The following is a 144,179-nucleotide window of genomic DNA, read 5'->3' as shown; positions in this document are numbered from 1 at the left end:
AGATCGACACAATCAAAGTGTGCATGCGTGTTACAACATGCATGATTGAGTTTGCTTTATCTTTGTTTGACCCACATAGACCGATCAGACATCAGGGGCCTGTTGCATCAAAAAATTTTACCTGAGAAAACTCTGGTAAAAACTGAAAACTAAGGTTAGTCTGATTTCTGCCATTGACTTTAACACAGGGCAAAAACTCCGGTAAAAACAACCTGAGTTTTCTCAGGTAAAAAGTTTTATGCAACGGGCCCCAGATGTTCGAACGGGTCTGTAAAATATACTAAAGTTTTTCCCCCATTTTTTTATTTCCCTCAAGGGCTTCTCACTGCCCACCTGAGAGAGCTCCGCCGCCCACCAGATGAGAAGCGCTGGTCTTGTGGTTCCGCCTCCTGTCTTTCAAGCAGAGGGACATGGGTTTGAATCCCAGCCATGTCGTGTTTTCCTTCAGCAAGAAATTTACCCAAATTTTGCTGCACTCAACCCAGGTAAAGTGAATGGGTACCTGGCAGGATTAATTCCTTGAATGCACCAAGCGCCTTTAGCAGCTGATGCTAAAGCCGGGGTAATATAAATGTATAGCGTGGCATTGAATAGACAACTAGATAATCGGCACCTGATAAATACTTAATATTAACATTAACATCATTATCAGCAAATGACAAACTTACTTGCTAGATTTGCATTATGTTTCACAATGATCAAGATTTTCAACCTTCTCAATGTCCAAGGTCAAATGAAAATCGAATCAATGCAAAGTCCATCTTAATTTACCATCATCTCTATTGCCATGGGTTGATAATTTAAGCAATGATGACCATGATTGCTGATGACACTGGCAGCAATCTGGGAAAGGAATGCAGTCCTTCTTGCAGCAAGGTTCAACAGCAGAACTCTTCGGCTTCTGCACCTGGGACTCGCCCCAGATCATTGTGCTCTCAAACTGCGTTTTAATCTCCTGAATCTTGGCCAAAATCGGACCGTACTCTTTTGACGAGAGGTTGTAGTTCTCGCTGGGGTCATGGTCGAGGTCGTAGAGCAGGGGAGGATCATGCAGCGTCCGGGTGGCTGAAGGCCGGCAGTCCTCATCATGGTTAAATTCATTGGAGTTGATTTGACCCTGAGTGTAGTAGTGTGCCTTGTATTGATTGTATCGGACAGCGTAGATTCCAAACTTAGGATTGGGATCAGTGAAGTAGTAGAAGAACGTGTCCCTTGCACCCTGGTCAGATTAGTAGGACAAAACAGATGAGGTTGAACTTTTGGATCACAGTTTATGAGTGAATTAATTGAATAATTATCTAGAAATGAACATTATGACAGGTTATGGATTAGCATATGAGGTGAACTTTACATGCAATATTCAGTGAACACTTCATTTCACCTAAAAATTGTCCATGCATTTGAGAAAAACTCTTTCAAAACCAAAACAATAAGAAATTCAATATTACATGCCAGCTTGGAAGTGTGCTTTGGAGTATAAAGCCATACAGAAAGGAGTTTGAAATGGAAAATGAATAACAGTTATCAAGAGAATGAAAAAAAAATCAGGAATACCATTGTAATATTTGACCTTTAACCTTCTGACCCTAAAATCTAATCACATTATAATCACTCCTGTTTGAATACATGAAGGAAGTTTGAAGCTGAACCTTCAAACAGTTCCTCAATTATCGTGAGAATGAAACATTATCAGGAACACATTGACACTTGTGACCTTTTACCTCATAACCCCAAAATCTGCTCAATATGCACAACAAAAATCAAGTTAATACCTCAAAACAGTTATTCAGTTTTTTTTATAACAAATATTTTAAAGTATCAATGACCTCTTTGACCTGAAAGTTTTACCTATTGATCCCCAAAACTAGTAAGAATCTTGTCTCTCAAAGATGCATTATTGAACAAAGTCTGAATTTATCCAAGAAACAGTTCTTTAGTAATAATAACAAGAACTAACACAGGACAGACGGACGGACGGATAACCAAAAAACATAAGTATTATGACAACCACCTACAGTGGGTGGAGGAATAAAAATAAAAGTAGGAGTAGAGGAACAAAAAATTTTGATAGATAAATATGCAGATATTTTCAGAACAAAGTGAAGGTGGAATCATACAAAGGCCAGGAGCCCAGGGTTTTGGAACAGCATGATCAATAAACAATAATGATACGTCACTCAGAGAAAGAAATTTAAAGGACAAGTCCACCCCAACAAAAACTTGATTTGAATAAAAAGAAAAAAATTCAACAAGCATAACACTGAAAATTTCATCAAAATCAGATGTAAAATAAGAAAGTTATGACATTTCAAAATTTCGCTTCATTTCACAAAAACAGTTATATGAACGAGCCAGCTACATCCAAATGAGAGAGTCATTCACTCACTATTTCTTTTTAGGTGGTCTGTCTATGACAGATCACCTATTGATTTCGTCAGAATTTTCTTTCTTTATTTCTTTCTTTCTTTATTCTTGGCACCTATGTTTGTCGCCAACTTTTCTCGGAATCGGCTGAATCAATTTTGCTGATTTTTACGTCATATATAAAGTCTATCATAGAGACGGCATACTAAGCTTTTCAAGGTCATATGGTCATGATGACGTCATCTACGCGCCATTTTGTAAAATTCTTCATTTGATCATATCTTCAATATCAATTATCAAAAATTAACAATATTTACATGACATTAACTTCAGGTCAAAGGTCAACTGTCAATGTCATCAAAGGTCATGTAAAGGTCATGACGCGCGCGTACGCGCGCGTCAAAGGTAAAAAAATTCTCCAAATGGCCTATAAAATTTTTTGGGTACGTTTCAGGTCAGTTAAAGCATTTCAAAAATTTGCGCGCGCGAACGTATGCGCACGCATTTCCGCGTGTAATGCCCTAACGCAAAGCAGAAACACCGTTTTTTTAATATCATTGAATTGGCAATTGAATTCTGAGCAATTTGATACCTTGATCAACCTTCTACAACCATTAATAACGAAATTAACACCCGTTAAAGTTTGCAGCACGTGCGCGCGCGAGCTCTCACTATAGGCCATATATGGGCAAAAACATGCCTATTGAAAATTCACTGTAGCTCTTTAAATAGTCCATTGACCCCCAATTTTTTTTCATATATCGATAGAGTATGAGTTGTAGATTTGATTTCATGTCACCAGTGTCCCTCAATTTGATCATGACATCATCAAAATGGCGTCGGAAGTCAAAATATCCGTTTTCCTTGTTATGACGTCATAATAATTATGCAAATTAGGCTCTAACTCCGTGAATATTGGTCAATTTTCGATATGTTGTAGCTTAGGTCTTACTCTTTATGAATTATTGCCTTTATTTTTCATTTCAATAAACGGATCATCCTGAAAAATTGCAAATAATAAAGGCATGTCATTTTTCCTCATTTTGCGTGTAATCTCTATGGGACATGACTTTTTCTCAAAACTAGATTCGACATTCCTCTATTTCGTGAGCCATATCTCCATTTTTTCTTGTCAGTTTTCCCTGAGCTTTTAGTATGTTGTAGCTGAGATTCTAAGCTTTCGCAAGTGTGCCCTTCATTTTTTGATCAGATGCCGGGATTATGCCTATTTTTCACTTGCAAAATTAGAATTGTAATTCTCAAAATTTCCTACGTGTAATCTCTATGGGGAATATCGTGGACCAATGGATAATGCATTCGACTTGCGTTCTCGGGGACGCAGGTTCGAATCCTGGGGTGAACAAGATGATTTTTTTTTCATTTTTTTTTCTTTTTGCCACCTCTTACATGATCCTTTATGATAATTAAAAGGTATAAAAGTGTAAAGACAGACAACCTAATTCGTCTGCATGACAAATTAAATTCTAGAGCTTTTTTTGTTTGAAATATGAAATATTTTGATTTTCTCGTCATTGTCATGTGAAACGAAGTTTCATTCCTCCCTGAACACGTGGAATTCCATTATCTTAACATTTTGTGCTTCAGGCAAGGAGGTCCTAATCGTCAAATTCATAAAAATTGAAATAAATATAATTCAAACAATAAAAAACAAAAGAAATAGTCAAGTGAGTGACATCATCAACTCTCTCATTTGGATGTAACTGGCTCGTTCAGATAACTATTTTGTTAAAAATAAGCGAAACTTTGAAATGTCATAACTTTCTTATTTTACATCCGATTTTGATGAAATCTTCAGCATTGTGCTTGTCTGATTTTTCTCTATTAATTCAAATCAACATTTTTCTGAGGTGGACTTGACCTTTAAGATCCACATAAAATAAGAATCATGTGAGATTCAATATCTTCCTTTTAAAAATGTAAAATTCTGGTGTGAAATTCAAAAGAGCTCTGCATTAACTACTAAAGGCTCTTTCATGTTCCCCTTTATATTTCACTTTCTAATCTGCAAGATTGTTTTCGGTTACTTTTTGAATACAGATAAAAAATAACAGCATGGAAATTACCTGCTTTCCCTCAAACAGAATAGGTGCCATGTCTACTCCATCTAGAGTTACTGAAGGCAGATCTGCACCAACAAGATTGGCAATGGTCGGTAGAAAGTCCAAATTACTAGCCAGTGCAGTAGTGCGACCTGGAGCAATAAGCTCGGGCCAGTAAGCGATAGCTGGTACCCTCTGTCCACCCTCGTACGTGGTGCCCTTCCCGCACTTGAGGAGTCCAGCATTCCCGCCTCTGTTTTCATTTCGCAGGCTGGGTCTGTAATAAAGTGCAAGTATTAAAAGCATTAAAGAATTTGAACAAACAGAAAACAGAAACATAATTCTACAGATGAGACATTTGGAACTCATAAATGTCATTTTTACCAGTGCCTCCCAGGCACAGTCATCGCCAAAAAAAAATAATGATTTCATTTGACTATATATCCAATATGTCTCAGTAACTGAATAAGGTTGGGTAACTTGGGATTCATATCATAATTGTATCCAAATAAATATCAATTTAATAAATCATTATATAATGATGTTGTACACTGTCAGAATTTTTCAAGATGCAATGGCAAATTCTACAATTTCTTGTAGTCATCTTCCTGAAGGATCAACAAATTATGTGACTGCACCTTGTAATGTCTGCCAACATTACTTCTGAATATAGTAGAAAAGATTTTGGTCAATAAGAACACTTGCTAAACTCCTTTTCTACTTAACCACCACTAGATGTTGCAATGCTACATACCCATTATCAGATGTGAAGAGGACAAGAGTGTTATCAAGGACTCCACTCATCTTGAGTTGCTCCATCACTTGACCAACACACCAATCCAACTCTGCAAGTGAGTCTCCATATGTTCCTCTGGCCGTTGCATTACGGAACTCCTTGCTTGCGAACTGCGGGTGGTGAGCATGCTGAAATGCATAGTACAAGAAAAATGGCGTACCAGCATTGGCATTTCTCTGAATGACTGATTTAGCTCGTTGGACATATGTAGCATCCAGGGTTGTTAGATTGACAGGTTGCTCCAAGATATCGGTATTGTTGAACAAAGGACAGTAGGTGTAGTCCGAGTCACAGGTGTTCCAACATGGATCATTGGGGTAGAAGCAGTTGTAGCAAGGGCACATGTCATGTGAGTAAGGCACTCCAAGATACTCATCAAAACCTTGGTTGGTTGGTAGGTAAGTTCCATTCTCCCCAACACCGAGATGCCACTTTCCGATGATGGATGTGCTGTAGCCTTTGGTCTTGACGATTTCAGCAATGGTCGTTTCATTGTGGGGAAGGCCACCAGTACTGGTTGGGACTAGAACTCCTGGGTAGATTCCTGACCGAGTGGGATACCGACCAGTCATCAAAGCTGCTCTGAAATCGATAAAGAAAAGTCCAGCAGTACAGATGAAATAGACTAGTGTTGTTATCATAAATCAACATCCTTCCCATACCTACACAGGCAAATTTTCAGATTTCCAGATCTCAGTTCATCCCATTTCCAGAACTTTCCAGAGATAATCCTTGGGCCCTCTAGAACTCCAGGACATGGCAGTCACATCTGGCAGTCACATCTGGCAGTGGAGCTCTCTGAAGTTACAGTTGATTGCTCACTAACGTTGATATCAAACTTGGATCTCCCATACCGTTACTTACAAGACTGCCCGAACAGACATTTTTACAAATTGATTTTTTACATTGACGTAAATCACATATCATTTTGTACTTCTGAATGTCAGTCTTGTCTCTTTATTTCAGATTCAAGAACGATCTCTGATTTATTGCTTTAGCATTTGCTACGTCACCAGTGTAGCGTTTACATCTCTCCATGTATTACAGAACACCTCACTATTCCTTCATTATTAATAATTGATTTCAGCATGTGATTATTGTAGAGTTTCATTTAATGAGGCTAAAGATCACTGATGAATCCCTGGTAGGAGTTTCATAAAGCAGTTTGTAAGTTACAACTTACAAGCAACCAAACAGTCCTGGTAATCTGTGCTAAATCAACATTAATGAAAATTTGGTGGGTATCATTTAGCACAAGAAAGGAGTACCAGTTGCATGTTAAGTCATTTGAGACATACAAACAACTTTATGAAACACCCTCATCAGGACACAAAGCATTGGACCTACCTCGAAGGACTACAGACCGGAGCACCTGCATAGAATTGACTGAACACAAGCCCTCCTTCTGCTAGTCTGTTGAGGTTTGGAGTTGACGATGTTGGATGACCATAGACTTCAAGATCTCCATAGCCAACATCATCAGCAAAAAGAATGACTATGTTCGGAAGAGATGCCATGTCCTTCCCATGACAAACCGCAAGGACCGAGAAAATAATTGGTATTGCTAACAGTATTGAGAGCATCCTTTCAATCATGTTGTCCCAGTTCAGACGTCCTCTTGGGGTAAAAAAAAAAGAAAACAGCGATATTAGAAATGATGATTCTCAGAGATCACATACAACTAGATCTAAATTTTGTTTCAATTAGACCTAGCAAACATAGCAAGAGATTGAAATTACCGACCGGCCTTGTAATTATAATCCAGAATGCTGGCATTTAGCACGTAAACAAAACAAGTGGAATGCCTCTGGCCGTCTCACCTGCATCACGCGGTTCAATATAGCAGCAGTGCTGACTTTGCATACTACTCTGACTCGCACAAGATGTTCAGTGATACATGGTTACTCTTATGTCCTCTTTTTATGAACTAGACCAATAAACTTACAGAGATATGATGGTTATTCAACAAAAAACCCCAACATGGCCAAAGTTCATTGACCTTACATGACCTTTGACCTTGATCATGTGACCTGAAACTCGAACAGGATGTTCAGTGATACTTGATTACTCTTATGTACAAGTTTCATGAATCAGATCCATAAACTTTCAAAGTTATGATGGTAATTCAACAGATACACCCAATTCGGCTAAAGTTCATTGACCTTTGACCTTGGACATGTGACCTGAAACACGCACAGGATGTTCAGTGATACTTGATTACTCTAATGTCCAAGTTTAACGAACTAGACCAATAAACTTTCAAAGTTATGATGGTAATTCAACAGATATCCCCGATTCGGCCAAAGTTCATTGACCCTAAATGACCTTTGACCTTAATCATGAGACCTGAAACTTGCACAAAATGTTCAGTGATGCTTGATTACTATTATGTCCAAGTTTCATGAATCAGATCCATAAACTTTCAAAGTTATGATGGGAATTCAACAGATATCCCCAATTCGGCCAAAGTTCATTGACCCTAAATGACCTTTGACCTTGATCATGTGACCTGAAACTTGCACAAAATGTTCAGTGATGCTTGATTACTATTATGTCCAAGTTTCATGAATCAGATCCATAAACTTTCAAAGTTATGATGGGAATTCAACAGATATCCCCAATTCGTCCAAAGTTCATTGACCCTAAATGACCTTTGACCTTGGTCATGTGACGTGAAACTCATGCAGGATGTTCAGTGATACTTGATTAACCTTATGTCCAAGTTTCATGAACTAGGTCCATATATTTTCTAAGTTATGATGACATTTCAAAAACTTAACCTCAGGTTAAGATTGCGATGTTGATTCCTCCAACATGGTCTAAGTTCATTGACCCTAAATGACCTTTGACCTTGGTCATGTGACATGAAACTCTAATAGGATGTTCAGTAATACTTGATTAACCTTATGGCCAAGTTTTATTAACTAGGTCCATATACTTTCTAAGTTATGATGTCATTTCAAAAACTTAACCTCAGGTTAAGATTTGATGTTGACGCCGCCGCCGCCGCCGCCGTCGGAAAAGCGGCGCCTATAGTCTCACTTGCTTCGCAGGTGAGACAAAAAATGATCTCAGCAAAATAATTTACATCTTGACTATATTTTTTTTTGTAGGAATGATGGAAGTTTGATGAATTTAATGAAAATATTGCATTTAATAATTATGATTGACTTAATGAAGTGTTTAATGGCACTACCATGGGATCTAGTCTTGACCTAATACGAGGAGTAGATAGCAAATTGTCACTCGAAGTTAAAAAAAAATTGAAATCGCCATCGGCGCAGCTACAGCTGAGTGTACGAACGTGCTAGCCAATCCGCTGGCGCGTCCGTACACTCAGCTGTAGCTGAGGGCGATCGAGCGATTGAAGAAGAACCTGGCTGATCCTGATCTCTTGGTCATCCAAATTCGCTATTTTCCAGCATATTTTTTGAAAGGCGATTAGCTGATTGAATTTAATATAAATTTATCTTTATTATTTCTTTCTTTTTCCATCAAAAAGCTAAATTTAGGAGTAATCAAAGAGGGTGCGCCTGTGCACCCTTTTCTCCATAGACGCTGTACTAAGTGCCAGCGGCGGTCAAAGCTCCACCATTACGAGCCCAATGGCTGACATCCGTCTGTGTAGAAGGGAGACAAAAAAATCTGAGAATATTGAAAGCTCCTCTACAACAGCAGATTTCAGTCTAGGCCAGTAGAGGCGCTGGTCAGAAAATTGGGATTGTCCCATTTTACAGGGACTGTCTCAGTTTTCAAAGATATCTCCACACAAGAAATAAAGGAAAGTTCATTCACCTGTCAAGTGCCGACAAGACATCTATTGAGAGTGCTAGTCAATGTAAACATAATATCATGATTCAGGTTTCATAACAAGATTATTGGAAGATGGCAAGTCATTAAAAATAGACGGTGAACTGGGAGAAATTAATAATAATAATACATGAGACTTTCCATCTTGATTAGATGCTCTAGACATTTCAGAGCAGAACAACAAAAACTATTTACACAATACATGTCTGAACAATAAGTCAATGTTTATCAAAAAGCACTCTTATACAGGTATGTTTTCAGGTTGCCCTTGAAGGTGGTCACTGAAGTCTGGGTTTTCAAGATCTGTGGGAGAGAATTCCACAGGCTAGACCCTGCATGAGCAGGTCATGAATTGAGGTCACTGAATCTATTTTTAGCACTTTCAATCCCCTAATTGCTGTCTATGTCCCCCAGGGGTAAGTGAAAAAAAAACTGTCCCCATGAACAAGGACAATCTCAAATTATCAAGACATGATTTGTCCTGGTTTGGAATTAGATATTCTTGTTTTCTAGGACAATCCCAATTTTACATGTATTTCATTATGGAAGAAAAGGGAAACAAAATAGTACACATAAGAAATATAAAATAAAAACAGAATTGTTTTGGCTCCCCATGATTTTACCAGTGTTAGACCGTGATTTAAGTTAAACCCGACTTCAGAATACAGGACCTAAAGGTTAAAGTCATTCCACTGACGAGCTTAATCTCCATGGAGCCAGGGACGGGCATGCCATTGTACTACATGCACCATCATTTTTCCCATGATTAAAGTTCCTCAAAATCACGCATTTTCTTTAGGGTTTTGAGCCCAAACTTATGTAAATGGGCTACAATATCCTTTTAACCCTTTTGGTCAAAAATTGTCTTTTTTATATTACACGTTAAATAAATGAAAAAATTAAAAGCAGAGGAGATTCACAGTACTGTGAATATTGCCGCCATCTTGCCGTCTGACTTTGTTATCATAGCCTAGCTACAATACAGGTATAGAGGGCGACAACATCATGAGCTGTGCCTAAAAAATACTTGCATCGGCCAATGAATATCATGAATTTCACCCCGATGCTGAAATATCCCACATGCTTGACCAGTTAAAGCAGGATTTAGCATTGAGGCAAGATTCATATTTATCAACCGATGCAAGTATTTTTTTATCGAGCACTGCTCATGCATGATGTTGTTGCCCTCTATACACTTTTTGTGGCTAGGCTACGATAACAAATGGCAAGATGGCGACAATAACAACTGTGAATGCTCCTCTATTTTATAATATTATTTTCTACGCATTATTTTATTTTTTTAAAGATAATTTTTGGCCTGAAGTAAACTATGAATGGGGATGTGTACTTTGTGTGTTAATGTGATGTGTGATGGTACGAGACAGACGATGGGTGAGTGGTTAATTATGACAAGACGAACGGAATAACAACTTTTAGATAGACAATCACAATAATAAAAGAAACAAATCACAATATCTTGCAGATGTTGAAATGGCCCAATTACTACAGGCCAACTTAGTAAGGGTTAATTGTAGTCTATTTAATTTACAATACTTTGGGCTCAAAACCGTGATTTTGAGGAACTCTAATCGTGGGAAAATGCCAATGGCATGTCGTCCCTGGCTCTGTGGAGATAAACACGTCACTGACGTCAGTGGAATGATCTTAAGGAGCCTCATGGAGCCGATTACACGAAAGGGTCTTTGCAAGAACTGTCTTTCATGTCGCCACTATATTATGATGCGCCATGTGAAATGCATCTTAAAATTTAAGTTAAATAAATTACCTGCAAACATTCATCCATTAACAGTGAACAAAATCTTGACTTTATCATGTTTTAAAATGATGTGACACTGACAGTACATTATACATGTCATAAAATTGTACACAAATTGATTTATATGCTAGCTAACGAATTGTATTTGTTTATCATTTCAGAAATATCCCGCATATAGCGCATCATAAAGATGGGCGACACGGAAGACGGTATTGGACAGACCCTTTCGTACACGTACAATCGGCCCCTGGCTACCCGTGGTCGAGGCCGAACCGAAGCGGGGTAAGCTGGCATAGGCTACGGCTATGCACGGCGGCCACGAGTCGAGCGCGAGCCGAGTGCAAGTCGATTATTTTATACTTTTCTGTCAAAATGGCGAACGCTTAACCATCAATGAATTCCGATTTAAATCAGGGTTTCAATTAACATTTTATAAAAAAAGTATCTTTTTAAAAGGGGTTTTCAAACCATAAATGACTTACCAAGGCCAAGGCAACTCTGTCTTTCTTGGACTTTGACTTGTAGTTCGACAGCTAACGGGTCACATGACATAGAAAAGTCATGTGATTACTGTATAAGGTGGGCGTGGCTCATGAGAAGAAGAAAAAAAACACTAATACAGTGTAATTTTACTGAAATAAAGGTAAGGCAGAGGAGTCGGGTGGTTTCAGTGCGTTTTAGGGCTCCTCAGATTTCAGGTCCTATTAAAACAATCTTCGTGAAAACATAATGGTTTTTTGTTTTGCTTATTTTTTTACTGATACATTATTTACTCCTCAAAATAATGATTTTACAACTTCAGATCAAAATCATACAATGTTGTGCCCATATGACTTTTGTATATATAATATTATTATTATATTATAAAACAAACAAGCAAAATAGGAAGGGTATAAACTGCGTCGATATCATTATCAGCATGTTACTGTTAAAATCAGAATGTTCTCAAATCAATGTAATTCATTTTCTATACTAAAAAAATAACAAGAAATAACTTGTCCGACATATAATCTCTCATGACTTTTTTTTGCTCTCCAATGAAACACTTTATCAATAATTATGATCATCAAAACAAGTGTAAAAGAGGAAGGTACTCTAGCACCCACGCAAACAAGAGTTAAGAGGATACATCCTAAACTGACGGAGGAAACATAAATACGTAGAAATAGAAATATTTTTGTGACGGAAAGGGAAAGAATATGTATTAGGCCCTCTAAAAGGTTTGGATACGTTGTGGAGATTCGGAAAGCTTGGCTTAAAGTCAGCTTCCCCTTACGCCGGAGAAGCTGCCTAAAAATTGCATTAATTGGAAATTATGTAGATATGGCAACACAGTTATTCTCAAAGTACACTGCAAAAACTTCGGTGTTGATTTACCACCAGCTCGGAATCTATATGTCCACACCAGAGCAGTGTTAAACGACACCCGTTTGGTTTTGGTCTTACACCAGATATAGGTGTTTATATAACACCAGTACCAAAACACAAGGCATCGGTTTGATTCCAACTGAAACTGGTGTTTTTTCAATATTTCTCTGGTGTGGACATCATAGATTCCGGGCTGCATAGTGTTAAATCAACACAGGAGTTTGGGCAGAAGTAAAAACAAATACAGAACTAAATGCTGATTATGTTCATTAATCTCTTTGCTTCTCATCTATTAGATTTTTTTGCTTTCCCTGCATCCTGTATCTCCAATAAAAAAGTATGGGTTTAAGTGTTGTCACATTAGCATGAAAGCTTTGACTAAAAATACATTTTTGATCGCCTATTCTACCGAATATAAATGTTGGCCTTTGTATGTGTCGCTCAATACAATTAAATACACTCTAAGTGTAACATTCATAATAATAATGAAAACAATAACAATAATACAAATGATGACAATATTATAATAATAATGATAATAATAATAATAATAACAATATTAATAATAATAATGATAATAATAATAACAAGAAGAAGAAGAAGATTTTTTTTGGGAGGAGGGTGGGGGCCCGGGGATGGGGTAGTAGGGTAGGAGTAGGCAAATTGATAGTGATTTTTTTTTTCTTTTCTCTCCGTTTTCTTTCTTTTTTTCTACCTTTTCTTTTCTTTCTTCCTTCATTTCCCTCTTTTGTCTCTTCTTTTCTGTTCTCATTTTCCGCTCCCCATGACTCTCTTTTTACTTGGTCCCCATGGAAGGTCAGCTGCACATATTATTGGTGCAGCTGAATATGGGTTATCCAACCGTCTCTTGTCTTAAGTTTGATCTTTTAACTTTTTTTAACATGTTTCAATCAATTATTTTTTTTTAAATCTTTTTTAATCAATATTTGGAATTTACTTCATTATGTATGCATATGTTACTCCTTGTATCTTTTGTTATGTATTTTTTATGACGGAAATAAAACAAACAAACAAGAAGAAGAAGAAGAAGTAGAAGAAGAAGAAGTAGAAGAAGAAACTACTTGATAATGTTGATAAAATTTACTTGCTGCACTTAACTTTGTGAATTTGTTTTCCTTTTTCCGAAAAATCTTCAATTTGTAATAAGTGTTATCATTCTTTCTTTTTTTGTGGGGGAGGGGAGGGGGGTACGTCCCCAGCCACGCCCCTTCCGCGCCTATACGAGCACTATATACGATTAACGGGATACTATTATCATTTTGTCAGTAATGATCTGACATGACTTGTGGACAATATTATAGAGGTATTACACTTTTTCGCCAATGCGCCCCAAGGGGAAGACGTCACCGCCAAACTACATAAAATCGGTAATAATGATTAGATGTAGTGGCGGACCATGACCCGGAGGAGACAAAGCAATGGAGGGGCACTGTATTGTTTGTGAACAATGCTGTACCCCTCCAATGCTTTGTCTCCTCCGGGCCACGGTCCGCCACTGATTAGATGGTAATTTAATGAACGTGGATTATGAAAAAAAATAATATAGGCCATATTAGTCCTTGGCATTATACCAGCAGAAGCGAAATCAATAATGCCTCAGGGAAATAATTAGTGACACCTCATTCTAGAATGAATTCATTAAGCAGACGTTAATGAGCGTGACAAATAGATCTTTAAGATATTGAAGAAGCGACATTGCCTCTCCTGATGAGAGGAGTTTGGTCCTTGAGAATGTGTGATCATAATATCATTATTAACAATGCATGCATGAACACAATCATTGAACTACAAATTGCCGTACTTTGTCAAAAGGAAGCAAGTTACAAAAGTATAATTTGTTGTAAATGAGCAATGTGTGTTCGTCATTTACATACGCGTCAATTCAATTTAACAGCATAATAATTTCTTTCCATAGGCCTATAGAACGATAATTTCTTCCCCAAATTTTGCCTGAACGTGCAACATACAAAGGGTGTTTCAGAAACAACTATAACTCAAATTTGACTAATGTGTCACTTGCTTCCTTTGCCAAAGTTGGGCAGCAATATTTATAATGCAAGAGCTGAAAGAAAGCGAGAAGAGAAAGAGAAGAAAGAGAAGACGAAGACTACTATTAACCTCAGAGATTATGCACCAGTGGAACGACCCAGGGCTGCAGAACCGGGGGCTGTGGGCCCACTTTCGGCTCACCCCCCCCCCTTTAATACCGTTCCGCTTCAAGCCCATCTGCCTTAAATCACATCTTATCTGTATTTTTAAATACACAAAACCGTTTTCATTTTTACTACATGTATATGTTGTTTTGTTGTTTTTTCCTCAATACTATGCATAATATTCGCCATCACTATGAACATTATGAACACTAATTGCGGTGAAGAATCATAATTAATTTATTGACCGTGCCAGAGTAATCACACACTTGCTTGGTATGATGAGCAACATATTTTCTAAAAGCATGAACGCAACACAACCTTTTCGCAATTAGTTGATTAGCCCATGTACATTTTCAGCCCATTTTAATAGCTTTCATGCCCCACTTACGTGAATCGGCAGTGTCATGATTACAAAGGTTCCGTGGCATTTGCTCCGACGGCACACACTATAACTATAACTAAAATCGTGCCCAAAACTTCCGCCTTTTCGGATTGAAATATAAAAATTTCATTTCTGTAGCAAAAACCCATACTTTTCATCATTGAATAGAATGTCCCGTTTTCGTTTCTAAAACTCAAAAGAACTCCCGCTTCAATTTGCAATAATCTTTTGTTAGACATATATATATTATGTTCTTTATTGAAAACGTCCATTAAACTGTCAATTTTTCATATCGAAATATCAAAACATTTTCAGCTCGCGCTTCGCGATTGCATCTATTGTTGTTTTAGATACCCATCTTAATCATAATTGGTACCAAAAATGCTTAGAATATCAAGCTTTCAGGTCAGAATATAAAGAAATTTCAGCTCGCTCTCGGCACTTGCATTATCTGTCTAGTGAGATATGTATCCTCCTCAGCTACTACAAACAGTCCAAAACATATATATTTATATATATATGTTTAGGACTGTTTGTAGTAGCTGAATATATGTATGTATGTGTGTGTGAAGCTATACATGTACAACAGCTTTGGCAACTCTTTATTTTAAATATTGTGTAAAGAAATGGATGAAGAGAACAATGGTATAGGCGTAGCTGAAATCAAGGTTCCCCAGAGCTATCTACCCTTTGGAAAAATTGGTGATGCCGAAAAAATGTCTCTGCCGGGAATCGAACCCGGGCCCCCAGCTTTGAACGCCGGTGCCTTAACCACTAGACCATAGAGACGGGTTAGTGGCTGGCCGACCCTGATCCAATTGACCGTCAGATAGACAGATTTTCGACACCATACCAATTATAATTTCCTTTGTCGGGTGAAGTTGGGTTTTGAACAATGACAAGCCGCCATGCCTCAGCTGGATCAAAGCTATTGCTTTGATACAAAGCTCTGGGGAACCTTGATTTAAGCTACTCCTACCATTGTTCTCTTCATCTATTTTTTTACACTATATATATATATATATATATATATATATATATATATATATATATATATATATATATATATATATAGATATATATATATATATATATATATATATATATATATATACATATATATATATATATATATATATATATACATATATATATATATATATATACCGGTATATATTTAAGCGCGAGCTGAAAATTTTGATATTTCGATATAAAAAAATTGACAGTTTAATGGACGTTTTTATAAAGAAAAAGATATAATTATATCCAACAAAAGATTATAAATATATACCCCTCAAAAAATGTTTGGAAATCTGAGTTTGGCCATTAATTTCTCCCAACTCCAAATTTTACACAATGCATATTTGACATCATTCAAAAGATAATTCAATTCTCTTTAAAATAATACCATGCTAGTTATGACCATGCCATCAGGAAAAGAGCAGGATTCAAGTGTTGGATGAGGTCTGAATTGAAAAGCTGCAAAACGAGCAGAAATAGTCATGAAGGGTCAATACAGAACATGATTCTTTTGTCTGTGTCTATAGAGATGATATCCTTTCAAATAAAGCCCCTGCTTCTTCATTTTATTAAATATTTTGTTGTGGTTTATGTTGTGATGGTTTGTTTGTTATGTGTTTGCTTGTGCAGAGGTGTGTTTGATTCCATGTTAATGTTGATGTTAAAGTGCATGAAAACAATTAAAAGAAACCGCTGAGAAACTCAGTCATCACCACGGAAAAAAGAACAGTGACTTTCAATATTTTGTCATTTTGCAACTTTTGAATTTTTACCTTGCCCCACATTTCAAGGCACTGCACCTCCATGTAAACCATAATAATATCATGTAAGGTAATATTTTAAAGGGAATTAAATGATCTATTCATTGATATTAAATACACATTGATAATTACTAAGACCGAGGAGGGATTATCGATCAAAGCCAAAAGAAGCTGCTGAGAAATTCACTCATCACCACGGAAAAAAGAACAGTGACTTTCAATATTGTGTCACTTTGCAACTTTTGAATTTTGAACTTGCCCCACATTACATGGCACCGCACCTCCATGTAAACCATAATCATAGCATGTAGGGACATTTTAAAGAAAATTAAATGACATATTCATTGATATTAATTACACATTGATATTAAACCGAAGAGGGATTATCGATCAAAGTCAGATTTCCAAACTTTTTTGAGGAGTTTATATATATATATATATATATATATATTGTAAAGAAATGGATGAAGAGAACAATGGTAGGCGTAGCTTAAATCAAGGTTCCCCAGAGCTATCTACCCTTTGGAAAAATTGGTGATGTCGAAAAAAAACCGTCTCTGTGGTTTAGTGGTTAAGGCACCGGCGTTCAAAGCTGGGGGCCCGGGTTCGATTCCCGGCAGAGACATTTTTTCGGCATCACCAATTTTTCCAAAGGGTAGATAGCTCTGGGGAACCTTGATTTAAGCTACGCCTACCATTGTTCTCTTCATCCATTTCTTTACAATATTTAAATAAAAGAGAGTTGCCAAAAGCTGTTGTACATGTATAACTTTACACATTTATATATATATATATATATATATATATATATATATATATATATATATATAAACACACACACACACACACACACACATATATATATATATATATATATATATATATATATATATATATATATATATATATATATATATATATATATACATATATATATATATATATATATATACACTCTAAAAATTCGAATGTTAAATCAACATTTGAAACTGAGGAGTAACTACCTTTTCCAAATGTTACATCCAACCTTGTATAAAGCTGAATCCAAAATTTTAAGTGTTGGGTAGAACAATTTAAAGTGGTAAATGTACCATTTAGAAAATGTTGTCACTCCTCCAACCTTTCAAACGTTAAGTTAACTTTTCTTGTTTTTAGAGTGTATATATATATATATATGTGTGTGTGTGTGTAAAGCTTTACATGTACAACAGCTTTTGGCAACTCTTTTTTATTTAAATATTGTAAAGAAATGGATGAAGAGAACAATGGTAGGCGTAGCTTAAATCAAGGTTCCCCAGAGCTATCTACCCTTTGGAAAAATTGGTGATGCCGAAAAAATGTCTCTGCCGGGAATCGAACCCGGGCCCCCAGCTTTGAACGCCGGTGCCTTAACCACTAGACCACAGAGACGGGTTAATGGTTAGGGCGAGCCAGATCCGATTGACCGTCAGATAGACAGATTTTCGACACTATACCAATTATATTTTCCTTTGTCGGGTGAAGGTGAGTTTTGAACAATGACAAGCCGCCATATATCGTTGGTATAGTTGGTTGGTATAGTGTCGAAAATCTGTCTATCTGACGGTCAATCGGATCTGGCTCGCCCTAACCATTAACCCGTCTCTGTGGTCTAGTGGTTAAGGCACCGGCGTTCAAAGCTGGGGGCCCGGGTTCGATTCCCGGCAGAGACATTTTTTCGGCATCACCAATTTTTCCAAAGGGTAGATAGCTCTGGGGAACCTTGCTTTAAGCTACGCCTACCATTGTTCTCTTCATCCATTTCTTTATTATTATATATATATATATATATATATATATATATATATATATATATATATATATATATATATATATATATATACACACACACACATATGCATATGTGGGTATCGAGCGCCTTTGGGACGTTGATTCATGATTCTGCGTCCCCCCCATCTGAAAAACGGATCGACGCCCCTGAACACTATTGCAACCCTAACCCTATATTCTCAGACGGAATAAACCGAATAAATAAAATGAAACAAAATAAACAGACGAAATAAAGTCCGTGCAATTGTCGCTAGAGCAAATGTCGTGTCACCGATAATGTGATTCACTCAATGCATAATGGATTGCGACATCGACCATGTTACCAGAGTACAAGCTTCTTGGTCAGAGAGTCAATTTGAAGATCTCATTGTGAACAATGAACACAATCAACTCAAGTACAGTACATGTATTGTAACTAAAAATATTAGATTGAACTGCAACAATTCTATTGCAATAGGTCACAAAAATAATACTAGTACTAAAATGCTAAAAAAAAGATGTTTTATTTACAGTACTTAGCATCTTTCCTACCACAATGCGATATGCTATTTATAATTGCCCTTTGAAGTTGAGTACAACTCTACAGAAGTTCCCATTTAAACAAAGCTTTTGGTATACATGATGTAACTCGTAATCGAATTCTCTTATCGAATTCCTTACCTCACCCTCCTCTCTCTTAACCCTTATTTTAATCTGTTTTTCCTTCTTCGCCCCCTCCTCCTCTCTCCCCCTCTTTTTGCCATTCTCTGTAAGGAATTAAAAGGGCATCATTGTAAATAGAGCATTTACATAATAATGAATCCGAAGGACTATCTACTGAAGATGTGAACACAGCCGAAGATTTTTTCCCCATTTTTAAGCAATAGGCCTGCGTAAAAGAAAATGAATGTGATGGATTATACACGTATCAATAAAATATAGTGAGTCGAATTCTACAATCTAATTTATTTGATCCAAAGATTAGACACTCATCAATAAGATATAGTGAATCGAATGCTACAATCTAATTTATTTGATCCAAAGAACATGCACCGTAATCGAGGCTATCTGTCGGCCGCATCAATAAAGAAAATTAGGCCTATTGCTAAATAAAATTGATGAGCATCAGAAGCGAACTGTACCAAATTTACATCACAAAATAGTGAATGACTGCGAATACTAAATAGGTTAAATATTGGGAAATAAAGATGGAATTGTAACAAGAATCAAACGTGCAATAATTGAATAAAATAACTGTAACGACACGATAGGAAGTATGGCCATCTATAATAAATTTTCATGCAGAAATGTAGAATTTGTATTGGAGTTATATGGCAAATTTCAAACTGGAGCTTCTTATGGAAGAACTATATTCCGTGATTTCGATTAAACCATCATTGTATGATTTAAAGTTTAAGGGTGCTTTTATTGTATTTTTTAGCTTTTAAGCAAACTCCCATCATTTGTTGTTTAAGAGATAATCATACACTCAATGAAAAGTGTGTAAAATTGTGCCGTGTAACGTCAGTTACCGTGGAAATGCCCATGTATATGTAATATATATATATTATATATTCACACAAAACGAAACCGAGATTTGTCGATGAATTATCATGCCTTAATCGCAAATACAATTGACAAATGACCTATTATTGTAAAGCTTAGAGTCTCCTCTTTCATTTGAAATAAGTTAGATTAGTCTGCATTCATACAAGTTCTGAGTGTGCAAAAACATTTTGAAGAAATGAAAACAAAAAGTCACTTGGTGGATGGTATCTGAGTTTTAAAAAGAAAATTATATTTTTAAAAAGAACAATATCTGCTCTTTGATTTGATGCCTCAATTACAGAAAGCGGTCAAGAAATAACAAAGTTCTGTTTATTTGAAATAAGCCTTGAATTCCAACATATTCATAAAATGAAGAGGTTTTACAGGATAACTTTCAGACTGACTCGACACTCCGTTTTGTTGACGATCAGCCATGCATAAAGTATTTTGTTAACTGTGTTTGTTTTATGAAATTATATGGAAACATATAAGAAACGTAACTGTTTTTTCTTGGACCAGTGCTACGATTTAGCAATTAACTTACAGAGCAGATGTTGAACTTTTTAGGCGTGTGATTTTCTTTTTGATATTTTGATAACACCCGCCAAATCACTTTTTGTTATCCTTTTTTAAATTGTTTATATTCACTCATGCAACGATGAGAAATTTTGTGTGTTATACCAACTAAAAGAAAAGACTCTAAGCTTTACAATGGTAGGTCATTTGTCTATTGTATCTGTGATTAAGTTATGATAAATCAACCCTAAATATCGGTTTCGTTTTTAGTGGGACGAATGTGTCTGTATACAATGGATATTGCGAAAATAGAGTGAAGTAAAATTGAAATGCAAGAAAACATCTCCAAAGTGAGCCTTGATTTATCTCCGATGATAACAAATCGCATCCGTGTTAAACGACCATGAGCAAATCTGAGAAAAAATAAAATCTAAAGCAAACCAATATCTCGGCAATAATATCGATTAGCTAAATGCAACAGGGTGTACTGGCTTGGAGTATATTGTTACACGTCGAGAACAGGGAAATGGTCTTAATGGTAGGAGCGTGCACTCATTATCGTCAAACGAATTATATACATGATATATGCATCACAGCGTCAGAACTGGTGATCAAGCTTGTCGAGCCTTTGCCTCGAAGCGCACGGACTGTAAATTAGGAGATCTCTTTTGAATTTCGTCATAATGGACAACATTGTTTAGACAGGCAATGTAGCGATGAATGAACTGCGATTACCTTGCAGCGAAAAAGGAGAGCGAAATCTTTTATAGAAGGTAGGCGTCTGTATTTGACAAAAATAGCGGCAAACATATTGGCTTTCTCTTTCGAGAACTTGAGACGATATTGAGAAAGATTTCCATCTTGCCCTGCAGAGATGTTCCCCGATGAAGAGATCGATGAGTTTTACTTTTATAATCGTCAAACTACTGAACATATGACCATATAAACGGTTGCATGGTCGGAACTAGGCAGAATGATGCGCGACGACATACCTCATGATTGTACCTAGTAAGCAAACTTTAATAGCTGCTGAAACATAAACTTGGAAAGACTGTTTCTTAAAAAATATTTTAATAACGGAAATATACAGACTGCAATACGGTAACAGCAAACAGAATTTGTTTATCATGGTCAGTTTTCATATTCGATAAAAATAATAATAATTGCGAATGGCTTCGAATTCGTCGTTAGCTGATTGCTGCCGTACGCCAACGGCACCCTCGTCATCATGGACGGCGTCGTCCGATTCACCAAATCACCCCTACCAAATCGACGACTTCATCCAGCGGAGCATCGTTGCAGTCTTGCTATCACTTATATCTATCATAGGCCTTGGTGGAAATGCTCTTGTCCTTTGGTCCGTGCTTCTTTCTCGTAAGTTGCAGACCCAGACGAACGTCTTCGTGGTCAATCTATGTGTCGCCGATTTCTTGACGTGTCTCTCTTTACCCTTCCAGGCAGCTGCGGCAGTGGTTGATGACAAAAGAAATATGTTCTTGTTTTCTAATGGCTTCTGTGCTCTGGTGACGATGCTTCAAATCAACAGTGTCGGTTGTAGCATTCTGACTTTGACTCTGATAGCTTTCAACCGTTTCTTGCTGATCACCAGATCAAAGGCCACCTGCAGACGGATCTTCTCGCCGGGTGTTCTCGTCATCGCGTTGTCCATGACGTGGTTGATCCCAGCCGCAGAGTTTGGTATACCCGTCATCGCGGGCTTCATCGACCTGAGCTACTACCCTCGATTCCGCGTTTGTGCTTGGAAGGAGACTTATCCCCTTTCAAAATTTTTGATAGGCTCTACCTTGGTGGTTGCACTCTCCGTCACCCTGGTTTGTTACGTCAAGACATATCTCTTCGTCAGACGACACGCTCGATCTGTGGAAAATTTAACACCGGCAGAATCGCGCCAAAATGTCAATCATAGTCATGCCAGTTTGGCAGAGATGTCCGAGAAAGAAAATCTCGAACGGCGCTATCCTAATTTTGACCTCGTACCCCAAACACCAAAAGCGAGGAACTCTAAACAAAACGAAGTCAACAAGAGTATTGTTATTGAAAGCATTTCTTACCAGGAACATGGGATGCAAAGCACGAAACAATCAACGCAATGTGGGTCAAGAAATCAACAGGAAAATGCTGACGATGTCGGGAATACCAGGCTCGACATCGAAAATACACGCATCGTCAATGATAAATCGAGGATGAAATCCAAATCGAGTTCTCGAAACATGGAAGCAGAGATCAGCAAGAACCTCTTCTTGGTCGTGTGCGCTGTCGTCGTCAGCATCGTTCCATTCGTCATTTGTTTGTCGCTGTCGTCCTGCCAGGAACCTTTCATCTACACCGTGGTCATCATCTGTATGGGAAGTTGTGTTAACCCAATCATCTACGGGTTCAGGCATCCTCATTTCAGACCGGTATTTGCCTCCATCCTCTCTTGTCGGCTGGCAGACATCCCACAGCCTTCGGCGTTGGCGCGAAAAATCCTGAACAGACGTTGAAATGAAGCGTTTTGCAGTATTATATTCTGAGAAGAAATGGAACCACACGAGTTCATCAACGTGTGTCTCCACATTGAAACATTAAACCTTGAAAGAATAATCCCTTAAGCAGCTCTTCCAAGCTAAACTGGAATTCATCTTTAAGTGATTAATGTGGGACACAAAAGGCTGACCCATGCATTGTACAAAAAAATATAAAAAAAATAGCAAATAATATGATTATTTCAAATGGTAGAATTTATATCTATTATAGTGTAATTATATCTATATAATTTATTTGATGATACCTGACGATACAGTGCACCCCTAAAAACAAAAAACCGGGATTACTTTGTTTAATCACTTGATTCTTAATCATTTTTTTAATAAATGAGATATATATATTTACTGATTTAAGATGTTGAAAGAGTGAGAATTAATGTTTCTAAAAATTTATGTGGTAATTTCTTTCATGAATAATAGCTATCAATCTCCAAACGATTTTGTTAGCTCCCGAGATGGCTCTTGCGTCATCGCGTGAATAATGGCTTCAATAATGCACCTCAAGAAAGAAACATGAAGACCCAAACTTTTTGAATAATGTAATAATACTGAATTATTTATCATAAAACAACGGTAGATCTCGATCGGAGTTAGAGTTTCTTTGTCTGGTGTTTGTTTTGTTTTATTTTTATTTATTCATGCTTTCTGGCACGCACATCCTATTACAACAAAGTTAAAAAAAATATGCACATCTCTAAGCTAGTACAATAATAAAAAAAAAAGTTGCACCGTCTTTTTAGCAATGTTTACCTATTATATACATGCCAGGATAATGGAAAGCATTGGGAATAGTATCGAATAGAATCACAACATTTTTGAGAAGGAAATATCACCGTAACAATATGAAAGAAATAATAAAAGTAAAAAGATACCATTTTGAAAATGAAAATAAGAGGAATGAAAATTGGAACGGAAAGATGGAACTGAATTAATGAAGCAGTTGTCAGTTTAAAGGCATGGTCGCGCCACCGGCCGAGCGTTGTTGGAGCGATAGGTAAAGAGGGTCGAATTTCGCTCTCAAAATTGGGGGAAAGAAATCGATAACAAAAATCGAAAACAAAAAACAACAATCGAAATCGAAAATGGTAAACGGTAGCGAGCGGTGATGATTTTTTTTTTCTCTCCGCTCCACGACCGCTCCAACAACGCTCGGCCGGTGTGACCATGCCTTAAGATCCGGGAGAATTTCACTCTCCATAAAGACCATAAAATCAAGAAATAAAAGTGATCCACTTTGAAACCGTCAGTCATTCATAAGATCATTTACAGACAAGAAATGTATACTTTTCAAATGAACTCAAATCTACTCAACCCAGAGCAATTGTTTGGATGAAAAGTTGAAGGAGTTTCCGACACCTAATTACAATGCTTACTAGCATTTTTTTTTCATATATAGAAGGGGCTTTAATTCTGTGTAAATGAATATAAAATTTTTCAATTAATTGTATATCAAATATACACCCCCCCCCCCAGTTTTATTGGTTAATGAGAGCGTGGAACATGATAACACAAAGAACAGTTTCAATTTACCAAAAAAGAATCCCCATTCCATTGTTATAGTGATGCATGTTTATATGTTTATTATAAATGCATATTTTTTATTAAAAGTTTAGCTTCCCTCTTAGCTGATCTCTCGATATACGCCTCCTGTCATGCAAAATTGAATTAAACATTTGGGAATTACTGTGTATTTTTGCAGATCATGTGTATGATTTTAACGTTGGTTTTATTGCTTGTTGCTTTTTTGTAGAAAGTACGGACGGTGACATCACTTCATATCAAGAAGTGTCTAAAAACGAATGAATTATATTTAATTTTGTTTTTAATTTCTCAAGCTCTGAGAGGGGGCAAGCCCCAATCTGTACCATATCCCTCAATTCCACTCCGCTTCCTAATTGCCAGTCTACCGCCTTTTTTAGCTAAAAAGGCAGCGTTTGTAAAAAAACGAGATCATAAAAGTAATCTCAAGTAAGCGTTAGATTGAAACACAAAGTCTGGACACAAAAGGTGAAATGTACTCTCGGATATACACTTTCTATTTTACACTCTTTATTTCACATTGGTTATAATGGATCTGACAAAATGAAAACGTTCCAGAAAATTCAGCTAAGAGAGGAAAGAGAGAAAAACATAAAATTCTTCGGAATGAGCCCGTTCACTATGACAAATTATAATCAGCATGTTGAAGTTTTTAAACAAACGTCCCATTTTGGAGAGAAATAAAGTGCTTCTGTTTTACATGTAAGTATATAGGTCCAACAGTTTTTAATAAATTGTTAATGAATGTAACATTTAAGCCCTTGTCTTGAATTATTTACATGCATGCCTGCATTTCCTCTGTTATAATGCCGTGTAGAGAGTATCGTTTCCATATGTATCGATTGGCTAAGAGCGAAGTAATACATCAAGATAAGCCCTACTCAAAATTCCGTCAAAATCGGATGAATAACAAGGTTATCGAGTTTTAAGGTTTGATTTCCATGCAACAGTTCTGTGCAGATTTAGGAGTATATGCAATTAGAGGAGCTGATGTCACGTCCCCACTTTCCTTTTTAAATTATTATATGAAATATTGATAATTCCATCTTCTTATACATTAAGTACCTTCAAGTGCATAAGAAAATCTCCAATGCATGTCACAAATTTAGGCTGCATAATTGATCTTATATTTCAAATTAGAAGTAAAGCATACTTTCATATTCTGGAGCAGATATTTTGAAAACGTTAATGATGTCCGTTACAAATAACAACGTTAATGCATGACTTATTTTTCATAGAGTTTGATAAAATTTTTACTATTTTGCTCGATTAATTATGTTTGTCTTAGTTTATTTATTCGAATCACACACTTTCAAGCTGATGAATCCCTTTAATATCAACCACCATGTCGTTTCTTATCACAGAAAACAAAAAAAATCACCTAGTTTTCATTTTACAAGATCATTTTGGTCTTTTGTTGATTGTGAAAAGCCAGAAGGTAAATGGGTCATACCACTTTTTTTTCAATGCCAAATTTTCATTGTATACAAGCAAAAGAACAAGGGAAAGTGGGTCAAATTACCAGGAATGATTTTCTTTCAGGTAAAACCACAAAGAAAATAAAAATATGAAGAGCTTGTAAATTCAATATGGCTAAGTTCTCAATATTGTTCATTTGAAGGGTATCAATAAAATATGTTCATGAGTTTGGATGCCATGATTTCCACTTCAAATAAAAGAAAAATCAAAGTAATTGCCATGGACAGACACAGCGTAAACTCATAACTGATCAAGCTCAGAACCATGACCCCCCAAAAAATCAATAATGCAACTTAATTTGTTATGAATCATACGACCAACATTCATTGACCTGATTATGAAATAAAAAAGACAACTCTAAAGAATGAAAAAGCAAGTGCAAAAGAAGGAGACACAAAATGATTGAAAGGGACAAGATAAATAGCAGGATAGAAGAGTAAGGATGTATGTATACTTCATAGAGGGAGAAGGGTATACATGATGTATATTTTAAAAACCCAATAAATATTGATTACAAACTTACAACACAGTCAATAATGAAATCCATACAATCCACATTGCTTGTTACCATTACTGGAAATCTTTTATTTGACCTCTTTTCATATGATTATTCCATACAACATATCATTAGCTTTTTTGTAATACAATTTCTACACGAGCACAATACTTGTATACCTAATTTTTTATGAGCTACACACAGAGTTTATATTACAATTTACAATATAGTCTAGAGCATGCAGTCTGAGATATTAAATTTGCACTTATTAATTTCTCCTTTATTTAATTCAGAGAGAAAGGAGAGGAAGAAATTAATATTTCTAATATAGGCTGCCGCTGATGCAGATTTTTTTAGCACATCGCCTACCTTTGACCAGGGAGATGAGCTTTAATTAACTCCCTTAAGATAACACAATGGCCAATTTTCACAAGGGTGGTTTTGAATACGTGGTTTCCAAATCTTGGTTTATGCATATTTCATCCATTGATTACACTGTATTCAACGGGTATAATGAAGAAGAATCCAATTTTCAATGCATGCGTTGATCACAAGATGCTGAAGTGAAACTTGTCACTAAAGATTTCTCTATTGATCAGCCAACTGTTTATGTAGAGTAATTATCATAAAAAGCAAACTCTTTCATGTTATAACCTTGAACATGAATGTACCATACCGATATAATTATGTGCATTTAATTATTGGAACCTTGTGATAGAAGCACTGAATTAGGCATGATCATGCATGAAATCTGCATAAATCATGGATTTAAACAACATATTAAAAAACCATCTCTGTGAATTCACGCCATTGTATTATTTCCCCTAAAGACAGATTCGCATGATTGCTTGAGATGCATAAACCATCTGTAACCACAAAACTTGCACTGGCCAGGTTTAATATTGTTCATTTTTCAACTACGTGCCTGTTAAATATAATTCACAATTTATCATCCACAGTTTTAGATGTGGCATAAAAGAATAACAAAAAGCCTAGAATAGTTCGTCGCATTGTTCAGCCCATCACTATATTACAAATTTTACATTGGTCGAGCTGAAAATAAAAAGGAAAAGATAGATGTTCACAAGTACACATATATGTATTTACAAATCTAGTATTACAAGATGTACAGTCACATTACTCTCATAGTTTTAAATTATAATAAAATGCAATATATAATCAAAAATTTATAGTGAAAATTCTCTCTCTCTCTTTCACTCTGCGCATGATTTGTCATTTGTTTTCTGTGTTTTGCCATAATATGTAAAACACATATTTTTGTATGGTAACATTTGCAAAGTCAAAGGTCTTTTTCATACATATATTTAGGCAAAAAAATGCTAAGGGTTTTCATTAAAAAAAAGGGGGACTATTACAATTCTCATTATCAATTATGGGTTTTCCCCCACTCACCTTCTTGAATCTCTGCCTGCATGGAAACACATACAGATCCAGGGGACAAACACAAATTTTTTTTTTTTTCACAAAAATCTAGGTTGCTTTTCCAGAGATTTATGTGCCCGTATTAAATGAAAGTCTGCATCTACCCCTGCAAAGACATGCATGCTAATTTTATGATGAAATATAATATTGGTCATCCAACAATGGGACTTGGACAAAAACAAGTCTAAGGTAAGCTATAAAATTTGCTCATAAGTCATCAACAATAATTTCATGTCTTCCCTTTCAAAGTCTAACTTTGAGGACAAAATACAAAAACATAAATAAACATGTATACACATATCTTTTGTGAACAGAAATGAATAAAACTGTAAGCTTAGAGAAACATTATAATCATAATTAATACACAGCATTTTCCCTGTGACTGTTTTATATTATTTTTTTGTTTGTTTTCAAAATGAGGTCTCGAGTAAATCTAAAGGGCATGAGATGACATAATCAAATAATATAGTCAACTTCATGGTCAATGAGAATGTGCAAATGTCTGTTGGGGATGAGCATTTGTTCTCATCTTAATTTTAGTTTTTGTTGGTGTTAGTATTTTTTTATTATGTTTTTTTTTGCATACACACAGATATCTATGTCCTGTATGCTAATTTCTAAGAGAATTCTAGGCTTTTGCTTGAAATCTCAAAACAGATATTCATAAAAACTGTGCACAAAGTTACACAATGCCTTAAGTGAAGGGAATATGAAGTGCCAGATGAGATGGTTCAGAAATTCTTGATGCATCATGAAAATTACACTGTATCTTTTATAATTACAATTAACTTATTTGAAAACACACCTTGCATAAAAATTAATGGATACTTAATCGACATGATCATGTCTTTTTTCAGTTCAGATTAATGCCATTAAAAAAACATAAATGAAATTCGGATTGCCATTGTTTTGTCATTCTAAGGCCAACTGTATAGTTTTACGTGACTTTCAGAACTGTTTTCAGAAACAATCCCAAGAATGCACTTCTTGCTCTATAGTATATCGCACAGTGAATATTTGATATGAGGGAACCATGAACCCTTTACACAGCCTTAACAATCTTTTCAGCTTACATTATTCACAAGATTAACAAGAGAGGGCAGTCTACTAATGGATCAGTCAGTGCCATTATAATAAGTTAATTCATTAGTCAATTAGTCCATGATCAGCTTTTTTCAAATGACCTTTCCCATTTTTCATTTATTACGAAGAGCACTAATAGTTAAAACAAATGGTGCTGTGCAAGTTTTCCCAGTAAAGCATTCAAATTCTATTAAAGGCATGGCCTAGACAAGAACATTAGCAATCAATTTGAAAATTGTATGTTGTATCCTCCACTTTTGGCAAATTGACTACACCAATGATTATGAACTCTTCACATGTCACTTTTCAGCTTGGATGTGATGAAAAGAATATTTTATAAAGGAAAACATGAATAGTCATCAGATCATCGATGCTAACATGTATGTCAGTGAATTTGAAGACCGCCTAGATGGTTTATCTCAAAGGACCTTTTTCCGCTCATGCACAGTTACTACTGCAAAAAAGGCTTTGATAGAATCTTGGCCTACGAATAGTAAACTCATTTTTCTGGCAGGGACACAACAGAATGAACTCCATAGGGGAAAATTAACCATACTCTCTAACTACATGGCACTGAATCCAGCTACCTGGCTATACTTAGAAAGTTTTCCCTCTCTTCGAGTTCACCCAAAAGTGCTCTTTTAACATTTTCATGCAGGGATGTTGACACTCGATGGATAAGGTAAACAAAATCATGGTAAAGTATATTGCTTGACCAGGGGCTTGTAACACAAAACTTAGATATGATCGTAGAACATTTTTCAACGATTGATTCCATTGACTTCAATGTAAAACCAATCATGAAAACCAAGCATACAATCAATCGCTAACCTTTGTGTTACGGGACCCAGTTCATTCCCATACAAACTGTATTTGGAAGGCTCACATGTGTGATAAACAAAAATGAAATTGAAAAAAAAAAGAATTACAGTGAAGTAAACAAATATATCTAAAAAGATTTAGAATTATATATGAATTGATTCTACATCATGTACAAAATAAATAAGTATATTACAGTTTACACATCGAATTGCAAAACCATTCGGAAAAGACACCCAACTAAAAGAAATTCTTCCAATCCATTTTCCTCAAAAAGAATGTAATCAAATATGACTTCAAATACACACTCTCAAAAAAATATTTGCCCATTTTTTGGAAATAAATAAATACACATAGTCTTTAATATTACAGATTAAAAATACTTTATATAATATTGACTGGCCTTGAGGAGAACATCAAGTATATTGCCCTCAATAGAATCATATTGGCCAATGTCAATAATATGGTTCTTTGATGTTCCCAGAAAAAAGAATAAGTCAATATTTTCATAATAATCCAAATCAGATATCTAGAGCAAAATCATGAAAATTGAGATATTTGTATTACTCTTTGAAAATGGGATTCTATTTGTCATGTTGAGCAGAGCCTATAAGCTTTAACATTGTGACATTACTGACGTAATCAAAAGTGGCACCCCTGGCCTGGGGACGCAGTATCCAGTGTTGTTCATCTTGCTGCGCGAATCAATGATGCGTATCTCTTTCTACGCATCCTCAGATGCCTGGAAGTGAAACCGTGGTGTGGAAAATACAAAGGTATATTTTGCGTCGTCTCTGCATGCAGAGTCAGTATGCGCAGAGAGACAGAGAAAAATACAAATAATGTACTTATCCCTTCCTGATATTCATGAAATCGAGATACAGTTTTGTAAATGACCAGCTCAGATATCTGATACAAGTAATAATGTTGAATATCTAGCTCTCATGTGTATCAACTATGAGCAATCGCAGATTCACAAGCTGACACATTACTTTGAATGAAGACGATTGACAAAGAAAATGGCAGAGCTGGCTTGTTAGGCAATGTTGTTACCAAAATAATAATCTAAAAATCATAAACTTTTTACTTGATTCAACTTCCTATTTCATATAAACCAAAATAAACATTTCCCTTACTAGCTTTGCTAGGTAAGATATCATCAAAAGCCACTGATCTCAAATACTTTTTTCATTAGTTCAATGGAGTGTATCATGACGCATCTTGTCAGTAATTTACACCGACAGATTCAATCTTAGCCAATCAGATGCAAGCATTTCAGTAGCCTTTAACAGTTCACCACAATATTTTTGGTTCCATGAAATGCTCCTCCTGGGCAATTGGTCAAGCCCAGATTTATCATGGGGCGACAGATAATGAATTCTACATTCCATGAGGCTTTACTGCTGAAAAGTGAATTTATGAAGCGAACATTATTCCTGTAATCAATAATACTACATGCATATATTTTTATTTAAGTGTTGAAAAAACAAGCCTAATACATCATCATTTTATGAAAAATATGGCAATGGTCTACTCTACAATTGCACTCATTGCAGAAATAGATAAAGCAAAATGTATACATCATGACTAGGTTTGCAGATTATACATTGGAATCAAACACAATGGCACTATCTACTGTAGCGGGTAATTTGAAATGGAAACATACAAAAAAAAATTGACAAGTAATTCAAGAACAAAGTTGTTGTTTTCTGTGAAACAATACAAAACTAATATTAATGTAATTACACAATATTTCAATTCATGTCGTTCAAATGAAGAGTTCAATTTCTTTCTTACATGTAATTAATGGAATAGAGTTCAAATTGAGAAAGAAGAAATTTACAAACATCATACATAATCAAAGAAACCTAAGCAATAGTTCTTAAGATTTACTGTTCAAGATACCCGATTTCCACCACATATAAAGCTAATATTATAAATTCTAAATTCATTTTTAAGCTAACATCAGCAAAACAACACACTTTGTGAAAAAGAAATCACATGGGTCCTTCTTTGACATCCATTATTCACAAAAGAAACATATTACTCTCCCTTACGAAAAATTAAATTCATACTTGCACAGAATTTATAACGGGGGTGTTTCACAAAGATTGTTTGTGATATATACAGTGCGTCCCAGAATAAACGAAACCGAGATTTAGCGATCATTTTTCATAACTTAATCATAAATAGAATAGACAAATGACCTATCAATTTAAAGCTGTGAATCTCCTCTTTCACCTGATATTACTTAAATCATTTCTCATTCACGCATGAGTGAGCAAAAACAATTTGAAGAAAGGATACCAAAAACTCATTTGGCGGGGGGTATCTGGGTTTCAAAAAGAAAACCACATTTCTGAAAAGTTCAATATCTGCTCTTTAATTTGGTGCCTAAATTACAAAAAATGGTCAAGAAATAAAAAAGTTCTGATCATTTGAAATAAGGCTTGTATTTCCATAATTTCATGAGATAAACGTGTTTTCACCGGTTTCCCACAGAAGCTTTCGTACATGTCGTATGGTGAACAAAAGATTTAATGCATGGCTGATCGTCAACAAAACAGAGTGTCGAGAGAGTTTGAAAGCCAGCCTGGAGAACCTCTTCATTTTATGAAATTATTGAAATTCAAGCCTTATTTCAAATGACCAGAACTTTTTTATTTCCCGACCATTTTCTGTAATTTAGGTATCAAATTAAAGAGGAGATATTGAACTTTTCAGAAATGTGGTTTTCTTTTTTAAGCCCAGATACCCCCCGCCAAATGAGTTTTTGGTATCCTTTTTTCAAATTGTTTTTGCTCACTCATGCATGAATGTGAAATAATCTAAGTAACATCAGATGAAAGAGGAGATTCTAAGCTTTAAATTGGTAGGTCATTTGTCTATTTTATTTATGATTAAGTAATGATAAATGATCGCTAAATCTCGGTTTCGTTTTTTCTGGGACGCACTGTATAACGCACTACTGTATTGGTTAGATCATGCACAGAGGAAGCGCACTCCCACATAATCATCAATGATATTGAACAAATATATGTGTTGCTACTTAGTCTACTGCAGGCATGACCGTCAGTCAGAATTGAATCTTTGCGACACACCCAAAAGTCTTTTCAATTTTGTGAAAGGAATCAAATCATAAATATTCATATAAACATGGAAAACAATGCCAACAAAAAAATCCAGTCTACTCTTGGAGAACCAATTCATTTATCTTTAAAGGATCTCTACTGATCCTATATTTTCACATTTCTATCTTTCAATTCGTTTTCAAAAAATGTTTTTATCTAAATTTTTCAAAATGGCAAGAATAACAGTCACAAAGACGAAGAGTAACATCTTCTCATTTTTGTTTGAAAGACTTTTTGTCTTGAAGTATTAAAGAAAAAATGTCAAAAATCTGGCTGCTTATCATTTTCTCATAACCAATAAACTGATAAGAAGCTATTGGAATAATTTGTGAATATTTGACATCTCATGAAAATGTAGTCTTTCGAAAGTAGGACATTCATAATAACATTAAGTACTAATAAGTTTTCTTATAATTATATCATACCCTTAGAGACCTGAATATCTTTTATGTCAAAATTATACACATTAGTCAATGGCTCATTCAAATACAGTGCATCAACTATCAGTAACATTTTTTGTGCAGTCAATGGGATATGAGCCATCAACCAAATATTGCAGAGAGAAAAGATTTTTTTTCTTATTGCAGGGCTCCAGAAAATGGGACAATTTTTAAAATAGCAAAGTGCCAAATAATTTTTCATGCGTTGTTGCAGAAAAACTCATTCCATCATGCAATATGACATGTCATATTACAACTGGGCCCATTTGATAGCAACTTTTTATCAAATCTTGTTGAAGTGTCAACTACCACAACAGTGAAAATTCAACTTTTTGTATTGGTTCTTCCAGTGAAAGGTGATATTCAAACAAGGGTTGCTATCATAGCAACTTTTTGTGAAATGGGAGCATGACATTTTAGTGCACTTTTCTCAGATACATGTAGGGCATAATTATCACCATTTCTTCACATAGCTGTGTTGCACCAAATCTGAATGAGGCCCGCAGAAAATAAACCCTCTCTTAAAAAACAAATGTACTGGATATAATCCTCCTCCGGAATCTTTGATGAGGTCTTTGCAATTTGATCATATAAAGATGAGGGACTGCTCCATATTTTGCTTGAGAGCAAATATCAATATATTTGAATCTGTTAGCTACTGAAAAATAGTGTTCTTATGAAATACCAAGCCCACCCTTGATGGATGAGTTACCAAAATAACTATGGGAGGCCCTGAAAAACAAAACCTTTCTTATTAAGGTTTGGTAAATGGACCTTTTAAGATTCTTGTTCATCAATTTCTTTTACCTTAAAATACAATACTCTTTCATTTGCAAGACTTTAAAATTCTAGGCTTAGAGTGGACTTACACATGCACTACCCGACAAGAAAAAAATTACTCCAAGATTTCTCAATCTGTTCTTACAGCAAGACGGAAAATCCCGTCGCTCTGCAATACTTGCATTTCAGACACATCAGTAAGTTACATTCGAAGGAACTGTTGCAGCTTACACCATATATCTTGGAAAGAGATGATGCTCTTGTGATTTGGAAGTCGGCTGAAGTAATTTAGTGCAAGTAATAAAGATGAGAGACATTCAAAATGCATGGTGGGTAAGCCTTAGCGTGAGGTCACACATTGCTGACATTACAAGAGAACGATCATACCGTTTTTCTGACAAGATTCTAGGAAGGTACACCTATGCATCTAGCTAGAGATGAAAAGAGAGAGAGAGAGCGAGCATGCCGTAAGTCCCCAACCCCTCCCCCATCTCACTCTCTATCTCTCTCCCTTTCTAAATGTTTTTCACTGACCAATAGAACGTAGAGCATACCTAAAATATTATCCTCAAATGTGTACAACAGCAGTTTGACATCGTTTTAGCTTCACCTATTAGGGAATAATGCCCTGCAAGCATGCATTGGCTTGGCAATGCTGCAGATGACTTGCTTCAGACCACAAGCCCTCAGACACACCTACAGCAGCCATACACTATGACAATAAACGCTTACCATCCAGCTTACAGAAACATGTCAAGGATGAAGAGATGCAGTTATACAGCAAGACGTTCTTTTGATTCTTAGCAGAGCTTGCTACCTCTTTACCGAAGACACACCCAATACGAAGCAAAGTCTACACGCCGTCGAGCTGCTTTGCAAATCCTTGTCATTCGCTAAAGGACAGAATCGAGCCATTGCTGCGAAGAACGTCGCCTTCTGTGCCAAGTGTAGACTTCATAATATATTTACTACGATAAGAATAGCCCTCAATGGACGCATGAGAGAAGATATAATGTCTTTTTTTTCATAGACGAGTTGACGGTGATATGATACTTTTTTTAAGCCTTATGAAACATCTGAGCTTGGTGCTGTCCCTGCTACTGGCTTGTTACCTTTTGTCATTCGGTGAAGCTCTGCAGCTGCATCATTCCGGACTGCCTTCTCACCACCTGCAATCAACAATTAACAGAAAATTTATCACTTTTTTTTCCTTTTCACCGTAACTATCAATACCATAACTGATCAATTGCTGGACTACCTATATAATTATCCACGACCAAAAGAATGTTAATTGCATGACACATAAAATCATCGATATTAAACTATTTCACTCAAACTCAACCCAACACACATCTCATCACAACAGTATGTTCTACTTTCATTACTCTTTGGTAAGGAAATTAAAAAAAAAAAATTAGCACCATTTGCAAAAAAAAAAGTCTTGTAAAATAAAATGTGTGTGCATTCCAATTAAATTGGATTGAATCGAAATCGTTATATTGATAAAAAACATTATGGCATGCAGCCAAGGCTGATATATTGTCAGTTAATAATAGAGTAAAAATAAACATGATTAAAGAGTATATATTAAATCAAATATGAAGACAATTGCAATGTGAAGATATATAATACAAAGTTTTTTAAAATATATAGTAAATTCAAGTTTATATCTTCTAACACATTATGAGGGCCATATCTAGTAAGCTGATATCACTATTTTCTGAGCTTCTTATATCTTGGGTTATCCATGACAATAGATGGGCTTTCTTGTTTTTACTAATAATATCAGAAATAACAAGATGATTGTATTCACAAGAAGATTTGGTCAAAAGCATCGTCCTTACCTGTTCTTGGGCCACCGGGCGATGGGGAGTTGACGCTCTTCTTGCTAAGTAGACTGTTGAAGAAGTTTGCTAGCACACCTTCATTGGCAGAACCTGGTTTGCCAGGATCGATCTATAAAACAAAATGAACCCAAGAAAGGCATGATAGCAAGTAAAATGGGTGAGAGATTCAAAGGACATATGTCAACTATGAGGAGAAAGAAGGTGGTCACCCTTCTCTTCATGAATTAAGTTGTTGTTCATTTTGCTTCTTAGTAGACGTTTGCATGATTCAACCAATCTAGATGCAAGTTCTTTGTTTTGCTCGAATAAAGTTTTTCATAAGCGATTAAGGGCATGCATCAAAAGAATATCTATAAGGACCACCTGCATGTATAGGCCACTTGTCTTACATATTTTTGGTAATCTTTAGAATAATATTTCACAGTATATCATGGCACTTACATGAAAACAAAATCCCAATTTTTCAAAGCTCTGGGCACTGTTTCATAGAGGTGTTTGTAAAGTTATGTAGAACCTTACAAACAATTGGAGTATCATGCAAAACAAGTGTGTTTCAATCATATCAGCAGATACTGAAATGTGCAATTGTTGATGAATGTTAAAAGACTTCTCTAATTTCAGGACAAATATATTTTTTGCCCTTATTAAGATGATATCATTTGAAATGCAAATACACTTTGTTCACATGAAAAATACTAAGCTCACACTTTGCAAAATATAATTCCAGTTGTTAATATCGGAATAGATTTGGGTTGACAACTTCATAATATCTCCATTGTCATTCTAGTCTTACAATAATGCAATAGATTTGTTGAATCTTTAGTGTTATTGCATCACCTTTCAAGTCTTTCAAAAATCAACTTGAGTTAGCATTACATAATACTGCACATACTTCTCTCTCTTCCCAAATCTAAGTTCCAGTATTTGAAAAGATATGAATAGTGTATGATGCCCGGAGAATTACATTATGATTGAGGACACTAAATGACAGATAAGTTGCACCACATCAACTGATAAATATTTTTACTCACTTTTGGTTTTCCTTGTGCTGTGATTGGCGATGCAGCAGGGACGTTTGATGGATTTCTCTTTTCTGGTGTTCTCATTGGTCTTGTGTCTTGCGCCCTTGGGGAAGCTTCCTGCTGAAAAATAAAAGAAAAGCAAAATGCTCCGACAATTATTTAATTGAGCATCTCTCAACCTTTGTGCAATGCCTATACTTAGCTTGTTGTATGCAGAGGATGAATGTCAAACATTTGTACCGTTGCACATGTAACGTCCATTATGTACCGTTGCACGGTCAGGAACAAGGGGAAATCACTATAAACATTAGAATTCTATGCATTGTGCTTGGTAAATGCAGATGCAATGTGCGTAGGGCTTACTGGCTAAATGTGCATTGCTTCTGCAGATCAGACATGCGTTTGAGAGAGTGGGATTTCGCTTTCATATTTTCATAGATTTTCGTAAGAAAAAATTTACAATTTTTTTGTATTTTCGCTAACTTCCGAGGCGTTGTACAACACAAATAGCGAACACTCTTATTCGTGCAATGGTGCGACATTTCACATTTGGTGAAAGAAACAGACACTTTATTCAACTCGGCTATGCCTCTTTGAATAGAGCATCTAAGTTTCGCCTTTTGCGAAATCTCGAACCATAACACTCCAGTATTTTGTATACTAATCAATGCACACTTTAATCTTTTAAAATGCATGGGGTGACAATCCAGCACCCATCCCCCTCCTGCCATTATACATGCTTTAATTTTCTCTGCAATGCACAAAGGCATCCCCAACATTTTTTTTCTTCAGAATTTCACATAGCTACAGAGACTAAATTTGCAACGTACAAGATCATGATTCCGAAGATGGGAAATTGTGTATTAGCACATCAAACAAAAATGCTCAGAAGCATGATTTCAATCCCAAGTGCGTTCAGCCAAAATTCAGAATTATATGATAAACCTTCCATATTTTATGCTGTTTTTGTTATGGAACAATGTTTTTTTTTTAAATCAGTACATACAGAATATGATCAATATGTAGTAATGAACATCTAGCCATGGCATACAAATGAACGCAATTAGCTACATGTGTCAATGGTGTATTTTTACCCATTTGAAAAAGTGCATGAAAGCTTCTTGCACTAATTGCCCAAACGTGCCTCAAATCATCTTAACCCACAGAGAAATAGTCCGTCTCTTACCACTAGAGATCAATCAATATATTAATTTAATTTGAAACACTACCTACACAGCAAAGGCCATGTGATAATCAAACGACCCTTTAACCCCTTGTTTTCCAATCAATCAACCCCTCACAATACCATGCATACAGTCAGCCTAACTGAACATAAAGATTTTGCCAAAGGGGAATGCATCTAATAGACTTGGGCAAAACAAAATCATAAGAATCAAAAGTTGAACTGAACCCAAACTTACACTCTGACAGCCTACAAAATGGATGTTTTCAAATCAGAGGTTTCAACTTGAGATAAACCAGAAATATTGTTGAATATTTCACACGAATGGGGCAACCTGATCATGAATAAATTTGATTTAACTCATCATTTTGAAATGCTAATTAGACTACTATCAAATTGATTCATAATACTGACAATTCGATATAGGCTAGCCCCAAACCAACCAGATTTGGAGGAAGGATATTTTTTTAAAAATCACCAGCACTTCAAATCACCCCTCTTTTCAATCATCATTTATCTTTTGTTGTGTAACTCAAATATTCGCTATGTTGGAGCTTTAAAAACAGACCACATTGATTCAACTTGGGCAAATTTGACTCATCTTGACTTGATATATTATCCATGTAAAATAATGCAAAAAAGGAACAACACAAATACAAAAGAGATATTCATCAACTAAAATTAATGGATAAAAATTTTTAAGCTGTGGTCTTGTAACTTCTTAATACTCACCCCTGGTTTGCCTTGTGCTGCATTCCTAATGGTCGCTTGTTGCTTCATTAGGAACACCTGCTCATCCTCTGCCACAACCTCTTTGTTATCTTGTAACAACTGAAAAGAAGAGGAATGCAGTGAATCAGTGAAATCACAAGATTCCCCAGGTACAACCTCAACATCCCCCATCACCTACCTATGCAAAGATATTTGTGTTGCAGGTTCAGCTAAAAAATAAACGGGGAGCCAATCAATTATCAGTATAATAAATTATCTGTACATACATATTGAACATGCAAATTATCAAGTCTAGGTCACTAGCCCTTGTAAGCAAAAATAATTCAAATAAAATAAAAGTTGAAAAAACATGCCAATGGAACTTGCCCTTAAATACACCTTTTCAATTTTAATGGCATTAAGACACAATATGTTTTCACTAAGCAAAGAGTTGATTCAGGTGAGCTTCTCATGAAACAAATAGCAAAGAACTTTACTCTCAGCAAATCAGATGCAAGGATTTCCAGTAGATTATGACAATAGAACCAAAATCACTGACTATTTTTCACTAGTATTAGTTTCATGAAAGACTCCCCAGAGTTGCCAATTTGAGAGAGGAAATGCTGATTCATCCTTGCCCTTGAAAAGATAATCTACATACCCTCCGGACAACTGGTTTGATGATGACTTCATCAAACTGCTTCTCTGGATCTATGTTGGCCATGTTCTCGTATAATATACTGATTTTCTGTAGATTATCCCACCCTGAAGGCCTGTAAAAGCGAAATGATATCAATGAGATGAAATCAGTGCTTACCATATTTTCTATATCTTTTACTGTTTTACATCAAATTCAGTTGTTGCACTGGTTATTGACTTGATTTTCAATATATTAAAAGTCAAGTCCACCCAAGAAAAATGATGATTTGAATGAACAGAAAAAAATCAAACTAGCTAAATGCAAAAAAAATTATCAAAATAGGATGTAAAATATAAGAAAGTTATGACATTTTAAAGTTTTGTTTATTTTTCACAAAACAGTTATATGCACATCTTAGTGACATGCAAATGAGACAGTCGATGTCCATCACTCACCATTTCTTTTGTTTTTTATTGTTTGAATTATACAATATTTCATTTTCAAAAATTTGACAATAAGGACCAATTTGACTGAACCATATAGTATTAGCACAATGCTATTTCTACGTGTTCAGGGAGGAATTAATCTTTGTTTCACTTGACAAGAGGAAAAAATTAGAATATTTCATACAATGAAATACAAAAGAAATAGTGAGTGGAGGACGTCATCAGTCTTCTCATTTGCATACCGACCAGGATGTGCATATAACTGTTCCGTGAAATTAAGCGAAACTTTAAAATGACATAACTTTCTTATTTTACATCAGATTTTGATTAAATTTTCAATGTTATGCTTGTTGGAATTTTCTCTTTTTATTCAAATCAACCAATGGTTGGGGTGGACTTGTCCTTTAACACAATATGGCCTATTAGGCTTAAGATCAAAATATAGTAGCTATTTTTACTGCAATGAAAAGGTCATGCAATTGAATATTTCTTTGATAATGCAAATGTCAAATGTTGATGAATCAATGGAAATGCAAGACTACATGTAAACTGAACCCATAATGGGCCTGGACCTTTCAAGGAGAAAACCATATAGGCCACTTCACATGCCAACTGATAGCCATTAAAGGACTGGTCCCACTGGCTGATGAACACAAAACGTATTCATAACGGATACGGCAGACAAGCAAAATTTCAGTTTTTATCCGCTCCAGACAACGGACAAAATGGGTGAGCAATGAAATCACAATGGACTATGAAACACGTATGCAAAGAGTACACAACGGATACATAACGTTTTTCAATGAATGACAAGATTCTTTTCTGTTTGACATCCTCTCTGCATCCTGAAGTGCAGTGGGACCGGGCCTTTAATCCCATCTATTTTGCTAAGAGGACAATGGATTGCATGGACTAAGCTGATCATTCTGAGGCGTTGCATTATTGTTTTGTGGCCCAAACACGGAATAGAGTGTGTGCAGCGCTTTGCAACCAAAATGAAAAGGCGCTTTATCAAAATGTATATTGAATCGGATTGGATACTGTCAAGTATTGAGTGCATGTCATACTACCACACATGAAAGACATGGTACAAAATGGTAAATAATGGTACATGTATCTTCTGCAAATAATAACAAAACCACTTTGATAAAAGCATCATTCCACAAAACACCCTGAGCAATCACCCCACCCCCCCCCCCTTTATTTTGCTGTTAGGCAACACTTCAATTGTGTACACAATTTCATTACAGGTCTCTATTTGTCTTAACTACATGACAAGTTGTGGGTTGAGGGTGGCAAATCTATTAAAAGTGATAACCTCAAGTGCTTTATGCATTAGGACAACATCTGTAAGTGGTACAAATAGAGATGTAATATCACTCCAGTCATATGATTCTAGCTTCCCTGCACAATGAAAACACTTCATCCACTCCTTGGGAAGCATTCTAGCAAGAACAATAATATAGCCCCCCCCCTCTATGCATTTATCACATTATTTCTTTTTGCTTTAAGGTCAAGTCCACCCTAGAATTTGTTGATTTGAATAAATAAAGAAAAATCAAACTAACATAACGCTGAAAGTTTCATCAAAATCGGATGTAAAATACAAAGAAAGTTATGGCATTTTTTTTCACAAAACAGTGATACACATACTCAGTGACATGCAAATGAGAGAGTCGATGATGTCCCTCACTCACTATTTCTTTTTTTTTATTGTTTGAATTCTACAATATTTCATTTTTTTAAATTTGACAATAAAGACCAACTTGACTGAACCATGAAGTATTACACAATGCTAATTTCACATGTTCACAGAGGAATTAATCGCTGTTTCACTTGACAATGTGGAGAAAATTATATTTCACATTACAAAATACAAAAAAAATACTATAGTGAGTAAATGACATCATCAGTCTTCTCATTAGCATACCGACCAGGATATACATATTACTCAAGGCTCGACATTAGCGGTGGCCCGGTGGCCCAGGGCCACCAGAAATTCACCTCGGGCAACCATTATTGAAAAAATGTTAAGTTTTGGTGGCCCGAATCGGGCAACCAATAATTTTCAAAGTAGCGCAATTTTTCTCCCGATTTTGCACGCATTTATCAAATTTCTACAGTTGAAATTGCAAGCCAATTCGTCATGCGCCCTTTTTGTTAATCTACACACAAATACACACACACAAAGATTGCATAGTCATGACAGTATGGAGGCCTACCACTACAGCATACAGTATATATTCAGCCGGTGCAGCCGGCCGTCTGCCGTGCGTGAGCTTGCATGAATGAAACCACTGCAGCTAGCAGACTATTCAGACTCAGGGAGCTGCGATACGAAATGTTACTGCTAAGAAATCTTCCACAGAACTTTGAAAATCTACGTCAAAGTCACATTTTACACCAATGAAATGCCCTTCTACAGTCCATATTACTAAATCCTGATTATTTGCAAGCATTAAAAAGAGGAATTATGACCTCTCTTTTGACTCAAAAAGACCGATTTCCAAATGCATTAATACACATAAAACTCATGGGTGAGTACATCACAGTCCCACGTGTGCATTTGTATGTATGTTGATATTTGGTTTCTTTCGAAGCTGTGTCGTTTCTAGCCAAAAATAAACAGACAGCTTCTTTCTTTCTTGTTTATAAATGACTTCTTAAACCACTCTTAAGGAAGTAAATATTTTGGGAAGGCATTTCATTGATATATATGAAATGTGAATTTTTCCATCATTATGTCAAATAAAGGGAAGGACTTTCCTCACTGTTTTTTCCAGATAATAACTTTTGCCATTTTCTTATTTTTTTTCTTTCATTTTTTATAGTGATTAAACCATTTATGCCCCTTCCCATTGAATATGCCTGATTAAAGAATATGTATTTACTGAATAATAATAATTATCCCAATTTTTAATTAATTTTGTCTTATTCATTTTTCTTTCATTTTCTTTTGTTTTTTTCTCTAACTTTTTTTGTTCCTTTTTTTCTTTCTTCATTTTCTTTCCTTTGTTGTATTTCACTTGTTTATTTCATAATTTTTGTTTTCTTTTTTTCAATATACAATTCTAAAAAATTATTTTTGTTTCTCCCTTTTATGCCTTGTTCTAATTTTGCAGCATATTTTTCTGTGATTTTCTCCTGCTATAATTATATAGTATAGCCTTTATATATAATACAATTATTTTGTTCTCTTTCAATCATTTCATATCTACAATGATAGAACAATTTATATATTACCACAAATCAATAAGCAAAGTAAATAACAGCAAGCATGATTTACATACATGTACAAGATGTACAAAGTGGAAGTAACTAATAGTGGTAGTGGCTGCAGAATTAATATTTCAGAAATTTGTTTTATTCATATTTAAAGGACAAGTCCACCCCAACAAAAACTTGATTTGAATAAAAAGAGAAAAATTCAACAAGCATAACACTGAAAATTTCATCAAAATCGGATGTAAAATAAGAAAGTTATGGCATTTTAAAGTTTCGCTTATTTTCAACAAAATAGTTATATGAACGAGCCAGTTACATCCAAATGAGAGAGTTGATGACAGCACTCACTCACTATTTCTTTTTGTTTTTTATTGTTTGAATTATGAAATATTTTTATTTTCTCGTCATTGTCATGTGAAATGAAGTTTCATTCCACCCTGAACACGTGGAATTCCATTATTTTAACATTTTGTGCTTCAGGCAAGGAGATCCTTATCGTCAAATTCGTAAAAATTGAAATATTGTATAATTCAAACAATAAAAAACAAAAGAAATAGTGAGTGAGTGACATCATCGACTCTCTCATAAGGATGTAACTGGCTCGTTCACATAACTACTTTGTTAAAAATAAGCGAAACTTTGAAATGTCAGAACTTTCTTATTTTACATCCGATTTTGATGAAATTTTCAGCATTGTGCTAGTTTGATTTTTCTCTTTTTATTCAAATCAACATTTTTCCGGGGTGGACTTGACCTTTAATTAATTAGTTTTTCTTTATATTTTTCGGGCCACCAAACTTTACTAACGGGCCACCAAAAAAAATTATTTGAAGGTTTTGGTGGCCCAAATGGGCCACCTCCAAAAAAAGTTAATGTGGAGCCTTGTACAACTGTTTTGTGCAATTAAGCGAACTTATGTCATAACTTTCTTATTTCACATCCAATTTTGATGAAATTTTCAGTGTTATGCTTGTTGGATTTTTGTCTTTTTATTCAAATCAACTTTTTGTTGGGATGGACTTGTCCTTTAACAATACACCAAATTTGATACTCACACAAACAGGGCATCCTTTTCCACTACCAGTGCCGTCGAGTTGAATGGGAAGTCATATAACCTATGTAGAAGATATCTGTTCAACAGATCACAGTTCTTGTTCTCTTTCACAGATACATAAAATAAAGCTGCACCATCTGAAGTAATATGTGAGTTCAGGAATTTTTACATCAACATCTGTTTTTTTTTCTTCATTGTAATTTTGTTACATTTTTAATAAAGTAGAGTTAATCTAAAAGTGTGCATAATAAAACAGAAGAAAACTGTAAAATTATATGTGTATCCAAGGACCATTTAAGTTTTAGCCTGTATATTTTGTGTTTTTTAATTATTATTCATGATGCATTATACAATTAAGAATTGAGAAGAATCAAGATTAAGAAATATACATGTACATGTATGTATTCAGATTATTTTTCAGAGCAATCCACTCAACTTTTCACAGGTACAAGGCTTAATTGAAATGAAATGTAATTTTCACATATTTTGAAAGTCTGAACTGTATGGGTCTGCACCCTCCCCTCTCAAAAAAAAAAATCCCAGGAAACTGAGGTCTTTACTCCCCAAAATGTTTAGAACAGCCCCATGAATTACTGATAGGTTCAATTAATCATTTAAAAATGTTAATGGGAATAAACAGCGGGAGCAATAGTCCACATGTAGAAAATACCCTGCTTCTAAATAAGTCCTACTGCACAAAGGCCAATAAAATTCAAGAATTCCATAAAAGTAACCAGTAGATAGCAAATAAATCTATGGCTCCAAGTCTGCAATCAGGATCCTGGTTAACATATATTGCCTTTCTGAAATGATGGTACGTACACCTGTTACAAATAAACCCCTTTTTATTAATTAAGAGCGGACATACAAATCACATTGAAAAGGATACAATTTAGACATAATTTCCGGACATTCTGTTGTAAGAAATCTAAATGCTCATCGCTGTAGTCTTGGTCTTTCTCCAATGTGCTGACGTAGTCAGACTGCATACACAAGAAAAAAAAAAGGGGGAAAGGAGAAAATTATTTACAGGTCAAGTCCACCTCAGAAAAATAGTTGATTTGAATCAATAGAGAAAAATCAGACAAGCACAATGCTGAAAATTTCATCAAAATCGGATGTTAAATAAGAAATTTATGACATTTCAAAGTTTCGCTTTTTTTCAGCAAAAGAGTTATATGAATGAGCCAGTTACATCCAAATGAGAGAGTCGATGATGTCACTCACTCACTATTTCTTTTGTTTTTTATTGTTTGAATTAACAATTTTTCAATTTTTACGCCTTTGACGATTAGGACCTCCCTGCCTGAAGCACAAAATGTTAAAATAATGGAATTCCACGTGTTCAGGAAGGAATAAAACTTCATTTCACATGCCAATGACGAGAAAATAAAAATATTTCATATTATAAAGTCCAAAAGAAATAGTGAGTGAGTGATGTCATCAGTTCCTCATTTGCATACCGACCGAGATGTGCATATAACTGTTTTGTGAAATGAAGCGAAACTTTAAAATGCCATAACTTTCTTACTTTACATCCGATTTGATGAAATTTTCAGTGTTAGGCTTGTTGAATTTTTCTCTTTTTAATTTTATTCAAATCAAGTTTTTGTTGGGGTGGACTTGTCCTTTAATAGCGCGAATTATCATTCTTGGTTTAAATCAACCTAATTCATGGTCAACAACACAACTCAACATGTAGTTAGAATATTTTCAATTCAAGATATGATCCAAATTCTTTCACCTCACAAAACACTGCCCTCTATTGACACAAACATTATATGAGCGACAAGCATCATGTTTTTTTTTAAGCCATAGGAAAATTCATCTTACCTTGGTCACGACGACTACAATTGGAACGCCTAAATTATGTGTGAGTGTGGTTTCTCCTAGAGGAAGCACGACAACCTCTTCGTCCTCCGTCCCTGTGGGTTTGGTGACGCCGGACGTTCTCCTCGAAACGGAGGGATCGTTCCCCGTCTCGGGCTCTGTGTATGCTTGGAATTGTTGTACCACTGCAGGATAGATAAGATGCAGATTGTAAAAGAGAGATTATATGTATAAATTCTTTATTCTTTGATTTTACTTGCAGATTGATAGGTTTGAGGTTATTTGTCAGTTTGGGATTATATACATGTAACTATTTGATTGCCATTTATTGTAAATATTGATATCACTGGGAGAAATAAATAAAATTTAAAAACATAAAATTCCAAAGCATCTGCTGGTGATTGTAAAGTCAAATCTAAAATGAAGGTTATGATGATTATGTTATCCGATGATCGTTAAGTGCATCTCGTGTCAATCCCGAGTGATTCAGCTGTCAACAATACAGAAACAGCGGAATGGTTAAATTTTAGTACGTAGTATTTTTTCCTCTCTTCAGACTTGGACAGTGCCTTGCAATCTGAAGAGAAATTGGATAGTCCTATCACGGCAGTAATGTAATTTCATTATTGGCTCTAGATATTTGGGACAATGAACCATGATTCATATTTTTTCACAAATGAAAAATCCCAGCTGTGTATTGTACTGTGCAACATTACAAATCAAATTTCTAAAAGTAGTACTGAACAATTACTGAAAAAGGAGGCAAATGATGTGAAATTTTGAGAAGTCAATTCCTTCTGTAGAGATTTTTTCTTAATTCTTTTTATTCAAGATGATTCCAGAATACATACAAATAGATGAGAATAATAACAAAAGAAAACAAAATACAGTAGGTTAAAACATGTTGAATGAAAAGGGGCAAACAGTGAGATTAAATCATTTTGGGGCGCTTTATTAGTGAGTGCATTAAATTCAGGAACTGATAATTATCATAATACCACAGGGCGCGACAAACCCACTTGCCCGGGGCAAGTGAATTTACGTGCTCTTGCACTTTATGATGGAGTATATATTTAAGCTTTAAAATTACACCAATTTCATGACAATAATACATGTATCTCCATTCAACAGAGATGGTATGTTAAACTGAATGAAAATTGAAAAAGCGTAACACCACCTTTTGTGGGGCGAGTTCAAGATGCATGGCCCTATAGTAACACTTACACTGCAGTCCCGGGGGGGGGGGGCACTCAGTATATAATGCATAGTGGGTATGTGCCGCGGAGGGGACCCCCATTTTTACACTCAAATTTCCGTTCCAAGGCATAGCATTTTTGTCTTATTAGAAAAAGAACAAAGAAAGCCGCTCCAAAGCATAGCATTTTCTTCTTATCGAGAGAAAAAAAAGAAAGAAATCCGCTCCACAGCTTTATCCTTCGCATATTTTTTGTTACGCCGTTCCGGTCTCATTGATATGCTACAATGAGCTGCAATTTCGGTGAAAAGCGGCCTCAGAGCACTGTCCGACCATCGCCTCTGCGCGAGCGCACTGCAGGGATGCGTACGCACTCACACGCTGGCGATCCGTTACATTTGTAGTTCCGATGCCCTCCTTTTTACAATAAGCCCGCTCCAAGGGCCCCGTTTTTTGTCTCGCCCTCGGCACACCCCCACCATTTTTTGGTCGAGTGCCCCCCCCCCGGGACTGCAGTATACAATTTACAACAATTATTACCCCGGCTCTAGCTTGAACTTTCACTTTATCAGTAGTGCTCAGAGTATTCAAGAATGTACTTTGCAGGATTATGCATGTACGGAAGAACGCCAACTAAAAGAGAGTGCAGTTTCATTTTCTTCTCTATTAATGATATGCACGTATACAGGTAATTTGATTCATGGAGTGACCAGCTTCCATCGCTCCCAAATCCCAATGCGTGGGCCATCTATCTTCTCCCATTATGGGGAGGTGGTCTAAAAATACTGTTCAGTGTACAACAACTCTGAACTGCTGTATGGCAAGTATCCCATCTGGTGCATACAGGTGTGTGAAGGCAAAGAGGCAGCGGATTTATATTTAGACACCACAGTACTGTCTGCTACATAATGACAATGAATGGCGCACAGGAGTAGTTTAGTCATCGCTATGTGACTAGGATCTGTGTAGGCAATCATGCAATTGACCTTAACACGTCACATTCTATTGAGATATTATTGATTCAAAGTGGGAGTGGTGAGGTATAGAGTTTGGTATCCAAACCGGAAGAGCAATTTGGAAGAAAGACATCAATCATTAAGTTGAAGTAATGAACTACCAAATAATAATATCTCCCAGTTTGAAATCTACCTGAACTATTCAGAACAGACAAAGCGTGGTATATCGTAGCTTGAACGTGGCTTGATCTTTTCAATCTTCTTCGTCGTACCTTGATCTTTTCTGAAGCCGCAAGGATCGCCACCATCTTCCTGGTCGCCACAAAATTTTGAACATGTTCAAAACTTACGTAGCGAGATCGCGGAGGTGCTAAAGCGCATCATAATCGAGTCAAGAGCGTATTACAAACGACATATTCGTAGCTGTAACGAAGCTCCAACGCACAAAGCGTAGTAGAAGCGCATTAAAAGCGGCACCGATCGCCCGTGTTTTTCAGGCCCGTTCCCAAGACAATTCTGCTACGCTGCTTCCGTTTACAAGGCGACTGCCTTGCGCTCGACACGCTTCACACCGTTTCCACAACGACGCTTTCCCTTTGGGTGGCATGTGGCACACGTTCTCAGCCCGCTGCAGGCATTCGCGTTGCGCTTTTGCTGCGCCGCTGATGACTGGCCAGCGATTGAGCAGCGACCGTCTGCGCTGCTATGAAACAACGTGCCGATGGTAGCGGATTATCACATTTTCAACAGATTACGAGGCGACACCACGACGTTTTCAAATATACTTCCCAGAAAAAGGACCAAAAAGGGGAGCTGCCCAATCTGTTATGCCGGCGGTCCAAGAGGAAGCGAACAAGAGGTTATGGTGGTGGTAGAGGAGGAGGAGGTATAGTAGGAGGATGAAAATCTAACTGCTGAGCCAGCTTGAAAGAGAGAAAAAAAGACGCTCGCATGTCTTGATGACGAAATGGGTTACCTCCGCAAAAATATATAAATTGAATATGTTTTAAAAATAGAATGAATTCTAACTACAGTGACAGTAAACAATATTAAAATTTTAATGATTCGATCACTGATGTATTGGGAAAGCACACTTTATGGGGATTCTGGCATTGTGCCCCCCCCCCACTTATGAGTGCTCTCACATCAGTAGACTACTTCTTGAAAGCAAATTTGAAAGGAATTTACCTAACAATTTTGAGTGACAAACTTTTGTGGAAAAAAATAAACAAAATATAAAACATTTTTATGCTCTTTTATGAAATTCTGGATGCATCCCTCATATTAACTATTAGGCTCATCGACATCTTTTGAGTGAGATTTTAATATATATTGTATATTATGACTTAAGTGACAGCCAGGGTCGGATCCAGTATCTTTTTGGCCTCCTCCTTCTACTGTCCTCGTATCAGGTCCTCGTATTCAACTTCTAATTGAAGTTGTTGTATAATGCTAAGATGTATAAGTCTAACCAAATTCTGGACATCCATCTTGGTCGGAGGTTGGCAATCGACTGAAAAATGTCTCATGTGCCGCGATCAATATGCCGATTGCTTGAAATCGTTTCAAGAGCCCATCATTTAACGTAACACAATCGTTCCATTCGTAGCACCACCGTACTGAGGTCCTAATTAGCGTATGGGCCTCGTTGTACGGTCGCTTTGATCGCAGAAGCAGCGCATCACATCTGCCTCAAATCGTGGCAAGAGAGTGGTAGCGTCGTACTACCAGCGTATTACCATCGCCTTCAGCGCAGGTCCGTCGCAGTGAAGTTGTAGTGCAATCGCCTCGCAGGCTAAAAATAGAATTCGAGGACGATTCTGCTACGCTTTGCAGGATTTAGACAGATCGCCATGGTCGCCATGGTCGCCATGATCGCCATCCTAGTGAGATGGGGGCCTAAGATAAGTGTTGTTCAATGTACCAGGTCTGAAGCTATGATAATAGGGTGACGATTAACCTTGATTTTAAAGACTTTCTCATGAAATAATTGTTTGCTGCATCTACCTTTAAATGTAAACGCACTGTATGTACATTTGTAACCTGACATTTTAATAGCAAGCATGTATTTCAGTTTAAAGTTAGGGGGGGGCACATAAAATTGATTTGAGGTCCTGTTGCATGGGAGAAAGAAAATGTTTTTGCAAATATAATTCTTTCCACAAACGAGTGGAACAATCCTTTTCATTTGGACAGAAAATTCATGCATGCCTTCATCACAATTTGCAACTAGGTGCAAAACCAAGGTTACTTTCCTCTTTCTTATGACATAATTCATTACATTTTATAGCCAAGTTGGGACTTTTTTTTTGTTCCAGCATAGCTTGTTTCCTTTTGCATTGTTACACAAATAATTACTTTGGACACTGCACATGCTCAGTTGCGGACTCTACATCGATGAAAAGAGCGTGAATTTGTCTGCCTCGGTCCGTATTGAATCAAGACACGGTTACAAGTGTGAAAGCAGTTTACTCCCCATCCAATGCCAGGTTCACCGGGGTCAGATGCACTGAGACCTGTGATAAACAAGCCATCTGTTCCGATTTCACCGAGACAATTCAATTGTCAAATGGGCGTGTAATCCATAGTACATAAGTCTATTCAGCTTGATGATGTAGCCTACTCACTTTAATTTCCCCCAATATTTCTACATTTCTTTTGTGTCATCTCCGAAGCTCTCTTTATTCATTACCATAATTGCACTGCAATGTAAACAATGTAAAATCCCATCTCTTGCATGAATGTAGCAAAGTGCATTGACATGACATTGACATTCTTGACAACATTTTTCTCTGCACATAAACAGCACATTTTTTCTTCACTAAGTGTTAATTATATAAGAAAGATTAGGAATGTGATGTCACTGATACTCGAGGCAAAGAGAAGTTCATAAACAAAAATTAATAATCAAATTTTGATTTCATCTCTTTGCATGTACATTGCAACTAAAGAGTTACTAGTTTTCTGTTTAAGATATATTGATATTTCAGAGAGCAATAGCCTACATTGTACGCTTCTTAAAATTGTAAGTGACTTTGTCCACACAAATGTAGGTCTACACTCTAGAGTAGTTTGCACATACATGTATCAATATTTTATTATCATTTAGGATCATTTCTGCTATTTCTATTTATCAGAAAAAGATCATTTGAATCATGAGCTCAATGGCAATTTATTATGACTTCCTGAAACTTTGAATATATCAATTATAGAGTATTAAATAAATAGCTTCATTGTTTTTATTTTTGTTACATGTAGGCTCACATGTACATTTCATCAATTTCAAACTACATACATGTCCACACGGTTTTAAAGGTATTGTTTAACTTTGTGAGCAGCCAATTTAAAAAAAAATCAAACCAAGATGAAACATGTGTACAAGTGCATGTATTAGAATAAACCCTGAAAACAACCATTATTGAGAATGAAAAGCTAAAATTACAAGGCAAACCCCGATTTTGTAAATAGGTGTCTTATAGACGCCTAAATACTACACATAAGTGTATGGGATGAAATTAAGATGGTGTTTCCGGTCACTTTATAATTCGATTTTTGAAGCACTAAATAATTATTTTCTATCGCAATTTTTTCTGGGCTTTATATTTGTAACATATCACAGACACAGGTGACAAGTGTGACCTTCTAGCTCACTTTTTTTTAAAGTCAAACCAATGTTAACCAATCACTTTAAGGTTATTACAATTTTACACATAATCACGCTAAAAATGTTATTAAAGCTAAAATTTTTAGCTTTGCAAATGAACAATTTGGTTTCCAAAACTGTGTATACAGCACATGCACTGTGTGTAATTCAAGTTTGCAAATCATATACATGTAGTTTGTGGAAACACTGTATTCCACATTGATGACTCATAAGAATTGTTATTTGATGATCACACACAAAATCCCCAGTACCTTAGACCAGTAGTCTACATGTATTATGTGTATGCACACTTTACAGCTGGATATGTATATACTTGCTCTACTGACTTTCAATTAAAGATTCAGTAGCAGCTCCTGGTGATAAAGTATTAAACACATACTGTACAGTAAAGAAATATTATCATTGTACTACTATACATGTATGCATCATACAGTGTAGATTTATGATTGTAGTTTTTCATGGGTTGTGAAACAGCGATAATTCATTCGTGAAGGGGCCTACATGTACAATGTACAGACTTAACCTGTGCTGGGGCCCGTTGCAGAAAAATTTGCAATCAATCGCAACTCTAAAAATCACGTGCAACTCTAAAAAACACGCGCAACTTGATTTTCAACCAATCAACAGCGCGCATTTGGGACTTGCGATTGATTTTTTTACTTGCGTTTAAACGCAACTCTTTCTGCAACGGGCCCCTGTACATGTACTGACAAGTACTGTATATTAATACTGTTTTACATCATGCAAACTAAAATTAAGAACCTTTTTTTTACAGGTATGATGCATCATACCTATACATGTAGGAAATATTTATCCAGATATTACATGTATCTCAAAATTCATACTCATGAAGATCTTCAGGTTTCTTAAATTCCAATTCTTTGATTTTTTCTGTTAAATGTGCAATTCAAATGGTGTCCAGGGTTTCGTTCTCCATTAACCTTATTTTAACTGGGCTATTCCGGACCAGGATAACCGGGAGAGGGGGTCAATTTGACCCCTCCCCCTCAGATCTTGGCCGCAAAATTTTGCATGCGAGTAGAGCCAGATGTTAATTGCAAGACTGTACAGTAAAATTTTCAAAAAATTAAATGTTTATATATTTTAATACTTACATGTATTTATGAAAATAAATTTGTTTTTTGGGATGTTTTTGCCTTTAACTCACTTTAGGCAAAGTAAAAAAAAGAAAGTAGTTGATCGTCCTCGCGCGCATCTATTTTGGCCGCCGCATGGAAATTTTTTATATTTACTATTTTCAAAAATTGGCTAAAAAAAAAAAAAAAAAAATCGGGATGTTCCTTTTTTGATGTTCCCTTTTTCATTGCAGCTTCAATTTTCTTGATATTTACTATTTTTATGGCTGCTGAATAGCGAAAAAAAATCACAAAATTGGCGAGCGATTTGCTCTCATGTGGTTTGGGATCTCTCTCACAACTTCAAAAACAATTGCAAAGTCCGATATCGCCGTAAATGCAAGAAAGAAAAAAATTATGATTTGTTTTTCTATTGGAATTTTGAAGATACCATCATAAATTAGCGTGAAAATAAAGTTTGCAAACTCGGGGAAGATCCCGGATTTCATCATTTTTAGTGCATTTTCGGGGACCCCGCTTCCTGAATCTGAACTAATCCGTTGCATGCTTTGGAAATATGGCGCAGAAAAATCAATTTTAATGACATAAATTTGTATTTCGGCGGGGTTTTTGGTGAGTGATAGCACCTGTACTTCGATGTGTGTTACGGTGATTTACTGCTTGTTGTGACTCTGTTGGGTAATGCATGACTTGTGTGCTGGGATGATGTTATTGACTGTGCTGGCGCAACATGTGAATTTGTGCAATGAATTGAATTTTCTAACGTCAGCAGGCAGTGCATTGAATATTCAAAAAAATAATTTCAAGTGGGTTATTCTTTATGAAGATTGAAAATAATTAATGGGATTCCAAGAAGTGCCAATTCTGTTCAAATTTGATAAACTTTATTCTTCCTTGAGCTATTCAATTTGATGGAAAATTGTAAAAATTAGTATCTAACACTTACAGTTACAAACATGAAAATAATAAACATTAGGCCTATGTGAACAATTAACTCAATCATCATTTAACATTTGATATCAATTAAAAATGAATAAAAATTGAACAGTATTAAACAAACATGTAAATGAATATACAAGCAGCTGGAAAACTGCGATGCGAAACCATGCCCAGAGCTAAAAAAAAAAAAAAAGAGATTGGCTCTGGAAAACTAAACATGGCTCCATGGTAATCAAATGACCCCATCCCCATGCATTTTTTACCTTTTCAAGAATGTTAAAATCATTCACTTGACATGAACGTTTTGTATTACAATACAGTAGCGGTATACATCAGTATAAATACATCAATAGATTTTTATCACATAATACATTTTCCATAGATTTCCAATCAATTGTATATTTATATATATATATTTCTACTCATTTATTAAATATTGAGCATGCATCGATCACATATTTCGAGCTTGACATGGCCTGACAACGATTTTAATAAAAAAATTGCAAAAAAAATAGCAAATAGTAAGGACCTCCCTCATCACCGCTCTCAAAAAACCCGGACGATCAACTACTTTCTTTTTTTACTTGGCCTTATATAGCTAGAAGAAGGCTAATTTTTTGTGAAATTATTAATTTTTACATTTCTAACAAATACAGACCAAAAAATTGCCAAAATATAATTATTTTCTTATAAATTTTTATATTTTTCGAATTCTTATGTATTTCTTTGGGTTTTTTAAACCTTTGTTTTTATTTTTTTTTCTAATGAAATTTGGCGGGGACCTTTTGCAATCATAAATAGCATAAAATAAATCCATTTAAATCAACAAAAGTGAAAATAATTATACATTTATGATTTGCATTGACTTTGTAATTATTTATATATGGAATCACGTTTTTGAGCAATTTTGGATCTGACATGCACTTTAAAATGTTAAAGTTTAAATCAATCTCAGACAAATGTTAATTTGAATAAATAGAGAAAAATCAGACAATCATAATGCTGGAAGTTTCACCAAAATCGGATGTAAAAGAAGAAAGATATGACATTTTATAGTTTTGCTTATTTTTCATAATATGCACAATTTAGTCACATGCAAATGAGAGAATCGATGATGTCCCTTAAATTATACAATATTCCAATTTTTACAGATTTGACTAAACGGCCCATTTGACTGAACCATAAAATGTTAAAAAATGGTAATTCCATGTAATAAGGGAGGATTAAAACTTTGCTTCACAGGACAATGAGTAGAAAATTAGAATATTTCATATGATAAAATACAAAAGAAATAGTGAGTGAGTGATTTCATCAATTCCCTCATTTGCATACCCACCAGGATGTGCATATAACTGTTAAATCAACACTTAAAAATGAAATTTTCAGCTTTATGCTTGTTGGATACTCTCTTCTTATTCAAATCATCTTTTTGTTGGGGTAATTTCGGAACCGAGTGCCCGAGGGTCACAAATTTGGTCTCAAAAAGAGTTACAAAACTTCTACATGTACATGTAAGTAAAAAGTCAGTGAGCGGCGCAAAAAAAAATTTGCATGGCGGCATAATGACAAAATTTGTTGAGGGGGGTCAAACTGACCCCCCCCCCCTTCCCAGTCAGATAAGGGTAATTATTAGACCTGCATACTCTAGATTAGCAATTTGATTAGACTACTGTATTTAAAAATGCAAATTGACAACTTTTTACCATTATTTTGCTACATATCGTCCATTAAAGTTCATTTTGATTTAATATATATATATATATAAATATTTCATTTTTTCTTCAAAGATTGAAATGAAAAGAAAATCAATGATCATTGTCAATATAAGGGGCAAAAAGCAAAAGTTCCGGGTAATGGCAAAGCTGTGCATCTTTGTGTTGGGCCTAAAAACTCATATAATAGATGAGATACATGCGTAAGGCTCCTTCCCCCCCCCCCCCCCCCCCCTCTCTCTCTATTTTGGTTTATGTCATCTCAGTATTTTCATCTAAAACATAGGCCTACATGTAAGAAAGAACTGCAGGGAAACTTAACCTTAAGTTCAGCTCTTGATTATAAAGCAAGAATAGACATGAAGTCTGATTATGGCATGAATGTGTACATTACATGTACATACGTAACTGTATACCCCTAGAAAACTTCAAAAACAAAGTAATTCAATCTCTCCTCCTAAATCAATTAGGCACAAATCAATCCCACAGATTAGGCAGTATTGGCAGCTACTGCCAGCATATGACCTATAGATGTGTATTTTGCCATGAGTATTTACTTGGTTCCATTGTATATAGAGCTCCTACTCTTTAGACAACCAAATTTTCAATACGGTATATAGTTTGAATGTGTATGTACTGTACATGAAAATATGCTGCTTACTGCTTGAAAGATGAGTATCATATATCATGTATAAACTGAAACAAATAATATGGTTAATTTCTAAATTTGAATTTGGAAATCATTGTCCATGTATGAACAAAAATCTGAATCTGAAATGTTGTTGGTAGTCATTAGGGCTGGGACTAAAACCCGGGTACCCGGGTCCCGCCCGGAAGCCTCGGGTACCCGGGTAGAAAAATCAATACCCGATACCCGAAAATTGCTCACCAGTATAACGTACATTTGATTTGTATTGCGTAGTGTAAGACATGATTGTAAACTCATCACAAAAGTACACAAGTCTCATTTTGAATCTCACCAATTACCCTCGAAATATCTACTAGTTTTTCAAGTGATGATGTGACTGAGATCGTTCAATCGTCGCCATGTTTCTTTTGCAGCGCAGTGACGTCATCCAGCCACTGCGACGCAAGCCAATTTATGAATGAAAATATAGTAAGCATGCGCATTGCAAGCCTCAGCCCCACGCAGTATTCCATCAAAACAAGTCTGCAATACTCTTTCACCTCGTACCAAAATCGACCTAGAATTCCACTTTCCTTTATTTCATATGAATTATGAAAGGTATTCTCAGAGGATCTATTTTCTCACCGCTAGCGCACAGGTAAGCAAATTTTTATTACTTCTTGCTTTTCCGTCAAAATCTTACGAAGTAGCGTCGATGTTGCATCGTGTTTGTGAGTTTGTAGAATCTATCGCTACGTGAACAAAGTCAATTGATTTCCGGGTTTCGGAGCATACGAGGCGCCAGCCAATCACGTTCTTGATACCATTTTCAGTTCATCATAAACCGAAAATGGTAACACGATCGTGATTGGCTGGCGCATTTGACACTCCGAAACCCGGAAATCAATTGACTTTGTTCACGTAGCGATAGATTCTACAAACTCACGAACACAATGTAATATCGACGCTACTTCGTACGATTTTGACGGAAAAGCAAGAAGTAATAAAAATTTGCTTACCTGTGCGCTATCGGTGAGAAAATAGATCCTCTGAGAATACCTTTCATAATTCATATAAAATATAGAAAAGTGGAATTCTAGGTCGATTTTGGTACGAGGTGACAGAGTATTGCAGACTTGTTTCGATGGAATACTGCGTGGCGCACGGGAGGCTTGCAATGCGCATGCTTACTATATTTTCATTCATAAATTGGCTTGCATCGCATTGGCTTGATGACGTCACCAATGGGTTTTTCCACCAGTCATATTTCGAGCGACATGATTTTCGGGTACCCGGGTACCCGCCCGAAAATTGCCACGGTACCCGAAGAGAAAAAAACCCGAAAGTCCCAGGCCTAGTAGTCATTACAAATAAAATACATAAAAAAAAGAATAAGCATAAGAGTACTACATGTAACAACCCTGTACATTTATCAACTTTAGTGTGTATTACACATTAACTTTTCATGTATTGACTACATTTTGTGGTTTGACTCGATAATTCATGATGAAGAGCCCTAAAAATTATCCAAAGTACATCATAAAAGATATCTTTAACACTAACTGTGTCAACTTCAATGCATCCCATCAATATCTTACATGTTTTGGTTCAGTGAAAAACTGTTTATACCCCCATTACACCAACGCTACGTCCATGCAGTTCTCGCTACGTCAAAGAAAAATAGCCATGACGCAGTGGGAACTGCTGCAGCATACTGGGCAGCATTGTTAGCGAGAACTGTTATTGACATGATATAGTCTGCATGATCTCCGGAGACAAATTTTCCGCTACGTGGACTTTGAACATGTCCAAAGTCCATGTAGTCCATTCAGCGTAGTACCGACGCACTAAGGACCTTCTTATTGCGTACTAAAAGCTCTAACGACGTAACATAGACGTAGTGGACACCGAAAGAACGTAACAACATTTCTAGCACTTTTCCCCATAGCCTCTGCCTTTTCATTCCAGAGGGGTCTTCTTTTGGCTGTCTTTGTATGCAGCCAACTTCCTGTTGTATATGAACGGGTTTGCCTCCAACCACTCCACCATGTCTTCCTCCTGTTCAGGGCTGAGGTCAGTGAAGATCTTAGGCTTGGAGGACTCTCTCTTCCTCGCGCCAGAGGTCATGGAGGACACAGAGGCCACAGATGCTTCGTTGCTGCTTGAAACATCATCGCAATGTGGAGGAGGAAGAAGAGGAGGCACAGAGCCCTGGGGTTCACTGCCACTGGGATTGTGTGACTTTTCTACAACTTCATTCAGTTCCATCTCTCTTTCCTTGGGTGCCTGGCCTGCTGTTGTTTATTCTTCTTCCTTGGCGGCATGATGCTGGTCGTTACCTATCTGAACTCTGGAGTATGAATGTTGACCTGCTAGATCATTATGCTCACGTGTCGGAGACGTAGGTACAACCTGTCGCAATCTGCGAGGACGTAGAGAGAAAGTAGCGGGAACCGTTTTGATGCTGCACAGACAGCGCCTGCGCGCACAATGAACTCAGTGGGAACACCACTAACGCACCATGAACGTATCAAGGATGTAGCGCAGACATAGCATGCACGGGATGATTTTCATATTTTTCGAAAACAGGGAAGTTATCGCTACGTCCCTGCCATTTTTTTCGGAATTTCAAAGACGTAGCGGGAACTTCCTCCGGTGTAATGGGGGCATTAGAATGGAAAAAAAACACTGAGAGCCAAATTTTATTTACTCAAATAATAAGACTTTGTAATTCATGTTGCAAAACCCTAACAAGTAGAACACCTCTGGTAATATCGCCTGCATTATGCTATATTCAATATACATGTACCGGTATGTAGCAGCAGTGCTGGCTTTGTTAATAATCATCATTCATCGAAGGTGAATAATTTTTCACAGAAAGCGCCATCCATATGATAATTTGTTGTTCTCAAATGACCTCTGAATTTATACATGTGACCTGAAATTTGTGCAAGATTATCAGTGATAATTCCAAGTTTTATGAAATAAATCCATTTGCATCAATATTTTCAAATTATGACATTTCAATAATAAACATAACCTTGGTTAAGATTTCAATGTTGATACTACATCACTGATCATGTGACCTGCAATTAATGCCACATGATCAGTGATATTTTATCATCCTTAAGTCCAAGTTTCATGAAATACAAGTAAGTACATGTAGGTCCATATCAGCCGCCATAAAGTCGCTCGTAACTTACAAACACCTTTATGAAACAATCACCTTAACACATTGCAATTGTGTGGGGGGGACATCTATGACCTCTTCCCATCTTCCCTAATCAAAACAAAGAGTTGGAATAATTCAAGATGGCATTCATAAAGAGCTTGGGATGTTCAACACAAGGCAAAAGCAATTTTGTGTCTCGCTCACTTATGAAAATAACCAGAAATATTGTGATTTGCGTCTTTTTGCGAGGGCACGCAAGAGAATTATATTGAAACTTCATTGTAAAATGACTGGGATGGAATAACACTTGTCATAAGAGCCTTGCACATAAACTTTAATGTTGACCTGAAAATGACATTTGACCTTACCATGTGACCTCCGACTGCAGCATAACATGCAGGTCGCCTAAGTACATCTACCATCCAAGTTTTGTTGAAAAGTAACTTAAGGTTGCGGAGTTAGGTGTCATAAGAGAGTCTTGCATGTAAACTTTAATGTTGACCTGAAATGACCTTTGACCTTACCATGTGACGTCTGACTGCAGCATAACATGCACGTCCCCCAAGTCTATCTAACATCCAAGTTTGGTTGAAAAGTGACTTATGGTTGCGGAGTTAGGTGTCATAAAAGAGTCTTGCATGTAAACTTAACGTTGACCTGAAAATGACCTTTGACCTTACCATGTGACCTCCAACTGCAGCATAACATGCAGGTCCCCCAAGTTCATCTACCATCCAAGTTTGGTTGAAAAGCGACCTACGGTTGCGGAGTTAGGTGTCATAAGAGAGTCTTGCATGTAAACTTTAACGTTGACCTGAAAATGACCTGTCACCTTACCATGTGACCTCCGACTGCAGCATAACATGCAGATACCCCAAATCCATCTACCATCCAAGTTTGGTTGAAAAGCGACTTACGGTTGTGGAGTTATGTGTATTTAGAGGTTTGTGACGCACGGACAACGGACGACATTTGGATCCCTAAGTTTCGCCTTCACCTCTGGTGGGCGAGACAAAAAAGGCTTTTAAAAACCATCTACCATCCAAGTTTGGTTGAAAAGCGACTTACGGTTGTGGAGTTGTGTCATTAGAGGTTTGTAACGGACGGACGACATTTGGATCCCTAAGTTTCGCCTTCAACTCTGGTGGGCGAGACAAAAAAGGCTTTTAAAGGTCAAGTCCACCTCAGAAAAATGTTGATTTTAATCAATAGAGAAAAATCAGACAAGCACAATGCTGAAAATTTCATCAAAATCAGATGTAAAATAAGAAAGTTATGACATTTCAAAGTTTCGATTATTTAAAAAAAAAATAGTTATATGACACGCCAGTTACATACATCCAAATGAGAGAGTCAATGATGTCACTCACTCACTATTTCTTTTGTTCTTTATTGTTTGAATTATACAATATTTCAATTTTTACGAATTTGACGATTAGGACCTCCTTGCCTGAAGCACAAAATGTTAAAATAATGGAATTCCATGAGTTCAGTGAGGAATGAAACTTTATTTCACGACAATGACGAGAAAATAAATATATTTCATGTTTCATATAATAAATTACAAAAGAAATAGTGAGTGAGTGATGTCATCAACTCTCTCATTTGGATGTAACTGGCTCGTTCATATAACTATTTTGTTGAAAATAAGCGAAACTTTAAAATGCCATAATTTTCTTATTTTACATCCGATTCATTGTTATGCTTGTTGAATTTTTCTCTCTTTATTTAAATCAAGTTTTTGTTGGGGTGGACTTGTCCTTTAAAAACAAGAAAATAATGATCAAGTAAGCATGACAGTGAAAGACAAAAACAAATTTCTACATGAAACTGGACATAATACTTACATCTTTGTTCAAGTTCTCTTAATTTTTCTGGTGGGATTCTGAGTGAGTCAACATGCCTTCTGATAACCTGTGTCCACTTCTGTAGTGAGTCCATGATATTCCACGGTCTACTCATGTCTACTGCAATAATAACAAGTGTATGCTCTAGGTTCTCTGCAGTTAGGGCATACCGTAGTAAGTCTTCATGTTCATTTTCTCCTGCTAATATCCATACACCACATCTTGTTGTGTCTGTAAATAAATGGGAAAAAAATTTGAGAAAGTGATTTCTTTATATATACACTGTAAGAGAACTAGAGATGAACAGCTCAGAATAACCAATCCATTTCAAAAGAGCAATAGAAGTGGTAGTTATTTCTTAACCCTAAGACATTGGGCTTTGTTATGTATAAAAACATGCACTATTGATTACAGCAACTTTCATAATTTTCATGTTTATCATATTTCAAAATTCATTCAGTGTTGGCATATTTCCTGCTTCGGAGGCTTATTTACCGGACACCGGGAAGTAAGCGGTATTTTCCGCTTTTTTCCGGTATTTACCACTTCTCACCGGGAAATACTGGGAAATATAATTTTCCACTCACTTTTCTATAGGGATTGTCAAATTTTGAACATAAAAACAAAGGTGGTGAGTAGTGGTATGTACCATTTGTGTGAGTGTGTGTGTGTGTTTGTTTGTGTGTGTGTTTATGTTTGTGTTTGGGTGTTATCTATGTCTGTTATCATGAAATGCTGGAAAAAATACAATAAGATAATAGCTTTCAATCAATATGAATATGACAAGCTGTACAAGTTATTTATTTTACATTTCCCATGAAACATTCAGTAGCTAAAGTATGTCAATTATGCTGTTATAATTGTATTCATTTTATATTTCTTAAAGGAAACAACTTTTGACACCTCTTTCCACTTTTGTGTACATTTGTATGTTATGCTTTTTAATTTTTTTTTGTTTTGTTTGTTAAACTTCTTTTAAAAGTTATATCAAAAGAATTGCAACATTAAAAATGGCATAATCCAAGTTGTGTAATTTTTTAGGCTACAAAAAGATCTTTTTCTGTAAGCAATATCAAGATTCAAAACCAGCAACCACTTGTACACACTGATACATGTACACACTAAAACTCCTTACATACAGTAGAATACTGAGCTTTATTCACACTTACGAACAAAAATCATATTGTAATGAGATACAATGGCAGTTATCGGTATTTACCACCAGTGATTACCGCTAATGGTATTTACCGCCCTACCCTGCAGAAAATCATTTTTTATTTTTCAAATAGATATTATCTAAAATATGAATTATCAAATGATTTCAAAACTTATCATTTACATAAAAAAATGAATTACATAAATGTGTCAAAATTTACATTCACATCAATTTTATTTGGTTATATTTCTTGATTTTGTATTTTTGTTCTAAAGTATTTTATAATGTATATGATGTTAAAACAGTGTTAAAAATACATTCCAGCTATAGTAAAATCTCAAAATGAGTTTGAACAGAATCAAATTCAATGACAAAGTACAAGTCAGATTCACATGCATGAGATGTCATAATCTCAAAGCGCTCTCTCTCAGAAGCTATGATAATATTCCGCATTTATATAGCGCTCAATACATAGGAACGACGTCTCTAAGCGCTTTACAGACATATCATTACCCCGGTCATCAGATCCTTGCATGCCCGCTGCCCGCATACAATGTATGCACCTTTTCCACTCCCTGGGGAGTAGGCCTGGGACTTTCAGGTTTTTTCTTTTCGGGTACCCATGGTAATTTTCGGGCGAAAATCATATCGCTCGAATTATGACTGGTGGAAAAACCCCATAGGTGACGTCATCAAGCCAATGCGATGCAAGCCAATTTATGAATGAAAATAAAGTAAGCATGCGCATTGCAAGCCTCAGCCCCACGCAGTATTCCAGCAAAACGAGTCTGCAATACTCTGTCACCTCGTACCAAAATCGACCTAGAAATCCACTTTTCTATATTTTATATGAATTATAAAAGGTATTCTCAGAGCATCTGTTTTCCCACCGATACCGCACTGGTAAGCAAATTTTTATTACTTCTTGCTTTTCCGTCAAAATTTTACGAAGTAGCGTCGATATTTAATCGTGTTTGTGAGTTTGTAGAATCTATCGCTACGTGAACAAAGTAAATTGATTTCCGGGTTTCGGAGCGTCAAATGCGCCAGCCAATCACAATCGTGTTACCATTTTCGGTTTATGATGAACTGAAAATGGAAGAACGTGATTGGCTGGCACCTCGTATGCTCCGAAACCCGGAAATCAATCGACTTTGTTCACGTAGATCACAAAACACACAAAAAAAGGCCGGGGACCGAAGCAGAATTCTTCCCAAAATATCTTCAACAATGATATTTGCAGATGACAACATATAAGTTAAAATGAAACAATAATAAAGACATGAATCACGCAGAGTCGATCCGAATGATTTTCGGTCAACTAGCATTCGCAGTCCATTCACCAGCCCCGTCCGCAGCTCCGTACACTCACTCTCCCGAAACGACAGGCGTGCTTGACGTCAGCGCCAGCAAACAAGTGCAATCAACGGAGAGCGCTGTAACTTGCCTGAGATTGTGTAGTTGGATCCAAAATGAGCTCCAAATAAATTAATGGGAATAAATACGTAATTTTCTCTGGATGGTCATTTGAATTGCTATTCAATGCTGATATAACGATTGTGAGGAAAGATTGTGGAATATGAGTTATGACGATGTTCGAGAATTAATCCTGATAATGACAATCCAGTTTTTTAGTCTTAGATGCAATTGAGCATGCGATCAAAATAAATACGAATGTTTCAAATCAAGCCCTAAATTCATCTAAATTATTACGATTTAACAAGATTTTATGGTCATACTAAGAATATTGACGATGTCAGCAAAGTATGTTATGTTCATATGGAAGAATTAATACTGGCCTGATTATTTCTTTTGTTATTCCATCTCTGGACGTCTCCTCCAAGCTCCGAGAAAATAAGCACAATGCGCATGCGTGTTCGATGACGTATGACATATTTTCCCATTCATGAAACCAGAGCCCAAAGTTGGGCACAAACTAGCTTCAAATTGATGGGAAAAAAAATCAAACGCAATTTTCTCTGTTTTGTCATGTAAAATGTTATTATATGGTGATATTACGAACTTGAACAGAGTTTTTGCATGTAGACAATGTTCGAGAATCAATCCTGATGTGATGATTATTTTTTTTAGACAAGTGCACTAGCTCGAAGTCAAGTCGATCGTCATGAGATGTCCGCCATTGAAAATTGAAACGAAATACAAACGTTTCACATCAAGCTCTAAATTCATATTAATGATTATCATATGCAAATTATTGTTAAATATTACGATTAAATAATGTTCTATGGTCATGATATTAATATTGTTCATGAAAGCAAGATTTATTTTACGTTGATCGCGTCAATTTCCGGCCATTTTCTGGTTTGATTAAAGAACAGTACTGCGCATGCACGATCGATGGCCATGACTTCCATTCATGAATTCATCGTGCATAAATTTTCTCGGCAAGAGCAGACGAGTAAGACTCGAACTATGATCGAAATAAATTTCAAATTAATGGTGAATAGCATCATAATTACTCAATCGGTTTCATGTTGGGGGCAATAGAAATCAAGTAAGTAGTAATAAAGTTGGACATTACTGATATTTTGATGATTGATTGTGTAAACCAAACGAATCGGCCGGCCGACGTATTTTTTTTTTTTTTTTGATGCACCGATTTTGCAAAATCTGCACTGGTGTTCGATGATATCGAACGAACACCGATTTTAAAATCGATTCGACTCAGGCTTAATCATGACCTGATGACCTTTTAAAGCTTATTCTGACGTGTCCATGAGAGATCCTATAAATGACATAAAGTTCAAAGTAATTGACCAAGTTCATTTTGAGATATCTTGGTGACAAAAAATCGTTAAAAATAAATAAATAAAAATAAGAAAATTCTGACGAAATTAAGAGGTGATCTGTCAAAGACAGACCACCTAATTTAGCACAAATAATTTTCTAGTCAAAATTTCTTAACTCTGTGTAGAACCTTGGTGAACATCAAGTAGCTCTCAGATGGAACAAAAATAATCAAAATCAATCAACAAATAAATAAGTAATTTTCATGAGTTTTTAAAATATATGAATAAATTAGCATATTTAATGAGCTTGAAAATTCTGTGTTAAATATGCTAATTTATGCACATTTTTCAAAATTCACAAAAAATCTTTGTTTGTTGACTGATTTTGAATTTTTTGCTTCCATTTGGTAGAGCTTCATGAGATTCACCAAATTTCTACACAGACTTGTGAAATTTTGACTAGAACAATTTTTATGCTAATTCATGCGGAATTAATTTATTCATATTTTTCAAATTCACATAAAATGCTTTTCTTCTTTTTAATTGTTGACCAATTTTGATTTTTTTTTCTTCTATCTGGTAGAGCTGCATGAGGTTCACAAAACTTGTACACACAATTTTGAAATTTTGTCTGGAAAATTTAAGCTAATTTATGTGAAATTTATTCATAAATCACAGAAAATGCCTCTTCTTTATTTGTTGACAGATTTTTTTTCCATCTGGTACATGTAGAGCTGCATGAGGTTCACAAAACTTGTACACACAATTTTGAAATTTTGTCTGGAAAATTTATGCTAATTTATGCAAAATTTATTCATAAATCACAAAAAAAATTCTTCTTCATTTGTTGATCAATTTCAATTTTGTTTGCTTTATACAATAACTCGAGGTGGTGATACAAAAATTTTAATAAATTTCAAAATTCCGTGAAGAGGTTTCGAATCCCCAACCTAGTGCTATCATATAAAGCAAACAGAATTGAAATCGGATTTGAAATGGCGAAGGAGATGCATTTTGAAATTGTGGACGGACGACAGACAAAAGACTCCAGAAGACAGACGCTACGCCACGGCGTAAGCTCATTTGGCCCTTCGGGCCGGATGGGCTAAAAATTATAATAACTAGGTCTAAGGGTAAATCATTATTCAAAATTTCAAAAGATTTGTAGATAGATCCGGTTCATGAGTGTATTGATGGATAAATGAATGAGCTTACCATCTCTGTCTTCATCCCTGACATCAAGATAAAGATATTCTAACCCATAGCCTTTCTTGGGGTCCTCAACTCCTTGTAATCTTGATAACAAGGTTGTTTTTCCCGTCTCATCTTCACCTGTTGGCAAAATGATATACAGAAAATGCGTTTTACAATACAATGATCACATGTTCAATACAAATTTATAGATTTCTGTACTGTACATGATGAAGTACGAGGGGAAATATCAATCACTTATTTAATGAGAAATAACTGTCCATTTTTGAATGGTCATCATATTCCTGATTACAAATGTTTGCCCATAAGAAACATCCACTAAATGTCACTTTACTGGTGCCTGATAGGCTCAGCTGGTATGTCATATTCTGGGGGATTGTTTTACAAAAAGTGACTTACAGTTGTGCTCAAATGCCAAAAGGGCCGTTTGCACCATCCTGAGTTTTCAAATTAGCGCGCTATTTCTGATCTGACAAATTATCCTGATCTGAACAATCTCGAGATTATTTGCAATGGAGACGCAATTATCGCGGTAGTTCGTAGGATTAATCTCGAGATTGCAATCCCAAGACAACTTGGGATTATCTGCAAAATAGCGCGCTATTTCACGAATTATCACGCTAATTCGTAGGTGCAGACACAGTCAGGATTATTTATTCACGGCGTCAAACCATAATGCATCGATGCCTCGCTCGAGCAGGAATTGCTCTTCTTGCGATGGTGGAGAAGGGGTTTCTTGAATCTCGAGACTAATTGCGAAGAGGGTCGATCGGGCTAAAATCTTGAGATTGAGCAAACTCGGGATGGTGCAGCACCGCCTAATGTGCACGTTATTTAACATGTAATCTGCTTGATGGATATTCGTCAGGTATTAGATGTTCAGCATTACAGTTTCTCCTTTTATATTAATCAAAATGAAGACCTGATGAAGACCATGTGGTCCACCAACCATGATTCTCGCCTGATATCGCCATTGATAAATTGTATGCAATATGATAATACCTTATCATCCTCATGAACATTTCTGTAGATGTGGTATTACCCAATTGACGTAGAAATAAAGAATTGAGAGCAATTTAGACCTTTTGACCCCTAGATGACTTTGGCCCACCATCTTCAACACATGTGTGGTGTTACCCAAGGTCAAGGATCATATGCAGAAATTAAGACATGAGAGCAATTTGTTCAAAAAATTCAACATTTTTTAATCAAACTAACAGACAAAATGCCGTTTGGAAGAACAATTTATAGATAAAAATCATTTAACAAATTAAAATTTAATACGTGATTATAAATAATTATGATCACGAATAAAATTTCATTATCTATTAAAGGGGAATCCAACCCAAATAAAAACCTGTTTTTAAAAGAAAACGAAAAATCAGACAAGTTGATAGGTGAAAGTTTGAACAATATTGGACAAACAACAAGAAAGTTATGAATTTTAAAAGTTGTAAATATTGGTATTATCACTATATTCATGGAGACTTCAAATTGGCCGCATATGGGATGTAATTGTGATGTAAGGCAAGGACTACTCTTTCATGTACTCCACTACATATTATGGCTAAAATGTCATTTTTCCCAAAAGTTTTATTTCAAATAATATTTTTCTTTCATGAGGACATTAAACAATATACTATCCAGGTTATATTTAGATTACTGCCCCAGGGGAGTGGGTACTTAGGAGAAAACCACAAATCCCTGATAATAAAGTACATGGCCTATGGGAAAGTTGTCCTTGCCCCTTGTCATAATTTACTTACCCAGTTGCCAATTTGGAATCTACATACTATTAGTGATCCCAATTTTTAAGCAGCTATAACTTTCTTATTGCTTGTCCAATTTCTTTCAAATTTTCACCATTCTGTTTCATTTATTTTTCTCCTTCCCCACACAACATTTTATGGCCAAGGCTGGATTCCCCTTTAAATACACATTTTAATCTATAAATTGTTCTTCCAAACGGCATTTTGTAACATCACTAATCGTAGCTACGTCATAACGAAGTGGTTCCAGGGTCAGATCTATATTATTTGCTTTGTTGACAAACGGATCGAGGGATCTACTCGAGATCAGTCTGGTAAGAAACCTTCAGTTTTTCGCCTTTTCATTAACCAATTTTGGGAACCTTCATTGCTTCATACCCATTAGGTGTATGAAGGTGATTTTATCTTAAAAGATGGATTTCCTAGGGAAATCCATCTTTGTTTTGGTGAGTCTCTTACACATATACATGTAGATCTATGGCAGGCAGTTCAAGGCTCCATGTCAAGATATTAAAAAAAATTCATGGATTCCTCAAGTTGCTCAAATATGAACAAGGCATGCAAGTCTAGAATTTAACTAACCCAGGGAGCTCCACCATGCATTTAGACATAGCCACAGGACTAGGGAAGATCGTGGTCTCAAGAACTTGGAAAGAAAATTGTGAAAACAGAAATTATGCACTTACCACGATTATATGGATGGTTTATCGTGTGGCAGTATCCTGACATCGAGGCACAGACTGAGACCTCAAAAAACCAAAAAATTCTCTCCTACCCCAGTCTCGATCGGCCATTTTGATATGAATTTTGAAATAATTAGGAGAAGTATCGCGACACAACTTTTTGTTTTTTGAGGTTCCAGTCTGTGCCTTGATGTCAGGATACTGCCACACGATAGACCTTCATTCATCCATATAATCATGGAAAGTGCATAATTTCTGTTTTCACAATTTTCTTTCCAAGTTATTGAGACCACAATCTTATTGAGAAAAAGAACAAAGAACTCCGCTCCAACTCCAAGGCATAGCATTTTATTCTTATCGAGAAAAAAGAAGAAATCTGCTCCAAAGCTTCGCATATTTTTTGTTACGCCGGTCCAATCAAATTGACCTCCTACAATGAGCCGCAATTTTGGTGAAAAGCGGCCGCAGAAATCACCCGGCAGAGGCCGCGCTAGCTGCATCAATCACGCATGACCGTTCCATATGGATGCATACACGCTCGCTGGCGATCCGTTCCAAGGACCCCCGTTTTCGCAAACAATTGTATTATTTGTAGTTCCGAAGCCCGTTCCGAGGACCCTCCTTTTTACAATAAGCCCGCTCCAAGGCCAAGGCCCCCGTTTTTGGTCTTGCCCGTGGCACACCCCCACCATTTTTTTGGTCGAGTGCCGCCCCCCCCCCCCCCCCCCCGGGCCGGAGCTCCCTGGGTAAAGTGGTTAGAATTTAACAGGCATGTTTTATTATGGAAAGTAACCTCGATCTCGAGTGCAGTCGCAATTTCATGATATACGATTTAAATTGTCAAAATTTCCCTAGGCTAAGCTCTAAGTTATACTGAGCTCTATAATATCAGCTAACATATTTACAATTGAATGGGAATGGTGGGTTTTGACGTCTGCGTCTGGACGTGGACCCCGTCCCCGGTCTAGACAATTAACAAGAAAAAAAAAACACTCACCCAACACCAATATGGACTTGCATGACGGCAACTTCGAGCTGGAGTGTGAAGAAACTTCGCTCAATATGGATGTCCTGAAAAAAGAAACATGAAAATAATAAGCACACTGAACTGTGTCCGATCTACCTAATCCCAAAGAAGAACAGAACTAACCATAAATTTTGAGATTCATCCTCGTCATTCTCCCTTTCCGCTGACGATGCCTTCGCAGACTTCTCTCCAATAGGCGCCATGTTGGAAGAGTGGAGACGCATGCTCAATGGCGATCTAGCTAATCTCCTGTGACCGTGACGTCATATGACCAAGCCTATTCTCTCTCATGCATGATACAAGAACTTCATAAATTTCATTTAGGAATAAGACATTTACACATCTCGACCCTTACATTTTTTATATCATAATTCCTGTATACATGTGTTTCCCGATTCAGGTTAAACAGCTAATAACCCCACAAAGGATCCGGGAACTATATAGTCCCCCCCCCCCGATAGGCCCTGTAGTATGAATCTCTTGAAGTTTATTAGGTAGTAAATCATTTATTTTTGCCCTAATCTGTCAAATTCTTGCTAGATGTAGTCCAGATTATTTTCTACAATATTGAAAACATCAATTAAATGAAATGAATTGAAAAGATAAAGATCAGACACACAAAAACACTGAATAAAGATTTACATTTATTTCGATGAAAAAAGTTATATATACTATAGGGCCTACATATCGTCATAAATATGCAATGAGCAAACTGATGATGTCACATTCCCACCTACTCGTTGGTATTTTATGAATATTATACATGTATCAAATTTTGCTCCTCCATGAATTAAAAAAACAAAAGGTGGATTGACTCTCAGTGGTTTAATAATTAATATGTAAGATAAGCACTTCAGCAACTAATTATTTTGTTACAAAGGGGAAATTATCATCACTGGCAGATCCAGGGGGTACTTAAATTTTGGGCCATAGCCATAACTTTTTTTTTTGCTTGCTTGCTTGCTTGCCAAACTTTCCTCAAATGTGCCCCCCTTGAAAAATCCTGGATCCGCCCCTGATTATCATGTACACATAATGAAAACTGAAACATTTGGTTTTATTTTAATTTGATAGCATAATATAAGGAAAGAGAAAAGAAAATGGGGATGTGACAGGGCCTTTTGTTTTGATAAAATATTGCTTAATCTTAAAATTTAGTAATCATTTTTATTTGTTATCAGATTTTGCATCAGCGCTTTCCTTTGTGAATTTTACTCTACTAAGCACTTAGTTATTTGGATATAATTATTTCCTGCCTGGATTAGTGGAGCTAGATTAATAATGAATTTCAAAATCATAACTTTGGGCCTATATAGGCTTATTGGGTTAATTTGTAAAAAAAAATCACCAATTATATCGAACCACAGACTTTTCTGAAACTTTTCATGGAAATATTGAACAAACATAAATAATATAGCTATTTACTCTTATCCTCAATCGAGCTGTTTTAATCAGAATAACATATACAATATTATATACAATTAAAACTGAAATTCAATTTAACAATGCAATGATTTTAGTTTTTTTAATACCAGTTGAAACCAATTAAAAATCCAACTGGTTTCAACTGTTTTTTTTTAACCTGGGCATTATATAGAACTTGCCTATACAGTGCGTATCAAAAAAAAAACGGGACAGATTTGAAAAGTCTATAAAATTTTAGTTTCAAATTATTATGTCTATATTTTGGTGTTAATAGGTGCTCTAAGGTCTTGTCTTTCAAATGCTATAAAAACAAATTAGTTTCGTTCATGCTTGAGCGAACACGGGACGTTTTTGTTGGGGTTCAAAAAGAGGCTTGCGCCAAAATGGCAAAATATGAGTAATATGATGTTCGGACTTCTTGCTAATTAGCAGACTTCCTCTTAACCTTTTCATTATCTTTGCCATAATTTTCAAATCATGCGGTCAAAATTCATTTTCAGATCTATTTATTTGCTTGAATTATTCTGTTATTTCTTTTTAATATGCTCTCTGTTAGCTTTCCTTCTTCAAGCTAAAATTATTTTTTGTCAACCGAATTATGGGAGAGCATGGATTTTTTTCAAATCCTTATGTGCTACAAAATTTACGGTGCCTTTTGAACAAAGCCACACAGATGGGCGGGTGCTCGGGTTGCCCCACCCCCCTCAATTAAAAAAATCATGACCAAGAAAAAAAGTGGACAGGAAATAAGGAAAGATAGAAAGTAAAATATGATATCATTTTCTGAATATTATGTCAAAATCTATCACAAAATTTGATATTGTAATTAAAAAGTGGGAATATTTGCGTGCTCACTTCGCTCGCTCACAACTTTTTAATACATTTTACCCGATCTGCCATATCTAGCTCCCTCAAAATTGACTCAATACACCATTGTCATTGAAAACATGAATCCCTTCCTGCGTTTCCTGTCAAGCAATTAAACTTGGTCAAGGAATTAATGACCCCTTGAAAAATAGATTCATGTCTTTTAAAGGTACATAACATTATTTGTTTCACATAATAAAACGATTTGAATAATCACAAGTTTTCCCAATTAATAATTCAAATGTTCTTGCTTGGATTAACAAAAAAAATCTTCTTTTCTTAGTTACTAATGAAGGAAAATTAAAAGGTAAGAGAAGTTTAAATGAAAAAACAAAATAATTCAATTAAATAAAAAACTTTGTAAATGAAATTTGACAGCATAATTCGAAAATTGTGGCACAGATAATGAAAAGGTCAACAGGAAGTCTCCTGATTAGCAAGAAGTCTGATCATTGTATTACACATATTCTGCAATTCTGGCGCAAGCCTCTTTTTGAACCCCCAACAAAAATGTCTCGTGTTCGCTCAAGAATGAATAAAATTTATTTTTTTACATTGCATTTCAAAGATAAGACCTTAGAGCATCTATTAACACCAGAATATAGACATCATTATTTGAAACAAAAATTTTATAGACTTTTCAAATCTGTCCCGTTTTTTTGATACGCACTGTATAGAATTGCACTCTTTACTCATGTTCATTAATCAATAATCAAGAAATAATCACGTCATAAACAGTAGCCGACCATGCACAGGCCTATAGATAGAATATTAAATTTACTTATCGTATGATTTGTCAATAAATGACACCATCGGCTACTCAGATGATTTTTATTTGTTTCTTCGTAACAGTAACTTCTTTGCTTTATTCTTATAAAACATAATAATCTCATAAGCCTTATTCATATAGTGCAAGCGCAAGCTAATTTTTTTTGGAAATTTCATGTATCTTGTCCTGAAAATCGAACATTCTGGGCAGTGTTTGTGATCCTGAACAAAATGCGTGATATAACTGATCGAAAAGGGACCTGTTGAGGACTGTTTGTAGTTAGCCATAAAACGATACATATTAAATGATCAAATAAAGCACGAGCTGAACATTTTTTTACATTCCATTAACCTAAAAAAATTGAAATTCTGAGCATATTTTGTAATAATCGGCAGGAATGGCATATAACTATACAATGCGAGCGCGAAGCGTGAGCGGGAAAAATACTACGGGTAACTCTATATTCATGTTTTGTAAATCATGAAAATAATGGATAATTGGGTATCCTAAATCAATACTATGAGCTCGAAGCGCGAGCAGAAAATTTTAGTCTGAAACTGGATAATTTATATGTATTAAATAAAGAACAAGCTGTGTATCTCAATAAACATGCGTGCGTGTGTGCCCAGCTACCTATATTATCTGGGCATTCTCAATAATCATATTTTTTATAATGAAAATCAACAATGTGATCGCGAAGCGAGAGCTTGAAATATTTGATATTCCTATCTGAAAAGGGTTAATTTAAGCACTAATTCAAGCACTCGATCTGAATGAAAATCGTGAAGTGGGTATTATGGATCGCTCTTCATAAATATTAGCGCGAAGCGCAAGCTGATGTTTTTATTATTCTTATTCTGACCTAGGACCTGGACATTCTAAGGATATTTTGTCCTCATATGAAAGTGATGACTTTCTTCTGTCCTCTTTCTAAATGGGATATATATTTCATTCTGAAAAAAAAGAAAATCTAATCAACAGGAATTCATGAAAATGTTATTTTTGTGTTCATTAATCTAATGAGCCTATGACAGCTCAAAATTTGTTTATATTGATTCCTGAAAACTGGACACTACAAAATGAAGGTTGTTTTGGTGCCAATAAATTTGAAAAGCAAAAAAAAAAGGGTTTTCAACGCAAGATGTTGGTCGTTTTCTTTACGTTTCTCTTATGTGACACACCAACCATAATTCAGGGTGCTGCCTGTTAATATTATACACGCAGCACCCCTGGGAAAATCTTAGGGGTGCTTTTAAAATACTTGTAAAAAATCCCTAATAGAAAACAATATTTGTGTCATGCAGCCCCCCCCCCCCCAAGAACACCAAACAACACCCATGAGCAAGTGCCCCGGGCTGCACGTTTCGGAGACATAAAATATGCAAAAGGGAAAAGGAAATTCGGAGTGAAATAAATAAAGATTATATATTGAAAGTAATTTGCGCCCCTACCCCCATCCCATATCAAGGTGAATAAATCAGAGCTCGTCTATTTTTTACACTTCAAAAACGCCATTGTTTATCTATACACGAAAATAGCAGAAATGCCTTATAAAGGAATTACAAGTAACATTCGAGGGAGGCAGTTTAAGGGGCGCAGTAAATGCAAAAGTGAAAAGGAAAAGAGGATGAAGATATATCAGAATCGTTATAGCAGCAGACCCAAGATGTTCAATCTTTTTAAGGGGGTGCATTTTGTTTCAACTCCATAATGAAAAAAAAAATTTTCGTCGATCGTTTTTGAGGACGTGGAGGTTTCAATTGCACGGGGTGTGCCAGCACCCCCCCCCCCCCTCCCCCGATCCCGGGCCCGATCCCCGCCTGCATGGTTATCCGATAGCTCTATGCATCAAAAGTCAAGCTTTAGTTTAGAGGGCTTGAAATTTTATAAAGTTCCCAAATATCTAATTCGAAAAGGTTAATCATTAAAGGGATGGCCCGGGTTGAAAATATTTATATCTAAATAAATAGAGTAAAATTCACAAAGCAAAATGCCGAAAATTTCATCAAAATCGGATAACAAATAAAAAAGTTATTGAATTTAAAATTTAAAAAAAAAATTGGTGAAAACAGTTATATGCACATCATCATGAATAAGACATGCCTAGAATCGTTTCACCAGAATAATTGAAATCTTTAAATTTCAATAACTTTGTTACTTGTTATCCGATTTTGATCAAATTTTCAGCATTTTGCTTTGTGAATTTATTCTTTATTGAGATAGAAATATCTCTAGCCTTGACCATCCTTTTAATCAATGCCGGTTCGAGTATCTTGTAAAAAATAGTTTATTTCATGAACTGGGACAGGAAGGGGAGAACCAAAAATTTGTTAGATATACATACATAAAATATCCAGAAATAAAAAAGACATTGCGACAATGCTTGATGTAATTTTCACCCTTTTTTTGGTGGGGAGGGTCATCAGAGTGCCACTCGACCATTCTTATCGGATATTCAATCAAAGAGCCTCAGATTCCAATTTTGTATTGCGCCATCTACAGTTTGAATCCTTTGGCATAAGTTTTATTCTAAAAAGAGCTAAATCCACATTTATCATTATTTTTATAAATCATTTTTTAAACAATTACAACCTTTCTTAATCCACTGCCATTTCACTTTGGTACATATGAAATGGGTATCGTATAAATCAAATCATGTTTTCCAATATTTAGTATTCAATTCCAATTTTAAAGATATCTTTGCCGAATTTCCATTTGTGTACTTGTGAAATAACATGTTTAATAACTTGTATAATAAAATGTTACTGATATTGCGAAAAAGGTACATTTTGCACCTTTTCTGATATTTAATTTCTAAAAAAAATTGGGGGGAGGTGGGACAAATTTCCTATAAACAGATAAAGAAAGTGAACTACCTTTGCCTTGATCACATTAACTTGTACTGGTCCCAAGTATTGGAATTCACTTCCTATTAATGTAACTTCTTCTGTCAGTATCTCTGTTTTTAAACGCAAACTTAAATTACATTTATTGAGTAACTATGCTGAAAATATTTAATCATGCCTATATTCCCCTCTTTCTTTCACAGGCTGGCCCTTAACAATAATTTCTGAACCAACTTGCACTCTTGTTTTGATTTGTTTCTTTGTCTCCAACATTCTTTCCCTATCCTTGAAACCCCGGCTTGAAACCCTCTTCTTTCACATGTTTTCTTTTTACCCCCACACTTACTGTTTCCTTCTCCATCTTGTATATATTTCCTCTTTCCAGCTTTCAACTCTATCCCTTTTGTAGATATTTTTATTTTAACCTTAATGTAAATATACGTTAGCTTATTTTGTTTAGATGTCTTAAAGTAAGTAAACATTCAAGTATATATTATTTTCTCTTTGGGGACCTTGCGTTAACAAGCCCAGCTTCTTTAAGGTCTCCTCCTTTCCTCATGACTTTAATAGTAGTAACAGGTTATGAACTTTACTTTGTAACACTTAATTTGTTAATGACAAGATGTGTCATCTATACTGACTTATTTTGTTTCTTTAATAATTATGTTATATTTGTTATTTCCTTTGTTAAAATTTACCATGTTACTCACTTAATGTCCTGTATGTACCAATATTATTATGTGAAGAAAGGAAATCAATAAACTTGAACTTGAAACTTGATTTAACATACATGAAGAGAAAACTAAATCCAAAAAATATTCATACAAAATAATAATGAAAATCCATATCGAAATTTGCACTGATCAATGCCTGATGATGTAGAATGGTAGTAGCAACGTATGCTTAAAAATCTGAATTGATGACTTTATAGTCACTGTGGTTAAAATATGATCATAGTAATGTGGCTTTAGTTTCCGTTCTACTGAATCATTTTTTTAATCCCTTTTGGAATAAAACTTAAATCTGTGATCACCCTTTGTCAATCTCATAATATTTGAATGTGATTCGGCGCATTTGATTCTAATGTTGACTTTAATTAAAGGTCAAGTCCACCCAGGAAATGTTTTATTTGAATCAGTCGGAATGAAAAAAAATCAAACAAGCATAAGAGGTAAAATAAGAAAGTTATGAAAGTTTCTAAAGAAGCACAAAAGAAAGAACGGTAATAAGGACCTTTTGATGTCTGCCTTCGAAGCCGCCAGTTTCAGTGAAGAAAGCAGAGGGGTGGAATTTTACGAATATCCATTTATATCAATTTTTCATCTTTCATATTAATAAACAAACTGAAATTTGAATGAATGACAAAACATCAATAACCAAGCACTATTACGACGAGATATTTGCCCAGATTTTATCAATCAACCTGTAATTAGTGAAAAAAAAAATAATTTGACCTTTACTGAAACCACATTTTAACGTTTGTTTTTGCGGCGAATGAAAATTTCAAATGTGGTCTGTAGGATAATTTTGTTCATTACTGTATATGCCAGAGGAGTGCCCGCACATGCCCAGTCGAGCAAATTTGAGTCATATTCCAGGACATATTGCATACGGTAGTTTATTTTCGTATGCCTCCGAATTATGTACCCACACATATAACCAGATCAAGATGCGGCGAAAAAGTAATCATCACAAAAGCATATTTCCCTTTATGTATGACATATAGCTGCGGAGTCATGCGGGAATCATTTGTCTACACAATTGCAAGATGTTGAGCAAAGTGCATGCCTGACATACTTTCTGCTGGCGGCTTTTAACCTTGTTCAAAGAGATTTATTTGCCGTTACTCCGTCTCATTTCGAACCTCCTTGGTATAACTACACTTTCTGGCCAAGCAGACACAATAGGAAATACATATATGCTTTTGTAATAATTAATTTTGATTTGAAATTACTTGAATGGCCGCGGCTGATACATACCACAATATTAAGATATATTCCCTGAAAAATAATCTTTTTTTATATGTGGAATTGCGAGGATATACGGTGCTGATTTATAAATTGTCAAATTCTGTTTTTCACATTTTGAAACTTAAAAAACATTCCGCCAAATTTCAGGACAAACGGCTTTGAGATTATATTTCGCAATGCGTTTACTTTTGTATTGTTCTTTAGAAATCGGAGACTACATGAATTGATTTGCATTTCGTCGTCACTCCATCTCTTAAAACTCCTTGATGAAAACCACTTCTCATATTCACCTCCACCACTATCATTCATCCTTATAAAAACACCGTTTCGTACTTATCTTTCCCACAATTACCATGTACCTTTACCACCAAGATTTCGATCGCGTCACTTCCCTTCTCTTCATCATCACTATCCTCATGTTGGATTTAAATTAAACTGTCAAACATTCTCACCCTCTCGCTAGCAGTACTCCCCCCATCTCATCACACCTTGATAATAACCACCTTTTAATGCCATCGAGCAGTCATTGAACATCCACCACTCTCAAGAAATTGTTTCATGGTCATGGGATACTGGCCATACCAGAATTGCCAATTATAAAGTCAAGTCTACCCTATAACAATTTATTGCACTGAAAATTTCATCCAAATTCGGCATAAATTTGTTACATTTCAAACTTATGCTTTCAGGTAAAACGGGTATATGATCACACTGGTTCCGTCATTTGCGTACCTGCCAGGTTGTGCAGATAAGTTTTGAGAAACGTACATGTAACTTGAAAATGTCAAAATTCTCTCTTCACGACACTCGATTTTGACGAAATTGCAGCGTTAAGCCCTCCGACTTTCATTTTCGGAACTAGAGTAAGCAACATGTCAAACAAATGTCACATAAACATTTCACTACACTTGATCATTATCACATTCATAAATACGACCAACATAACAAAAAGTATAGGAAAATCTAGTTTTCTTGATTTTATTTTTTATTAAGCCTTTTTTTTTTACAGTAGAGCGCTTACACAAGACACTCACGTTTTAGATTTTTTCTCAACAGTTGCAAAAACATGTGTTATCTTTGCTTTAGTAATGAACCATAAAATAAATATAGGGCATCACATAGAAAACATGCGATTCTATCCACCAGTACACTTTTAAACTGGATAATGCTGGCATAGTCATGGGCATTAATAGTCTGATAGTGAATGAATCCGGTTTTGGCACCACAAAATTCAGCTTTCCTGCTAGCATCACTCAACGTAATATGGACGGATGAGTACCTGTTTATCTAATTCCTAAAAAAAAAATCATTTTTATGCCCCCCCCCCAAACATTAAGACTTTTAAGAGATTCGCATTGACACCCCCCCCCCCCCCACACAAAACCTTGTCATGTATCATGCCAGTGCTGGCACACTTCTTTTCCCCTACCCTAACTGTCCTGCAATAAAAGATGACTTCAAATGGGATATATCCTGTTCAAGTTCCCAGATACATAACCAGTTCAGTTCAGCTACCCCATATGGCAAGTGTTGTGACTTCTTCACTTATAATTTGCAAGAGTTGTAGTAATTATATAAGGCAACATGCTAACATCGTCTGGATTTTAAAACAAATTTTGCCCATCACTATTCCCTTTATATATATATATATATAAAAAAAAAAAAAACAACCAGACCATTGCAAGGTTTCCCTGGTAATTTGTTATGATTGCTTGAATAGTTGATTCAGGACTAATTCCTACCGGATTCAATGGAAATCAAATAGCCAAAATAATTTTTGAACTTTCCTTAGCAAATACAGGCACCTTCAAATATCCAAACAATGTTAGTACATACCTTCATAACAGTCGTACATAAAAAAAAAAAAAAAATACACCCCACATTTGAGGCACAACAGTACTGTTCGTTTTGAACACAAAGTATAAATACAATGCTATAAAGGTGACTTCAATTTTCCTACCTTCCTTAGACTTGGAAAAAAAAACTTTTTAAATCCTGTTTGTAAATGAGTTTTCTCCAATACAAAAATAGAGGTCTCATTAGCAGATGAATATAAAGCAAAATCAAACTAAAGGCAAAAGCCGAATAATGAACACATTTGGCCCATGAATAATCTGTATAGAAATAATAAATATAGCTGTACAATATATCTGTATAGATTACATATCAACATATTTATAGTAAATTACAAGTTCTATCTACAACATGTACAGGCATTTTTAATGCACAAACCTTCCCTCTGGAGGAACTTAATACCATACCCCCCCCCCACCACCTTCATTCACAAAACCTCTTCTCGATCAGCATGACAGCAGAGTGCAGCATTAGCAATGGATCTTAACATACAGTTGCGGTTTCCTCCAAGCAGCACATCAGTCCACCTACCCCCTCCCCCTTAACCTCCCTTCCCGTCTAAGCCTAAAATGAATGCTTTCAAAATCCCTAGCAGCATGCCTTATTGATCCTTCCCCAGTCGCATGTCGTCAAAGAATTCTCACCATGTAGCTGGATGTTTTTTTTGTTTTGTTCTACCATCTTCAGTTTGAAGTCTTAGCAGCTTACCTTAGTTATTATTCAGAACATCAAGAACTGTGAATAAAAGGGAGACAACAAAAGAAAGCACAATTAGCATCACAATTTGTACTGTACAATAAGCATAATTATTCCAGATGAATCTTTCCCTTTGTCAATGCAACTGAATAAGAGGAAAATTAAAAAAAATAATGTGAATATTCCCTTGGAGTCTAATAAACCTTTTTGATGCAAAATGGCACACGTACTGTCATTTCATCAAATGTCTACTTACAAAATAAAAGCGGAAGGGATAAGTTAATCACATTTCATGACTGATTTTAAAACATAAGGACCATCAGCATTACATCAGCAAACCCTTTTATGGAAAAAATACAGAATTAATGGAGGCAAACACAATCATGCAAATCAATAAAATGAACTTGCAACTCAGAATCGAAGCAATGCAATCCTGTTTCATATCATTCATACCCAAAAAAATCAAGGATGTGCATGCATTTGGATTGCATTGCTTGGTTTCTACGATCAACAAATTCTAATATATATATTACAATGAACCCTCACACCAGCAAAGCACTTGCTTATCAAAAAATATCACAATCATTTTCCAAGCACGAATGATATTCAATAATACATCTTTGTTTTTACAATGAATATTTTTTTTTATTTTGCAAAAATTTTTGGATGGCTTTTGGGCAGTTTAAGGATTCAGTGTAAAATATAGGCACATTGTTAGCAACAAGAAGAGCAGAATATTTTTCTTCCTACTATGAAATAAATGAAAGATGATATGGAGAGATAAAGGTGTGTCATTATCCCAGTATCATCTTGTATTGATATACACTCTTATTTAAATTATATACCGTACCATCTTCTAGTTCAAGCACTTGTGGATCTGTTATGCATGGAAGGTCAGAATTTGTAAGGATGTCTGCTATTTCTGAAGCAACATTGGAAAGATCGAGCTGTGTGTTCATTAGGATTTGAGATTCACCAGTCTCTGGCTCAACTACTGCTGGCACTTCAGCCGATACTTTAGCTGGAACTTGGACCATGTTATTAACACCAATGTCCTGTCTTGCTTGGGGTTGTTCATTGATCATTTCTGCCAACTCGTTCTCGAACAGCATGTCTAAAGAATGCATGTACAGGCATAAAAAGAAGGTTAATACTATGAAAGATGACAAGTGGGGGAAAGGTGGAAGAAGCTTAGAGTTAACTGCTACACCTGACCTGCCGCCTGTCAAAAAAAAGAATGATTAGGATTAGATAGAAAAAGGGACAATTAATTTACCTTGACCCTGTGTCGTCTGCATCAAGAGATTGTTGTACATATCCTTGTTCTGCAGGTAGGCAGTGGCTAGCATCTGCAGGGTAAGAGCGAATTCCTCCTCGTTGGGTTGAGGGCTGGGTGTAGGAGGAGCTTGAAGTATCACAGGCGACTCTACCTTGACAGGAGTAGGCGAGACTGTGTTTGTGACTTGCATGCGCGAATCAGCTGGTGATGTTGGCGTTGGCGGCAAGACGATAGTTGATGGGGCAACTCCGAGCCCAACAGCTGATTTGGGGAATCAGAATGAGAAACTAAATTATAATCTAAATTAAAGAGTGTAAATCGCTTCAAGCACTGAAGTGAATCATTCACAGGATCAAGTATTTTTCATTTCTCCAAGAATATTTTTTTTTTCTTGACAGTTAATCACAAAGACCAAGTAAACATACGTGCTGCAAGAGACTTCTGATAACAAATGCAATAGTTTGTTGAACAGTGTTATATAATGTATGAGAAATAAATGTTTTGCTAAATAAAGGAAACTAAAACTCAACGAAGGGATTATGTGATTCAGGCAATGCTATAGAAATATCGAGGTATATTATCAATCCCCACACACGTCAGAGCAAGCAGATATAAACTATATTCAACACATGCAGTAATAATTTGTTTTTTTTAATAATGGTTTGCTTAACATCTTATTGACCTTACCTGGCTTTTTGTCCCCAAAACCAATAGGTGTTTGATTGACCGTATCATCTGTTATAAGAAACAAATAATTTGAAATCACGTTAATAAATATGCTAAAATCGCCTTGCGGATTGAAGAGACGAGTCGTAGTCAAGTCAGAGGAGTAATCATAAATGGACCCAAAGCTCTTACAAAGTCCTCAAAGATATGAAAAAACTTATTTGAAACCAGGCATGCCTTTTAGTTGTTCAATGGCTAACGCAGGAGGTGTTGCTTCTAACTACCTTATAATACATATTACAGTTACTAATTTAAACTACTGTCTTTGCTTCGACAAGTAAACCATCAGATTCTCTGAAGTAATGACATATTTCATCCTCAATCTATACCAAATTGAAAATGGTAAACTATGCTGATTTTGTCTCCTGCTTAAAACAGGACAAAATAACAGGTAGAATAATCTTGCAAGAGATCTACTCAATTTTTCTTTTTACTCAATATTCTCAAAAAATGTACAATCTGCACAACAGATTGAATTTGGTCAGAAAATGAGGGTCACTTGATGAAACAGAGATAACAAGTACAATCTACATTCCTACAAAACAAGGAAGCATCACCAACTGCAAATATTTTAAGTTCATTCAACTCACTCTGAATAACATTAGTCTAGGCAAAATAATGGTCAATTTCACTTGCCAGACTCTGAAATTAATATAATTTAGTAAGTGCTTTGGTTGTTTTCCACTAATTTTTTTTTATATTTGAGGAAGGGGAAATCATTAACATTTAATTCAACTTCCTCTGTTTAATTAAGAAATTATTCAAAAGCAACATTTATGACTACTCCTTTCTGTCCTAAAGAAAAAGTCTGAAAGAATCCGATGACTAAAGTAGCTGACCTTCGGAGGGGGACAGAACCTGTAATATAAATAAAAAAGGTCCTTTTTGCCCGCAGAAATAAAGGGTTTCAAAGGTGGGAGGGGAAAACGAGACAGGAAAAAACAAAGAAAGGGAGGGGAAGACTTTAAAAAGAAAAGAGCAAATGAAGAGTCGCAACAACCAGTACCTGTCAAACAAAACAAAACTCTTCTGTACATACAATTCAAAAATATAATAAAATAAATAAACAAGATCACACCCATTTTTTTTTTTCAACTTTGCCGTCAACAAATTTTTTGTATAAGTGTCCAAAAATCATGCAATCGTTTTTCCTTACTGATTTTAGATCAAGAATTCTATTCTACTATTAGGTAGATGATAAAAATTCTTATGAAGTTTCGAAAAAAAAATTTCATTAGATTTTTTCTTCTTTGGGGGTTTCCTCTGACAAATTCAACTTATCAATTGATATTCTTTTCCTTGTTGTCATGTACCATAAAACTTCAGCAAGTAGGAGGTGCCATTATCAACCTCTTGATTTGAACATGATTTTGAACGCTTGCCTCGAATAATGGAGAAAAGCGTTTCAACCAAAGAGTAAAATGATAGAAACTGTACTACAAGCATCAGTATTTTTTATTGTGGTACATTACAAACCAAGGTAAAGATGTTTTGTAGAATGATTAAAATGCTGTACTGTACTGTCTGCCGAGCCTTGCGAAACTGCTGAGGGCCCAGAAGCACGTTAACAGGATAGCCTGTTAACGCCTCAGCTGGAGTGCTACAAGAGCACTGAACAATTCGTGCATTATCCAAAAGGCACTGAGGGGGAAAAGCAAAGTTCATGTGATGAATACGCAACCCAACCCCACTGCTAACTAAATAAACCCAACCCACAGGGCAATATCACAGGGATGGGGACAAAGATTATTTCAATGCAGGCCAAGTCTTTTGTACATCACATTAAGAATTTCTCTAAACTTTGTAGTCCTTCTGGGGATTAAAACACAAAGTACTGCTTCATCATTGTATTGCCTTCATCATCCTTGTGGGTTAGGCGTCAAAATTCTTGCCAGAATAAGGCTTCCAACTGTGTTAATTACTGACTAGCTGTACTTTCATAAAGCAATATTAACAAGCTAGATATTTCAACGTTCTTCAAATATTTTTAACACTTAAAAAATATTTGTACATAATAGCTATTTCTATACAATATGAAATCATTCTTGTCAAATTTTCAGATTTTTTTTCTTTTTTTCATTTTGCTTTTGTTTCATGTGTGTACAGACCTGTCTTGCAACTAAATCCCACCTAATCTAAATCATACACAAAAAGAAAATGCATTCAATAAAATTAACTTTGAGACTTCAATTACAAAGTGGGTTTCTCCAGCCACTTCCAAAACAACATTTTTTTTTCTTTTTTCTTTTTAAGTGAAAATAATTTAAGACAAGTTATTCTATAAAAATCCAGTCTCATACAAATCTGATATTTTTCATAATTCCAGGAGGGGGCAATGAAGCATTGAAAATTCTCTCAATTTCACCTCTCTCTCTTTTACTTTCATAACAAGAGAGGGGACAAGTTTATAAATTACAAACCCCACAATTTTTTACTGGAATGATAACAAAATATTTACTGAATGCATTCTCAATACAAAAATTAATGAACACTTCATTACAGAAAATGATAGAAAAATGCTGCAAATGCTCTGTAAAATGGTTGAAAAACAGATTGGTCATCACATTTCTAGCATTTTTGTTTGGAAATAGATATATTGTAAATTCCCTCAATTTAATACATAAAGTCTATGCATGTGATATATATATAGCTCAGCAGGCATTCATTTTGAAGAAAAATTTGAGCATGAGCCACATTTCAAATTTAGATTTGGAGAAACAAGATCCTCACTGGTGCAATTGACAATGAGTACATGATTTCTCTTTTAGCCGAATTAGATCTGCAGCATCTATCTTTCAATAAATGGGTCGCACATCATGGATTTGCAGGCAAGACACCCGTGTGAAAGATTAGAATAGCATCTGTCATCCTGTTCAATCAAATTTTTTTTTTCTTCCAACATTATATAAAATGAAGATTGAAACTATTTCATAACTTAGAAGAAAATGGTGAAAATTGTTCCCAAAACGGGTTATTTTCCAGAATATGAATAATTGAAACATTTTGAATTCCGGACTGTCCATTCTAATTTTCAAACGCGTGCCCACAATTCTAAATATATCTTAATTTTGTCCAGGAAAAAGATGGGCAGATTTACATGATTCTTACGTTTATTTCCAATAATGAATGCCATCACGAGATAGAGTAATATTGACTCAACAAAATAAAAATCTGGTCATAAAATCATGACAATATGCAAAATTTATTCCTTTTGCAAATGGGAATTTCCAAAAGCTACACACATTTATTCCATGTGACTCTGTGTAATCATGCAATATTACAAAGCCAAGATCTTCTTCACATCCCATTTTGTTACTGGACAAAACTAGTGAATACAAAACCACCACCAACCTGCAAATCCAAGAAATTCTTGTCAGTTGAAACAATGTGTCTCTCACTACTGCATTTTGGCTAATTTAGGTAAACGTTGATAAGTCAATCTCAATAATCGCAACACACCAAACTGATGTTTTTTTGGGGTCACTAAGCAATAAAAAAATCCAAAAATCAAAAAACTTTTTTCAGATGGCAGACGCACCTTCTTAATGCTGTACTGTTGAAAGTCTGAGAATAAAAATGTTCTAGTGCAATGTCAGAATTCATTTCAATGGCAAGAGACACATTGGTCATTACCATGCACATTTTAATGAGCTGACAAGAATGACCTGTACGACCAAAATCTCTCCTGGTCAAGGGAAGTTGAAATGGTGTCTCTTACCAATTTTTGGCTGATACACAATAGGATGGGCATCTAGATCGCTGCATTGGTTTGGTTTGCCCGTTACAACAAGGTACACGATCACAGACTTCCTCAAGTTCTGGTTTGGGTATGGAGGGATCTTGCACACGATGTGGTTCTGAAATCAATAAACAAAATGATTCAACACAAAATTCTAATATAATTCTCCAATTAACTTCAAATCAAGATACACAACAATGAGCTTTATGTAAATTATCATACACAATTTAGAAATTGAGCACAAAGTTCTCTTATTTAGGATTCATTAGGAATGGGGCAACAAATCCCACTTACATTCTGAAATAAGGCCTTGTCAATCTCACAATCTCCTTCCCAAGTCACTTTGCCCAAGTCATCTAGTTGTCTGAGCTTGACTTCTGTGTTGGCCTTTGATGTGAAGTTCTTTCCGATGATGAACAGTTCTTCTCCACCAGTCACTGAAACCCGACTCAAACTCTTCTTCAATATCTCTGGATGCCCAAGTGGTTGTGCTGTAACAAAACAATATATATCAACATAAGAAATTGCCACACAGTTACAGCTATAAAAGAAATAATTTCAGGATACTTAACAATGACATAAATCTTATGAAAATACACTGCATGAATAAACTAAGATTTTCATTAACAGAAAGATACATTGCAAAAGAAAATTCTCGCCAAAACTTACTGCAGGTTATTGATCTTGAGACAGTCTGCAGAACGCTGAAGGTACCATCAGAAGCAGGCACGATTACTCTGAAAGCTAACCGGACACAGGTGCTCTTCCTCTTTGACCTTATGGGCCCTATCCTCTGCTCAACATCAGCATTCCGGAGCTTAAGGATGCCAATACAGTCAACGCTGATCTCCATTTTTCCATCAACAGGCTCCCACGGAACCTCAAGAACTGTAGTTCCTTCCACATCCTTTTCCTCAGAAGGGGTCGTGTTACGTCCAGTTACCTTGCAAGCCTGATAATAACCATGAGGACGAACTTTCCCTTGGTCAGTGACGACAAAGACTTGAAGTAAAACTTGTTGGTTGATTCCAAGAAGCTGCAAAATTTTTTAAAAATGATTTTTTTAAACAAATGATGCATGGGATTCTATCTTATCTACCTTGAAATATGTAAAACCTAGAAAACATCCCACTCATGAGGTTCCTAATCAATATAAATCCATCTCCCCATTATTCTCTTGAACGACAAAGTAGTGGAACATGTATATTCCTGGAAACTGTTTCGACGTTTATTCAGTGTGGACCATATGCTACCATTACAATGTTTTGAATTACACTCATAGTCGATGATAATTTATGAATGAAAGTTTACAAGAAAGAAGAACCAACTAGTTTCAAAACTGAACTATATAGGTCTACTTTTATGAATTACACAAGGGGTTGGTTTTGCTTACTTTAAGTTTGGGAAAGGTTTCACCACTGTCATCTTTGACACTTCCTCTGCTTCCTTCAGTCCTATACCTTGCTCTATGATGCTTCTCTGGCTGAACAGTGATCTGAATCTCTCCTCCATTGAGTTTATCTGGCAGTGTCTGGATCAAACTAGGAAATTTGCGTGTCTTCTTCCTGGGGGTAATTCCGCAAGAGCTGTGTTAAAAAAGAAATAGTAACCAAAATCAGACACAAATAGAATTTTAGAGAATTTAAAAAGTGCACCTTGTTGAAGTCTGTCGTCAACTCTGCTCCTGGTATAAACACTGCAAGAGATGAAGAAAGTGATTAACATAAGAAGTATATATGATATTAGTTCACACAGCATGAAAGGGGCATTCATGCTGCATGTGTATAACACGACCATTAACAAACATGTGGGTTGGCTGTACCTTAAAGATGTCGCTGAACGTTTCCTAAGGGGCTTGGATGCCTCTGATTGGGTCTCAACTCCTTGTTGGCTGGGCTGTATGAGCTTGTGAAGCGCAGCAGAAAGGTCATTGGGTGTAGTAGAGGAAGGCAGGCCTACCATGGGACTTCTTGGTGAAAGTTCCAGGATTGGTTCATTTATGACTGGGCTCTTGCCCGCACATTCAAATGACTGCTCCCACTGACTGAAACAGGTCTCCTCATCCAGGAATGAAGATAATAGGGAGTTATCATCAGCGGATAATCCTTCATCATGGCTAGATCCAGTACTTGAGGGTGTTGATGCTTCTCCCCAATCACTTTTGGCAGACATGGGGGATGATAAATCTGAGTTTGTGTCATACCCATCATCCACCCCACTTACCTCACCAGCTACTACAAGGCCTGCACTTTCAGAATCTGGATATTATAAAATGTAATAATGTATAGCCTTATTAGCCTTTTGAAAATTTGGTCCTAGAATGTCGGTCACCTGCATGTTAGTGAAAATATTGCCAGAAACATACAACCTACAATAGTTTAAAAGAGAATCTGAATCATTACAACATCCTGTAATGAACGCATTTATTCTTAAAGCCATACTCATTTATATTTAACGAATAACTTTCATTTAAATAGAAATGAGAAAATATTAATCTACTACAAGAATGAAATTGAGCTAGACAGGAAAACATATCTTACCGTTATTCAGCATCACATCTTGCATCAAATTAGAACCTGAAATAGAGACAGGAGAAAAAAAAATAAGACGTCAATTCACATTTCAAGAAGTTGCATGGAATTTGCAATTAGAAATCCTCTAGTAAATTTTTGCAAGATCTTTATCCACAGGAAAAACACTTCTTCAGGCCAGGGTAAGCCCTACTACTAGTAATCCCCCTCCCCTACAGGAAGAATTGCTCTTCACAATATCTAAGGTAAATGCTCCAAGATACAAATAAAAGGATATTTTAATTAAAATGCATCAGCACAGCAAATGCAATGTACTTAAACCCTTTATGTCATAGAGGTCAAGAATCTGTATTCATTCATCATGAGTGTAACATTAATTTGTCTTTTTTTGTTGTTCACCAGGCAGTGAGTGCCAGTGTGCCCAAGCCAGCACAAAGGCTTAAGACAGTTTTCATACTGTAAACATATCTTAACCCTAAAAAGACTGGGGGGGGGGGCTGATTCAGCCCCCCTCGACATTTTTCGCGATAATCCGCGCCAAATTTTTTTTGACTACGTCGCTCGCTGACCTTTTTACTTTGAAGTCTCGCGCATTTTTTAGACCAAAATTGTGACCCCGGGTACGCAGTTCCAAAATTACGCAACATTTCATATGTGCATGCAGACCCAAAATTACTCAAAAACGTGAATTTGTATACAAATCCAATGCAAATAGTGTGCTTAGCCAAAATTCATAAATGTATCATTATTTTTCCTTTTACTGCTTAAAATCAATTTATTTTATCTTTTTTATGGTCAAAATAAAGTCCCTGACGATTTCCATTAAAAAAATAAAAAAACAACAAAAAAAGAAATACATAAGAAATTTAGAAAACAATAGAATACATAAGAAAATAAATGTGATTTTGAAATTTTTTAAAAATCAATTTGATCAGATGCCTATCTAGAGTATGTGAAACAAAAATTTGCATTTCAGGGGCATTATTTCATTAATTAGTGCAGACATGATTTTATGCATAAATTAGCATAATAAATGAGACATGAGATTTTTTTGCAGAATTTGATGTTATAGTTTTGTCGATCATGCCATGGGTAACACGTGTGCCAATTTTCGTCGCGATCGACGGCCGAGATCATAAGGGGGGGCTGAATCAGCCCCCCCCCCGTCTTCTTGGGCGTCGAAATAGCCCAGTCTATTTAGGGGTTAAAGTTAAAACTGTACCGTTCATTTATTTTTACTATTCACAATTGACATGATTGACTAGGGAAATGATTTTTTGCTTTCAACCAGCTTTATAAATAGTAGCAAGCTCAAGGGAATCATGCACATACAAGACTTGAACTTGGATTCTTTGGAAGTATGGAAGTTCAGATGAGAACCCCTTTATGCCCTCAGACAGTTCAAAAATGAAAACATCACAAGATCTGCATATCTGACACTTATTTGACAAATTTTCGTATGTTATTTGTTAATTAGATCCATGTTGAGGGCAACTCTAATCTTTTACATGCTATAAACAGTTAAATGATAACATGGTTATTTCCTGAAATGCTACAAGACTTCTGCCTTGTCTTTGTCAATGCAGCTGCAGAAGCCACAAGCGGAAACAAAGTGTGTAACAAAATTAGCGACATCGCAACGCTGAAGATTCAGGCGGAGAAGGCGCGCGCGCGCGCTCCTCGAACTACCAACGGCCAAAATTTGCATAAACTAGTCACGTGACAAGCAATAAACGAAAAAAAATTTTCGTGGTCGCCATCTTAAATCGCGCACTTCCGCACCCTCAAAACACACTTTTTTCCAGATAAAATAACGAATATCCCACAAAACTCAACACCACTCCAACTATTGAAATAAAAATAATAAAATCTTATCACACATGTACAGGAATATTCCAAATGACTTGACTTCGACAAAAATAAGGAGATTTCGTACACACCTTTCATGAAATCAGAATGAGTCGCTGAAAACAGGTTTTCTGTCAAAATGTTTCCCTGCAGGGTGAAGAAATTAGAACCCCCAAATGACTGAGAGTCCATAGACATATTCGGTGATAGTTTTATCAGTGGATATGGAATATAAAATCAAATAATTCGCAGAAATCTTAATATCAGGATTTCAGATTGACAAGCGTAGTTCCGTCAGCAACGAGAGACAGAGCACGACTGAAGACAAAATGTGGTTCCGCCTGATATATAGAAAGCTCGAATGGATCGCTATGACATCATGGACAGCGATTCTCATTGGTCGAAGATGATGTAATTGGTGAGCAATGCTGTCACTCACATTGGATTGGCTCCCTATCAATTAATCCATGACCAATCATCGAGCTCCATTTAGAGGTATTGCAGGGGCTTGGCTTTTACGTCATGGTACCCTGGAACACGAACGAGGTAGCGTGCTTTTGGTTATGCAGAACAAGGAGTAGAAAAACCAATCGAAGACTGGGCTGGCAAGGCGTAATGGGCTGGCTGGGGATGGGCACGGTTTACAGCGCCGCGTGGCGGGTGCGGTTTACATTTTGTCAAAAGAAATATCCTTGCGCCGTAAAGACAGCAAAATGCAAGCATATTTTCCCATGAACGAATTATCGCTCTGAGTGGGATATAGACCTACTATCTTCACGGGGAAAATAATGGTTATCAACGTCAAGTCCACCCCAGAAAAAATGTATATTGGAGTTAGAAGAGAAATATCAAACAAGCATAACTCTGAAAATTTCATCGAAATCGGATGTAAAATAAAGAAGTTATGATATTTTGAAGTTTTGCTTATTCACAAAACAGTCGGAAAACAGTTATTTGCACAACTCATGAGAGAGTTGATGATGTCCATCACTCACTATTTATTTTGTTGTTGTTTTTTGTTTGAATTATACAATATTTCAATTTTTACCAATTTGACATTAATGACCAACTTAACTGAACCATAAAATGTTGTAACAATGGTAATACCACATGTTCAGGGAGAAATAAACCTTTGTTTCACAGGACAATGAGGAGAAAAGTAGAAATAGTATTTCATATTTCATAAAATACAAAAGAAATAGTGAGTGAGTGGAGAGTGAGTGAGTGAGTGAGTGATGTACGACCATTCCCCTCATTTGCATACCGACCAGGATGTGCATGTGACTGTGACTAGCGAAACTTTAAAAAGTCATTAAAAATCGGATGTAAAACTTATTTTACATCCGAAGTTTTCTGTGTTATGGTTGTTGGATTTCTCTTCCTATTCAAGTTAACTTTTTTTACGGTGGACTTGTCCTTTAAACTTTCCAAATCGATATATAGAGAAGTTGGAGTTTAGGAGAGTAATAGTTCTTAGATATAAAAAAAACTTTTGGAAAAAAAATTTAACGAAAACAATCATCACCATGCTGATGTCTAAAGTGACTGAAGAGCAAAGAGAATAATGGTCGGGCAAGGGCACCACCCCTCCCCCTTTTTTTCATGAGGGCTTTTCGGAGTGGCTTGTCAATAATTTAAGTAATTATTCAGGCAAAGAATGAAAAAAATCTCTATGCGATCATTTTTTTCAGCGGTTTTGCGAAATTATTTTTTTAAATGACTGCCCCTATATAGGCCTATAGCTCCCCCATGATCATGGTGATTTGCCCGTCCAGCCATACTTAGTTGTCAACTCGTGTCGGAAGTATAGTCCTGACTTTTGTTTGTTCAGTGTTATGTTCTACATAATAATGATAATGACAGGTCTAATTAGTAGAATATACACTATAGCTTCAATTACAGATTCATACAATTTGCAAGTAGTTATAATATACCTAATCAACTCAGTAGTAAAAAAAAATGATATCACAACAATATGCTCAAGTTATTATTAGTGCAAGGATTAACTTTTTTCAAATAAAATAAGTTAGTTTTTGTGCTTGATAGTCATTGGTCTTCGTGTTTGTTTTGTATAATCGTTTATAGGAAATGTGAATGTCAAAAATTCCTTTTCATCATATTAAAATATTCTTGGTGATTTGAGTGAATTTATTTTGACAAATTTGAAGTTATTCATGTAAAGTGTACATAGGGTACTGACTGCTTGTTTTTTTTAATGCCTATTTCTTTAACCCAACCTTGTAACTTATATAGCCGTATTCTATAGAAATGTATACGGCGCCACATTTCTTAAAAAGAATATGGAGAAGATTTAAGTAGTTTACAAACTATTATTAAAGGACAAGTCCACCCAAACAAAAACTCGATTTGAATAAAAAGAGAAAAAATCAACAAGCATAACACTGAAAATTTCATCAAAATTGGATGTAAAATAAGAAAGTTATGACATTTTTAAGTTTCGCTTCATTTCCGAACAGAACAGTTATATGCACATCTTGATCGGTATATGCAAATGAGGGAACTGATGACATCACTCACTCACTATTTCTTTTGTATTTTATTATATGAAATATGAAATGTTTTGATTTTCTCTTCATTGTCATGTGAAATAAAGTTTCATTCCTCCCTGAACACGTGGAATTCCATTATTTTAACATTTTGTGCTTCAGGCAAGGAGGTCCTAATCATCAAATTCGTAAAAATTGAAATATTGTATAATTCAAACAATAAAAAACAAAAGAATTAGTGAGTGAGTGACATCATCGACTCTCTCGTTTGGATGTAACTGGCTCGTTCATATAACTATTTTGTTAAAAATAAGCGAAACTTTGAAATGTCATAACTTTCTTATTTTACATCCGATTTTGATGAAATTTTCAGCATTGTGCTTGTCTGATTTTTTCTATATTGATTCAAATCAACATTCTTCTGAGGTGGACTTGACCTTTAAGAACAAATTCGTCTTTTCTCAAACCTATCGTTGTTTCAATTTATACACGACCTTTTACTACACGAACTTTACAGTACAAATGTAGTAGTTTAACAGTTTAAACAAGTGTTTAGAATCTTAAACAACAAAGTTTAATTTTTGATATTCAATAAGTCAAGCACTATAAGTATTGTAAATTTCATATAATAAACAGCATTGTCAAGTTTTAATTAAACACAATTTTACTCTCATATTGGCAGGGGAAATGTACATAAAATTATTTTATATGTAACGATAATTATGATAATTAAGACAATAGCATCATGGTAATAAAAAATAACATATAATTATACGCGCTGGACTTTATTTTAACTGGCGTACTAAATGGGGGTATAGGGGCCATCCCCCTAAAAAAAGAGCCCATGACAAAGAAAAATAAAATAGTAACATAAAACTATATTTCTACAGATGTCAAAATCTATTACTAAATTATGTTTTCATTTTGATAGATTTCAGCTCATGCATCGCGCTCGCACTAATTTTGATACAAATCCTAGTACCGATTTGTGGTTAGAATCTTCCGTTTTATAGACTATATCTCGAAAAACAAATAAACAAACAAACCCTGTTTGCACTGAGCGCTCGTTCTTTGTTGTTCTACATATATATATATATATATATATATATATATATATATATATATATATATATATATATATATATATATATATATACGTGCTTTTCTCTCTAATTTTCAGGTCGACTCACCATAAAACATTCAGCCCGCGCTTCGCGCCTTAGATATCTACCCTATAATGAATACCCAGAGTAATTTGAATATCCCGTTTATCAATAGGTTAGATATCCTCTTCATGATTTACTGCAAGCAATCCTTCATATGTCACAAGTAAGGCCTGAGCATTAAAGAAATATTATCTCAGTGCTTCGCGCTCGCATTATTGTTTAGTTATCGCAATAAATGTTCAGAATGTAAAATTTTCAGGTGTGAATATGATACATGTCTTCAAAAGTTTGACAAGTGAGCTTACCGCTCATATTATTTGTTTAGACATTATGAGATACCTTATCTTATCGCAAGAATAAGACCAAGATGTACATGAAACTTCAGTCTTAACTGAGTTAGGCCTAATTCCTTAAAGGGGAATCCAGCCTTGGCCATAAAATGTTGTGTTGGGAAGGAGAAAAATAAATTAAACAGAATGGTGAAAGTTTGAAAGAAATTGAACAAGCAATAAGAAAGTTATAGCTGCTTTAAAATTGAGATCACTAATACTATGTAGATTTCAAATTGGCAACTGGGTAAGTAAATTATGACAAGGGGCAAGGACAACTTTCCATAGGCCATGTACTTTATTATCAGGGATTTGTGGTTTTCTCCTAAGTACCCATTCCCCTGGGGCAGTAATCTAAATATAACCCATGTAGTTTATTGTTTTATGTCCTCATGAAAGAAAAATATAATTTGAAATAAAACTTTTGGGGAAAATGACATTTTAGCCATAATATGTATTGGAGTACATGGAAGAGTAGTCCTTGCCTTACATCACTATGACATCCCATATGCGGCCAATTTGAAATCTCCATGGGTATAGTGATTACCAATATTTACAACTTTTAAAAATTCATATCTTTCTTTTTGTTTGTCCAATATTGTTCAAACTTTCACCTATCAACTTGTCTGATTTTTCTTTTCCTTATAAAAACAAGTTTTTATTTGGGTTGGATTCCCCTTTAAGAAAGAAAAGTACCATTCAAAAAACACTCTTAACGACCCCCCCCCCCCCCTAAATTGTCATGATTCCGCTGCCACCAGCGGATGGACCCCCAAGAAAATGACAAACAATCATGATACTACAGGGCCTATTTTACCATATAACATTGGCTCCTTTCCAGATAGGTCATATTTAATTTAAAAAATATTCTGCATTGTCGCATCAAGGATAGGATCCCCTTGATCAAAGCATTTCCATCCGCAAGGCTTATGTTCCCTTCATCGCGTTCATATAGGGAAATGCTTGTGGAAAAATCCGCCACGGGAGTATTTTTCGGTTACGTTTATATATACATGTATAGGGGAATTCCCAACATGACATACATGCAGATGTAAACACGAAACAACTGAATTATCATGTCATAAATCATAGTTTTTCTTAAGGGCCTATGTATATTTGTTTCAAAATGCAATTAATTTGCCGAAACAATGCAATATATTAAATCATTATTAATATAATACAAATTCTTATATGAATATGTTAATCAATTGATTCTACATATTCATAATTATCTTCGTTTCATTAAAATACATCATTTGCATGATAATAGATTGGTGAATTATAACAAAAATGAATCGGTATGAAATTGATAACAGATTTAATGAAGGATAAAACCTTTCCATAGATGCAGTAATGGAAATTAAAAACATTGCTTAAATTAATAACGTCCATTAAATATGTCATCTTCATATACTCATGATGTTTATCACTCAAATAAAACCGTTGACGAGTCCAACAGTGAGTTTATTGAATAATAGATACACAGATACTACAATTAAGAAAATCAATAATAACGACAACAATAATGAAAAAGATACACATTTATATAGAGCCCCCATCTGCCGGTATATTTAAAAATCAATTGTCACTTTCTAAAATGGTTAAAGAAAATAAATATTTTTCTCTAGCTAGGACTTGTAATCGAAACATTTAGCTTTCAGTTTTGAATTATTTTAGGTCTATACTTTATGAATATACATTTAAATTTTTTTAGTAATAATGGGTTATTTGAATAAACGTATTTTAATGTGAAATTGAAAGAACTGAAGAATTAAGAATCAAACAATAAAAAACCATGCAATAGAATATAAGAACCCTCAACCCCCCCCCCCTTTCCCGTCATGAAAAAAATTCTGAATTCATAATGTGAGCTGATCCACATCGTGAGAAACACCCAATTTGTTTATCCATTAAATTGAATGTTTTGATTGTCTGGGTTTAAAGGGAAAGTTCACCCTGACAAAAAAAATTATTGTAAAAACAGCACACAAAAAAACAATAGAAAATATTGCCGACGGTTTGAGAAAAATCCATCAACGAATCAAAAAAGTTATTCGAGTTTCAATTATTCATGTGCATGCATATGCGAGCAGCATTCCTTCATATCGAATAGTAAAACATCAGACATTTTCTCAGAAAATTTAAAAAGGTTTTTACTATATATCATTTGTAGACCGGTGTGTTGGCTCAGTTGGTAGAGCGTCCGTCTCTCACAACCAGGAGGTCGGGGGTTCAACCCCAGCCGCGTCAGATGGGAGTTGCTGCTACCATGGACCTATTCTGTTTGGCGATAGCCTCGTCGATCTGGCGGCTGCCGGGCCCACGATCATTTGGGCAAAGCAAATTTTCGGAGTATTTAATTTCATGTATACACGTATTTCGAAAAATAAATTATGGATTTTCATATCAATAGACAAATAGACAAATAATTTCACAACCGATCATGAAAAGAAAACAAAAATAAGTCATCAGAAGCCATTAAAGAAAAAAAAACATAAAATTCATGCATTTTATACTACATAACATATGGGGCAGCTGCTCGTTTATGACCTCACAAATCCAAAATTTAGAATTCTAATATTTTTTCTTTATCTTTAACGGATTTCCTCAAAGCTTCACCAATGTTATTTATTATTTTTCTGCCATTTTTTACAATAAACTTTTCTTCAGGGTGAACTTCCCATTTAACGAAAAAGAATATTGGTTTTGTGATTTCGCAATCATCTCTCGTGGATGGGTGGGGAAGATGTAAGAAATTTCAAAGGAACTTGATTCTTTTCATGCCTTTTATAATACGGTTTGTGCATACGGCGACCTTCAACATGAATAGTATTTGTGTAAAGTCATTGTTGAAAAAAAATCAATTGAAATCAATGTAATGAATTCAATTCAATCATGGTTTATTTCAATAAAAAAAGTACAATACATGTTACACAGCCAAAAGGCTGAAAAATAGCATGTTGATAATAATTTTTTTACTATTAATTCATTTGGGTAAATGCAACCATTATGATTTTAAAGGGTCCATGCAAAGAATTTTTGACACTAGCGTACCTATACGGGGGGGGGGGGGCAGGGAGCAGTCTGCCCCCCTGACGAGTCACAACCCATGCAAAGGACGTATCCCTGCCCCCCCCCCCCCTAACGAGCTTTTTTTTTTGCTTGTCAATTTTTATTTCTGGTTCGAAATCCTATATTTTTGGTTGAAGAATTCAATAAAATAGAATGCCAACAAATATCATGAATATTATACATAAATACTACAATCTAAAAAAAATGATAGATTGAAAATCAAGAGTAATTGAATTGAAATGGAGACACGACAATAATATTTCATTTGATTTCAAAGCTGTAAATAAGGTAATTATTCAGAATTTAATAAATCTATGAAATATGGTATTGCACCTTTTCTAAAACGATCTGTTTCCATTTCATCTGGGCAAAATTTTGGACCACTGCATGGCTGTTTTGATGAACTCAGTTTGTTTGTGGATGTTATCATCTCGTATAAACCATTATACAGGTTTTATTTATACATAAACCAATACAGAAAAATAGTTACATTCGAATTCAATAAAAAATTGATTTATTCACATTTTAATGGCATGATTGTTTTCGCTATATAGGGATAAAACTTATAATATTGACTGGCAAAATATGATTGCTCTATATGATGTTTGTCTAAATTAATAATTCTACAAAGTTGCGTGAAATTCCATTGCCAATCAAACAAAAATATAAAATGAATGATAACCAAGTGCTGCGTGCATGCACATAAACTTGTGTCATCATTTAATTATTTATAGGGTGCCTAGGATGTTATTTTTGTATATTCTAAATAAGTCATATAAACATCATCATCTTCATTATCAGTTTATGAAGTAAACTAAAATCTTCAAGGCATTTACTCCTAACGATCCAGATCGAGGATTCATACTTGTGTCACATTATTCTTAATTTTCTCTACAGAATTACTTTTTGAATAACCTCCAAAAACATTTTTTTAAAATTGGGTTGCTTTGCACAGACTCTGTATTTTTATCACTAAAAATAATATGAAAGCATAAATGCACGATTTAGAATTTACAGACTCCAGCACGTGCATGACGCACTCATGCACAGTTTCCTCGTTTTTTAAGAATGTAAAAAAATAAGTAAATATTTGCTCTTTTTATCACTGATGCAAGCCATAGGTTAATGCTCATATTTAGAATAAACATTGATTTTGTAGGCTATTGAAGGAACCTTCCAATTTTCTTTCATTCATTCAATATTAAGAAACATGTATTTTCGAAATCACAATAAATAAGGAAAAAAAAACCTTTACATGTATTTTTCAATGAATGCATCGCCAGGAAAGGTGTTCTTCTCACCATGCAGGAGATATACAATATTGGAACATTATAGGATAGGCTATATTTTAACATGATATTGTGCCAGTTGTAGTTTAATAATTACGATGACCGTATATGATTATATTTGCATCAGAAATTACGTTTGGAAGCGTATAATGTCCTAATATTAGCTGGGTTTATCAATAATATTATAGCGCATTTTATGCCAAGTGCTTGCTGCTATTACCCGAGCCACCATCACCGGCTCTCAGTGCGTGCAAGGAATTAATCCAGTCGCCTGGGTCAAGTGCAGCACAAAAAATTCTTACTGAAGGAACACTCTAAAAATTCGAATGTTAAATCAACATTTGAAAGGTTGGAGGAGTGACAACCTTTTCCAGATGTTACATCCAACCTTGTATAAAGCTGAATCAAACATTTTAAGTGTTGGGTAGAACCATTTAAAGTGGTAAACGCAACATTTAGAAAATGTTGTCACTCCTCCAACCTTTCAAATGTTAAGTTACATTTCTTGTTTTTTAGAGTGAAAACACGCCATGGCTGGGATTCGAACCCACGGCCCTCTGTTTGAAAGGCAAGAGTCAGAACCACTATAAACCCCCACGACATGCCCATCGACGGGTCTATCTATCTTCTGTTCCAATTGCATCATGTTCATGGGCAGTGGCGTATCTGGAAAACCTCGTCATAGGAGGGGCAAACTTTTCTTAAAAAAAAAACTTTTTCAAAATTCTGTCAGATGACAATCGGAGGGCACTCGATCTGCCCCCCCCCCGTACGACATTTTAGATGGGTATGCGGAAATGTGGAATGGAATATTGTAAGGATTCATCACGGGAAAGGGGTAAACCGGGGGTAAAGGGCATGCAGCATAAGAAAATAACGATTATTATTTTATGAAAATAATTTTAGAACTGCTAAAACAATACGTTGCACTGAATCGGTGAAATTTAGTTCTGGGTTGGTCCAACTGGTCACGGTGGCTAGGCCTGCAGATTTTTCTTTATCCTTTTTTTTAATAGATGTGAGAAAATGATCAAAGGGGTACGTGACATGCATGACATTTGCATCAGCAACAATTGCTCCGGCCAGACTGTAATCTTAAAGGCATGGTCACACCGCCCGAGCGTTGTTGGAACGGTCGTGGAGCGGAGAGAAAAAAATCATCACCGCTCGCTACCGTTCACCATTTTCGATTTCGAATGTTTTTTTTTCGATCTATGTTTTCGATTTTTTCCCCAATTTTGTGAGCGAAATTCGGCCCTCTTTCCCTGCCGCTCCACGACCGCTCCAATAACGCTCGGGCGGTGTGACCATGCCTATAGGGCACACATGAGTATTACAGACCCCCATTCACTCACGTGTTATATTATAGCTCATCAAAAAATCATTAAAAATCAATCCCTCGATAGATTTTGCTTTAATTCACTGACATTAGTCACAATTAACAGCACATTAAGACTTGATATGTTAATCAGGTACTTGACCAGCTCAATCAAAAGTTAAATGGCCTGAAATAAGACTAACCATAATTTCGGCCAGTTCATTGCCACAAAAACCAGAACTGCATTGTGGGTAATAATAATTAAAATGAAATACAAAAATGCAGTCTAGCCTCCCCAAACGCCTTGATTATGAAAGAGTATGAACATAGCATTATGTCTATCGTTTTTCTTTTTGATATACAAACATTTGATCTATTTTTAATGAGTTATTTTAATTAATAAAGTCATGTGAGCTTTACTTACGCCTGTCCGGCATGCTTTGCGCGCGGTTGAATTACTCTCATGTGCCCTATACTGTGGGTCAAATGACGAAAAGTTGAACATTTTGGTCTCAAAAGAAAGAGTGGGTTCTCCTGAAGAGATTGATACCTTGCATTCAATACCTAATCTGACTAAACGTGTTAAAAGAAAAGAAAACGTCTCATTAGACACCCCTCATTTTAATGTAAAAACGCAATGTTCCATTCATATATTTTGTGCGCTTCTATGGTATTGCAGCTACAAGTTCTACTTGCTTGATGTCCATCAACATGATCAATGGCTAAATATGTATTGTGTGGATTTACAACTTTTTGTTTACATGTTTAATTTCGTTCGAGGTGGTTTATTACCTATGTATTCGCATAAGAATAAACAAAGTAAATAAAAGAAAATTGATAACAAACAAAGAGTGTAAGCATTTCTTTTGCTCATTTCGCCTCTCTTCCCTATTATAACCGTTAATTTGGAGGAAGAAGGGGGGGGTGTTATAGGCATCAACCCCGCCCTGCTTACAAGCCAGGAGGATGGGGGTATGTACCCCGACTCAGCACCCCCCCCCCTCCTGTAGCTTTCAACGAAGTGAATAGTATTCAAGTGCGCAATCTATGATGTTTTACATCTGACTGAGACAAGTTTATGTATTTTAATGTTTTGTTCATCTGTCTTTCTTTGCGTGCTCTAGATATTGAAAATAGGAATCCTGATGATAATTAGAAGTTCTTTATTATTTTGAAGTTCCTTCTAGTACTTGTTTCATTTCACACTCTCAAACCGACCAGATCTCCTATATTGGCAGTAGAAACTCGCATTTCTGCATGATAAATGATAAGCATTGAATATACATTTGAAAGCGTCATTTCAGCATCGTAGTCGATAAATGCACTAAATGCCGAGTTACATACTTATCAAATGTTGTTAAACATAACCTATCACTTTGCATGAAACTGTTTGAAGCATTCTCACCACCGATGTCGAGCAGACGACGCCCAGCCATAGCAACGACAGTGTAGAAGTGTAGTCGCGATATAGGGCACACATGAGTATTACAGACCCCCATTCACTCACGTGTTATATCATAGCTCATCAAAAAATCATTAAAAATCAATCCCTCGATAGATTTTGCTTTAATTCACTGACATTAGTCACAATTAACAGCACATTAAGACTTGATATGTTAATCAGGTACTTGACCAGCTCAATCAAAAGTTAAATGGCCTGAAATAAGACTAACCATAATTTCGGCCAGTTCATTGCCACAAAAACCAGAACTGCATTGTGGGTAATAATAATTAAAATGAAATACAAAAATGCAGTCTAGCCTCCCCAAACGCCTTGATTATGAAAGAGTATGAACATAGCATTATGTCTATCGTTTTTCTTTTGATATACAAACATTTGATCTATTTTTAATGAGTTATTTTAATTAATAAAGTCATGTGAGCTTTACTTACGCCTGTCCGGCATGCTTTGCGCGCGGTTGAATTACTCTCATGTGCCCTATACTGTGGGTCAAATGACGAAAAGTTGAACATTTTGGTCTCAAAAGAAAGAGTGGGTTCTCCTGAAGAGATTGATACCTTGCATTCAATACCTAATCTGACTAAACGTGTTAAAAGAAAAGAAAACGTCTCATTAGACACCCCTCATTTTAATGTAAAAATGCAATGTTCCATTCATATATTTTGTGCGCTTCCTATGGTATTGCAGCTACAAGTTCTACTTGCTTGATGTCCATCAATGGGCTAAATATGTATTGTGTGGATTTACAACTTTTTGTTTACATGTTTAATTTCGTTCGAGGTGATTTATTACCTATGTATTCGCATAAGAATAAACAAAGTAAATAAAAGAAAATTGATAACAAAGAGTGTAAGCATTTCTTTTGCTCATTTCGCCTCTCTTCCCTATTATAACCGTTAATTTGGAGGAAGAAGGGGGGGGTGTTATAGGCATCAACCCCGCCCTGCTTACAAGCCAGGAGGATGGGGGTATGTACCCCGACTCAGCACCCCCCCCCCCCTCCTGTAGCTTTCAACGAAGTGAATAGTATTCAAGTGCGCAATCTATGATGTTTTACATCTGACTGAGACAAGTTTATGTATTTTAATGTTTTGTTCATCTGTCTTTCTTTGCGTGCTCTAGATATTGAAAATAGGAATCCTGATGATAATTAGAAGTTCTTTATTATTTTGAAGTTCCTTCTAGTACTTGTTTCATTTCACACTCTCAAACCGACCAGATCTCCTATATTGGCAGTAGAAACTCGCATTTCTGCATGATAAATGATAAGCATTGAATATACATTTGAAAGCGTCATTTCAGCATCGTAGTCGATAAATGCACTAAATGCCGAGTTACATACTTATCAAATGTTGTTAAACATAACCTATCACTTTGCATGAAACTGTTTGAAGCATTCTCACCACCGATGTCTAGCAGACGACGCCCAGCCATAGCAACGACAGTGTAGAAGTGTAGTCGCGATATAGGGCACACATGAGTATTACAGACCCCCATTCACTCACGTGTTATATCATAGCTCATCAAAAAATCATTAAAAATCAATCCCTCGATAGATTTTGCTTTAATTCACTGACATTAGTCACAATTAACAGCACATTAAGACTTGATATGTTAATCAGGTACTTGACCAGCTCAATCAAAAGTTAAATGGCCTGAAATAAGACTAACCATAATTTCGGCCAGTTGGGCGTTGTGGCGTGCGCCTGTAATCCAAGCTGTGGGGAAGTTACAAATTGATGCAGAGGGTCGAGGTTCGAGCCCTGGTCACGTCTTTCGGATGGTGACGTTAAAGGTCGGTCCCAGACGTAAATAATCATATCTGATTGATACACGTCTGACAAAACTCAAATACACACACACACACACACAGTTCATTGCCACAAAAACCAGAACTGCATTGTGGGTAATAATAATTAAAATGAAATACAAAAATGCAGTCTAGCCTCCCCAAACGCCTTGATTATGAAAGAGTATGAACATAGCATTATGTCTATCGTTTTTCTTTTGATATACAAACATTTGATCTATTTTTAATGAGTTATTTTAATTAATAAAGTCATGTGATCTTTACTTACGCCTGTCCGGCATGCTTTGCGCGCGGTTGAATTACTCTCATGTGCCCTTTAGGGCTGCAATGAGGTTAGGTTTAGGGTATAGTCTGCCGGCAGGCCCTGATTGAAACTTTGATCAACAGGTTAGTGTGTCTCCACGCAAAGACTAGCACATACAAAACTAGCTGTTTCGGCCTTCAGTACACAAGGCATGCGTAGGCTGCAATTCAGACCCTTTACTCGAGTGAAGGGTTTGCACAGCAGACTAGGTTTAGGATGATGGGGTATAACCAACTTCAACCCAGGGTCATTCGATTAAGTGTGTGGAAGTGGAATTCAGAGGAATTGTCGCCGGAGAAAATGTCAAGTAACCGATAAAAGTTATTCCACTTTCATTGAAGTGCGTTGTCCTTGACTACGTGCGCAGACAAGGACAAATATTAAACATTATATACATGTATGTGTCAATTTGGAGAGCATACAACATTGTTTACATTATTTATAGGTGACGTGAGCGCAAGATCAATCGGTTGATAATTCTCAACTATTCAGTCTTTATCTCTGTTATGTCTATATACATAATAAAGTTGAGTAAAGTCCAAAACGAAGTGCATGGTCTATCATCACTCTACGTCAATAAGTATTTTACAATAGATGTACAAATCAATGATGACAACGTTTTCAAAGATAACTTTATAGACTTTATATTATGGGCTTATAAGATGACGAACTCAGAACGATGAGAAAAAAATATAAGAGGATATACTGATATATGCTTGCATTTTATTAGTACTACATTTTATATCATCGTATCAGGCATAAATTGCAGGAACATATATTATGTATCCTTGGATATTACATTTGAGTCAAATTTTCCTTTTTTGGAGGCGTATACTTTAAAACGGCGGGGGGGGTGCGCTGTCTACATTACTGGTGGATAATGAAGGGGGCTTGGAGTCAAGGCTGCCTCCATGAAAAGAGTTCCACCCCCCCCCCCCCCCGGAAAAGCATGCTAGAATGGGGAAAGAAGAAAAGGGTGGAATAAGATTCTATATACTAGGTGTACATGTATTGTCAAATTCATCACAAAATTAGTTTTCAATTTCAAAATTTTTGCTCGCTCGCTGCGCACGCTCGCGACATTTAAGAATTTTTGCACCATATTGCAATGTTTAGCCCCCTCAAAATTCCTGGCTCATGACGCCACTGGTCTGCAGGCAAGTTTTGCACAATAGTGTCTGCTTTATTGGTGACTGAACATGCGATAAATTCCACTTCCATAATAATATAAATGCCGGTATCAATGTTATAAATATCAAGCGGGATGTTTTAGAAATTATGTTTCAGTGGTATCACATGGCCATCACTCATCTATTCATTATAATCGATGCACAATACACATGGCTTTGATCATGTTGGTAGCTACACGTTCCTAGTCACAGCTTCTATTATTGAAAGTCTGTTAGCTAGAGTACCAAAGAGAGGGTTCCCCCTCCAATTGCCCCCCCCCCCCGGTCTTTCCCCTGGATCAAAGAATGTGTGCACGGGTATAGGTGAATTTTGATTGTTGAATCTTCATTTCTTTTTTAAAAAAATAAATAATGAAAAGTATAAGATATTCATGATAAAAAATGAATATGTATCAAGAATTTTTCCTTAGAGATAGTTAAGGTTTCAGTAAATAATTTTAGTTTTGTTTTTCTCGTCAACAGGGCATTTTAAAACAATACGTCCGAGATAGTGTCGTGATAAGGGTTATTTAAAGTGATTGGTTAACATTGGTTTGACTTTTAAAAAATCTGAGCTAGAAGGTCACACTTTTCACCTGTGTCTGTGATATGTTCCAAAAATGAAGTCCAGAAAAAATTGCGTTCGAAAATGATTATTTAGTGCTTCAAAAACTGAAACATAAAGTGACCGGAAACACCATCTTAATTTCATCCCATACACTTATGTGTACTATTTAGGTGTCTATAAGACGCCTATTTACAAAATCGGGGTTTGCCTTGTAGTTTTAGCTTTTCATTCTCAATAATGGTTGTTTTCAGGGTTTATTAGTTCAAATACATGCACTTGTACACATGTTTCATCTTGGTTCGAGAATATTTAAAATCGGCTGCTCACAAAGTTAAACAATACCTTTAAACAGTGCATTTGGGGAGATGAGACGCTGCGCTATTTCTGAAAATGTGAGAGTGAGAGCCAAAATTGGCATTGGTGTATGTCATCATAAGTCTGACATGCAACAAGAAAGTCATTCTTGCCTTCAAGGAATTCAATAGAAATTATTTAAAGGATCTAAAAGAAATTTATAGGACCTAAAATTGTGTGATTTTTCTCTTTTTGGGGGGGGAGGGGTGAAGGGGGGGGGGCTAAGGGCCTATAGTCTTTGTTAGTATGCTATCTTGTCTGTTTATTTCATTTACATATTGTTAAAATGTTAAACCAATACAAGTTTTTGTTTTAAACGCTCCATGAGATGAGCATGGGCGGAAATCCCAAGGGGGACAGGGGGATGTGTCCCCCTACTCAAAATAGTAGGGGGGACACAATATCAAATGTCCCCTACTATTTCTAGTCTTTATGATGGTAAGAAATACATTATTCAAAATCGAAATAAAACATGTATATTTTAAGACGAGATGACCTTACTTTTGGGATGATAACCTCTTTTTTTCTTGTCGAATTCTCCAGCCCCTTGTCCCCCTACCTTTTGGGAGAGATTTCCGCCCCTGTCCATGAGGAACAGTAGGCCCATTACCCCCCCCCCCCCCACCCTCCCTTCCTCTTTTAGCTATACGCCTCTTTAATTCGCTGGAAAGATGACAATATACCTCCAGCTGTAGGGAATGTAGTACAGAGGTACCACGCAGGTGAAATGTGTCATTCTGCATGACTGTCACATCAGTTAAATAACTTCTTGTTTGATCATATTCAGATGCCATCGCAAAAATGTTATATAGCTGATTTATCGACCTGTAAAATATGAAGTTGCCTACTCTAGGGGGTATGGCCTATTCGAACTGACAGTGTATAATGGATGAACCGCACTATTTATGAGCGAATTTGCTTACATTGCATGTTGATATGTCTGATAGGTCTCAAGCAATTAGCACTTAGATTATCAAGACAAATTTCTTGATTCTAAAGAGAGCAGCGTTTAATGTCAGAAAATTGTATATATTCAACTTTTGGTCTTTTGAAACGTAGGTTCAATGTTTTTTGTCAAACCAACACTGCTTGAGAGAAATTAAATTGTGAGAAACTTTGAAGTAAAGCTTCTCGAGCAAAATATAGGCCTATACAAAAAAAGTAGCGTTGAATGTCAGAAAATGGCCCTATATTCAGCTTTTGGTCATTTTGAAAGATAGGTTCAATGTTTTTTTGTCAAACACTGACAGAGAGAAATTTAATTTTGAGAAACTTTGAAGTAAAGCCTCTCGAACAAAATATAGGCCTAAATAAACCGAATGTGCTAATGAAACATATAAATTGAACTTATATGATTGCATTACTTAATAGGATTGTGTATTTTTATTCAAGTTTGCAAAACCATTGTATTTTGTTATTTTTATTGTCGAAACAAATTAATTATGAAATTATGTACTTACAATATGGAAATCTCCATCAGTGATAATTTTTTTGTATTAATTTTTTAAGTGAACACGCTTAAATTTGATTTACTTTTTCACAACTTTATATGCTTCGCCCTGTGGATAAAGTATAAACCGAATTTCGTTTTTTTTAACTTCCTCTGAAGAATTGCCATCATTCTTGAAATTGAGGGGGGGGGGTGGTTAATATAATAAGCTCAGCTTGTTTTTTTGGGGGGGGGTTAAGAGTGTGTGCATTTAAAAGGGGAGTGTAATAGCTCGTTTATATGTCTTATAAAATTCGTGATTTTTTTTCTCGAGTAACATTCATGATATACAAACCTTGCACTTCACAAGGTCTCGGATGTCCTTGAGAAAATGGCGGACCGTGATGTTGATCAAAGGTCATCTTTGATGTCTCGACATCATTGTCACTCGCTTTGTCATAATAATTATTGGAACTCGATGCGATGAGATCAATTAACAGACATTGTGACGGGTTGACAACTTCAGTCCGTTCATCACGTTCATGAACCTGACTTGTTTTTATATATGAAAACAAAAATATTTGAAAAGGATACTATTTTGCTCACCGAATACTTCTTTTTCATCGAACTCGTATAAATTAATGTCGTCAGAGCAAATACTGACGTTTTCTTGCTACGATATAATCATAACTTCAATTTCAATGATTCTTTAGTTTAAAAAAACAAGATATATAGTAAATAAAAGAAATTGTACAAAGTTAGTATTAGGATCTAACATCCAAAAATCACAGGATTTGGGACTACATAAAAATAATCGATTTTTTTTTCTTGTGATCTGTTTCCAAAACATGACTCTCACAATTCCACTTCTTGAACTTTAAAATCAATTGATTTAGATTAGATTTCTTATGAAGTATAAGCGTACCCTATTTTCTATTATTTATTGACTATAAATAAAGAAAATATAAGCATATCAATGAAATTGCATCAAAATGCATGTAAAAAATAAAAGCATTTTCAAAGTATCGCCAACATCCGAAAACAATGATGTACAACATAGAACGAAGATATGATGTCACCCAATCACTATTTCTTCTGCATTATATCCCCAGTGAACCAACGATGAAAAACATGGCTGTACGACGGAACATATCGATTGTGAACCAAGATCTGTTTTTCATCATCAATGAATTGAATATTGAATATTTGAAATTTCACATCATAAAATACAAAGAGGAGATAATGGGTGTGCATTACATGATCAATTCCCTCTTGTCAGTATACAATATCGTTGTTAGTTTCTTAACAACTGAGCGAAACTATAAAAAAATTCAGTTCATATATGAACTGAATTTTTAATGATAATATTTTCCCTTCCATTTCGATTCAATCTACATGTGTTTGATATAACCTTTATTTATCATAAATCCAAGTTATGTCGGGGTACTAAACTTTCCCTTTAAATTAGGCAAACATGGCCTAAAATGTTATACAACTTTACAGGAGATAAAAAAATCCACAAAACACATAGGCCTATATAGTGCACACGTCGTGCTCAAATAAAATACCTTTGAAATTTGCAAGTGATAAACTTCATTAAAAAAAAAAAAGAAAAGGCAGTTTATATGCCCCCCCAAAGAGATGTTACATTAATATTAAAAAAATTTTGAGGAAATTCATCAAAAGATAACAAATTGATTTTTCTGATTTTGAATTAACAATTGGAACGCCTCTGGCAGTCTTGCCCGTGCCTTGCCTGCATTATATACGCGATTAGGAATAGCAGCAGTGTTGACTTTGAAAACAGCTATAAGTAATTATAACTTTACAGGAGATAAAAAAAATCCACAAAACACATGTAGTGCACACGTCGTGCTCAAATAAAATACCTTTTAAATTTGCAAGTGACGAGCTTCATTAAAAAAAAACAAGAAAAGGCAGTTTATATGCCCCCAATAGAGATCAAAAACTGAAAATTTTAAATACTGTTTGGAATCCAACATGCATACATACATGGAATTAATAAATAAAACAATCCTGAAACAAACGACAAACCGCTCAGGGTTATAATCATCATGTGATTTAAATCACATGTTATGCACGACGTGGACATGGTGGAAATGAATAAAAAAACATTTCCATTGAAAAATAAACGTTTCCATATTTTCCATTTCGTAAGCGACAAATTTATTTTCTCATAACATGCATGACTTGCAAAAGGTGAGGTTTAACTGTAACATTAATATCAAGGAAATTTTGAGGAAATTCGTCAAAAGATAACAAAATGATTTTTCTGATTTTGAATTAACAATTGGAACGCCTCTGGCAGTCTTGCCTGCATTATATACGCGATTAGAAATAGCAGCAGTGTTGACTTTGAAAACAGCTATTATTCACCAAAGAAAACATTCATATGAAAATACTATGCCCATTGACCCAAAATGACATTTGACCATGATCATGTGACCTAAGATGTATTCAAAACAAAGTAGGTCCATGGTTATACTCCATTTCACCAACACGACCAAAGTTCATTGACATTAAATTACCTTTGATCTTGGTCATATCACCTGAAACTCGCACGGAATGCTCAGGGATACTTGATTATTCTCATGTCAAAGTTTCATGAACTAGGTCCATATCTTTTTAGTTATGACACTATTTAAAAAACTTAACCTTGATTAAGATATTGATTCCCCCAACATGGTCTGAGTTCATTGACCCTGACATTTGACCTTGGTCATGTGAACTGAAACTCAGGCAGGATGTTCAGTAATACTTGATTACCCTCATGTCCAAGTTTCATGAATTAGGTCTATATACTTTTTTAAGTTATGATGACATAACAAAAACTTAATCTTGGTTAAAAAAAACTCACACAGCTAACTGGCCTGGAGCAGTTCGTATGTAAAATCACAGAATTATTAATGCTAAAATTAATAATTTGCCATCCTTCAAATAATTTTTTACAAAATCTTCACTGCATTTTGAAATATTCTTTTCTGTTCTTTTTAAAACTTATTTATACGTCAGGGTGAAATTCCCTCCAATTATGATGTGATGTCGTGACAAAATCCGACTACCTAATATGAAGACATCATTTTTCCTCTTTTTTATTCGTCCATTTTCATTGATATCAATCTAAATATCAATAGCCATACACGTTCAGACTTGCGTTTACTGAAAAATGGGGCCCCCCCCCTTAGCCCGTCGCCCCCCCCCCCCCTCCCGATTTCTGCCGCTAGCACCGTCTTCGATAAAATTACGTTCTTGATTTTTTTCTCCGATAATGTCCTGAAGTGTGGCCGGAAAAATCAGGAAATAATCCGGTTATGAATTACCAAAGATCTGACTAATTTCCGTATATGCCAACGAACTCATGATAGTTGCTGAATTTCACAAAGTCTTTAAAATTTTATTTAGCCCACAAAAATAACGATAATATTGATTATAACGATAAATGTAATTGTTATCCTTCTGCTTTATCAATTTAATATGATTATTTTTGTAATGATTTCTAATATCTACTTATAAAAGGGAGCCTTCTCAGTCTCAGCTTTTTCGTCGACCTCCTCAATATGCTTGACCCTGAGAAGAAGGGGTGAAGCACCCCAAAGATTCTTTCTGGGGTGCTGGCGTGCTGCGTATGGACACCTTAGGTATCACCCCTTGGAAAGCAGATTCTTTTGGTATGCTGAAATGTAGAGACCGAAATCTCCTTCATTTGGGAGCGATGGCTTTTTTTTTTTTTGCTTATCAAGTTTTTTTCCTGACCAGAATCGCCTTCAGTTTGTTTGTCCTTTTGCTTGTTAAAAAAACCAACAACCCTCTTCAATCGATCCAAGGCCCTGCTCCTCCCTTTTCAATAATTATCATGTGCAAATTCATTTATGTCACGCGGTAAATATATACATTTTGCTATCATTGTAAATATGAAACGATTGAAAGGGGGAAATAATCGAATTTAATTTTACTGAAGTAGGAAGATGATGATAATGAATAATGATATTAATAATAACAATAATGATAATGATTACTACTACTACTCTACTACTACTACTACTAATAATAATAATGATGATGATGATAATGAGGATCAAATTAAAGTGATTTCTTGCTGATTTTTCAGTAGTTTATTCTGCCTGTCATTTCGATGAGGATATAGGCCTGTATACTGTTTTCGATCTTGCTAGCATATAGACTTTTACAGAATACCATATTAGGTTGCATAATCATCAATTACGTTATTTATAGCTGACATATTTTCTCAGACATGCGTTCGGTTTCTGATTATGTATGAGGGGATTTGTGGTCATTTGTTGGCGGAAATATCACCACATCCTATAACACATTTACAACTGAACATAAAAAAGCCCCACGAGCAGAGGCGGATTCAGGATTTTCCAAAAGGAGGGGCACATTTTTTTTCGGAGGAAAAATTTGACAAGCAAAAAAGAAAAAACAAAGGGTCTTAACTTTCAAAAGAGGGGACACACCTCTGTTTTAATGACATTTTTACATAACATTACAAATTTTAATTTTGCTTCTCAAAGGGGGGGGGCACAGCCGGCCCGTGCCCCCCCCCCCCCCCCCGATCCGCCAGTGCCCACCCACGAGGGTCATTCAACCCTCTTTAGTTGTGTTGATTTCGCAAAAGCGAACTCTTTTGCAAGTTTTTATAGCAAATTTTTAGGAAAATTGACGGGGTTGAGAAATATGGTGACTTAATATTATGCAACATAATGATGAATGTTGAACATGTGAGACTGGGTGCATACGAACAAGACATGTATATGATTTCTATAAAAAAATGCATGATAAAATAAAGTTTTCTGAAGAAAAAAAGGGGCCCTCATTATTCGATTTGAAAGGTAATTTTGATTTTTATTCGCCCTCTTGGAAGAATGAAAAGGTACAATCACGTCTCCAGATCACCCCCCATCGAGACCCCCCCCCCCACCCCCATAGTTTTTTTTTTAAATACGTTTGGTAAATGACAGGGGTACAATGTATTGTTACTATTTAAAACACGCTATGATTCCTTTTAGACAGTCGATGTTGTCATCGTCTTAATTAACATTTAATTAGAACAGTTGCGATCTTGGCTCCAACCAAATGTATTGAGGACGCAAAAAGAGGGGCATGGCAGCCCAGCTCTCCAAGTAAATATCGAAATCCTGCTTCTTAATGTAAGATCCCTTTCCTTCAGCTGACTAAGAGGTCAGTGCCAGTAATTTGCAGTAGAAATAGGCAGGGGTTTTTTCACCGCATATACTTAAGTATTCTTTTCTGAAATTTGCTGTTACCTTAGGCTGTTACCCTTACGCACACCCCACCCCCATGCACCGCAAGCACCATCAATCTGAAAGCACGTGTTTTAGCGGTTGTCATCATGGATCCTTATGTAATATCCGATGGCAATTCATCAGTTGAGCGTTCCTCTGACGTTATTTTGACTTTAAACACAAAAAATAAGAGAATTACTAAAGGTTTGGCGATAATTTATCAACAAAGCTATGGAAGTTTGAAAATTCCCTTTTATTTTGAATTGAATTGAATTGAATTTATTCAAACCAGTCAAAAAAAGTACAAAAATACAAACAAAATATAATGGTTACATTACAAAGAACTGATGAAAATGACAGGTTTGGGACCCCAAAGAAGCACAGCTTGTAATCAGGGGCCTCTGCATATATTTTGAGAGGTCACAAGGAATTCCAATGTATTAAACAAAACTTATGGGGAGTTGCTGGCATGTGGTAGTTCATAATTATGAATTACATAAGACAAAATACACCACTGCTTATGTGCACAGAATGAAAATTTTAAAATCCTCAACTTTCTATTCTTGTATTTTCTCAAACCTTTCTGCTTCAAATTAACTCTACGCCAAGTTGGACTTCCCCTTTCTGATCAACTTACAAACTGCGTTGGCGGCGACTACGAATAATCATTGTCACAAGAACGAAGAAATAAAAAATGGAAAGAAACAAAAAGTAATATGATACAATTTATTGCAACCAAAACGTCCAATTCAAATGCAATATTACTCGTAAAATATTCATATTCAAATAAAAATCACAAAAGAACATTTAACCTTGTCGATTAATGCTTTCAACAGACATTATGTTCGAGAAGTAAACGTGTTTTTTTAATCAATAAATTTATTCATCTGAGCTAATAGTTTACAAAAAAAAACATCGTATACCGAATGAACTAACATTTTTGTCAAGCGGATAATATCAAACCATAGTGAAATACGAGCTTAGTTACATGACGTTGCATCCAGTTTCATTGCACTTTCTGAAAACACTCTTAATTACGCTATATTAAAGAGGTAGACAAAGAGGAATGGTGTGAAAATCCATTTTCAATCGAACGTCAATTACAATTTATTTTAAATCTCTTGAATCTCTTGAAACACATAGTACAGTAATGAAACCATAAAAATAACATTCATAAGCTAGGTAAACTGTGTAAAACCTTTTCTAACAAAAAAAAATAATATGTAAAATTATATGAAATTATTGGAATCCTTAGTTTTGGCAATCCACGTTAGCGAATACATCCGAATCTGTTTTATGCCAACTGCGATTTTGATTGGAGGTGTAAATTTACTACATTTCATTTTGAATTGATTTAGATGGAAAACAATGTTTATAGCATGGAGGTTGGATAATACCAATAAAAAACGATATGCAGACCCAGAAAAAGCAAATGCTCGTCGGTGTGCTCCGTCATAATAAAATGATCAATAAAAAAACATTAAATTTACCTTTTCAATCGGAAATGTTTTGTTTTGACTTAATATAATTCTTCCGAAAGTCTTTCAATTTTCAATGATTTGTGACCGAGATGCACTCTGAATTAATTTTGGAGGGATAATAATGACAATTGTTTCCATGGTATTTTCTTTAATTCAAGATGTCCATAATACACCATTGATACTTATTATTATTATATAGATGTTATTCAAGGACTATTGCCTTTATTAGCTTATCTAATTTGAAGTTAGGGGAGAAAACTAATTATTACGATGGTTGAGTTTAATTGTACGAATGTGCAATATTGCAACATTAGCGCACAAAGGGTTAACCCTTTGTGCGCTAATGTGCGACAATCAAGAGTGAAGTAAAACTCTAATGTACCTGTTTTATTCATGATACACTTTCTCAGGGGCAGTGGAGCCGGGGCTGGGGGTTCAGCTCCTCCTCCTCCCCCACTTTATTCAGTACACGAGTACAAAAACGTAAGAATGACCATCATAATCATGTTCAGCCCCACCCCTACCCACTTACAAACTTGTTCCGCAGTCATGGCAGTCAGTGCTTCTGGACCAAATACAGTGCGTATAAAAAAGGAACAGTTTTAAAGAGTCTATAAAATTTGTTACAAATTATCATATCTATATTTTGATGTTAATAGATGCTCTGAAATCTTATCTTTTAAATACAATTTAAGAAAAATAAATTTTGTTCATGCTTGAGCGAACACGGGACGGTTTTGTCGGGGTTCAAAAAGAGGCTTGCGTCATAGAATGGCAGAATATGATTATGTTGATCAGACTTCTTGCTAATCAACAGACTTCAACTTAACCTTTTCTTACCTGTGCCATAATTTTCGAATTATGCTGTAAAATTTTATTTACAAACATATGTATTTGCTTGAATTAGTTATTTTTTCATTTAAACTTCTTTTACCTTTGACTTTTCCTTTATAAGTAAGAAAAGAAGACTTTTTGTCAACCCAAGCAAGAAGATTTGGATTATTAATTGGGGAAACTTGTAATTATTCAAATCCTTTTATTATGTGAAACAAATCATGTTATGGTACCTTTAGAAGACATGAATCCATTTTTCAAGGGGTTATTGATTCCTTGACCAAGTTTAATTATATGCTTGACAGGACAAACAGGAAGGGATTCATGTCTTTCAATGGCAATGGTGTATTGAGTCAATTTTGAAGGAGCTAGATATGGCAGATCGGGTAAAATGTATTAAAAGTTGTGGTCGAGCGAAGCAAGCACGCTAATATTCCCACTTTTTTATTACAATATCAAATTTTGTGATAGATTTTGACATAATATTCAGAAAATAATATCATATTTTACTTTCTATCATTCCTTTTATTTCGTTTCCATTCTTTTTCTTGGTCATGATTTCTTTTTAATTGAGGGGGGGGGGAGCATCCCCAAGCCCCTGCCCATCTGTGTGGCACTGTTCAAAAGGCACCATAACTATTGTAGCACAGAATGAAAGGAATTAAAAAAAAACATACACGCTCTCCCATACTTCGGTTGAAAAAAAAGTTTTTGCTTGAAGAAGGAATATTCAAAGCTAGAAGAGAACATATTAAAAAGAAACAACAGAACAATTCAATCAAATAGATAGATTCGGTGGAATGGGGAAATACCAACTAGAACCTTTTCTTTCTTTTTTTTTGCCAAACCAAATTCGGACTTTATGGTTCATGAAAAAATTGTAACATCACGTGTTTTGAATATACCTCATGACTTTTAAATCATGATTGTCGTGATATTGCCAAGATAGCCATCATGTGGTTGTTTAGCATAAAGTTTAACAAAACGCTCATTATCACATGTCACGGAATTCGATTCAGCAAAAAAAGAGAAGATATGGGGGATGGCCTTGAAATAAGTGTCAGTGCACAGAAAGTCAAAATATGCATACATTTTCACTACTTGAATCACAACAGGGCGCGGTCCCTTGTTATCTTGATGCATGGTATTTGGGACATAATAAAGGTTATCTTTTCCCAAAATAGATATCATACATCCCTCTGCTTAGATCGGAGATGTCAAAGGCGGGGTCGACCTCGAAGGAAGGTGTGCGGTTATAGAGAACGGCCGCGGTGACGATAGCCAACTTGGCCGACATGCCCATGAAAGGGTGACGCCCGGCGAGGCGGGGGATGTCGAAGGCGTGGAGGACGAAAGGCCGATTCCTGAACTCGATCCATCGGCAGGAATGATGTCGACTCTGGGTGAAATTTCGTGCTGGTGCGGTGAAGGTCTCGGCGACCTCGGAGGCATCGGGCGTCGGTACGAACGTCGGTGGGATGAGAGCAACATAAGGGGTGACGAGGTGACGGTTAGGAGCCACTAATGGTGGCAGTTGTGAGATGACTCGAACCTTTGGAGTTGGTGGAAGGGGAGAGACATTGAGATGAAGATTTAGTCTGTTTTAATCAAAACAAAAGAAGTATATGTATAATCGTGAAGGAACTCAAGGAAGTATTTGGAATACCCTCAAAGGACAAAAACGTTGGAAGGAGAAGGGAGAGTGATACGACTGGAAAGAGTATTACATACCTGGTTGGGTGGTAGTCCGATTTCTTCATCCGCTTCTCTCAAAGCAGTGGTACGGAGATCAACATCCTGATCATCAAACTTGCCGCCAGGAAAGGCCACGTACCCAGCTTGGCTCCTCAAATGTTTCGCTCTGAAAGCAATCAAATTCAGAAGGAGGGGGGGAATAATTTAACCGACTGTTATGTCATCGTTGCCAAGCGATACATGACGCTGTCGCGATTCGAAGTGACAGCATCGTGTCTGTTATTTCCATATTTATTCTTATTCGATTTCGCTTAGTTTCCTTTCGATTCGTATACACTTTCAGAACATTACTAATTAGACTGGATGATGAACAAACGAACTGTTGGTCAAACAAAATTCTACACAAAACAAATAAGTATTATTTTGTTTATATATAAAAAATGACAAAAAATACGGTGGTTAAAAATTCTGAGTACACACAAGTCAAATTCAATCAAGAATCCAAGTGATATAATTATGATTAACACTTAAATCAAAATTGGCAGAAAACTGATATCAATCCGTAACTTCTTCAATAATACATATACTTTGTTGGAAATTGTGGTAACGATCTCAAAATGAGTTCGAACGGAATCTAATATGAAATTGCCACCAGAGTGTATGTATATATGTACGAATAAAAAATATGTGCCAAATAGCTCTGGAAAAAATGCATAATTGCTGAGAAATTAGCAAAATAAGCACGGAATTCCATAAAATGTCGGGTATTTTTCAAAGCAATATTAATACACTCTCCCACATATACTTTTCTGTGTTAGCGATCATCGATTTTGAGCTAAGATTTCAATATTTCACAAAGATAAGTTTACATTAATGTACCAGATCTAGATGTATGATAATATTTTGACAATGAACCTTGATTTAAAAAGACTTTCTCATGAAATAATTGTTTTCTGCAACTACTGTTTTTTACCTTTAAAAAAACATGTATATACAAAATGGCACTGATCAGGATGTAGGCCCATTGCCAAGGTTATAATCTTGTTTTATCTTTCACTTTAATATAAAAAAATCTTTTGAAATAAAGAGAGAAGTGAAGGTGCAGACAGAAAGCAAGGTCAAATACAGTTCATCTTTCCTGTTCCCATTCCGACCATTATCTTATCTGTCTTACCATGATCATATCCACAACCTCGCACCCAGGATTTCAAACTATGATATGCCAAGTCGGGCTTTATTTCGCCCAAGATATAGTGTAAGTGTTCAGTTTGCACTAGGGTGTTAGTTGGGTTATGTTTAGGATAGGGTAGGCCTGGTGTTAAACCAAGGGTTGAAATTGATCATTCCATTAAAGTGATTGGTTAACATTGGTTTGACTTTTACAAAATCTGAGCTAGAAGGTCACACTTGTCACCCGTGTCTGTGATATGTTAAAAAAATGAAGCCCAGAAAAAATTGCATTCGAAAATAATTATTAAGTGCTTCAAAAATTGAAATATAAAGTGACCGGAAACACCATCTTAATTTCATCCCATACACTTATGTGTACTATTTAGGCGTCTATAAGACACCTATTTACAAAATCGGGTTTTGCCTTGTAGTTTTAGCTTTTCATTCTCAACAATGGTTGTTTTCAGGGTTTATTACTTCTAATACATGCACTTGTACACATGTTTCATCTTGGTTTGAGAATTTTTTAAATCGGCTGCTCACAAAGTTAAACAATACCTTTAATGTGTGGATGGAACCACCAAGTCACATCTTTTATGTTGAGCAAAGTTACACCATGGAGCTTTTAGCTCCATTGTTACGCCGACAAAACTGACTGTAAAAATCTACCAAATAAAAGCTATTGCAGGATACCATCGGTTGGTTTTTATTGGTGTGATTATTGCATTAGACAATTAAGAGACAGAAGCGGATAAAATAAAAGCCCAACAGACGTAATAATGTGCCCCCCCCCCCCTTCCCCTCTCATTTTGAGATCTAGATCACGCGATCATCTTGTAAAAGAATCATGAAATCTAAAATGGCATGCATCCTTCATGCATGATCTACTAAACAGACGGATGATTGATTACAAGAGGAACTATTTTAAAAGATGCCCTTCCAATCCGGTAATGTTATCATCGGGAATGTCACACAAATAATGTTCTCTCCATGATCACTGTTACAGATCAGTCATGTTATCTTCCGCTCGCTCTCTGGCAAATGACCTAAAATAGAACTGGAGGGAAAATGTGGATTTGGAAAATAAAACGTCTAATTTCTCTTTTAAAGTAAAAGCCCTTCATCATGTCAATTTGGTTCCAGTAAAAGCCAGAAAAATCGAGATTATCATAGGTGAAATTTTTAAGGAGTCCAATGTGAATTTTTAGTTATAGTTTTTACGCCACGAACCAGCTGCTGCTGTTGCACGTTTCAATGATGATGTGTATCATTCCAATTTTTTTCGTAATCAACGAATCAAGATGAATGAATACTTTTATCATAGATCATAATTATTTAAAATGGTATTCTATATTCAATGCAGATTACGGTATGTATAATAGACCTATACACCACGAACATGGCATGACAACTTAAAAATAAAATCGTCAAAAAATATCAATTAAAATATCAAGAAGCATTTCATCAGTATTTCAATTTTGATGGAGTTTATAACTTCTGCTATTCTGTCCTATTCTGACTATATCAGCAATGATTTGACGTCGGGGTTTTTTCAACCATAATGATCTTTGAAATGGTTCCTGAAATACCCTTTTTGTTCCACTCTAAATGAAGAAGCCTTGGAAGGCTTTATCGGCATTCAATCATTAACACAGGTCAAAAACAAAAATTAATTAAACTGTTTTATTTCAAATCTTTTGACAACTGATGCTATTGGGTTTTAAATCATGATGATTTATATCCATTTCAGCTGGAAAAGAATCGAGCGGCAATTAAGCTAGAGGAAGAACGGAAAAAGAGAGCAGACAATGATTAGAGAAATGGAAGGTGGTAAGTGGTGGAGACAAAAGGGTTTACTCGGGGAAGGGTAGCGGAGAAAAGTGAAATTCGTAATTCAGCGCTGTCCTTGTTTGATTTGTATTGGCAGATGAACTTGTATAAAAATGGACTTGACTTTTAAATGTTATAGCTTTCATGAGCAATAGGGTCTGTTCAATCAATTCCCGAGCAATTACCATGGCCCCCTTGCTTTTTCCGACTTCAAATCAAAACAAGTTAACAAGGTCTCAATAACAAATTAAACTGTTATTCTAGCCTATCGATCTGTAGAAGAAATACAGCGGTATTATTGAGGCGGTTTTTGTGAGACTATCATATCCCTTTTGATTAGTGTGACATCACTGAAATAAGGGGCGGGAAGGAAGGGGGTGGGGGACAAAGGGAGAAACGAAGATAGAGACAGACAGACGGACAGACAGAAAGGGAAATGGGTTGTTTGCCTTGCCCCCCCCCCCCCCGCCTTCCTGGTTTCCCAGGTATACCATTCAAATCCACGGTGTCCTACTAACTGAGGGTCAGGAAAAAGACACTTTGTTTCATGGGATTTGGTTTAAACTTTTTTTTCGGGTGGGGGTGTTAAGGCTTTATTCAACCACTACTAGTCACAACAGGTATTATTTACCTTTTTCCAAGGGTACACTCTTAAAATAGTTGGGCAAAAAAATGCCCGACTCTTAACCAACCCTGGGCAACATACTGTCCACACAACTATTGGTTAAAATCTTACCAAATTGGGCAATAAAAAATAAAATTCATTGGGTAATAAATTCGTTCAATTTGATAATAATTGCCCAGAATGTATATTTTTACCAACATGCATTACACAACACAGTAGACAGTATTTTGCCCAACGTTTGAAGTGTGTAGGTAGGTTTTAATTAACACACTTTTAAAATTGATAATCAATGAGTTGTTACAAACTGTTCTGTAGCACAAGAAATTCAATGAAGATAGATATCTCATCCTCAAGAGTCAAGTGGTTGTAAAAAATCATTTAATCTCTGCGTGTTTCATGCCAAAGTACAGAATTCCGATTTACATTACTCAAAATGTAAGAAAGCATATCCTCTCCCCAGCTATTTGCCAGAGCACATTGCCCCCCCCCCCCCTCCCGCCCTATTTACCTCACCAGTATTGTTCATCCGACCTTCTTTTCTCATGATCTCTCTCAAAATATCTCGTGAAATACCTCGTGAAATGGCTCTGGCTCCAATCTGTAATACCTCGTTCCCAATGTCGTGCGATCATTTTACGAAAGCCACCATTGGCATCGTAACTGATCGCGATTTTTATCTTTGAACCATTCAATTTTTTGTACGATCAATACGATTGCCACCACTGATCTGATACGATCTGATAAGTTCACTACGATTACTCCACGATTAAGTACGCCGTTTGAATCGTGACGCATATTGTGACAGTGTGAGGTATTAATCATTATCACGCGTGTGCAGTATATACATGTATAATGCGTACGCCTATAGCTACGTACCTAACTGTCATCATCATCCTCCACTGGTCTTGATCGTAGATGAGCGGTACGAGTACGGCGGCCTCGCCACGGTTACTCTCATCGCTGAAGAATTTCTGACGCGCATCCGGGAATCGGGTAAAGTAGTTCGCCGCGTCCTGGCTACGAAACCTCTCGATGGCGTCCTCGAGCGATGGTTCTTTCAGGCTGCTCTCAGAAGACATTTTCGTAGAAGACATTTTTTTACAGATATACCTAAGTGTATAATGATATTACCAGTCTATGAATACATCCATGTAATTCTAAACATTCTAATTGCATTAAGGCCTGTGGAACGGCTTGGAGAGTTAGGGACTGAGAAAAAATATTACAATAAGATGGCCATGTTTTACGTTTTTCTACTTGCTTAATGAAAAAATGGGGGCTGAAGCCCCCAGACCCCTCCCGGTTCCATAGCCCCTAGTCAATTAGCCTGGTTATAAATGTAAGTTCCCCTGCACTGCGAATAAAAAAACAGTCAAATAATAATAGTGAAAATAACAATGGTTGTCACTTCTTAAATTATCATCATCACCAGCAACATTACCATCAAGGTCATCATAAAATGTTAAAAAATGAGGAGAAAACGCATGATGTGATGATTTAATACCTTTTTTATTTACAACTTTGAACTGTGTATATAATATCATTTTGGCACATGAATATTATAAAGCAAAAAATAATGAAAAGAATAATGAAATAAATATATTGATGAAAATAAAATAAATAAACAAGTTATACATAAGACTAATAAATTATCTGATATTCAATAATCAAACAAAGAATGAATAAACGACTGAATGATGAATGAATGAATAATGCATGAATGAATGCATGCATGAATGAATGAATGAATAAATGAATGAATTAAATTATTAATGCATGCATGCATGCATGCATGAATGAATGAATGAATGAATGAATGAATGAATGAATGAATGAATGAATCGGCTAAAAATAAATACATAAACAAAATTAATGAATTCAAAATAATTAGTATTTCAAAAATAACTTTTTTTTCTAATGAAACACAATTCCCCATAATTGCTTATGGTGATTCACCGTCAAATCACAATCAACGAATACAAAGACATGATAACTGCATGGCAGATAAAATGACGTTTGCCAGACTTTTGTTGGATTGTCCATATACTTCAACTCACCTGCCGGATATTACACAGGAACTTGGCGAGGGGGTATAGGGGTAAGGGGTGAGAAGACACCCCGACAGGATAGTGGTGTGTGGAGCTGATGGGGGTACGGGTCGCTTTAGTGGGGAGGATCTTTCCCATGCAGGTCACCTCATCTCTTTGGCTTACCTGGAAGATAAGAAGTGTAAATTAACGGTTTATTACCAATTCGTCTAATACCAATTCGTCCAATTTCCAACTCGTCTACTATCATTCGGTCTAACATCAGTTTGTCCACTCACCACAAGGTCCACTTTCATTTAGTCTAATGCCATTCCGTGTAATAACTAGCTGGTCCAATAGTCATTTAGTCCATATACCATTTGGTATAATTAAACTAAAATGCTATTATGCTAATTGTTCAAAATGAATTAAAAGAAAATGGGTATTAGACCAACTGTTATTAGACGAAATGGTAGTAGACGAACTGGTGATTAGACGAAGTGATGATTGGACCAAATGGTTATTGGATGACGAAATGTTGATGGAAGGAATAGCAATAGACTAAATGAAGGTAGACCATGTGGTGAGTGGACGAATTGGCAGTTTACCAAATTTACAACTGGATGGAAAAGAGACCGAGGGGCAAAAACGGGGCGGGGCCTCAAAACTTATCCATACTATAGTCATGATAAAGAGAATGGAACGTGTGTTTTACCTCTTTGGAATTTTATATTTTCATATTTCACTTCATTTGATTTCTCGCGATATCATGTGCTAAATCATATCAGAGATATTGAAAAAATGAATCAAATCCTTTTTACGTAAAATGTTTGATAAAACTGTTTATAATATTACATTTGGGGAATCTAAACTCAAAATAAACGTTCTTGCATGGACGTCAAGATCCACGGAAATTTAAGCAAAAGATAATTCATTTTTGAAACTGTATAACCCGAGTATAACTCGACATTGTTAATGGGATTGCGATGTGCATTTTTGCAAGCTCTGGGAACGAATATTGTCTGGCATTTATTCTCACCTGAATAATAAATTCGAGTTCCAATTTACAAGTTTAACAAGAAAATACCAGCTCTGGGTGACGCATGAATGGACGTGGTATGTACATGGGTGGAAAAAGCACACCAGCTATTTATTCAATAACAAACACAATAACAAACAGTCGAAACCCAACGGCATACCGTGCATTCAAACGTACGTGAGTATCCATAATGGAAGCCTCGGGAGAAGAAATATATATATATATATATATATATACTGGGTCGGATATGAAGTCTTGAAGATTTTCCATCATGAATTTTAGCTCTTTTTTTAAGGGTAGCTCAACTCGCCCCGGCCCAGCCGGGGATTCAATCTCATTTGATATCGTTCATTAGAGCTCCGCTATGGAGCTAAAATATTCAAAGACAAACGAAATGACAACATATTTTAATACATTTTATATGAGGGTGCGGACTGTGAACAATAAAACGATTTCCAGTGCTAAACATGTCAAAACCGAAACTCTGTAGCGAGTTATCCAATTTCAGAGAAAACCGAGATGCAACCATTTATTCTTGTTCAACCAAGCACTTTTTCTCGTTTCTCTGATTGTATAACTTCAATGAAGTCCTAAGTTAGGGACGGCGCAGGGTGTTATGATGAGAGGGTGGGGCAAGACGATCAAAAGGTTACGTCATTCATGAACATTTTTTTTATATATCAATAAACTTTCCCGTCTCCATTAATTAAAACAGGATAAAATGTTAACTCATTTCATTGCAGATCCCCGAATGACCCCTGACGTGGCTGAGCTCACCCCGTATGAGTAAATATTCGCTCCAAAATCATTCTTAAATTCACTCCATACAGAGTGAACCTTTGTCAGCTTTTAAGGAATAGATGACAAGGATGCTAAACGCATGCAGAATAAATACACCTTGGCTGCTATCAGATACAGTGCTAAACTCCAGGCGCGGATCCAGGGGGAGGCACAGGAGGCACGTGCCCCCCCCCCCTTATTTTTTATTTTTGCTTGTCAAATTTATTTTGGGTACGAAATATCCTTAATTTGTGGTTGAACACCTTTTTTTAGCTTGTCAAACTTTGCCCCCTCCTTTTGGAAAATCCCGGATCCGCCCCTGCTAAACTCGATGTACTTTAAAAATGTACTTTTCTCATAATATCTCTAAATCGAACCATAAAGCAAACACTGATGGAAACCACCAAAGGAAAAATAGAAAGGGATCGACGTATCACATATTATATGAGAGAAATTATGTGAGGAAGAAGGGTGAGGTATATGATTAGATAGGAGACAACGGACAATAACATCAAACAAGACAATGATGGATGCTTAAATTTCATTATCACGCAACACTGAGGATGTTATCGCCATGGTTACCATGCGGATTGGGCAGACATTACTCAATGGTTACCATGACGACATCTCATTTGTCATGTCTTAGCATCGTCGTCTCCCCTGCTTCATTATTTTTCTCATAAACATGACGCAATAAAGAAAGGGGAGAAAATGTCACCTTTGATAATCATAATGCAAAATGTAGGTATGGATCAGCTGAACCATGATCTTCATTTTCAAACAACTTTTCACAGAAAATATATGATGTCACTTACGTGCAGAAAAAAAAAAGATTATCATCGCATCTGTTGGATATAATACATGTGAATCCGATGTGTTTATATCGACAACAGACGAATGTGACTTTTTTTTCAAAGTGCATTAATGTACCTCTCTTTATCTACCTCCTAACTCCCTCCTTTATGTTCCATCGAAAATATACCCGAAGAGATGGCGGGATATCTAAATCTTTACATGTCGACATAATACCGTATTCTGTAGACATGACGACAAAGGTATCTCACCGAGTTCGTTCAGACTTCAATGTCTTATACCCCTTTCATAAACCCCATTAAAATGAATTAGGCGGCTAATAGCAGCATAATTTGGTCGTAAAATTGGAGGAGGACAAGAGTTATCCGCATTACTCTGATGCTGCTATTATCCGCATAATAGCAGCATCGGGACAAGATTTTGAGTTTATGAACGCATTTCCAAATTATGCGGATAATTGCCATGGTGCGGTCACAAGGTCACCCTTTTCCAACACAACCGCATCGGAGGGGGCGTGTCCAGTTGTCATGGCGATTATCCCCCTTTTTCAGGACGGGCGCTCGTAAAAATAATGCGGCTTATTTTCGGAGTTTATGAACGCAATTTTTATTGAATTATCCGCATTACTCTTAGGCGGCTAATTGGAGGATAGGTTTATGAAAAGGGTATTATACCCCTTTCATAAACCCCATTAAAATGAATTAGGCGGCTAATAGCAGCATAATTTGGTCGTAAAATTGGAGGAGGACAAGAGTTATCCGCATTACTCTGATGCTGCTATTATCCGCATAATAGCAGCATCGGGACAAGATTTTGAGTTTATGAACGCATTTCCAAATTATGCGGATAATTGCCATGGTGCGGTCACAAGGTCACCCTTTTCCAACACAACCGCATTGGAGGGGGCGTGTCCAGTTGTCATGGCGATTATCCCCCTTTTTCAGGACGGGCGCTCGTAAAAATAATGCGGCTTATTTTCGGAGTTTATGAACGCAATTTTTATTGAATTATCCGCATTACTCTTAGGCGGCTAATTGGAGGATAGGTTTATGAAAAGGGTATTATTTTGTCGACGTATCGAAGTAAGATATTCAGTTGTCAAGTCGACTTATAGAAAAGACAGTTGTCGACATGTCAAGTCGACTTAACAAGACATTTACAGCGAATTAAGAGCGATTTGTATCCTACACCTGCATGTCCCGCCCCATTTTCTTTATACATCCGCATCCGCCCCGGACGCCTCTCAATCTGTCATCATCATTCTTCATAATGAGCAACCATTAATCGTTGTGTCATCCATAGGCATCCATTCATCACCGCCTGCCTATCAAATCATAGATGGTCTTTCACCGTTCATAAGTACGTCAAAACAGACCAGCAATCGGAATGCCAGTGGTATTAAAGATCACTGGCGTAAATCCCGGGGGGTGGGGGGATATATCCCCCACTTTTCGAGGAGGGGGGGATGGCCTGTACAAACATCCCCCCACTTTTTACGAAAGAAATGAAAAAAAAATCACAAGAGATAGTTGCTTTATTGGTAAAAATTCTTCTTAAAATACCGCTTAACAAATAAAACAATATTATTGAATCATAAAATGCAAATAAAGAGCCAGTTCACCATTTCCAAACGAAATACCTATGTCCTTATTATAACATTGAAGAGAAACCCTCGTTTCTTCCAATTCATCAATGTTGGGGTCTTTGGGAAGGGATTAAGATGGAAAGTCAATTTTTTTTAATGTAATCTCTAATAAAACCATTGAACCATCATGGGGTAAGAAAAATAATAATATTGGAGGGGTATTTGCCATATGGACATACAGTGGCGTAACTACGGGGGGCACATACCCCCCCCCCCTCCATCGGCTGACCCAAAAAAGGGGGAAAAGGAGAAAAGAGGGAGAAAGGAAGAGAAACGTAGTTGGAAAGAAGAAAATATTATTCATATTATAATTATGTTATGTTACATTACATAAGACACATTTTTATCATAACTTTATGAAACATAATTTGCCCAGGGCCTACGGCTTCATTGTTCCTGGTGCTCGCATTGTCTGTTTAACGAGATATATATTATCCTGAAGTACTAAAACATCCCGTTTCAAGTCAATATAAACCAAATATTCCTAGCACTTGAGTTATCATTGTTTTATGTAGTGACATATGCTTCTTTTACATGACTCAAAAAGTGATTGCCCCATGTTAAGGTCTTCGTATATCTGAAACATTTCCTGTCCGTGATTACGTTCGCATTAGTGGATTGGTGAGATATGTCTGCTCTTCATGAATTCCTAAAATCAGTCCTTAAAATGTCCCTTCTTCTGATCTGAATATCAAAAATTTTCAACTCGCGCTTCGCGCTCGCATCATTTGACTAATGAAATACGTATGGTCCCAGTTACTTCCTACAAAGAAACCTTAGAATGCCCCACTTCAGGTCTAAATTGTCTAAATTTTCAGCTCGCGCTTCGCGCTCGCAATATTTGATTAGTGAGATGCGTATGATAATCATGATTGCAATGACTACAAAAAGTGTTTCATGTGTTCAGATGTAATTCTAATAAAATCAGCAAGCGCTTGGCACTCGCATTAGATGACTATGGTGAGATATGCATACTCTTAATGGATTCCTAAAATATATTCCTTAAAATCTCGCTGTTTGGGGTCAAAATATGCGAAAATTTCAGCTCGCGCTTCGCGCTCGCTTTATTTAGCAAGACAGGTACCTATCGTGATTACACAAATTTGATTATAATGTCCCTTTTTAGGTGTGAATATAAAAAAATTCAGCTCGCGCTTCGCGCTCGCATTATTTGATCAGTGAGATACAGTCCGTTTAATGACATTGTCCTTAAAATTTCTCAATTAGGTCAGTATAATTGTCAAATGAGCGCCCTTCGCGCGCTCACTCAGTGATTCAAAAATTTTGCTGGTGCCCCCACAATGCCGTGACCCACGGTACACCACTGTGGACATATCAATGACAATTCCTTGCATATCTGATGATTGCAAAAAAAATGCCAAAATATTTCAGTCATCCCCCCCACCCATCAACACGGATTTACGCCAGTGTTAAAGATACAGGCACGTTAAACTTTGCTTTCTTGGGAGATGTTTACGGATTCAGCATTGGTTTATAAGCACTCTTTCAAAACGACGATCCTGAATACAAATTGATTGGTATTTTGCTGGCAACGTCAAAACTTTTATACAAGTCAGTTTAGTCGTGAAGTGAAAAGTTGCCAAAGTAAATCTACTATGAAACATAAAGGAAAGACAATGATCAGATGATAACAGCATTTTATTTCACCCCCCCCCCCCTCTTTCTCTCTCTCTCTCTCTAGTCTGCTGGGCAAACCCTTCACTCGAAATAAGGGTCTGAATGTGCAGCCTACTCATGCCTTGTGTAATGAAGGCTCTCTCGCTCATGTGCTAGTCTTTGCGTGGAGGCACACTTGTTGATCAAAGTTCCAATGAGGGTCTGTGCCTGCAGACTACTCTCTCTCTCTCTTCCTCTTCCTCACTCTCCTAATTTTCACTCTCCACTTCCTGCAGCCTCCTCCATTTTCAAAGTGATAAACAAAAATATTTTCAAATACATTTTTCATTACACCAATGAATATAGCCACAAAAACACAGCATGAAGGCAAATGCAAGCTTACATGAATCTCATAATCATAACCTTTTGTTGAATGACAAAACGCAGTGGTAGCGTAAAATGCTTTCAATTTCACGCGACCAGAACAATTTAGTCCTATTCCTGATGTAAGTAGCAATGACGTACGATTATGCGATTGGCAGGAATGTTGCTTATGCCTCGAGAGCCCCCATACGTCACACAACCATAGGGATTATATGGACGGCGCGCGGAGCAGCGCTGTTGAGGGGGCGTTGATGTTGTCCAAGTAAATATAGAATTTTATTTTTGGGTTCCCGGAGTTGGTCGCTCTATGCAGAGGAAATAATACATCAATTCGCCAGTAACAGCGTTCGCTACAAAATATCCCCGGATCTACATATTTTTTTGTATAAAAAAAATCCAGGTGGCATTGGGGGCACGTGGACTCCCCTTTTTACCGACCTTGGTATACAAAATAAACCATGTAATGATCATGCCCCTCTCGCCGCCCCTCCCCTTGGAAAGATGGTGAAAATAGATGAATTTTTGTTTGGAAATCCTGTGTCTTGAAACCGACCATGTATTTTACCACATTTACAATATACATGCAATTTTATAAAATTGCTAACGTCGTGAATTCTATCGTGGGAGGGAGGGGGGGGGGGGGTCAGTGTACCTACAAATAGGGGCATGGTAAGTACATGGAGCTATGCCTAATAGCTATTTGTGAGAAGGTACTTCAGACATCAGTCAATTATGAAGGAAATGCGGGTTGAATTTCTCAGAATTTCTATACAGCTCAATAAAAGTGATTCTCCAGTATTAGAGGCGTCTTTATCCAAACGATTGAAAACCAGAACACTTCCTTACTCAAAACGTTGCAAACTTTTCGATGATGGAAATTAAACCGTATGCCAGAAAAGGGGGGAATTTCTGACAAAGAAAATGTAAAGTTGTGAGGCGAATCGTGTTAACTAGAGCTGAATCAACAATTACTGTGAAGAAAAGAAAAGAAACCATTTCCTACAGAAAGTTGATGAAATGGAAATTGAGGGGATGGGGCTATATACAACTAACTTAACAAGTCTGGTGAATAAGTTAAAGTTATACATCCTTTTATTTTAAAATGATTTTTATTTTGTCATTCAATGATCTTAAATCATCAAACAGATATTTAGCTGCTTCTGATTTGTTATTGATAAATTCTATATTATAGAAACAAAATTTCAAAATTATCAAATCACATTTCACTCATCATTACGTTTTCATTAAAATTAGACGCTTTATTTGTCTTCATACCACTTTTAGAATTTCAATCTGAGCCAAACTGTTTGAAGCAAATAATATATTTGATTACTTTGAAAACCAGAGATAAACGGAACTCTGTCCGTTGATGACACGATGTTTGGCATGTAAAGTTTATCGTGATAGTTGAAACAGACATCGGAAACTCATTAAGATATGGTAATGATATTCACATATAGGACAGGAAAGCCTTCGAATTCTAAATAGTTTTCTAATTATCATTTAATGGCTGTTATGATAATTATTCCATCAGGAGGTTACAGTCTAATGTGTTCATTTTACATAATCACCACTCGTCACTCAACGACCATAAATTTAATTCATCGATAACAGCCGATCACACTTACTTTTTTTTATCAAGGGGAGGGGCATCTTTCTTTTAAAGGTGATCAGACTCCAGCTGGTCTATGCATAAATTCTTATTACGCTCTAAAAAAATATTGGGTTTGGGGTAAAAATGCTCCATGAGGCCGGGTAATTATGTGTTCAACCACCAACATTTGGCATTTTTATTTATCAAGTGTGATTAAAATTTTGCCTATTCTAAAGTAATTGCTGCTTATTTTTTAACCTTACTGGACAATAATTATGCTTTCTGCATTGGGTAAAATACTACCCCAAATTGGTTGGACACATTATTACCCTCGTGCTGGTAAAAAAATTACCCAACATATTTTACAGTCACAGTGTACGTCTGGAAATTGACATATAGCAAAGTGAATTATGCTTATTATGAATTTTGCATCATTTTGTATTTCACGAAAACCATGCTGTAGAATTTATAAGGTCTATATAAAGCTACACTGAAGATATTGTCATTCAAAATAAATGTGCCAATGAAAAAAAGGAAATGAAAATTTACATGAATATTAAAGAGCACATAAATTTGAAAGGCACAAATACATTGAGAGAAAAATTCATCAATTTTTAATGAAATGAGACACTGCTAGTTAAAAACATCCTGTTTGCTTGGCGGAAAATGCTGATTGATGCAACAGACATTCGTCAAATCACTCCTAATAATAATACAGATATTACGATGCATTACGTCACAAAGCCCCAATAAAATTCTCTTTCTCAAATCAGACTTCTCCTCGTTGACCAAATTTTCAATTTTTAACTCTTCACCATCGTATCACAATCCCCTGTTTTCCCACTCCCCTTCAGACACCCCACCCCCACTCTCTCACCTCCTTTCTTTCTTTCTTTCTTTCTCTATGCCCCTCCGTTTCCCCCTTACTCCCTCTATCCCTTTCTCTCTCCGGTACTGCTTTTTTTGTTATAAAATTGTTCAAAACACCGGTTTCTTTCTGAAGTAAGTTTTAGTAATGTTTTTAAATATCACGAGAACATTCTTTAAATAGCCGAAGTACCACTTTCTCAAGTACAATTGATTGAACTTCAACTGAGTTAAGTGAACAACGAGTTTACGATTAAGCAATAATGATCTTCTGTTCACAGTGATGATGCTCAAAATAAGCTTTTGAAATTCTATGAAAATGTTATAGAAACCAAAAGAAATTGCGGAGCTCTTCCACAGCTACAGACATGTCACATAAAGAATAAAAATCATTTATCAAAATGAAGCGAAACCTATTTTGAAACAAGATGCATGCACACTTCAACTTAAGTGGTCTTATAATTATTGAATCATCAATACAACAGCACTACTCATTTTCCCCATTTCATATAATTAGTATTTGTATATTTTTATAAGCTCTGTAGATGCATTATCAACGCAATTGAGTGGAAAATTGTGGATGACCAAATTCTTTTTATAATATGTTCGACAGGACACCCAATAGATTTATTATGAATATAAATGATTAGAATTCTAGGAAATTATTTTTTTTAATCGGATTTTCAGATTTTTTTCAACAGAATCTTCCCAAGTAGGTATGCTAGTGTTGGTGCTCTTATTATCATGACAAACTTGTAGTCGATTTGACATTTTCCGAACCTAGAAATGTTCTTTCCGATGAAGTTTTTTTCTTGATTCGTGTTCCTATGGGGTCCTAGAACAAATTCAGCTTGGTTGCCAAAAGTTGCCGTTTGGGCAATTTTGCTATTTTGCATAAATCCAAAATGGCCGCCAGATGCCATCTTGAAAACCTAACTTTTGAACCCCTGTCCACAAAATGATGAGTAATGACTCGTTTTAGGGGTTTAGAGATGTGTAGAACTGATTTCTGTAATCATTTTTGCAATATAAGGTCATCTTTAGGTCAAATCCAAGATGGCCGCCATATGCAATCTTGAAAAATTGACTTGTGTTCCCCTTGCCCCAGAATGACGAGTAATACCTCTATTAAGGGGTTTAGGGGTGTGCAGAATCCATTTCTGCTTTCTATTTTGCAATATAATGTCATCTTCAGGTCAAATCCAAGATGGCCGCCATATGACGCCATCTTGAAATATCAATTGTTGAACCCTTTGCCCCAGAATCATGAATAATAACTCTATTCATGAGTCATTAGGTATGTTGATTCAATTCATGTAGTTATTTTGCACAAAAGATAATCTTCAGATCAAATCCAAGATGGCCGCCAACCGCCATCTTGAAAAATTACTGTCTGAGGCTTATACGTGTTAGAACTAATGTAAAGGGATTTTTAAGGTCCATTCATACCTTTGTACTGAAGAGGCTTTTAGGGTCTTATTTCAATTTGAAAGTGTTTTATCAATATTATTTTTCTAAATCAATGTGTCCAATGATTGGTAGGCATCAGTTCGCCTTAAAATGATAGTGTAGCGCTAGGCCTTACATTTTCGAGAGTGACTATATAGAGCTCCACTCTAGAGTGGCAGTCTCTAGAGCAAATTTTTACAGATGAAGGAGGATGGCGCTGAGACACGTTTATATAGAGATGCTACCCTAGCCTTCCTCCTAGGCCTTTGGTCTGCCAATTTAGCATTCCGATTATTTTCTGACGTCTTGACCCCTGTACTTAGTAGCTCTCCATAGAATGGATGGCGACTATCATCTACACCTTCATAAGTGTTAGTGTCTATGCCGGCAAGTTTTATGTCATATTTGCATGTGTCTTTAAAACGGAGGTGTGATCTATCGATGGGGTGAGACCAATCACACAGCTTACCTTACCTTGGCGAATCCCTTCTTGGATTCGCCAAGGTTGTATTGGGCAAACATGCCCCAACCACCTGAGGTGCCTTTGACTAAGGAGCGAGAATAAGCTTTTGATGCCAGCACGTACGCTGAAGGGCCTCTGTATTTTTCACTTTGTCCTGCCATTTAACGTGCATGATACGTCCGAGGCAGCTGACATGGAAGGTGTTTAGCCACTTTTCTTGGTCGGCGTAGGTTTTCCAGGACTTCCGTGCAGGAGCTTGGCCATGACTGTGACAGATTTTACAATCCTGATGCTTATATGCTTGTCCTGTGAAAGGGGACAAGAGACATATAGTCGGTCCAAGGTAGGTGAGGAGTCCACCATAACCAGACGAGTGTGTGCTGTTGATATACATATCTGGAGGTCCTCCAGATATGTATATCAACAGTGGAGGACAGTCGGTGTCTCGAGTCTATCAGGATTTCTGACTGTCTCAAAGTCTGATGGATGGTCCAAACCCCTTACATGCACAAGACAGGCAGCTGTTATGTATGACTAGGTCTTGTACTCCCACTTCTTGAGAGGCAGGGGCGACATCGTTTCCGTAAAACATTTCACGAATGAGAACAATCCTGACCGTGGAACAGTCTTGGGGAGCCTATCTTCTGCAGGAGGCTAAAGAGTGCACTCCTGCTGACCAAGTCAATGGCTCTTGTCAGGAGGAAAAGTCCAATAATAATTATAAAGGAAGTTAATAATTAAATCAATTTTTTGAAAAAAATACGGAGAAATCACTTTTTAATTCAAATAATACTTTAAAGTCATTTCACTGGAAAAGTATGGTTGCACAGAAATAAAAAAGGGATCAATACTCCCGAAATCATAGCCCAAACCTTGAATGGTTTAATTCTAAAGTAAGCGGTTAATGACGAAATCTATAAACCATCTGACCATCTTAGACATGACTTGACCTCGAACAAAAAATGGAGTGATTGAAAGAAATGAATCATTCTCACTGAAATCCCCTTACATGCCTTACATGAGCTCCAAATACATAACAACAACCTTATTAGGGACAGCACTTCTTCAAGGTTCAATAGTCTCGGAAGTATTTTTTTTCTTAATATGGCGTTTAGTGGTCATGTTGGATTATTTTGACCTGGAGATGATCCTACACTGCAAAATTATGAACAGAAATTGAATAATCATACCAAATAACTCACGAAAAGAGGGATATTATTCATGATTCTGGGACAAAAACTTGAGAATTAATAAAAGAAATGAGTATCTTATTGAAATCCGTTTACATTAGTTCTAACACGTATTAGCCTCAGACAGTAATTTTTCAAGATGGCGGTTGGCGGCCATCTTGGATTTTATCTGAAGATTATCCTTTGTGCAAAATAACTACATGAATTGAATCAACATACCTAATGACTCATGAATAGAGTTATTATGCATGATTCTGGGGCAAAGGGTTCAAAAATTGATATTTCAAGATGGTGTCATATGGCGGCCATCTTGGATTTGACCTGAAGATGACATTATATTGCAAAATAGAAAGCAGAAATGGATTCTGCACACCCCAAAACCCCTAAGTAGAGGTATTACTCGTCATTCTTGGGCAAGGGGAACAAAAGTCAATTTTTCAAGATTGCATATGGCGGCCATCTTGGATTTGACCTGAAGATGACCTTATATTGCAAAAATGATTACAGAAATCAGTTCTACACATCTCTAAACCCCTAAAACGAGTCATTACTCATCATTTTGTGGACAGGGGTTCAAAAGTTAGGTTTTCAAGATGGCATCTGGCGGCCATTTTGGATTTATGCAAATTAGCAAAATTGCCCAAACGGCAACTTTTGGCAACCAAGCTGAATTTGTTCTAGGACCCCTTATGAACACGAATCAAGAAAAAAAACTTCATCGGAAAGAACATTTCTAGGTTGGTGTATTGAGCCTATGAGACTGTCAAATCGACTATCGATGGTTACAGAGAAGGGGCCCAATGGGGCACAAGAGAATTGCAGGTATGAGGTTACTTTCCCTGCCTAAATTTAAAAAAATAAATAAATATAGTGAAAGGGGAAAGGAAAGACTATCTTGATACGAAATAGATTGGCTACATATACCATGACATACATGTACCTCTATTTACTCCAGACCACTTTTGCCTCCTCAAAATAAAATACCCGGCGCAGCCCTTGCATCTATATGAAATACAAAAAATAATTGAGAAAGGTGATATTTTCTTCTCTGCAACACACTCGGCCATTCTATAAAGCACATGCAGTTCGAATAAAAATTTGATTTGAATAATTTAAATCAGAAATTAATCTTTATCAATAACCTTCATGTAGATCTAATTCTTGATCATTCACCAAATGGATACTTCACTTTTAATTTCTCGCGGGGATTGGATAAGAGACCTCTAAGAATATGAGTGGTGATTTATTTCTTTTTGAAACTTGACAGAATGACAAACGCTTCCGTGTGTTCTTCAGTATCACGTAAGTCCGCGGTCTTCGTATTACAAGTGGCACACGAAACATAACACAGTGATATAGATTACTTTCATAGGCCAACAAAGTAATATCAATTTTTCTCATTATGGTCATTACTTTAAAGTCAGAGGGAATAATGCAACATTCTTTCACATTTACCTAGCCATATCAGTGTATCTATAATTCTACACAATTTTTATTGTTGTATTTACGACCCCTCACTTCCATAAAACGAAAGTTCACCAATATCTGTAGCATACCCCTGAACAAGAAATCAAAGATGCCAGCCATAAGCCGGATAAACACACCGACATACCGTTAGAAATAATCGAGATCTATCACGTCCTTATCAACCCTTCTCATATGACAAATAAACAAACCATCACATATTTTTATATCATCGGATGCTACGCAGATTACTAGTACCCGCGGTTTATCCTCTTGGAAGAATATAGGCCTAACTTTAAAGGACAAGTCCACCCCAACAAAAACTTGATTTGAATAAAAAGAGAAAAATTCAACAAGCATAACACTGAAAATTTCATCAAAATCGGATGTAAAATAAGAAAGTTATGGCATTTTAAAGTTTCGCTTATTTTCAACAAAATAGTTATATGAACGAGCCAGTTACATCCAAATGAGAGAGTTGATGACATCACTCACTCACTATTTCTTTTGTATTTTATTATATGAAATATGAAATATTTGATTTTCTCATCATTGTCATGTGAAATGAAGTTTCATTCCTCCCTGAACACGTGGAATTCCATTATTTTAACATTTTGTGCTTCAGGCAAGGAGGTCCTAATCGTCAAATTCGTAAAAATTGAAATATTGTATAATTCAAACAATAAAAAACAAAAGAAATAGTGAGTGAGACATCATCGACTCTCTCATTTGGATGTAACTGGCTCGTTCATATAACTATTTTGTTGAAAATAAGCGAAACTTTGAAATGTCATAACTTTCTTATTTTACATCCGATTTTGATGAAATTTTCAGCATTGTGCTTGTCTGATTTTTTTCTATTGATTCATATCAACATTTTTCTGAGGTGGACTTGACCCTTAAGGAGCAGATCAGAATTAAATCATAATATTATGATTATTTACAACTTTGACAAGGAAATACGTATTTTCATGTATAGGCCTATACGGTGTGGATGCGTGGATCACTGCTACATTTTTCGTTTTACAGAACATATTTTCGTTCAATACCACCAGTCATTTGTATAATTACCCATAATTCAACAATATAACAGCCCCTTCAAATATGGGCACTCGTTATACACCCAGGGAAATATATTGTCAAACCTATTATGGTTCATTGACCGTCATGCCAAATGGATATGTCCCACCCCTCGCTCCCCAACCCAAGATCATCTTTTAATCACCGTCCTATATCTGCGACCTGACGTGGGTGATCAGCTCTTAACCAGTTTGAGCTGGTTTTAAGTACCCATCAAACATGGGCATATATACATGATATACGGATGGGGACGGAGGGGTGGGTTCTTGCCCCCCCCCCCCTCTATTTTTTCACGACCAAGAAAAAAAAGAAAAGGAAAGATAAGAAAAGGGATAAGGGTAAAATATGATATTATTTTCCCGAATATCATGTCAAAATCTATCACAAACTTGGATTTTTGTAATACAAATATCGAAATTTTTGCTCGCTATAGCAACTTCTTATTAATTTTATGCGACACGCCATATCGAGCCCCCTCAAAATTTTTGGCTCATTATATACGCCGCCATCAAACTAGTATCATCGTCTTAAATCATAAACTTTCTACCATGACATATACTGAACAATAGCCCCAAAATACATCAAGAAGTCAATTAATCGGTAGACATTCAATCAATAATCTAAAAAAAAGAGATAAATAGAATAAATACATGACACAACTAAACATGGGCGAACAGATGAGTGTGGGGGGGTAAGGGGGCTTGCATAGAGGCCATGGACCCACAGTAGTTTCACGACCAAGAAAAGAGGCCAAACGGAAATATAAGAAAATATAATATGAAATTATTATGTCAATGAAACTATCACAAATTAGAATCTCGCAATAAGAGAGCCATTTTTTTCCTCGCTTCCCTCCCTGGCAGCCGTTTTGGCCCCTTGCGTCACGACTGGCATCAAACAAGTTTTTAGTGTTGTCATTCTTTCTGACAGATATTGATGAACATAGCAATCATAAAAACTAATATTGCAGAAAAAACGGATCAGGAATTGGACATGTATCGATAACTCTAATTTCGACATACATACTAGTGGAGGTGCCGTGGCCGAGTGTCTAAGGCGCCTGACTATATACATGGAAAGTCCGGGGTTCGATCCCCGGCCGCGGCACCTATTCCCGTGAGCAAGGCAGTTGATCTACAATGCTCTTTTATCCTGCTTTCAAATAAATGGAAATGCTGTATGCATTATTGGTAACTAGGTGTGCACTTGTTAAAAAAAAAAAAAAAAAAAAAAAAAAATGAAAAATTCATTATTCATATACTGCTTCGATAAGCACCTTTTTTATCTTTCTTTTTAAAATAAGGCAAACTGCATGGCAAAATGCAAGGCAAAATGTCAACAGGACGACTTGTCATGCATTCGCTTTCAGTCGATAACAAACATTACATAATAAAGATCCCCTTGATTCATATCGATCGTATTGCAATTATTCATTCAAAAATAAAGTAAAACGATTCCCCCATATCCTTTTTTTTTGGGGGGGGGGGTCTTGTTAGCTGTATAAAAATCACAAGAGTGATACATGAATTGAAAAAAATTACAACATTATGTATAGCAATATGTAATTGCATTAAAAGTAGTATGTTACCGTTTTTTCTGAACAGTTGTCATATTTAACGATTGCAGAAAAGAGAATTGATTCGTATAAAATAAACCCGCTCCATAAACTCTAAAGTCTAAGCCTAATTTCATCACATCTTACATCCCATCCTTAGTGTTGTCTAGCTAAATTATCAAAAAAAATAATAATTTGTATACTATATCCTCCTTTGTGCTGGTATACTCGAAGAATAGACCTTCAATCCTTGCATCAAGAATATTTTGTCAAATGGAGTTCAAGATGACCCAAATATGATTTCAATTTATATTTTTACGACGAAAGTAAGAATAAGGGTATGGTTACATAATTATATAATGCCATATCACGCTTTATATCTCCTCGCCCTCTTTAGATTTTTCTTTCTCTCTTTTTTTAAAATTTATTTCATCACTTAGAAAAAAAAAATAAAGGGGGCGGCTGACCCCCTCCCCCTCCTGTAACACCGTCCATGCATTGCATCATGCATTGGGCCATGTTCCAACTGTCTCAGATCCGACCTACTTTCCTCCCGCACATTGACAAGGTTATTTCTTTCATCTATTGTTGGAAAGAATGAGGAACAAAATTATGACCGGTGCGTTTAACTCATCAGATTTTAATAACACTTGATTGAATGAAAGAGCCGAGGACCACGACTTGACATTTCAAATGTAATTGCACCGACATCGCATTTCACGAAATACTGGTGTGATTTGACATTTAAAGGTCTCAGGACAGCTCGAATGAATGCCGATGTCCATGGTCGATTGTGACATTGTTTTCAGCATGCAGGACTAGCTGTTGGACGACTGTTACGATTGAGGCTACAAAGAGATTAGTATACATTAAAAATCAAGAATTCTTATCGCATAAACTATTCTGATCGGGGAATAAAGGATAAAGGAGGTTGGGACTGAGTGGTCCAGGAATATGAATATTAAATTTTCTCTCATAAGTAATGATAATGATGATAATAAAAATAACAATACTAATATTAATAATAATGGTAATAATAATACTAATAAAAAGGTTGTACTTCATTTCAAATATTCATGTTTAATTAAAAAAATATATATGAGAAAACAATGAATATTCCTACTGGAAAACAAAATAATACTAGATTATTCTTGATAGAAAGAAAATGTATCAGGTAGTTTGAGAACCAGTATGATTTGAAATTTATCTATGGCTTTTGTTGTTGATTTTTTTTAAGAACTGTCAAAAACTTATTTGCACAGCTATTGATGTGTTGATTACGATCATTGTCTAATCAAGCTGTTATTTGATTAAACATGTTTAAAATTTATGATCATGAATTTAATGTTTTATTAAGTTCAAATTTGTTTGATGAGAGAGGATAATTAAAGATCATTTTAAAAAATGATAATAAAAAGGGAGAAGAAAACACAAAAAAGGGTAATTGGTTGAAACTGACCACAATAACAGGATATACAGTCTAATTTGGTCAAACAGAGAGATATCACTTGGCAAAACGAGAACGAACTTTTCTCCAGCAGTTTTCTTTTTTTAGGCCCATTTGAAATACATAATGAAAGTAAACAAAAATAAGCATATCAATATTCGCACTTTCAGTAGAGCCTGCAGACTGTATATATATTTTTTTTTTCTCGTCTACACTCTAAAAACAAATCAGTCAAAAATGACTGGTTAATAGGGTCAGCTGGGAACAACTGTTATTCTAGTCATATTTTACTAGAATATATGTCAGAAATGTGAATATCAGTGATTGCCATATCAGTTGCTCCCAGCTGACTACTGGTCTAGTCAATTTGACTGATCTGTTTTGAGAGTGTAAAACTGTGTCAAAATCATTATTCTTATAAGAGCATTCGTACGCGAAAAACTCCCATAATATCCAAACACATACGATACGATCATAGGACAATAAATGAGCGGATGTTGTCCGGATGTTGTTGCTTAAAATAATTGTAATCTCAACTCTGATTTCATAATTCAGTGTTCTTTCCCCGTCTTCCCCTTCCATCTTCTTGTTTATTTCTGCACACGTTGGTGTCTAATTAGTTATCATTGATTTAAATTCATCTATATACATCTGGGGCCGGGCAGTTGCACCTCCCTCACTTTATCAACACTACTAAATCCATCCGAAATTTCACAAATTTTTCATCATCAAACATTAATAGAAAAAAAGACACAATTAGAGATCAGCTCGGCGCGTCGCCAATTCGCAATAATGCCCACCCCCTCCCCCATGCACTTGAAAATATACTGCATATGACCTGGACCATGCTTCCAATTAATGCCTTTCAATAAACGATTTAACTAGACTGCCTGACTAAGGCCGTGTTTATGCTTTCACTTTTCAGGCCAGAATCAGCGTTTCCAAACGTGATTAGTCCAAAACACGGTTGCGTCCATGCTTACTTTCATTTAAACGCTGTTTCAAAACGCCGATAGTAAACTAAAAAAAAGGTGCGTTTGTAAAACGTCGTTTGACCGCTGATTCTGTCCTCGCAACGGAAGCATAAACACACCCTTATATTGTAGAATGGTTGACCCTTCATACACCGGCATCAGGGGTCTGTGATGACCCCATCGAGGGACCCCCTATATATTCACGGTAGATTTCCGGAGCAATGCATGTATGACAGGAAGACCCGCGGTCACCTCGGTTCCAAGGCAGGCAGTCAAGCAACTAGAATCTCTATTTAAAACAAAAAATCAATGAAGACAATATAGAGAGAAGAAAAGTGTGTCTGAATAGGTTTGTTCTCATTATTTTGTTTTCCCCAAAATACCTCATGTTTCCCATTGCACTGATACATTATGTAAATCATGTTGGAGAACATAAAAATCATATTATAGGCAATGGGTGGGTGTGGGGGCAAAAACGCAGTTACTTGCATAAAACCGAATGTTCATATGTTAACAATTAGCTTTAATAATACATAGACCTCTAGACAAACTATTAACCATCATGCCTGACGTTACATCAACAGTTTTTAAAAAGTACATGAAGAACTAAATGAAAACAGCATATAGCTTAGGGAGCAAAGTGATCAGCGTCATACGCCCCACCCCCATCATAGGCCCTCACGCATCGTGCTCGCGATTGTTGTTTTTGTTTTCTTATATCAATATTCTTTAAAGCATTACGTAATGGTATATTTATGATATAATAATGTAATCTGTAGAACGATGTCAACAAACTCTTTAAACCAGAACATCCCCTGTACTATGATACATCGTTCCAAATCTTTTATACTCTCTTCAACGCAAATCTTGAAGGGGGGCACACACCTTAATAGAGTCGGAGAAAGGAGTATGGAGACTTTTTTGTTTCCACTCTGCGATGTGTTTACAAATTATGGTTGAGAAGTGCTTTTTGACGACTTCAATTAAAACTCCCCAGGGGGTTGCTATTCAATACCAACGGAGCATAATGGCATCGAAGATATAATCATTAAGGAATGCAATGAACCAATACATTCAAGCGATATTTGACAAGCTACATAATTGAAACCCCTGATAACAAATGAATGAAAGAGCTTCTACAATGATTGATCTCAAACAATATTTATACAAAAGTTTCAAAGTTATTGTTATCTACCATGTCCATATTTTTTTCAAAGCAGCAGGCCCAAGAACTAACGTCACTGCGAGGCTTTGTTATATAGTCACGTGTTCATATTTCATGAACTTAAATTGGATTGAAGTGAATTAAAAAAGGGAGAATCCCGATTACGAATGAAATTAACCCCGGTGTCATCGTTTCCCAAGCATCATGAATGCACGAATCCGAGGTTTCAATTTTTGGCAGTCAAGACTTCACACGATACATTAATGGTATGATGTAATCAATCATGGAGGAGGTAAACATATAAGGATTATGCCGGTGGTACGCCACTCCGCTAACACATAATTATAAATATAAATTAGTCATGTTCTAAGAATAAAATACACAATTACATTTTTAAGTATGTTATTCAGAGATTGAAACTAAGAAACAACAAAAACATCAGTGAATTATCATCAAGCATCTTATTTCTGTTTGATTCTCCCGTCATAATCTAATCTCTACACTGTAGAAACTGTGGTGTTAAAACTGACACCAATTGGTGTTAATAGAGGACCACACACTGAGGTGTTAAAATTACACCCTAGAGATTGAACATAACACCAAAGAGTGTAAATGTAACAACCAAAGGTGTTGAAATAATACTAACACCACCAATTTAACACCGGTGTAAAATAACTGGTGTGGTCCTCTATGTACACCGATTAACACCACAGTTTTTGCTGTGTATGACTATCATGATCTGACACCATCCTCAACTTCTGAAACTTCAGTTTCATTGAATAATGTTTTCGACGCAAACAATATTATCGAACGCCTGGCGAATGGTAGCTTTCAGGGGCCGCGGAACGGTTTTGAAAGTGGGGGGGGGGGGGGGTGGGGGCGATGACCATGAAAAAAAAATCACAGTCAGATGGTCATTTTCTAAGTTTTCTTCCCCTTTTTTAAGAGGTGGGGGCTGAAAAAAATCCAGCCCCCCCCCCCCGGTTCCGCTGCCCCTGACTTTTAATGAAAACTGAAATTAGATTCAAGATTAAAATGCACTTTCAGATTCAGTATGTACATGTAGGCCTATTATTTTGTTTCATGTGTTGGGATTCATTAAAACGTGGCGGAATTAAAAAAAATCTCAACTACAGAATTCGTTCTGTCCGACTACCTCGCTGCTACTGTCAAAAGCATACATTTTCATTATCATGATCAGTTAAAGCAGAACCTCGATATTGATTGTCATACCCTGGGAATAGCATTTGAAGAAAATAATACATTTTCAGGAAGCGTTATTGTGCCTGGCATTTGGCAATGGCCCAATGTAATTAATTTATACAATTATTGGTTGGTTGGGTGGGTGATTCCCACAACTATTTGAGTTGCAAAATAATAATGGAAGCAATAATGTGGAAGAGTTACACCCTTCCACATTATTGCTTCCATTATCATTTTTCATTTAAAATTTTCCATGTAGCTTTCCAATATAACACTGCATAAAAGCCATTATTCCATGCAGTTGAAGTTGTATAATTTTGGTTTTATTGATATTAGTTTTTTATTCGAATGCAATAAAATGAATGAAACTATAAAATAAAAATTATGGGACAATAAATGAAATTTATTGCACAATCCATGGGTTCAATATCTCCATCTCTCCTGTCTTTCTCCGCTATATACCATAAAAAAAATGAAAATAAAAAGCTGTGGGTGAGTCTCCCCATCTCACCCCCCCCCCCCCCTTTCTATCATTCCCACCCCCCCCCCCCATCTTTCACCACGTCAACATTCTCCTTTCCTCTTTCCCTATTATCTTCTATAGCAGGGATCGACAGCGCCACAGGGGGGGGGTGACGACTGCCCCCTCTGAGTTAAATGATAAGTGGAGGGAAATATGAAAAAGAATGAAGAGAGAATAGCATTCAAACATTGATATGTTACTTTCAGCTACAAAATCAATGATCCATCAAAGTTCTCTTTTGCTTTCCTGTAATACATACATGTACGCATAAGAATAAGTCGACTATACTTTCTTCATTTCCAATGGGCATCCACTTCACAAACTTTGCTTTTTAGTGGATCCCCTTCATTTCCATTTATGCCCATATTATACTCTTTTTTGTGTGTTTTGTTTAACGAAGTAAGAATGCCCTTCTGTAAAATTGTACTTGATTCGTATTACTTTATATTACTATGTATTATGTTTTGAATGGAAATGAAATATAAGAATTGAATGTAAAATTCAGACATGTTTGTGTTAAATGTTTATTATATTTCACTTATTATATCATTGTACATGTATTTCTATAGATTTTGTATACTGTTGTGTTGGAAATGAGAAAATGAAAAGTGAAAACTGAAACTCAGAGGTATTGTCCGTATAACATGTATATATATTATTACCCCTATAATTGAGAAGAAAAAATGTTTAGCCCCTCCCCTTTCAAAGTAACCCGGCCCCGCTCTCCTGCTGTCATCGTTATCTAATTAAAAATTGGGGATATCCATA

The 144,179-nt window shown here is 35.9% G+C and overlaps 5 protein-coding genes across 8 annotated transcripts; 1 reads left to right on the top strand and 4 right to left on the bottom strand.

The window, feature by feature from the left end:
- Positions 1-495: 495 nt before the first annotated feature.
- On the bottom strand, positions 496-11,354 carry LOC121407900 (arylsulfatase A-like). Its single transcript, XM_041599144.1, has 5 exons — positions 11,290-11,354; positions 6,568-6,837; positions 5,179-5,802; positions 4,449-4,701; positions 496-1,219 (listed from the first exon to the last, which is right to left on the bottom strand). The coding sequence occupies exons 2-5, from the start codon at positions 6,813-6,815 to the stop codon at positions 746-748; spliced, it is 1,599 nt and encodes a 532-aa protein (XP_041455078.1). The 5' UTR covers positions 6,816-6,837; positions 11,290-11,354; the 3' UTR covers positions 496-745.
- A 10,179-nt stretch (positions 11,355-21,533) lies between these two features.
- LOC121409749 (G-protein coupled receptor moody-like) lies at positions 21,534-22,868 on the top strand. The gene has a single exon (XM_041601655.1). The coding sequence runs from the start codon at positions 21,534-21,536 to the stop codon at positions 22,866-22,868; it is 1,335 nt and encodes a 444-aa protein (XP_041457589.1).
- A 10,873-nt stretch (positions 22,869-33,741) lies between these two features.
- On the bottom strand, positions 33,742-70,121 carry LOC121407899 (cytoplasmic dynein 1 light intermediate chain 1-like). 2 transcript variants are annotated; one of them, XM_041599142.1, is made up of 12 exons: positions 70,009-70,121; positions 69,856-69,929; positions 66,410-66,526; positions 61,289-61,519; positions 46,082-46,263; positions 45,138-45,231; positions 44,250-44,385; positions 39,545-39,656; positions 38,905-39,003; positions 36,999-37,109; positions 35,965-36,076; positions 33,742-35,289 (listed from the first exon to the last, which is right to left on the bottom strand). In XM_041599142.1, the coding sequence occupies exons 1-12, from the start codon at positions 70,107-70,109 to the stop codon at positions 35,186-35,188; spliced, it is 1,473 nt and encodes a 490-aa protein (XP_041455076.1). In that variant the 5' UTR covers positions 70,110-70,121; the 3' UTR covers positions 33,742-35,185. The 2 variants fall into 2 exon arrangements, with proteins under 2 accessions (XP_041455076.1, XP_041455077.1); XM_041599143.1 differs by having other exon boundaries at positions 36,999-37,106.
- Positions 70,122-78,726: 8,605 nt separating this feature from the next.
- LOC121407898 (nuclear factor of activated T-cells 5-like) lies at positions 78,727-90,782 on the bottom strand. Of its 3 annotated transcripts, XM_041599140.1 has the most exons (11): positions 90,528-90,782; positions 88,597-88,632; positions 87,879-88,314; positions 87,450-87,642; positions 86,726-87,092; positions 86,351-86,547; positions 86,036-86,174; positions 82,279-82,326; positions 81,589-81,852; positions 81,163-81,426; positions 78,727-80,351 (listed from the first exon to the last, which is right to left on the bottom strand). In XM_041599140.1, the coding sequence occupies exons 1-11, from the start codon at positions 90,631-90,633 to the stop codon at positions 80,326-80,328; spliced, it is 2,076 nt and encodes a 691-aa protein (XP_041455074.1). In that variant the 5' UTR covers positions 90,634-90,782; the 3' UTR covers positions 78,727-80,325. The 3 variants fall into 3 exon arrangements, with proteins under 3 accessions (XP_041455074.1, XP_041455075.1, XP_041455073.1); XM_041599141.1 differs by lacking the exon at positions 81,163-81,426; XM_041599139.1 differs by lacking the exon at positions 78,727-80,351 and having other exon boundaries at positions 81,055-81,426.
- Positions 90,783-115,506: 24,724 nt separating this feature from the next.
- LOC121407897 (peroxisomal coenzyme A diphosphatase NUDT7-like) lies at positions 115,507-122,309 on the bottom strand. Its single transcript, XM_041599137.1, has 4 exons — positions 122,190-122,309; positions 121,009-121,242; positions 116,544-116,673; positions 115,507-116,364 (listed from the first exon to the last, which is right to left on the bottom strand). The coding sequence occupies exons 2-4, from the start codon at positions 121,224-121,226 to the stop codon at positions 115,978-115,980; spliced, it is 735 nt and encodes a 244-aa protein (XP_041455071.1). The 5' UTR covers positions 121,227-121,242; positions 122,190-122,309; the 3' UTR covers positions 115,507-115,977.
- Between the last annotated feature and the right edge of the window lie 21,870 nt (positions 122,310-144,179).

This window comes from Lytechinus variegatus, chromosome 2, assembly GCF_018143015.1.
Source record: "Lytechinus variegatus isolate NC3 chromosome 2, Lvar_3.0, whole genome shotgun sequence".
In the NCBI taxonomy this organism is placed as follows: Eukaryota; Metazoa; Echinodermata; class Echinoidea; order Temnopleuroida; family Toxopneustidae; genus Lytechinus; species Lytechinus variegatus.
The sequence above is the reverse complement of the archived record's forward strand: the minus strand, read 5'-3'. Positions and strand labels throughout refer to the sequence as shown.

Coding starts and splice junctions, on each gene's coding strand:
- LOC121407900 (XM_041599144.1), bottom strand. CDS start 6,815: ATGATTGAAAGGATGCTCTCAATACTGTTAGCAATACCAATTATTTTC. Junction 5,803..6,567: donor CCGGTCTGTAGTCCTTCGAG/GTAGGTCCAATG, acceptor TATCGATTTCAG/AGCAGCTTTGATGACTGGTC. Junction 1,220..4,448: donor TTCTGTTTGAGGGAAAGCAG/GTAATTTCCATG, acceptor TAATCTGACCAG/GGTGCAAGGGACACGTTCTT.
- LOC121409749 (XM_041601655.1), top strand. CDS start 21,534: ATGGCTTCGAATTCGTCGTTAGCTGATTGCTGCCGTACGCCAACGGCA.
- LOC121407899 (XM_041599142.1), bottom strand. CDS start 70,109: ATGCGTCTCCACTCTTCCAACATGGCGCCTATTGGAGAGAAGTCTGCG. Junction 66,527..69,855: donor CAAGTCCATATTGGTGTTGG/GTGAGTGTTTTT, acceptor TTTTGCCAACAG/GTGAAGATGAGACGGGAAAA. Junction 35,290..35,964: donor GCCCGGTGGCCCAAGAACAG/GTAAGGACGATG, acceptor TGTTGATTGCAG/GTGGTGAGAAGGCAGTCCGG.
- LOC121407898 (XM_041599139.1), bottom strand. CDS start 90,633: ATGTCTATGGACTCTCAGTCATTTGGGGGTTCTAATTTCTTCACCCTG. Junction 88,633..90,527: donor TCATTCTGATTTCATGAAAG/GTGTGTACGAAA, acceptor TCTCTATTTCAG/GTTCTAATTTGATGCAAGAT. Junction 87,643..87,878: donor CGTTCAGCGACATCTTTAAG/GTACAGCCAACC, acceptor TTTTTAACACAG/CTCTTGCGGAATTACCCCCA.
- LOC121407897 (XM_041599137.1), bottom strand. CDS start 121,226: ATGTCTTCTACGAAAATGTCTTCTGAGAGCAGCCTGAAAGAACCATCG. Junction 116,674..121,008: donor AGGATGATGATGACAGTTAG/GTACGTAGCTAT, acceptor GATTGCTTTCAG/AGCGAAACATTTGAGGAGCC. Junction 116,365..116,543: donor TCGGACTACCACCCAACCAG/GTATGTAATACT, acceptor CCAACTCCAAAG/GTTCGAGTCATCTCACAACT.